The sequence below is a fragment of the Equus quagga genome, chromosome 5 (assembly GCF_021613505.1).
Source record: "Equus quagga isolate Etosha38 chromosome 5, UCLA_HA_Equagga_1.0, whole genome shotgun sequence".
NCBI classification, from domain to species: Eukaryota; Metazoa; Chordata; class Mammalia; order Perissodactyla; family Equidae; genus Equus; species Equus quagga.
The window spans coordinates 33,871,400-34,013,465 of record NC_060271.1 but is presented as its reverse complement, the minus strand read 5'-3'; the positions used below and the strand labels follow the sequence as shown (position 1 = coordinate 34,013,465).

At 52.4% G+C, this 142,066-nt stretch overlaps 1 protein-coding gene across 1 annotated transcript; it reads left to right on the top strand.

The window, feature by feature from the left end:
• Positions 1–79,238: 79,238 nt before the first annotated feature.
• Positions 79,239–119,609, top strand: VWA5B1 (von Willebrand factor A domain containing 5B1). Its single transcript, XM_046663402.1, has 21 exons — positions 79,239–79,377; positions 81,333–81,485; positions 82,768–83,038; positions 86,554–86,699; positions 88,217–88,348; positions 88,976–89,100; positions 92,841–93,017; positions 97,190–97,300; positions 99,054–99,256; positions 99,721–99,835; positions 101,275–101,460; positions 103,351–103,531; positions 104,402–104,592; positions 108,117–108,309; positions 108,778–109,092; positions 110,935–111,072; positions 113,654–113,785; positions 115,935–116,009; positions 116,636–116,705; positions 117,494–117,611; positions 119,103–119,609. Exons 1-21 carry the CDS (start codon positions 79,239–79,241, stop codon positions 119,607–119,609), a joined length of 3,678 nt encoding a protein of 1,225 aa, XP_046519358.1.
• Positions 119,610–142,066: the final 22,457 nt, after the last annotated feature.

Genomic DNA, 142,066 nt, shown 5'->3' with positions numbered 1-142,066 from the left:
TCATTTCTGCCTCTCAGATTTCTATTATGGCACATGAAATACTGTTTGAGAGTATTTGTTTATGTGACACAGTGGTTCAGATCAGGGATTCTGAATCCCAGCTGTGCTACTGCTTTCTGTAGCTGACAGCCCCTCCTTCACAACGTGTGAACTAAATAGGCTAAAAACACCTGGAACATTGCTGGCACACAGGTGAGTGATCATTAAAAGTTAGCTATTGTTTTCTTTTCTCTTCTTCCTCCCTTCTCAACATGCTTCCTTACTTGCCTTGGCTGCTAGGAAGCTCTGAGAATAGGCTAGTGGTTGTCAAAACATCTATAATCTCCTCCTTTGGAGAGTTTTTATCCAGTTAGGGGGATAGACATTAAATCAATAATTTCACCACTACAGTTGCAGTGAACTTCCGTGTTGATGGGCACCGTGAATAAGGAGGGTATGTACTAGGAAAGCACATAACATGAAGTTAACCTGCATGAGGGGTAGGCAGAATAATGGGCTCCCAAAGATGTCCACATCCTGATTCCCAGAACCTGTGAATGTGTTACTCGATGTGGTGAAAGGGATTTTGTAGATGTGATTAAATTAAGGGTCTTGAGATGGGGAGATTATTCTGGATTCTCCAGGTGGGCCCAATGGAATCAGAAGAGTCCTTCTAAGTGAAGGAGGGAGGCAGGAGAATCAGAGTGATGCATCGTGGGAAACACTTGACTGTCCGTTGCTAGCTTTGAAGATGGAGGGAGGGGCCATGAGTGGAGGAACGCTGGCCTCTAGAAGCTGGAGATGGCTGAGAAGTGGATTCTCCAGAGGGAACACAGCCGTGCTGACACCTTGATTTTAGCCTGGTAAGACCCAGTTCAGACTTCCGACCTCCAAACTGTAAGATAGTAAGTTTGTGTTGCTTTAAGCTGCCGAGTTTGTGGCCATTTGTTACAGCAGCCACAGGAAACTAATACAGGTGGTCATCTGAACACCTTTTGGGAAGAAAGGAGGGAGGAAGGGAGGGGTGAAGAGAAGAATTTAAACCAAGGGAGGTTGAACCAGTTAAAGGAGGTGGCCTCTAGGGTCTAACCGCCTCTGATGCTGTTCACGGAAGGAAAGCCTTCAAAGTCAATTAACTAAGGGGGGTGTCTTGGCCTCTGTGTTATTACTTGCGCTGGTTTATTGCAAGTCACCTTTAGCCTTCATTTTAAAACACTCAAAGTCAGACACACTGCTGGCCCCAGAGCCCCTGCAAACATATGGAATGGAGATCCCCGTGGACACGATGGAAACATTTTAAATGTAGGTTAATATTTTAATATGAGCCCGTCTCCAGCACAGTAATCCTCCATGCCGTGTAGCAGACCATGGCAGAAACTGTGATTGGTTTGGTGGGACTGCGCAGTCACCTCTGTACACAGAGGTGGCCCGTCTGTGTTCTGCACTGCCTGGCAGTGGTTCAGACAAGAGAGATCCAGGCTGAACTTGGTTGCGGGGCAGTCAGAATTCAGGCAACAGAAACTCCAGTAACTGGAAACTATCGTCAAGGGTGGCCGACGTTGCTCTCTTCCTCGGGGGCGGCAGGCCTGCCTGACTTTTCCTCTGTCCAGTGCCACCCTGGAACCCTCAGGGTGGGTACTCTCTCTTCTTTCCTGAGGGTCACGGTCCTGCCCAGCGCCTGAGCCCTGAGCTGCAGACCTGCAGACCTACTTCCCACTGTCTGGAAGGGGACCGTAGCGGCCATCCTTACTGCATCGTATTCTTGCTGCTGCCCTGCATCCAGTCTCCGTTCCCAGGAGGCCTTGTCCCCACCCCAGGAGTTAGCAAATAGAAGAGAAATGCTTCGACAACAATAGCGGAAAGAGCGTGTTGTGCTGGAAGCTTCCATTTAGCTCTGCAAACCCACTTTCCATCTTGCTCTCTGCCCCAGAAGGCTGGATCACGTGCACCATATCTATGAGTTTGGCCATTTTGGAGCTTGGCTGGCGAGGAAGGGAAGAAAGTAGGGAGGGGTATTTATTTCCCTGGCCCCCTTCCTGCAGCTTCACTGCCGCCTGGCTGGTCTCCAAAGGCCACAGCTTTTAGTCAAGCAGCTCTCTACCCGCAGGCTGTTCTCTTTGGGTTCCTGCTAACTGCTCCCTGGCAGCCCCGGGGGCGGAGGGTGGAGGGTAATGGCTCCCCATGGTTTCTAGCCCCAGCATACTGCACCCTCTTATGTTGCCTCACACCCAGCCCACATCTCTGCAAATGGTCCTTTTATTAGACTCACCTCAAATTACCAAATTTGAGTGTGCTGTGTATTTCCTGCTAGCACCTGAACTGATAAAGAGGAACTTGTCACAGACACCCCATCCAGTGTTTTCTTGCAAGTTCCTGGTTCTCATGTCTTATACAACAGAACGTTTTCCTATAGTATTATAGGCGACACCAGCATCCTATAATATTATAACATGAGTTAAGTTATAGGATCATTTTGAGACTAATCAGAGTTTAAGGAAAAGGAATTGAAGATTTTAAGTGTAGACATTATGAGGTCTTTAAAAGCCAGAAATTATTACAGATTTTTAAATTAGAAATGAAAAGGCCACTGAAGCATCCTACAGATTTTAATTTCTAATAAATATCACTCTCTAATATCCCACATAAGTGAAAAGCCCTTTGGAGTCCTTTTTTATTATTATTAAGGTTATAATAGTTTACAAACTTGTGAAATTTCAGTTGTACATTACTATTTGTCAGTCATCTTATAGGTGCACCTCTTCACCCTTTGTGCCTACCCCCCACTCCCCTTCCTCCTGATAACCACTGATCTGTTCTCCTTGTCCATGTGTTTGTTTATCTTCCACATATGAGTGGAGTCATACAGAGATTGTCTGTCTGGCTTATTTCACTTAACATAATAACGTCAAGGTCCATCCGTGTTCTTGTGAATGGGATGATTTTATTCTTTTTTATGGCTGAGTAGTATTCCATTGTGTATATACACCACATCTTCTTTATCCATTCATCAGTTGATGGGCACTTGGGTTGCTTCCACGTCTGGGCTATTGTGAATAACGCTGCAATGAACATAGGGGTGCCTGGGTCTCTCTGAACTGCTGATTTCAAGTTCTTTGGATAGATACCCAGTAGTGGGATGGCTGGGTCATATGGTATTTCTAGTTTTAATTTTTTGAGAAATTTCCATACTGTTTTCCATAGTGGCTGCACCAGTTTGCATTCCCACCAGTAGTGTATGAGGGTTCCCTTTTCTCCACATCCTCTCCAACATTTGTTCTTTTTTGTTTTGGTTATTTTTGCCATTCTAGCGAGTGTAAGGTGATATCTTAATGTAGTTTTGATTTGCATTTCCCTGATGATCAGAGATGATGAGCATCTTTTCATGTGCCTATCGGCCATCTGTATATCTTCTTTGGAGAAATGTCTGTTTATATCCTCTGCCCATTTTTTGATCAGGTTGTTTGATTTGTTGTCGTTGAGTTGTGTGAGCTCTTTATATAGCATGGAGATTAACCCTTTGTCTGGGGTCCTTTTTTTAAGACTAAAGGGGTATTGAGACCAAAAAGTGAGAAAATCACTGTGGTTTCTCCTCAGTCATGGTTGGCACATTTCTTGCTTTGCCCTCCTAGTGAGCCACTGTAATGAAATTGCAAAATACCTATAAAGTCTCTGGCCAGGCCTAGGTTTTTGGTTCTTATAACCCAGGAAGCTAACTTTTGGTGACCTGTAGCTGGACCACAGCCAGCTTGTTTGCTCACCACCCCCCATTTTGTTTATTTTTTCTTTTTTATCTACTCTTTTTTCGTTATTATTTTTATTTCCTATTTCTTTCTTATTATTTTTTATTTTTCTTTGTTCTCCTCTGTCATTTTTAAAATTCTTTTTGTCTTTTTCTCATTTTTCCTTTCTTTTTCTCACTTTTTTATTTTTTCTTTTTCTCAATTTCCCTTTGTTCTTTTCTCATTTTTTCTTTGTTCTCTTTCTCATTTTCTTTAATTTTTTAATTTAGTATTGTTAGGACAGTTAGTATTGTTGGTATAGTTAGTAGTTAGCATGTTTAGTCAGTATTATTTATTTGCATAGTTAGTAAGCATAGGTGGCATTGTTAGTATCATTAGTTACTAGTAGTTAGCATACTATAGTTTTGTTTGTTAGCGTAGTTAGTAAGCATAGTTAGCATTGTTAGTATTGTCAGTTAATGTAGTTAGCAGGTCACCATGCTTCTGGGCCTTGCAGCCACCTCTGCCAACAAGAAGACCTGTGTTAACAATTATGAGCTCCTCAAGACCATTGGAAAGGGTATCTTCTCCAGCGCGAAGTTGGCCTGGCACATCCCAAGCGCGACAGAGGTGGCTGTTAAAGTCATTCGCAAGACTTGACACAGCCTCACCAGAATCAGGGAACTTTTCCGTGAAGTCCACAGCCTGAAGGCCTTGAGTCACCCCCATATTGTAAGGTTGTTTGAGGTGATTGACACGGAGGAAACATTGTTCTTCGTCCTGGAGGACGTTAGTGGAGGAGACACACTCGATTACTTATGAAACCACGGCGGCGTGCTGGAGGAAGAGGCCCAAGGAAAATTCCGGCAGCTCGGCTCGGCTCTCCGATACTGCCACCACAGAGGCATCGTCCACAGGGGCCTGAGCCTGGAGAACCTGCCTCTGGATGCTGAACTGAATGTGAAGCTGGCGGACTTCAGCCTCAGCAACGTGTTCGTCGGGTGCAAGCTGAGTGCGTACTGCAGTGGCCTGGTTATACTGCCTGGAGACCTTCCAGGGCCCAGGCTATACAGTCCCCCGGCTGATATCTGGAACCTCGGCGTTATTCTTTACGTTATAGTCACTGGGTCCCACCTATCCTGGGAGAGGACATCTGCACAGTGCAGCAGCTGGTGCTGAGCCAGCGATACCCGCTTCCCATGTTCCTTTCACTGGAATGCAGAAGGCTCTTGAAAGAACTGATGACCCTTGACCCCAGCAAGAAAAGGAGTTTAAAAGATGTCCTGGAGGACCTGTGGGTCAATATGGGCCAGGAGAGACTCAGGCCTTACCAGGAGCTGCCCTGTGACAACAGGGACTCCTGGGTGACACAGGTAATGATGAACATGGGCTTTGAGTGGGACAAGATCCAGGATTCCTTAACAAGAAGGAGGTATGACGATGTTACGTCCACGTGCCTGATGCTTAGTTCCAAGAAACCCCGGGTGGAGGGTCACACCGTCACTGTAAGGTCATTGACCCCAACAGCTGCAGCTCTTCCCAGACCTGCACGGTGCATCTGAAGGCCTTTGCACTCCCAGGAAGACGTGATCACAGCGAACATGGTTTTCGCATCTGGCTCTGCAAGGCAGAAAATCAGCAGCCTGGGGAGAAACAGGGGTCAGGGCCAAAGGCCAAAGAGCCTGCCAGCACCCCGGCCAGCCTGGAGTCGAGAACTGCCACCCCCAGCCCAACCCTCCAGAACGGCCCTGGGGCCTTCCCCTCCACCCACAGCACCAGCAACAGTAGTGGCGGCCCAGCGGAAAGCAACTGCCCCCCGGGTGTGTCCTGCAGTGGAACCTTCCTGCACGCTGGGCAGCGTGCTGGGGCGACCCCAGCCTCTCCCTCTGGCCCCAGCCAGGGCCCAAGGAGGTCCGCTGGTAGATTCTTAAACTTTATACGACGCTTCTGTTTCTGTGTGCCCAGCAGGAACCGGCATGGCAAACACAATAGAGTGAAGCCAATTTGATCTCATGGCAGGGTCCGAATCAAAGATGGTGGGGAGGTCAAGCCAAACCCCTGCGTTTTAAATGGAGAGCAAGATGCTGAGCTCCACAGGCTGGCACAGTGGCGAGGGAGTTTGGCCAGAGGTGAGATGCATTCAGCTGTGAGCGGGAGCAGTGCGAGAAGCACACGCCATATGTGCACGGACATCCAGGTGAGAGGATTTGGTCCAGCGGACGACGGAGGTGTGCAAGCTGCTGCAGCCTCCTCCACACGGGATTCACATCAGACTGGCATCTGGCATCTCCATGGCCTTCAGAAGCATATATCCAAGATACTTGGTGAACTTCGAGGACGGCCTGGAGGTGCCTGGGGACACGAGGAGAGGCCACCTCGCTGCAGGTGTGCCCCTTGGCCCCAACCTGGGTGAAACTTCAGAGGCTGGGCTGCTTTTCCTCGGGCACTTCTTCCCTCTCCTGTCCCCTCCATCTCTTCTTCCATGTTTGTAGGGTAGAGGGACAGTTCTGGTAAAGTCTTTGGTCTTCCAAGTCTTGTAATCAACTGGATGCTCCAGAAAGGTGTGTCACAGTTACTTTTGCATTCTCCCTACACAGAAATGGGGCCGTGCGTGCTCCAGCTTGAGAAGTGTGTAGTGATGTAGTACTTGGAGTTAATCAGAACGACAAAGTGGAAAAATGACTTAGAATTATTATGATAACTCTCAGCAGCAATGAATGTGGTTCTGAAGGGAAAAGGCTGGGAGCCATGGTGCAGGGCAGAAAGGGAGAAACTGTGTACTAACGTTACCTAACATTTCCAGAAGGACCGAGGGAAACTTCCGATCCTGTGGCCTTTATTATCTACAACCAAGAGGTCCATGATAGGGGAACCAAGCCCCGTGAGCCAGCCTGTGTGGGGAGCCAGAGAAGTGGCACGGGTGTGGGCCCAAAAAGCAGCCTCAGGTCACTTCCAGGTACAGCTGAGTTTTCTGACTATTATGCATGAGTTGGGCCTGTCCCCTGGGATGATTTCTCCTTTTTATGACAGTGGCACAGAGCAGTCCCGCTGAGAGTCGTGACCGAGGTGCGGGCTGTTCAGCCTGCTCAAGGTTCCAGAGGAGCTCACGGGAAGCCAGACATCCTGGGGGGTCCAGAGGAGGATTCATCTGTCAGAGAGCTTCTGCCTGGCCTCCTAAGAAGCTGAGGATGTCCAGGAGGCCGCTGGCTGCTGCTTGCAAGGCGGGTGGCACTGTGTGCAGAGTCTTTCCACATTCTCACGAGACGGCCCCAGCACGGTCCCAGCATCTGAGCGGGCAGAGAAGATTTTCCTTCGTCCATAGAGAGCAGGGCCAGGGGAAGTAAGAAGAGGGCTGGGGATGGGCTGGGGGTCTTGTCGCTCCCCCTGCATGTCCCCCGTTTTGGTTTCCTTTACGCCAAACAGCCCAATGTGTGATCCACCAGTGTTGCTCTGCTTGAAATCCGCCCAGGGCTCTCATTCCCTTCAGGGCAAGTCCCAGTGCCTGAGTGGGCTTTCGGGACCCTCTGTGACCTGTCCCCCTGCAGACTTTTTCGCCACCACCCCCTCCTTGCACTTTACTCACTCTGAATTGTTCAGTTTCCCACAGACACTCTTGCCCACTAGGTTCACTCTCTGTGAAGCCCACATGCTGGGCACTTGACCAAACCCTGTCGGGCTCCCCGAGGTGAATCAGACACGGATCCTGCCCAAAGAGCACGGTCCAGCTGGGAAGACAAGATGGGGACTTCCCCATCGTACAGTCACCTGTTCACAGGTACAAAGGAAGGACATGCCCAGCACAGCACACGCTCGCTGCTGCTGGCCGTGTCAGGACAGCATCTTAGGGAAGTGGTGTCTAGCAGGGTCCCGAGACACAGCTCTGACCACAGGAAATGGAGCAGAGGCCTTCCAGACAGGAGCTAGAGTGTCAGGAGCATACAAGACAGAGGTGGGGTGCGAGGCTGGGGAGTGGGGCGTTGGGCCAGCACCCCTTGTTTCTGGGACCACTCCCCACTGGTGCATTTCTCGCTGGGTCTCCAAGCTTAAATATCCCCCAGCTCACGGCCTGGAAGAGCAGTCAGCTCTGATAACAGAAGGCTCTGCTGACGAGGCTTTCTCCTCCTCTTCTGTGAGCCTGGGCCCTGGCTGGCTGGGGCCGTGGCTGCCTCCGAGCCCCCTCATTAGTCCAAGCTCAGTTCCACAGCAAGGGCTTTGGGTTTTGTTCCAAGGAGCAGGGGGTCCAGGCGCAGGGAGTGACGTGATGGGCTTCCGTTGGAGAAGACGCTGCTGGCTGCTCATGCACCGTGGGCTCTGTGGGAGAGAACCTCAGAGTCGGTAATGGAGCCCCAGCAGCGATTTGCCAGCAAATCTAATGAAAAGCACCCACCGGCCCATGATTTTCAGCTGGTTCCTGAATTATGAGTGACTTAATGCAATTTGTCTGATGGACAATTTTTCATAAAATGTGAACTCAGAGTAGGGAGTGGTGGAGTGGTGGGAGGAAACATTAAAAGGGGTGTGGCAGAGAGGTCCAGGTGGCTTCCAATGGCATCGTCCACTTCTCAGAGCAACCAAACACCTGACTTTTAACTGGGTGTGTGGTCACCCATGACTACAGAGTTCCCAGCCTCCTCTGCAGCTAGGCTGCGCATGGAGCCAAGCTCTCCCTCCAGGATGGGAAGGGAAGCGATTTGTGCGGTTTCTAGGATATTTCCTAGGAGAGAAGCATGTCCTTCCTTCTGCTTCTCCCTCTGTCCTTGCTCCCTCTGTCCTGCTCCACACTGATGAGGGCAGCTCCTCTGGGGTGACGGCAACAGGGAGAGGAGCCTCCCAGAGCAGCCCTGCCGGACCAGCCCTGGACTGTCTGTCTCCAGAGTGAGCGCAGGAGAGATGCCAGCTTCTGTGCGCCACTCTCCTGTGGGCGCCTTTGTTACAGCAGCTGAACCTTGTCCTGACCAGGACAACAGTCTCAGAGAGGACTTTCTGTGTGGTTCCCTTGGGTCAGGCTGCTCCCAGGGCCACAGCTGTCTGAAATTTTCAGCCCCCCTTTCCATGAGGTGACAGCCAAGCTCAGCTCCAACCCACTCCCCTCTCTGGGCGCTTCTCTGGAAATCTCATGCCTCTAGGTTGATGCTCCTAAGTAAGTCTGGGGCTGGTATCTCCCAGGGCATCCTCTTGTTCTGTCCTCCCGCGCTGTGCACCCTCACTGCTCCCAAAGGTGCCCCTTGTTCTGAAGTAGGCTGGGCTGACTCCCTGCTAATGTCTGTGGATTCTCATGAAATAACTCAGGGAACAGGCCGTCTCATGCGTGATGTAACTTGATTATTGCTAGAAAGATGAGTTTGGAAGCGACGAGCTCCCTGCTAAACTGACAAGATTAAAAGGTGAATTTGAAAAACCAGCCAAATGCCAGTCACAGTATGAGGGCGGAGACTCGGACTCCGTCACGCTTGGCCTGAGCCCTCCGTCTGGGGACACAGATATTCAGGGCTTCCCAGGGGTCTGGCCTTGTCCGTGTAATTTCTGATATGCCCTCCACTCTTATGGAGGCTCCAATTTCGTGGGGAAAAGGAAGTTCAATGTATATTAAAATATTAAACTTGTTGAAGATGTTGTAAAAGGGTAGATCATTCATTTATTCTTCATTTGTTTACGCTAAGTGCAAAGTGTCTTGAGGGCTGGTCCAAGACAGAAAGTATTAATGAAAAATTCGAGGTTCAGTAAGGCCAACAGATCAGGAGATGATGCCATTGACAAGATAGTCTGTTACTCACAGTTCCCAGAGGAGGGGGCATGCCACACAGGGCCACACAGGGCCTCACGGGGAAGCACCAGGGTGGTCAGGAGGCAGAGGGAGTAGGGGGCCTGTGGCAGGAGACTTTACTGTGGTTTCTGCAGAAAGGAACAGTGGGGCAGGGTGAGCAGGCTTAGGACTGGCTGGCCTGAATAATTTCACAGGCTCTGGGGCGTAGGGGCTGTCCCAGTTGTCTGGTACCTGCCCTGGGTGATAAGAGCAGTGGATAGTGGCCCAGAATATGCGTGTCCGCTAGAGGAGGTGGTTGGGGTGTGGATGGACACTAGATTGGTTGGTTTGTATTTGAAAAATGGGTTGGTTTGTATTGGAAAGGAGGGCTCTCCCTGAGGGTGGGGCGAGGGGGCACCGAGGGGGGCAGGAGGCTGAGTGGAGGGGAGTCAGAACAAGGCGTGTCCCGCCTACGCACGCAGGACAGGTGTTAAGGCATCAGTTTTACAGAAGCTAGAAACATGGTCCAGACAAGGGCTCAGCTCAAATGTCACCTCCTCAAAGGAGCCTTCCCTGCCTGCTCCATCTACAGTGACAGCCTCCCCAACCCAGTCTCCCTACCGTCACCCGCCTCATTCCTCTCACAGCATTCGGGGCCTGACCCCTGGCTCAGCACCCCACCCTGACTGTGCCCACCCAGAAGGAAAGTCCTCACAGGAGCCCCCAGGCCCTGCACCATCCGGGGCCCTCCTCCTCACTCCTCTCCTCCCACCTCTGTGCCCCGACCCGCGCCCTCCTGACCCCTGAGCCTCGCTTCTCCTCTGTGGCACTTCTGCCTTCTTACCTGCTGTGCTCTCCTCACTCTTTGTTTCCCTCTGCGATGTCAGCTCCGTGGGGGCAGCAGAGTTTGTTTTCTCGTCTCCTTCACTGACGTCGTGCCTGCGGCCTAAGGCGGGGCAGGGCACAGAGCGGGGCTCCATAAACAGCGAGTGAGCCAGTAACACTGAGAACTCCCAGAAACGTGCTTGTTTGTGGTTGGCGGTGTTCACTTGCCCAGCGCACTCCACTGAGGCCCTACTGCCTGTGGGCCAGCTCCAGACACCGGGCACAGCAGAGTGAAGCACACAGAGGTGGCCATTCTCGTACAGCTGACAGCCTAGTGGGGGAGACAGAGAAAAAATAGGTAAAATATACAAAGTCAGGCGGTGATATGTACCATGGAGAAAAATTAAGTCAGGAAGGACGTTTGAGCAAATTCCCAAAGATGTTTAGGGAGCAAGCAATGCAGAGGGTAGAGTGTTCCAGGCTGTGAGACCAGCAAGTGCAAAGGCCCTGAGGCCACAGTGGGCTGCATGTTTGAGAGTCTTAGTTATTAGTGTGGATTCTTAGTTTTATCTCAAGTCTGTATCTTGCTTTTGTTTATAATCCTTGCTTTCAGCTTCCTACTAATTAACCTGGGTCCAGCAAATTCTATCCTGTTCCATGATTTAAAGTAGAAACAAGTGAATTTGGGTTAAGTCAGTATGCGTTTATTGAATGGCCTCCCTGGGCCCAGCTGTGTCAGGCACCAGGCGGCTGTGAAATCAACACAGCAGTCTCCACCTTGATGACCCCAGTTAGTGAATGTCCTCAATGTCCTCCAGCCCCTTCCACTGCCCCTCGGCCCCATCTCATCTGGCTCTCAAACTCTGACCCTGACCATCTGTGGTGCCTTCACCCCCACGTCCAGCTCCTCCTAGACTTCTCTGTCTGGGTGTCCCCTGAGCTTCTCCAAGTCAGTTTGGCCCAGGTGGAGTTGAGTCCTTGCCCCACGACTCCCTTTTCTCCATGAAGCCCCGCTGGATGAGGGAACCCCCGCCAGTGGGATCCTCCGCCCCCGGGCATGGCTCCTCCCCACCCCAACTGCCAATGCCTCCTGGCCCCTGGATCCACCGCCTCGGGACCCCGTGACCCTCTCCCTCCTGTCCTCAGCCTGGGGCTGCACACTGACCTCCCCCTCTTCACAAACCCCCAAGAGGCTGGTGCCCTTACACACAGGGACATGGAGGTGACACACGCTGGTGTGGCTGGGAATGACGAGCAGTATCCCAGAGCAGAGGGCAGGCCAGGGCTCCCGGGCAGCCAGAGCACGGCTATTGTGGCAGCAAGATGGCCATAACGGGGGTGAGTTGGGCACTGCATGGCAGCCCCTCCTCACGTTCCCCAGGAGGCCCTGTGTTTCATGCCTTTGCTTGGGTGGGCTGCCCCTCCTTGCTGTCTGTTAGGCGGATGCCAATTCGTTCATTCACTCACTAATTCGCTCGTCATGTGTTTGGTTCCTTCTTGGTGCCAGGCCCTAGCTAGATGACGGCTCGTCCTTGGAGACCCAGCTCAGACGTCACCTCCTCCATAAAGCTGTTCCTGATCCCCAGCCCCTCCTACGGCCCCTTCAGGCCTCACCTGGACCCCCCCGGCGCTATCGTCACACTCTGATGACCTCTCCAGCCTGTGAGCTCTGGGAGGGCTCTGGGCCAGATGCAGAAATGGGCTCAGAAATGTGACGATGGCTAAAACCCTGAATAGACGAAAGGATTACCCACGGGCCACATGGGGGTCAAGTTCACCCCCTCCCTCCCGCTCCGGGACCAGGGCTCTTTCATTATTGGGAACCTGAGCAACCTTCGCTCGCCATCTGCTCATTTAGACCATTAACAGTCTGGATTTTTTTTTCAATTTAAATTTTTTTTAAACTTTGAAGACATGTCATGAGGGTATCCCTCAGTAATGAGAAACTTAATTATCACTTCAAGGGAGGGAAGGTGTCTGTGGTGTCTGAGCCAAGACGGGACAATGTGGAAAGTGCAGGACGATGAGGAGGAGCTGGCTCAGGGGCTGGGCCTCGGGGCAGCAGGAGGAGGGGAGACAGAGAGATGGATGGAGGCAGAGCTGCCAGGGTCAGGGGCAAGCCGGGGAGGAGGGGAAGTCCAGGGGCCTCCTCCCGCGTGAGCAGTGGCTTCCAATGTCCCTCTCTGTCACACACAAGCCGTGTTTCTCACGCCGCAGCCCCTCCCGGCCTTTGCACGAGCTGGTCCTCCAGCAGGAGCACCTTTCCTCTGCTCTCCAGCAGAGGGACAGCAGTGCCCTCACCCTGCGAGACTCTGCCCTTCTGGGCATCTGTTCCTCAGCCTGCCTGTCCAGTACCCTCGCCCCCACCATGACACACACACCCCGCTCTGTGCTGAGTTCACTTGGCTGTCATTGCCTGAGGCTGGCCTGTCTGCTTGCGTGACAGACAGGCAGCCCTAGCTTCTAAACGTTCTCAGTCTGTGTGACCTTGGACAAGTCCTTTGCCCCTTTGGAGGCTCAGCTTCTCACTATAATTGGTCTGGCAGTGGCCACCTCACAGTGGCGCTGTGCTCTCTGAGCTGCTGGAGATGGAGTGTTGGACGGGTGCCTGTTGCTGGTGCCCTTGGTGCTGACCCCGGGGTCACGGCCCCTGGCACGCCTGCGGTTTGCAGAATGCCTGGCTGCAGTGATGCACGAGGGAGCGGGAGACAGGCAGGAGGTTAGCGTGCAGCTTTGGAGTCAGAAGACATAGCGTTCCTTGAGGACACTTCCCAGGGACCCTGGTCCCAGACCTTACCCACCTGCACCCCTTCTCAGCTGCCTTTTGGGGGGGCACACAATAAACCCCTTACTTTGAGGGCTGCATTCCCAGTCCCTCTAACCCGCCTGCCCAGGCTGGACACGCTGTGGTCCTCATGTGCCAGGTGAAGAAGTAAAGGTCCACAGGGCCCCTGCATACCTGCAGTTTCCCGTCTGCGCCTGTGCTCACTCTCTGCTCAGCATCTCTCAGTAGCTCCCTATTGCCCAGGGCCCGCCTTGCTCCAGGCATCTAACGGAATATGAGGCCCTGCCCACCTTGCCCCACCCCTGCTGTACTCATGCGGTAATGAACCACCAGTATCCGCCGCGCCTCTGCACCTCTGCGTGGTATGCTGTTCCTCCTGCTCTTCTGTTCCCTTGTCTTGGAAACTGCAGCTCCCTCATCCATTTCTCCTTTGTGGCAGCATCGAGTTGGTTGCTCACACAGCAGCCTTTGCTCACCTCACCCTGCCTTCCTCCTGGGGATGCTCATTTTGGAGGAATCATGACTGGTCCAAGCCAGTCATGGCAACTGCTCCCCTTCCCCTCCCCCACCTCTGGTGATTGGTTGGGGCAAGGACTTGTTCTGGCCAATGAGATCTTAGAGGAAGTCTATGGGGGCTTCTGTGAGAGATTTTCCTTCCTGAAAAGAAAGAGATGGGCAATGAGGAAGGTTCCCTCTTGCTTCTGGTTTGAGCACTAACTATGCAGATGTGATGGCTGGAGTGGAAGCAGCCACACTGCAATCACGAGGGAGTGACACTAACATTCTATTAATGGTGGAGTAGAGAGGTGGGTGGCATCTGAGTCACCGATGACGTTACTGGGCCACCAGACCACCTCTGGACTTCCCATCTCTCACATCATCTTTAAACATTAAACATTAGATGCCTTTGTAGTTTAAGCCACTCTTAGTAAAGTTTTCTGTTACTTCAGCCAAACATATCTAACTGGTACAGCCTTCGAGTCTCAGTGAAAAATTCCCTATCCTTAACTAGTTCCCCAGCAGGCATGGGTCTCTGCCCCAGCCCCCACCCTTCACCCATGAAAACAGCCCGTGAGCTCTGGTTCTCTGTCTGCCTGGCTGGCTTGTCCATATTTGGCTTGTGAACACCTCTGGGGCCGGCTTCTGCCCTTGCTTCTCTGTGCACCCTGAGCCTGCACACAGTGGGTCCTCAGACACTGCAGGGACCTGGCCCCCCCCACCCTCCAGCATGGCCAGAAGGCCCCAGCCAGCATGAAGCCTTTGGGGTCACTTTGGCCTGAGCACTGCTTCCGGCCCTCGGGGCCTCCACAGCCCCTTCAACTGGTGTGTGAGGTCCCTTGTGAACAGCGCTTCCCAGCGGGCAGCTCTTGCCTCACAGGGGCCCCAAGTGTGGAGCTGTTGATGGACCGTCCGCCTGGTCTCTCCCGCGACAGCCCCGGAGGCCACGATGCAAAGAAAGGAGGAGCCGAGCTGCGTTTCAGGGAGATGTGGAAAGGGCGGTGATGGACGCATCCCGTTCCAAAGTGAGCGAGGTTCTCTGCGTATTCTGGAAAAGACCTCTGGTGTGCAAGTAGGGAATAGGGTCCCCCAAGGCCCAAAGGAAGGAGGTGTCCCCAAGGACGGGGGCGGGTGAAGGCTCCTGGCCTCCCCTGCAGCAGCTCCAGACACTGCCCGTTGTGGTCCCGTGAGCATGATTCTGCCAAGCAAAGCGAGAGAAAGGGATGTGGGCATGGGGGAGCTGGGAGGGCTTGTGGTGCCGGTGAGCCAAGGTTCCCTTCCTCCCTTCAGTGCGGACTGCCTGACGGATGCGGGGCAGCCACCAGGTCTCAGGCACTCACGGTACGCCACACGTGGCACTGGGTACCTTGGCCGCACTTCCTCACTAGAGTCAGTTACCTCCCTTTTCTGAGCCTCACTCTTGTCCTCTAAAATGAGGATTAATTTGGGCAACGTGAGTGGCCCAGCCTGCAGCAGGCCCCCAACAGATATTGCTCGAGTCCATTTGGATCTCCAGGTTAGAGTGGAGTCTTGCAGTATTATCTGGAAGTTCTTCCTTGAAGCTAGCCTAAATCCTACATACTGTTGCTGTTCCAGAGTGCTCCGTTTAGCCAGCTGGAAGAAACAGATTTTTTTTTCTTTTTTTTTTTTTGAGGAAGATTGGCACTGAGCTAACATCTGTGCCAATCTGCCTCTGTTTTGTAGGTGGGACGCTGCCACAGCGTGGCTTGATGAGCGGTGTGTAGGTCCACATCAGGGATCCAAACCCACAAACCCTGGACCACTGAAGCAGAGTGCACAAATTTAACTGCTATGCCACTCAGCCGGCCCCCAGAATATTTTTAATAGACAGTGACAGAAAACCCAAAGTGGCTTGAACAAGCAAACAGCAAAGCAGGAGAGAATGATTTATGTAACTAAGAAGTCTAAAGGCAGACAGCTTCAGGCAAGGCTGTACCTGGGTGCTTGATGCCGTCAGCAGGAATCGTCTCTCCCAGCCTCTTGGCTTGGCTTCCTCCCCTCTGTACTGGTGTCCTTCTCAAGTGGGTTTTCCGTTGATGAAAGCAAGATGGCCACCACCGGTCACAGGCCTCAACAGCCCAACGGAAATAGAACTTCTCTTCCCCAGGATTCCAAACCTAAGTGCTCCCTGTTTCCCAGGTGGGGGATGGTGTGGTGCCTGGGAGAGCAGGGCCAAGGGTCCAGCCACCACGCTCCTCTCTACCTGATTTCCTGGGATGAGCCTACTCCCATGGGCTTCCCGCTCCCCACTGATTTCTCCTTACAAAGGATTCACGGCCGCACTTCTTCCCTCCCTTGCCTCCTTTCCAAGCCCCGCTTCACTGGTAGCAAAGAGGAGCGGGACTTCCTGCTGGAAGACAGGATTTGGGGTCCACTCCCAGCTTCACGGTCTGCTTTTTGTGTCCCATAATAATCACTTATTCAGTCCACAAATGTCCGCTGAGCACCTACTGTGTGCTACTCTGAGTTTCCAAGGCTGTTAGTTGTTCCAGGCAGGGGCCATCGCCCAGGAGCCTTCTGAAGGAAATGAGTTCTGTCCAAAAGCTAGCTTCCAGTCCCTCTCTGCCCCTCACTGTGTGACCTGAGGGAATTCCTTCCCCTCTCTGGGCTTCTGCTTTCTCATCTGCAAAGCAAAGTGTTGGGGAAAATGAGGTTTTGGAGCCCCCTTAGCTCTGACATTCTGTGGGTCAGTCCTACAGCGTGTCTCCAGCTGTGAGGCACCCCGTGGGCGTCACGGACAGTGACCACGATGCTCCAGAGGCGGGCTGGGCTGAGAGGAGGCCACAGTCACACTGTTGCGCATCTGACCCCTTCCCCTTTGGGCTGTCGGGGGCACCCAGGGCAGAGGAGGATCCCGGGCTTTCTGAGCCTGTGCAGACCCTGGGCTCCGAGTTTCTGTGAGCTGCCCAATGCTGCTGCTGCGACAGAAAATCTCTTTTGGGGTGTTTGTGACTTCCAAGCCCGCCCACCACGGATGGTCAAGCTGTGGACTCTGAAAGGGAAATGCAGGGAGGCCAGGAGAGGATGACATAGAGGTCCCACAGAACCCGTCCATCCTCTGCCTCCCTCGCCTTCCCCCTCCCTCCCGGCCCACCCTCTCCTCCTCTGTCGCAGCTGAAATTGGCCATCTCCCTGGAGGAACTGAGACCCTGAGGTGTGTGTGGGGGGGGGGGGGGGGGGGTCCCTCTGAGCATGCCCAGTGGGGAGGGCGTCCTTTTTCTTCTGGGGACATGAGTGAATTCCCCTGGTCACTCTGTCACTCATTTGTCAGTTCACTCAGCACTCATTGCCTTCTTAATCCATTCATTCCCCCCTTTATTTAGCTCACGTTTTCTTTTTTTTTAAGCAAGAGGGAGAGACTCATTAGGAGAACACAGGGAACCCCAGAATAAGCAGAAAATGGGCTAACTGGTCTTCACGAAAGACCAGAGCCCGCAGCTGGTAAGGCATGAGAAACCGAGCCTGCTCTGTTCCTTCCCCCACCCTGGGGCCACGTAGCCACTCGTCTCTGCTTCCCTTTGCACGTCACTCGACCCTCCTCTCTTTTTAATCTGTTGGTTTCTCTCCATTTCCTCTGCCATGACCCTGGTCTAAAGGTCTGTCCTTTTTTTGACCTGGAAAATTGAAATGGCCTCCGAATTTTCCTCCCCGAATCCACTCTTGTCCATTTCCAATCTGTTGTTCTCCTCGCTATGGCCAGAGTGACTTGCTACAAATGGAGAATGTATTCAGTGGTTGTCCTTGCTCCTACGATAATCACCAGAATCGTAAGCGTGGTGTGGAACTGGACGACGGCTCGCCCACCCTCGGTGCCCCTGTGGCGGCCCCTCCATGCCGGAGGATCCGGCGGCCCTGCTCCTTGTTGCTCTCGGGCACGGCAAACGGGCTGAGGAACAGCGAAGAGCCTGTGTGCGCTTTACCACTTCTTCTCCTTCTCCCGGGGCAATGGCGATATTGCAGACAGGCTGCCCCACAGCCTGAGTCCAGAGGAAAGGCGACAAGCAGCAGAGCCACGTGGACACAGAGCATGAGAGATAGACAGACCTGACTGGGGGCCCTGAGATCTGGGGACTCATTTGTTGTCGGCATAACCCAGCCTCCCCTCACTGGTCCCCGCGGTCCACGAGCTCCCGATCACTGCCCCGTCTCTCTGCTGGAGCCTTCAGTGCTCACACGAGCCTCTCCCTCCCACCTTAGATCGTGGTCTGTTCTCTCTCCTTGGAAAGTTCTTTCTACTCTTTTCTGCCCAGTTTATATTTACTCACCAGTGAGATCTTGGCTTAAATGCAAGGTGCTCAGGAAAGGATCGCCTGATCTGTGTGCAAAGTACCCTGAATTTACCTTCTTAGTCATTATATCTCTTTCACTGAGCTATAAATTCCATGAAGATACAGGCCAGGTATTTAGCTCATGCTTTTTTTGAGGCCCTGCTCCATCCTCACTATGTGCCAGGGCCCGTGCTGAGGAGCTGGAGGTAACGGGGGTGAATCAGCTGTAAGCCCTGCTCCCACAGACCCACCCCAGGGCAGGGGAGACAGACCTGCAAGCAGCAGCATTCAAACCCACTGTGATCATTCAAGCCGGTATATAAGAGTATAATAAAAGTATATGAAAGAGGCCAGAGGGAAGGCAAGGGAGACTGCCTGGAGGAGGAGGCATCGGAGTGGATTTGAGGAGGCGTTGGAGTTGTCCGGGTGGGGAACTTGCTGGGGGAGCCTGGTAGGAGGTCCTAGAGCCAGAAGCAGTGTGCCCAAAGTTTCTAGGGCTTGAAAGAGGATGAGCCAGGAGGAGCCAGGACCAGAAGTGAACACCTGGCATCTGTATCCCCCTGGACACAAGTGTTCTTGTTTCCACGCCTTTGAAAGTGACAAGTGGCGTGCAGTGATTGCTCCTTGGAGTCCACAGTGATGATAACAGCAGGTTCCAGACCCTGCCACACAATGGGTGTCAGTGGTAGACTCTGATTGGGGGTCCGGTGGGCCACATGCGGGCGAGTGCTGGTGCTTTGTTCCAGGACAAAGCAGCGAGAGACACCTTTGTCTCCACTCTGGAGACATCAAGATGCCCTAAGCTCCTGTCCTTGTCTTCTAAGAACCCGCCACAGTTCTTCTAGTAAATCAAGACTTCCTGAGCACACAGCCCCAGCAGACATTTAAAATTTGCACAAGATGAATAAAATGGAGGAGAGAGGAATCACCGAAAATACCATGTCACTGGATAAAACATCTCTTGATATGATCTCGTTGCTGAAATAATCTGCAGGAGCAGGACACTCGGGGACTCGGGACTGTGGTCACTCAGTGGTCCCCCGCCTGGGGGAGAGGAGGCACATCCACGCGGGACTAGGGTTTCAGGGCCCTGATGGAAAAACTTCCTGGGGTTCCCAGCAGATGGGCAGGTGGGCAGTGATGCTAAAAAGTCACTCCCCTTTGTGGCCCTGGCTTTCTTGTTGTCATCATGGGAGTGAAGTGTGGCCCTCACGGCCGACTCCACTGGCTGTGACGCAGATGCAACAGGCAGAGAGTGTTTGGAAAAGTCCACTGATCCCGAGGAATTGTTGTTGTTCCCGATGGCGTTATTATTTTCATGCCAGTTGTGAGGCAGTCTCTGAGGGGCTCCCCGAAGTAGGGGACAGACACCCACAGAGCCTGGCCCCAGACACAAGTTCTCCGTGAGAAAGCTGAACTGTGGCGTGGCCGTCTACAGGAGGGGACGCTGACCCCGCTGGGGAGGAAGGAGCTGGGGCAGTGTGACCACGGAGGGGTCCTGTGAGCTGAGGCCTGGAGGGGAGGGAAGATGGGGCCTCCAAAGGCCTGGAGGCCACAGGAGGCAAGGGGGTGGGAAGAATGCCGTTCTTCTGCAGGGGAGGCTGGTTGATAAGGCACAGTGGGCATTCCCTGTGCCCTCTGGGGCAGAGGGGGACGATGAGCTCCCACCCGGCCCTCTGTGCCAGTTGACCTGTTGTCAAGTCAGCAAAGTGCCCCAGCATAGGGTAGACCTGAGCCTGCCCACCCGACAGGTGGGAGCACAGAGGCCTGGAGGGATGGTGGGTGGGCAGCAGGGGGCTCCAGGAGACTGGAGGCCATGGGGGTGGGCGCTGTAGAAGCTGAGGTTCCACCTGCCAGGGTCTGGCCAGGGCCAGCCCCAGAGCCAGAGGCTGCTCCTTGAGAGGCACTGCCTTTCAGAGTGCTGGCGCCTGCCGGCCTGGCTCCAAAACTCCCAGGCCAGAGCTGGATGGACTCTCCAGGCTCAGCAGGGAAGTATCACTGAGTGTGCCATCTCTGACCCACCATCCCTGGGAGCCTGCTGTGCCAAGCTGAGAAGGAGTCCAAAGCTGTATATGTGCTCAGCATGAGAGAGTGCTGCAATCCATTAGTAATGTCTGCAATAGGAGGGGGAGACCTCTGCCACACATGCCAGCCATTTGTCATTCCTGGTAATAATAAAACTGAGGCCCAGGGGAAGGAACGCCCTCATCCAGTTTCTGGTCCTCTTCTGCCTCCTGGTCTGACCTCCCTACAGACCTCTGGGTACCCTTGGTGACACAAAGTGAAAACAGTGAGCTGTGTGACAGGGACATCACACTGGATCTGTCTGGATCCACACAGTGTTCCTCCTCTTTCTTCTCCTCTGCCTGTATCTTTTTGATATTTAATGTGTTTTTTACATTATGAAGGATAAGAAAATTATGAGCATCTGTGAACACACCACTCGCTCCAGAACTGGAACCTTCTCAATAACTTGAATCTGTGTGTTTGCATCCTGTCCTGCCCTGGAGGTCACCACTGTCCCAAATGTTGTGTTTGTTTATCATTCTCTTGCTCACAGGTTTACTACGTAATTCCAAGCAATATTTTGTTTTGTTTGTTCTTGAGCTTTACAAAAACGGTGTACTAAGTATGGACTTCTAAGATTTGCATTTTTCACTCAACATTTTACTATTTCTAAGCTTTATCCATGCTGTCGTGTATAGCTGTAGTTTATTTTTACTGGTGTGAAAATAAATGGTGTGACTATTCCACAGTTTATTTTTGCATTCTCCGGTCCATGAGTATTTGGGTCATTTCCGTTTTATTTTTTTTTCTGTTATTAACAACGCTGCTATGAGATCTTCTTGTACGTGACTTCTGTAATGCCTAGGGGTGGACTTGCAGGGTTAGAAGGTGTGTGAATGGTCAGCCCAACAAGAAAATGCCCAAGTGATTTCCTAAGTGGTGTACAGTTGACGCTCTCATTAACACTGTTCGAGGTGGTCTCTACCCTCTCAGGCCCTTGGTGTCTTACTTTTGGCCGGGCTAGTGGGCATCAGATGCCAGCTCACTGAGATCTTAATGTGCACGTCCTTGTACGCTCATGGATTTGAGCCGCTCTTCCCCTGTTTTCTGTGTACCTGTGTTCTCCTCTAAGAAACACCTGCTGCAGCCTTTCTGCTCATTGCTTCTCTGTCTCCTTTGGATTTGTAGGAGTTCTTTACTTCTCTGGGTACTAATCCTTTGCTGGTTTTGCATATTCCAAATGTCTTCTTGCCATTCGTGGTTTGTCTTTTCACCTGTCTTCTGGTAAAAGGTAATTCTTCCTTTTACTCCAGTCAAATCTATCACTTTTTTAATGCTTAGTGAGCTTTTTGTTTCTTGTTTAAGAAATTGTTCCCAACCCCAAGTTTGAAAAGATCATCCCCCATAGAAAATTATTCTTAAGTTTTAAAAGTTTCCCTTTCAAGTGTAGGTTTTTAATGTGTCTGGAATTGGTTTGGGGATGTGAAGTGAGGTAGGGATCCAACTTCATTTTCCTATATGGATACCCATCTGTCCCAGCACTGTTTGCTAGATGGGCTCCTTTCTCCAGTTGTATATCAAGGAGCCTTTTTAAAAATTGTAAGCGTTGAGGGGCTGGCCCCATGGCCAAGTGGTTAAGTTCGCGCACTCTGCTGTGGCGGCCCAGGGTTTCGCCTGTTCGGAGCCTGGGCACGGACATGGCACCACTCATCAGGCCATGCTGAGGCGGCATCCCACATGCCACAACTTGAAGGACCCACAACTAAAATATACAACTACGTACCAGGGGGCTTTGGGGAGAAAAAGCAGAAAAAAAAAAGATTGGAACAGTTGTTAGCTCAGGTGCCAATCTTTAAAAAAAACTTGTAAGCATTGAGGCCCTCAGGTCCTTGATAATTTGCCTCCTGTCTGTCTGCTCCCCTTCTCTCTCTTTCTACTGCTGCAATTTCTGGTACGTGCAAGTGCCCTGGGAGGCCCTGTGTAGCCATCTGTGGATGTTTTTGCGAGGACGAGGAAGTGCAAACACTGAGGAGGGGCTGAGTCTGTAATGACCGTGCTGGGATGACCCCGACATGGAGTCTGGCTGGGCTCCCTGAGGGCAGGGTCTGTGTTCCTTCCTCTTAGTGTCGGCTACACACAGGAGGGCTGGTGGGTGGGACCTGGGTCCCTGAGGCTGCAGCATTGGAATCGGACCCGACAGCCTGCCTTCCCATTTCCCTCTATGGGCTCCGCTGAGCTGGCATGAAGACCATTCTGGCACATTTCTCCCAAAGGCCTGAGAGGCGCTTGCTTCCTCTTCGTCTCGTTCCCTGCCTCATCCCCCCAGTGTCATTTTGACGAGGAAGCACCTGTGGTTTTGTGGACTCCCTTCTTTCACTCCTTGCCGTCTCCTTGCCTGGTCGCCAGATGGAGACCCTGGGAGCAGCACCGCGATGCCCTCGAGCCTGGAACAGAGAGCCGTGTCCTGGCCAGGAAGGCTCCACCCCTGCTGTGGGGCTGCAGCGTCGTGGTCTCTGATCATGCGCTCCCCCGGCTCATCCCTACCTCCCGGGTCCTTGACACAGGCCCCCTCTCCGAGGTCTTGAGCTTGGAAGGGAGGTCTCCTCCCCGCCCCCTGACCTGTGACCACTAGTAGGCACTTGGTCTAGCCCCCCAGCATCTCTGCCCTGTCCTTGTCTGGCTCCCAGACTCCACCCCAACTCCCACCCCCGGGGTCCATGAGGGCCTGGGTTCCAGGACAGTCTTGCACGGGGAACGGCCGTTGGAGCCTCTTAACTTTCACTGTGGCTCCAACCTTCACCCTGTGATGAGAACGAGGATGATGACAAGTTACCCCCACAGCTCTGGTGTCACGCCAGGCCCTGGTCTGAGCATTTCATGGGGTCCTCGCAACCCTGTAAGGACACACTGTTTTCATGCACATCTTACAGATGAGGAAGCTGAGGCTCAGAGCTGTTATGTGACTTCCCAGGTCACTCAGCAGGTCAGTGAGAGAACTGGGCTTTTGATCCAGGCTGTCTGGTCCAGACTCCGTGCTCCTCACCATAATGCTACATGGTCCCTTGGACCCCAACAGGCCCCCAGTTCTGCCTCCTGCCGAGTGATCTGAGCCCCCAGGGGAGCAGGGAGTCCTACGTCCCAGTTTCAGAAGTCTCTCTTTTGCAGGCTCTAGCAATTAGGAGAAAGGCCCTGAATGCCGGGCCCTCAATTAGAGGATTTCAGACAGCAGGGCTCCTGGGTAGACCCTGCATCATGGGGCCTCCTGTGTTCCATAGAACAGACCTCTAGGGCCACCTTAAATCAAAGTATTTTTGACAAATGTGTCACCCGCAGGGGGCTTGTAAGCAATTATGCCACGGCCATAAATCTGGACTTGTGCTGCTGAGTAAGATGCCAGCTCCTAGAAGTGGCTGAAGCACGTCACTGCCAACAGTGTTGCTGGTGGCTGTTGGGCAGAGAGGCTGGCTGGCTGCTCCCGGGATGCTGGGCTCCCGTCAGCCGGCTCTGTGCCCTGTAGGACCCGAGATGGATCCTCTTCCTCACCACCCCACCCTCCCTTCATAACCCTCGCTGGCTCCCACTGGAGGTCTCACAACGTGGACGTTGTTGTGTCAGGTCGTGCTGAGCAGTCTCAAAAGAAATAAAGCAGGAGGAGCGAGGAGAGAGTGACAGGTGCCGTTTGCTAAGGAGCAGTCTGTTCGGGCTGGTTGATAAAGTGATATGGGAGCCGAGGCCTGAAGGAAGTGAGGAGGGGGCTGTGATGGTGCCAGGGAAGAGCGGGGAATCTGGAGGAGTCATGTGCAAAGGGGCAGGTTTTGTGGGCCTGAGGCTGGGGTCCCTGGAGTGGAGCGAGAGAGTGGGAGCCATGAGGCCCAGGGGGAGGGGAGAAGTGGGAGTCGTGGGGGTTGAGTGAGGAGTTTGGATTTCACCCTGAGGGTCATGGGAAGCCACAGAAAGGCTTTGGGGAGGACCAGGAAGCAGGAGATGAGGCCACAGAGCTTGGGCCCGGGGACTGCCGGGCAGACTGTACCTGGTTGTAACTGTGCAGATGGAGGCCCAGGGTCTGATCTCCTGGGCAGAGCCCAGGTGATGGCAAACATGAGGGCAGGTGAGGCCCTGCAGCCAGCCAGCCCATCTGGCTGCAGCCAGGCTTCCTCCCGCCAACCCCACAGCCTGTGCCATCTGAGTCCTGCATGCTTGGAATTCGGGAATGCCTGTATCGGTCAGCTCCTGCTGCATAACAACCACTCCGAAATGCAGCAGCTTACAGCAACAGCTGTGTACTTAGCTGAGAACCTGGCTGGCTGGGCAGGTCAACAGCAGGGCAGCAGGGCCGAGCTGCTGCTGGGGGTCAGCTGGCTGTGGGCTGGGGCGACCAGGGGTGCTGGTGACTGGGCTACATGTCTCCCATTCTTCCAGGAGGCTAGCTGGGCTTCTGCATGTGTTGGTGGCAGGATTCCGAGCAGGGGGGCACATGAGGCCACAAGGCCCTTTGAGGTCCACGCCCATCACTGGCACAGCATCTTTCCCACCACATTCTGCTGGCCAGAACAAGCAGAGCCAGCGCAGATTCAACAGGGGCGGGGGGGAGTAGACCCCACCTCTTGATGGGAAGAGCTGCCCAGTCACAGTGCAAAGGGCATGGGGACAGGGAGGTGGAGAAATGGGGCTGTTTATGGGTCAGCCACAGTGTCCCTTGTTCTTGAGAGAGGAGCAAGGCAGGAGCCAGGCTTCTGGGTGGTCAGCCCTGGCCATGTCTCTGCTACCCCGAGGAAACCAGAGCCACGCCAGGACCAGGCTGAGGGGCTCGGACCATTTGCTATTTTGTCACTTAATGCCACTGTAATATCACCACCTAGGTGACAGAGATAGACTCAACGGTCCCCATGGAGGTATCTTTCTCTGGGATACTCATCCCCAAGGACTGCAGAGGTCCTGTGGAATATAGCACACCTTTGGCGTCACCTCCTCCAGGAAGCCCACTGGCTGCCCAGGCCTCCTCTGGGCTCCCTCAGCTGCGACCTTCTGGCCCCTGTCATGGCAAATAGTGTGCTGTGTGGTCATCGTCACTGCACATGAGTCAGCCTCCTGAGTTGGAAAGACCAGGGTTTAAGGAAGGGCTGTGTCCTCCTTTCCCTGAATCCCCATGGCAGGAAAGGATGCCGAGGAGGAGGTCCGTGGGGTGTGGTACTGGGGACCTGCAATCGGGTAGTGACTCCTAGGGGGAGGGGGAGGGTCTCTGTACTGGGTGCTGTGTGCCAGCTGAGCCTGGGCCTGGGGTGGGGCAGGGGCTCCTGGGGACAGATGCTGGACGCAGAGCAGCAGCAAGAATACGGTGAGGTGAGGATGGCCACCACAGTGCCCTTCCAGACAATCGGAAGCATCTTACACCCAACTTGCAGAAGATAATTCTTAGCTAAGAAAGATTGGGGAGGACTATCTTCACATCAGTGGGACCAAAAAGCCTGTCGAGCAAATGTTTACGGGCTCACCCCTGTGTGACACAGGGACTGAGACCACGGTACCCTTCCAGGAACAAGTTCTTGATAAAGCATAATAATAAATAAAGTCCAATAAATGGACTCTGCAACAAAGGGGGTCTGCAGTGGAATGCAAGATGGAGAGCGTTGTTTAGAAAGGACATCCCTAGCCTGCAGGAGGTGAAGATGAGCTTCCCAGATGCTTTCCAAAGAAAGGAAACGGCTCAGAGAAGAGGCCAACAGGTGGGAGCAGAAGCTCAGAGCAACGACAGTGTCAGACTCATATCCAGTATTTACCAGCAGCCTGGGCTCTCTGAATCGTCAAACTGCGCTAACCAGGTGTGGGGCTGTGGTTATCTCCATTTTGAAGATGGCCTTTGAGTCTTCAAAGAGTTAAATGACTTGTCCTAGGTAACCCATGGGCTCACGGTACGAACTCCAGGCGGCAGACGCTTCATGAGAATTATAACTACAAAGAATGGAATTAGACGCACCAGAATTTACGAGATGAGCAAAGAAGGGAGATACCCCCACCCCCACCCCCACGCATGGAAAACAGAACCAGCACAGGGCAATCTTGCTGCTTTGCGCTGTCAAGAGTGGGAGGGGAAAGTGCAGCAAGAACTGCTCAGGGAACCTTCCAGAAAGAAGCCACTTTCTTGGTGTACAGGAAGACTGAAGGAGACTAACCCGGGTTGCTCGTCCTCAGCACCCCCTGACATTTCGGGCGGGATCATTTTTGCTGTGGGGGGATGTCCAGTGCACCGTAGGAGGCTGGGCAGCACCCCAGGCCTCTCCCTCTGGGCACCAGCAGCAGGCCACCTGCCCAGTTGCGACAGTGTAACCATGTAGTACAAACATCTCCAGACGTTTGCGCGGGGAGGAAAATCACCCCCCCCCCCCCCCCATGAGAACGGCTGCCGCAGCTCAGAACAAGGGTGGAAGAGTAGGAGGGAAACTCAAGGTGGAATTCGTCCTCATCTGGACTACCCAGAAGTGAAACCTCAAAACGGAAGGGTTGACCTCCAGAAACAGAGCAGAAGCCAGGACAAGGAAAGCCACTGCGAAGCCCTGAGAGTCTGAGGGAAGGGGCTCGGGCTTCCACATTAGACAGGCAGAGCTCAAATCCAGGTGTGTCACTTATTGCTGTGCAATAGGGGACAAATTGCTTCACCTCGCAGAGTTCCAGTTTCCCGGACTACAAAAGGGACATAAAAATATCTACCTCACAGGGTTGTCTCAGGGCTCAGATGATGCATCTGGCGCTCCCCCATGTGATCGGGGTTCACCAAGCTTTCGTTTCCCCCTGTCCCCTCATCCCTAAGACCGGCAAGGCCAGGCTCTGCAGCTGGGCCGCGTGACTGCTATCTGTCTTCCTGCATACATTTGACTCCAATGAAGTCCTTTCTTGCCCTCTAAGCAGCTGGCCGAGGATGAGTCACCACCACGGGAGCACCACATCCCCGAGAACCAAGGGGGATGGGCATGCCGGGCAGGCAAGACAGCCTATGCACAGAGGGAAGGGCATAGAGAGATAAAGGACTAGGGAATAAGTGGGAATGGCAAGTTATCTGGGGGGCTCTAAGGCACACAGAGCGCAGTAATCTCAAGAGCTGACATGAGGAAATTGTGGCACAGAGAGGTGAAGTGACTTGTCCAAGTTCACACAGCTAAGAATTGTCAGAGTTCATGCTCTTAACCCCCACTTAAAATTTCATAATTAGAGATGGAGTTTAATGAGTGGCTGAAAGATAGATTGGAACCAGATTTGGAATGACCAGGCTCTGTTTATCTGCCGAACTCCTACTCATCCTTCAGAACCCATCTCAAAGAAGGAAAAAGAGAGCTAGTTGTATGTGGGTTGGAAGCATTCATAATGGAGTAATCCAAAGAGCTGGAGCTAACAGAAAGTTTGAGACCAGACCTTGAAAGGTCAGGCCTTCGCTGTATTTCCATACTAAACTATTATCCCATTGTCACTGATCCCAAATGTCAAAATGTCATCTTCTTTGTGATACCTGCTGCAGCTCCCCAGGTAACATATTCTCTCCTTACTTCTCGATACTCCCAAGCACTCTCCGAACAATGTCGAGGTTGTACTGGAAAAGGTTGCGTTTGTGTCTGGCTCCTCTACCAGGCAGTGCGCCCCGCGGTGGGAGGGGGCCATACGCCGTTCATCTTTATATTTCTTATGCCCAGCACAGAGCCCATATGATGCATAGTGCCAGTGGCCTCCACAAATCCATCCTTCCTAACAGAATCCCAACGTGGGGATATGCCTAATTAAAAATAGTCATCTCCCAGGCTCCCTGGAAGCTCAGGGACCCTGTGACTCACTTGGACCACTGAGATGCAAGTTGAGTTCTACAGGATGGGTTTCTAGAAAAGCCATTGCTTTCCTGATAAAGTGTCAGAGCCAGCTGGCTCTCTGCCCATGACCCTGCGTTTCCACCCCTCCTCACCCCCTCTTCCCACCTGGGACCTTGGACTCCACACCTCGAGGTGGAGCAGCCAGCCGTCTTGTGGTCACGAGGATGATAGCTGAGCAGACATCTGGAAGGACCCTGAGTCCTCAAGGAGCTCCCTGAGCAGCTGTGAGAGCCCGGGCCTGGCTGCTTCTGACTGGTTGTCAGATAGAAAAATCAAACCCCGTTTGTTTCATCCAATGGGTGCGCCTCTGCCACATGCGGTTAAATGCCGGCCCCGGCATGTATGCAATGCTCAGGGAATTTGGATGATCCAACGGAACGGCCAGAGCTCTCCCCGCTCAGCTCAGGCTCCTTGGCTTCCACCGGGCCAAGAAAGATGCATAAGAGATGCACAACTGTGATGGAATCCGTAAGAATTTTCTTCTTGGGTTAAAAATTCTCAGGGATTCCCAATATCCTTAATAAGTCAAGAATCCCAGCTTTCTCCTTCTGGGGCATGCTCCTTTCTTTGAAGAGGCTAACTTGGAGACCATTCCCAACTTACTGAACAGCTGGTCTGCCATGTGGTAGGCACTAGGCTGAAAAGCGGGGACATGGGGGGATTGAGCAAAAACAGAGCCCCTCAAGGAGTTACAGCCTATGAGGAGACACAGAGCCTCATCGAATACAGCACTGACAATACTTACATATAAAGGAGGTAAGTAACACAGAGAGAATGCTGGAGCATAATAAAGGGATCTGTTCTGGCGGGTCTTGGTGTTCAGGGAGGGCTTCCTGGAGGAGGTGGCATTTAGGCTAACATTGGCAGGTGACCTGGATTCAAATCTCCGTTCAGACACTTACTAGCTGACGGACCCTGGGCAAATCATTTGACCCTTTTAGGCCTCTATTTCCACAGTTGAAACCTAGGATTCGCAATATTTCCCACTTATGTTTGTGAGGCTTAAATGAAAGAATGTTCATGGTGCCTGGCCCATAAGAAGTACTTCTTAGGTGGTTGCTTTTATGATTTCGTTTAAGTCCAAGTCCGCAGGCTGTTCCCGCCTGGGGTCAGTATGCTCGGCCCCAGTGCTCACGATGGATCAGATGCTGCTGATCTCAGCCAGTTCAAACCTGTGAGAACTCAGCTCAGGAAATCCTGTGCTGGGGAAGGATGAGGACAAAGGCTCAGGCCAAGGCGAAGGATAATTAAGTCCCCAGGGCTGACCCAGCCATGTCTCCACCTCCCATCTCCTCTGCTTGAGGTCCCCAGTTCCCTCGTGGCTTCACTGATGCCAACCTGGGCAGCAGGACTGAGGGAGAGACAGTAGAGACCATCCCCTGGGACAGCCTGGGGAGAGTCAGAGATACTGGGCTGTGGGGGGCCTCGCAGAGCAGGATCGGCTCCTCAAGCTCCCGAATCACTTCCCCCGTGCTCCCACCTGGAAGGTGATGAGGGGGAGCCACGCAAGACAGCGAAACTCAGGTCAGTCCACTGCCCTTCTCTGAGCTTCAATTCCCTCATCTGAAAAATAGGTACAGTGTCCCCCTTTATCCGCGGTTTCACTTTCTGTAGTTTCAGTTACCCACAGCCCGAAAGTATTAAATGGAAAATTCCAGAAATAAACAATTCATAAGTTTTAAACTGTGCCATTCCGAGGAGCGTGATAAAATCTCTCGCCATCTGGCTCCGTCCCATGGGGACATGAATCATCCCTTTGTCCGTGGCATCCACGTCACATACACACTACCCGCCCAGTCGTCACTTAGTAGCCGTCTTGGTTATCAGATGGACTGTCATGGTGTCGCAGTGCTTGTGTTCAAGGAACCCTTATGTTACTTCATAATGGCCCCAAAGCGCAAGAGTAGTGATGCTGGCAATTTATTATGGTATATTGTTACAATCGTTCTATTTTATTATTAGTTATTGCTGTTAATCTCTTACTGTGCCGGGTTTATAAATTAAACTTTATCATAACTATGTATGTATAGGCAAAAACATTATACATATAAGATCCGGGGGATATCATCTGGGGGAGATTCTAAAAGCCCAGATAGCCAGCGGCACCCCAAACCAACTCAATCAGAGCCTCTGGAACCTGGGCATCAGCATTTTCATTCTCCAGGTGATTCCTGTGTGTGTGTGTGTGTGGGAGGAAGATTGGCCCTGAGCTAACAGCTGTGCCAGTCTTCCTCTTTTATGTGGGATGCTGCCACAGCATGGCTTAACGAGTGGTGCTAGGTCCACGCCTGGGATTCGAACTGGTGAACCCCAGGCTGCCAAAGCGGAGGATGCAAACTTAACCACTATGCCACCAGGCCAGCCCTTCCAGGTGATTCTAATGTGCAGGCAGGGTTGAGACCCAGCAGGCTAGCCTGAGGGTTGGAAGCTACTTCCAGCTGTGTGACCTCAGAGAAGTGACGTAAAAGTCTCCATGCCTCCATTTCCTCCTCAGTAAAGATAGGTGACCACAGCACATCCCTCATCACGGTGTTACGAGGATTAAAAGGATGAATTTTACAAAGTGCTCATCACAGCGACTGGGTACCATTCAAAGGGTCCAACGGGGGAGCTGGTGGCTGCCGTTGCCTCTCTCGTTCTTCATCCTCTTGTGATCATGAAGGAGGAGGAGGAAGAAGGGACTCTCCGTCAGGCCCTTACCTCTGCCTCTTCCCCAATCATGCCCGTGACTCTCACAGCAACAGAAAGAGAACGCATTCAACTCTCCGGTCCTGAAGAACCCAGGAGGCAGGAGGCGTTGGCATTCAAGAGTGCCCCATTGGTAGGAGAAAGGATGGATGAACACAGATAGCCAATCAGCTGGGGCCTTGGTGTTGCACTGCCCAGCATCTTGGGAGAACTGCTGGAAGTCATCTTAGATGTTACCTAGTCCTAACTTCTCATTTAATCCTTGAAGACTCTGAGGCACAGAGAGGTTAAGTAATTCACCCGAGGTCACACGGCCTTGTAAGTAGCCAGGCCTCAAATCCAGGTGGTTGTAGTATTTTTTAACTTCAGTCTAGAAGTCATTAAAAAGGAAATAATAACAGCTGCACCCTCCTCTCAGAGGACAATCCATTAATCAGTCTTTTTCGTTGGCAGGATTGCCTTATCTCTTCCTTCTAAGCAGACGCAGTGCCTGCAGCTGAAAGAGCAATCGTGATAATTAATAATAATATTTTGCACTTGGAATTTTCCCCTGGCAGCAGCTGCTCTGAAAGCATCTACTCATTCAGCCACACAGTATCAGCCAATCAGCCAGGCCCAGGAGCCCGTGGAGCATCTGCTGCCAGCCTCCTGGCCTGCACGGGGTGCTGGGAGGGACCCAGCAGCCTAGGAAACAGTTCCAGCACTCAAAGAGCTCAGGGAGGAAAAATAAACCCTGACAAGAGGCTGCCACCATCAGAGGCACCGGGCCTCTGCAACAGCAGCTTCCACAGCATGGTAATACAAGTCAGATTCCATTCTAGGAGCTTCCATTTGATTGACTGCTCCGTTTCCTCCATCTGGAACCATGTCTGAAGTTCACTGGCCAAAGGGAACTAGCATTCATTCAAGAACGATGCCAGATAGCATCTACTACACAGGGAGGGTGAAATGAATTAAAGCATGTAATGCTCTTAGAACAAGGCCACGCAGATGGTAAGAACCCCATAAATGCTAGCCATTATTGGTGTAGGTGTCTGTATCAGCAAGGACCCCACTCTGGAAACCGTGGAATGCTCAAAAAGTTTAGCAGGAAGAGAACGTAATAAAGAGACTGTTAATGAGGCATGGGCAGAGTTCAGGTGAAGGATGGTGAAGCACCCAAGGGGCCAGCACCAGCAGAAAGTTGTTCCAGATCTTGAGGGACAAGGGAGGGGCTGGCTGCTGCTGAGGGCTGGAGCCACGGCAGAGGGAGCTCCGTGGGGGCTGTGGTCACGGAGAAAAGCAGCCTCTGTGAGATTCACCGTGGCCAGCAGAGGAGTGCAGAAAATAGAGGCCAATCTCTCTTTCTTCTTGCCTTCCAATCTCCTCTTGGTACCTCCAACTGGAAGCCAGAGGCCAGGGGCAGCTGACTGATGGGGTTTGAGGTGGTCAGTTTCTAGAGACACAGAGCAGGTCAGAGAAGAGCAGATAATGAGCCCAGCAAGAGGCAGTAGAGGTGGGGAGCAGGCAGACAGAGATTGACCAAAGTTAAATATGACCAACAATTCAATATGGCAGCAAGGCTTTGGCATGACGACACTTTCATGCCATTAGCCCCGAAACACTGCAGTTGCCTTCTCAGAAGTTCTGCACAACTCAGTTCTTTCTTGAATGTTTTGGCTTTTCTGGGAAGCAAGGAACAGAGTACCCCTTCCTTGTTCTAGAATTATGGCAATGATCTTGAGCCAAAAGCTTTAAAGATTTAAAATGCAGATCCTTTGAAATGGGAAGTAGATGTGGAATCGTAGAAAAATTTGCCCCCACACCTAAGCAGCCAAGGAGGGGGCCCTGATAAAACTCCTCTCACCTTTACCTGGAGCCTCTCTTGCAGCTCTGATCTCTCTTCTCTGGGAAAGGGGGTCTCCACACTGGGCTTACTCAGCTACTTGGAGGTTTCTCTCTCTTGAGCTCTGGACTCAACCTGTGTTTGGCTCTTGGCTGTCCACACTCAGTGGCCGTGTGCATTTTGCCTGGCCACTCAGCCTCATCTGAAATGGAGATAATAATTCTTCCTTCCTCACAAGGGTGTTGTAAGACCTAAATGAGACAACACACATTAACCAGTCAGCATAATGTCCGGCACATAGCAGGTGCCTAGTAAATATTGGCTCTTATTACAGCCCACTGACTGCTAGCTCCTTGAGGTCAGAGGTCATGACTGGTCAACTCTGGACCTCAGTATCAAGAATGGTGTCTAGCATATACTTCATAATAATCATCATATAAGATGGGACGATATTCCTATTCTCCCAGTGAGGAGCTTGAGGCTCACAGAAGTTGAGTTGCTCAAGGCCACAGAGTTATTAAGAACCAGAGGCAGGATTTAAACCCAGGTGATCCGACTGCAAAGCTGCATCTTCTACATTGGTGGTTCTCAGAGTTCAGCAAGCATCAGGGTCACCTGGAGGGCTTGGTAAAACATCCCCCAAGTTTCTGATTCGGTAGATCTGGGGTGAGGCCCAAGAATTTGTGTTTCTAACAAGTGTCCAGGTGATGTGGATGCTGCTGGTCTGGGGACCACTCTTTGAGAGCCACTGGTCTGCTCTCTTGGCCTCGCAGTCTGTGTTCATCTCCTCCATGAGCCCTCCTCTGGCCTCTTCAACCTCCCATGACCAGTCTGCAGGATCAAGTTCCAGTCCGAACCCGTAACCCGATCTCATTTTCCAGATGGGATCTAGAAGGTCGTCTGAGCTTCCCCGCAGGACTGGCAGCTCCCGGTGGGCAAGAACCTTGTATCTTCTTCCCCTTCACCCCCTTAAACCCCACTGATCCTCTTTCTCTCCCTCCTCCCCCCTCCCCCCTGGGGGCAACCTTGGTGTGTACTCTTCCCTGTCTGTGCTCACACAAACATATGCACACATATAGGTTTCTTCCATTTTTGAACAGAAATGAGTTCATACCATACAATTACTCTTTTTCTGGCTTGCCTGCCTTGCTTCCTTCCTTCCTCCCCCGCTCCTTCCTTCCTTCCTTCCGTTCAATTTTACCCTTTTAGAAGAAAATTTCTTCCTTGTTCCTGATGAGTCCTCCAGAAGCAACACTATCTAGACTCTGCTGGTGGCTCTCCACCCCCTCTCACGCCCTCCCCACCGAGTGACCTAGCTCCTTGGCGAGTCTGGGATAAGGCACTTGGCAACGGTAGCCCAGAGCCTTCCTCCCCGCTCTCCCCTGGGACTGAGCTGCCCACGGGGAGCCAGCTTCTGCTTGGTTCTTCCAGTCCCTGCCGTGGCCCAAAGCTGCCTACACCAGCTGGGGGAGCCTGCCTATTCCGGGTGCGACATAAGGCAGCCCACTTCTCTGAGGACCGAGCCACGTTCTCCCAGAGCAGCTTTATCTTTAGTAAAGGTGATGTTGGGGGCTCCATCTGCTTTTCTCTTGTTCTTATTTCTCAATTGGTTCAGAATGTGGGGGGTGGGGGGGAGGACAAGGATATGTTTGCCAGCTGCTCTTGACATGCCGCGCTTTCAATACATCGTAGTCCTGAAGACCTGGCTCGTTTTAAACGGCTGATTCTGTTAGGATGCTTTTGGTTGCAAACAACAGACGGTCCAACTAAAAGTAGCTTGAACAATAAGGGGGCTGTTATCTCACATGGTAGGAATTCTGTAGGCAGATGTCTTCGCTAACCTCCTGATCTCGGACTCCTTCCCTTCGCCAAGTGTCCCCGCTCTGGGTCACCTTTCCCATCGTTATGCATTCTGTAATGGTGGGAGGGATGGGAGAAGTTAGACCACTGGGTTCCAATGTCTGTTGTGCTATTTCCTATCTATGGGTCCTTGGGCAAGTGACCCAAACTCTCTGACCCTCAGTCTCATCCTCTGTGAAATGAGGATGACAAGATCTTCCTTCTAAAAGTGCAGCGGGATGAAATTAAAGCATGGAGATTGCCTAGCACAAGCTTGACACATAGCAGGACTCGGTACCTGGTAGTTCTTGCCCCGTATCCCACCCATGACCTCAGCTAAGGAAAGAAACTTAAATCGGTACTTGGAAATACTTCGATTTATGCCTTAGCTTTGGGTGTATGTTGCTTTCTATAGGTGGAAAGACACCTCGTTTCATGGACACAGGTCCCAGGCAGTGGGGCACGGGCTCCTCCTGAACCAGTTATCCTTTCTCTTACCTGTTTCCCCTTGTGACAAGGGATCTTCTTGGGGCTAAAATTGCAGTTGTTAGGCACAAAGGGGCATTTTTCTCTCTTGAGGCCATTTGCCAACACACAAAGCAGGCACCCAACAGATGCCCTGCGTAAGTCTGCTGGGCCTGCCATAACCAAGTACCACACGCTGAGTGGCTTAAACCACAGGAAGTTATCGTCTCCCAGTTCTGGAGGTGAGAAGTCAGTCCAAGATCAAGGTGTTGACGAGGCTGCGTGCCCTCTGAAGGGGGGAGGGGAGGATCTGGTCCAAGCCTCCCTCCCAGGGTCTGGGAGTCCTTGGCTTGTGGAGGCATAACTCCCATCTTCACAAGGCATTCTCCCTGTGCATGTGTCTTTGCGTCCGAATCTCCCCTTTTTTTAAGGACTCCAGTCATATTGGATTAGGGCCCACCCTACTCCACTGTGACCTCATCTTAACCAATTACATTCATAGTGACTCCATTTCCACATAAGGTCACATGCTGAGGTCGGGGGTTAGGATTCCAACATACGAATTTTGGGGGGCCACAATTCAACTGCTAACATACCCTATGCTTCAGCAATATCTCCCAAACGTATCCCACTCATTTGTTTCTCCATATTATTGCTCATGGGTTCCCTGGGCCTGAGATGCCCTTCCCCTTTCATCTCTGTCAAAATCTTACCCATCCTTTAAGGCCCTCCTCAAACCACCTCCTCCAGGCAGGCTTCCTTCAACCCTCTGGTCAGAAGCAGGCCCTCCCTCCTCTGTCCTCTCACACAGTCTCTCTGATTCTCTCTCTCATTATGGTGCTTTTCAAAGTCAGCCCCACACTTGATTTAGCTGCATGACAGTGTGTGCTGGGATCCCAGCTCGGCCTCTCTCCAGCTGGGTCATCTACGACCACCCCGCTCCAGGGTCGACCACAAGCCAACAGCATCCCCATCACCCAGGAGCCTGTTAGAAACGCAGAGTCTCAGCCCCCACCCGGCCCCCCAGACCTGCTGAATCTCGAGTTGAACAAGACCCTCAGCTGTTTTGTGTGCGCCACTGATGTGTGAGAAGCACTGATCTGGCCCCAGGAACTTACGTGGGCCTCAGCTCCCTCACCTGTAAAATGGGGATGGTAATGGTCTCTGCTTCAGAGGGTTGTTGGGGGAATAATTGAGAAAATGTGTGTTCAGTGTGTGACATAGAGGCTGGAGCAGGATAAGTACTAGATAATGGTAGTGATGATCATTATTAATATTAACTCTCAAAGAGCAAAGATCAAGATTAAAGTAATGCACACGTTGCTCTTAGAATAACCATGCTAAGCACTCAATAAGTGATGGCTGTTATTATTGTTGTTGTTGCTAATCTCTATGACCCACTCCTATTTCTCCTACCCACCCGCCTGGGGCCAGCACCCTGCTCAAACCTCGCTCATCAGTGTTCATTGAGAGGAGCGCAGTGGCCCAGTTAAGGGGCCCATATGCGCAGGAACCCTGGGCCTCCTCAGTACTAATTGCATTCACTCACCGGTGCCAAGGCCCTCCTCCCAGGCGGCTGTCACTTAGCCAGCACCCCTTGCCCCAGTTCTGCTTCCAGCCAAGAGCCCTGGACACACACACAGCAGTTTCCTGTCTTCAGTCACCTCCTGAGGCCCTGCAGCAGACAGAGAGAAGGAGTGGGAATTGTCTGAGGGGGAAGTGAGGTTGTGGAAGGTCGTTTTGGAACATGAGACACTGAGCTCCTGCTGGGAAGGGCAGGACAAGAGTGTCAGGGCCACCTGCTATGAGTTGGGAAAGCTCTTGGAGGCTTGTACGTTCCTCATCTCATTTACTCCCCACGAGAACCCATTAGTTGTTATGTTTATTCCCATTTTGTAGATGAGGAAAGCGAGGCACATAGAGATTGAAGAACTTGTGTGAGGTCACCAGGCTGGTTAGTGACAGAGCTGAGACCATACAGGTCTCTCTGAGTCTAAACCCACTACCCCGAAACAGATGGGGGGAAAGGGGGAGCAAAGACACATAAAACCCACCCAGCTGCCCAGCTTTGTTCAGAGCAGAACGAAGCCCAGCGGGAAGAGGCTGTGTCTGGCTGGAAGGAGCCTTGGGGAGGGCCCCGCCCAGCCTTCCCACGGCCACACCCTCCCACAGAGAGACGGACGGAGGCCCCGGGCTTTTGTGGGGCCCTGGATTAGCCATGTAAGGAGACGCGTATTTATAGAGCGCTGTGTAGATGCCCTCGTGGGTTGTCTCATCTGTTCTCTCAGTAGCCTCATGAGTCACCAGGCCACTGTGATCCCTATCTGCTGCCGTTCCAAATCTCTTTGGGAATTAGGTGGGGAACACATTTGCCAAAAATTTTTCTCATTCCCATTTCACAGTTGAGGAAACCGAGGCTCAAAGCAGGATGGGATTTCCCCAAAGCCTCAGAGCCAGTGAATGGCAGAGCCAAGATTTAAACCCAGCCCTGCCTGAACTGTGCTCACAGCCCATGGTTCCCACCAATGCCCCACTAGAGAGAGGGAATCTAGCGAGAAATCAGAGGCAGAAGGAGAAGAGACGGAGGCCACCCTCCGCTGCCCCCGTAGCCACAGCACAGCTTGTCCCCGGGGGTGCGGGACGAGAGTTCGTCTTCCCAAAGCACGGCGGGCACCACCCTCATGGCATCAGGAGGTGGACAGAAGTCCAGTCCAGAAGGTCCTGCTCAGAGGGAGCTGCAGTCACCTCCTCACCATTGCCCGAGGCAGAATATTCCATAGGGAGCTGCAACCTCTGACCCCATGGGCCCGGATCCAGACAGGCCCTGGTTCCCAGCCTCACCAGCCCCCTCCATCTTCCTCATGCCCCTCTGTGAGCACCACTGTGTCCAAAGCCGCATTTGTTGAATGATCGCCACATCCCTTTACTGCCTGTCATATTATTTACTTAAGATTTTTCTTTAAAGTGACTAACTTTTAACTTGGCCATGTCCTGAAGAATAATATCCACAAAATTGCAGCCACAGGGTGCTCATTACTCATGTTGATCTCCATAGAAATAAACACACAACTATTAAAATGAAATTTGCCTTTTTGGGTACCAACTGAAATTATCTAATGCTCCACCAGTGATGTGTACACCAAATTCTAGAAAACTCTGACCTATATGTACTTAATCTCCTTAACAACCTTTAAGTGGTAGTGTTATCATTTCTCTCAATTTGACAAATAAAGAAACTGAGTATCAGAGCAACTCACCCAAGGTTTCACAGCCAGCAAGTTGGGGAACCCGGATCCCCTGGTTATTGATGCCTCCTTTCCCCACTGCCCTGAAAAACACAGTCCTTGGTCTGGTTTCTTCTTCACCGATGCTTTCCTGAGTCTCTGGCAGTGACTTGGGGTCCACTGCTCTGCCAGGGCCACCATCAGGAGGGCCGCCAGTGGCCTTCCCTTTGCTCAAAGATCCGTTTCCTTCCAGCATTTGATGTTGTCATACATAGTCCAGGAAACTTCCCCTATAGCAGCGGGCTCTGTGGCAACCTAGAATGGACAGAGACAAGAAATTCAGAGCAAGCTGGGAAATCCGTCTTACTCCCGTGTCATCAAGACACTGTAAGGGAGAAAGCCATGCAATGGCTCCAAGTTGTCTTAATGGAGCACGTTCCAACTCCCTCTCCCCAAAGGACAGTTGGAAGAAAGGTTTCTCCTGAGTCAAAGCTTCTTTAGGTCACTGTGGCAAACAGCGCCATGTCAGATTTCTGCAGCCAAGACCGACCTAGGGATCTTCAATTGCATAGAACAGAAATCCAGACTGGCTCACTTGAGTAAAGAAGAAATTCACTGGGAAGCTGTGGGAAAGCTAACAGATCAAAGGAAGAGCTGAAACAAACAAACCAGATCTCAGAAAGAACAAGAAACCAAGAACACAGGGGGCAGGACCAAAGCATAATTCCCACCGGGGCCCTGCAGGTGAGTCATGTTCACCTTGTCACTGTCTTCCAGTGCCTTCCCTTTAGACTTACAAGGGAGCAGTCCCAGTCCTGTGTCCCCCCTCTTGCCTAGGTGATGGGCAGGACACCTTGATGGACAGCCCTACCAATCCTGCCCACGGGGAAGGAGAAGGGGTTCACAAAAGGAGCAACAGCTGCATTATCACAAAAAGGAAGGACAGGGGCTGGGCAGGAAAAACACAGGCGTCAGATGTCAACCACCACATCACCTTTAGAAGATGCTGAGGGATCCATCATTTTCAGGCTCAAGGCAATTCTAGGTCCCTCTCAGAGCCGTAGAATGAGGTAAGTTCCAGCATGGATGTTCTCAGATAACTGGCTCGACTGAAGGAAGGGTGAGAGGAAACTCTCCTGGCGGCGTCTTGGTCTTCAGATGGGTCTGCCTCCAGGTAACTGTCAAGTCTCTTCGTGGTGACCAGAGGACCAGGGAGAATTCTGAAGGTTCCTACACACTTATCCTTGAAGCCTTTGTGATGTTCACTTCCCAAGATGGGCACACGATCCCTCCCATCCCACGGCCCTTTTTCCCATGGGGCTTTGCCACCTCTCCCACCAAAAGATGGAATCTATTTCTCCCGCCTCTTTGAATGTGAGCTGGCTATGTGACTTACTTTGACTAATAAAATCCAGTGGATCTGACACTGTGTGACTTCCCCATACATTCCTAAGAGGCCTTATGGCTTTTGTCTTTGTACCCAATACCTGGCCCTTAGGAGATGCTACCTGTTATGGACTGGATCGTGTCCCCCCAGATTCGTATGTTGAAGTCCTAACCCCCATTGTGACTGTGTTCCGAGATGGCGCCTTCAATGAGATAATTAAGATTAAATGAAGTCATAAAGGTGGGGTCCTAATTTGTGTCCTTTTAAGAAGAGGAAGAGACACCAGAGGGCACGTGCACAGAGGAAAGGCCATGTGAGGACACAGCAAGGTGGCCACCTACAAGCCAGGAAGAGAGATTTCACCAGAAACCAGCACTGCCAGTGCCTGGATCTTGGGCCTCTAGCCTACAAAACTGTGAGAAAATAAATTTCTGTTGTTTAAATCCGTGGTATTCTGCTAGGGCAGCCGAAGCAGACTAATGCACTGCCAACCTTTAGAGATGAAATCTCTCAAGGATTAATCCTGGTCCCTCTCCTTGTTCCACAGTCTATTCCTGTTGGATCCATCCCAGGACTTAAATGCCACCTGTAGGGTGACAACTACAAAATATATCTGCCCGCTTCTCTCCAGCCCCATTGTCATCACCTTAATTCAAGCCAACTTCATCTCTTGCTTACTGTATTAGTCAGCTATTGCTGTGATAATGCCACATAACAAACAACCCCCCACCCCCAATCTCAGTGGCTTGCCACTACAAATGTTTATTTTTCTTGGTGATTGGTTTATAAGTCATTTGGGACAGTACTTCTTTAGGCCACAGGTCAAGTTCTGGTCTTCTCTGGTCCATTCTGCACGGACCAGAGCTACCCAGGGCATGTTCTTCTCATGGCAGGTGGCAGATGCTTAAGAATGTAAGCCAAACCATGCAAATGCTTTTAAAGCCCCTGCTTGTGCTACATCCACTAACATTCTGTTAGTTAAAGCAAGTCATATAGTTAAGGCCAAAGACAATGGGGCAGAAAATATATTCCTCCCATGGATGGGACACCACGGCAAGGGCCAGGAAGGGAGGAAGAATTGAAGGGAGATAATACAGTCTATCACACCTGGACTACTGCGTAGCCTCCACCGTGGGGAGCCTCCCCAAACCAGTGGACAAGCCATCTTTTAAAAGAATGTTCTGATCAAGTTGTTCTTCTGCTTAAAACCCATTGTTGGCTTCCCACTGCTTGCAGGAGAAAGTCCAGATTCTTACTGTTGCCGGCAAGGTGCCGTGTGATCTGACACCTGCTAACCTCTCATACTTTCGCCCCACTCACCCTACTACAGCCATACTGGTCTTTTTTTTTTTTTTTTTTTTGAGGAAGATTAGCCCTGAGCCAATATCTGCTGCCAATCCTCCTCTTTTTTTTGCTGAGGAAGACTGGCCCTGAGCTAACATCCATGCCCATCTTCCTCTACTTTATATGTGGGACGCCTACCACAGCATGGCTTGTCAAGCAGTGCCATGTCCACACCCGGCATCCAAACCAGCAAACCCCAGGCCACCAAAGCAGAACATGTGAGCTGTGCCACCAGGTCGGCCCCACACACTGGTCTTTTAATTAATTCCTTGAAATCCCCAGGAGACTTCCCAGCTCTTGGCCTTCGCACATCTGTTTCCTCTGCCTAGAAAGTCGTCTTCCATCTCTGCCTCCCTTCCTGGAAACCCCTTCTAGTCCTTCAGGTCTCTATTGAAGTGTCGTTTCTTCAGGAAGGCCTTCCATGCCGCTCATCCACCCTGCTAGCTTGGACACTCTCTTAGGCATCCTTCTAACTTTCTGTATGGGCTGAAATTCATAGCCCCTAGTGAGTCACATGGAGAGAGGGTCTTTAAAGAGGTAATTAAGTTAAATTGAGGTATTAGAGGGGCCCTGATCTGATATGACTGGTGTCTTTACAGGCAGAAAACATTAGGACAGACACACAGAGAAGACAGCCACCTGCAAGCCAAGGAGAGAGGCCACAGAAGAAACTAACCCTGCCAGCACCTGGCTCTTGGACTTCCAGCTTCTGCAATTGTGAGAACATAAATTTCTGTCTTGTAAACCACCCAATCTGTGGTCCTTTATTATGGCAGCCCAAGCAAACCAGTATACTCCTGGTACTTTCCTTCATAGCGTGAATCACAGTGGTAGCGACATGTTATCGTGTAATTTTTTGTGTGCCTGTAACTGTCACCTGTGCTGTCGTACAGGAACCACAGCATCTTCTCCACAGCTCCATCCCCAGGACAGTGCTTGGCACAGAGTAGGTGCTCAAGAAATTATTTGCATGAGTGAATGAACAAATGAGCCTCGTCTCAGGCGACAAAGCAAGGGGAGACGTGGGAGGTGGACGCGGCGCAGACGCCCTCTATGACGCCTCTTGCCGCATTGACATTTCCCTCGTCCCTAACAACCCTCTGATGTGGAGCTGTTCGAATGTAAGAATTGCCATTTGATTTACTCCCAAGTGACATCATAGCCATCACCATGGCAACACCCAGCGATGACTATCTGCCAGACAAAGCCTCTGCCGTCAGGAAAGGGCAAATGGACACCCAGGATGCGAAGGAGTCATTGGCGAGGCACAAGCGTCAGCCCTCACAGCCCTACATTGGCAGCCAGGGCCTGGTGGGGCTGCTGCTGGCTTAACAGGATATGTGCCCCTATGGGGGGCAGACAGGACAGCCTTCCCTGTTGTTGGGGAACTCTTTATCTTTGAGACAGGCCAGCCAGCCGGAAGCAGAATTCCATTGGTGGAGGCCAAGTTTAGCACAGGCATGTCTGGCTGGCTTACCTGCGGAGTCTGCCCCTCTCCCCTTCAAACCACCTCCGCAGTGATCAAAGCTATTGATTTCCTGTCTGTCCCCCTCTCTTTCCCATTCTAATATCTTACTTTCCCTCTTGCCCACTGCCCCCTCGCCCCCCACTCTCTTGTTTTATCAACAGCTACTGAAACATGCTGCGTGTCAGACACGGTCTTCGATAGAGGTGGAGAGTTGACCAGTGTCCAGAGGGGTCCCTCCCTCGTAGACAAGGAGTTAAGCCCCATCCTTGCCCTTTGGGAGGAGCTCAGAGTCTGTGGCTTGGGGTGGGGGGACACTGAAGAGGGGAGAGATGCTGTTAGCATATTGAGTGAAACCTCAGAATGCGTTTCTTGTAGCAACAGGGTTATAACGACCATTGGGTGTAGATGAAATACCACTAGTCATCCTCAAAGTATTTCGGGGCCAAATGGGATTTTGCGGGCCAGTCTGGAAGTCCGACCACCATCTTATCAAGGAAAATGGATTCCAGATTCCAAACTTTTAGACTCTATCTTCACAGAAGTTGAGAGCTGTGTCTGGTGGTCTCCCATTACCATCTCTGAAGCACTCGGACCTTCTTAATCCCCACAAGCAAAGGGATCAGAAACTTAGAGGACATTACAAGTTTGTAAGTGCTGCGACTGCAGGCGGGGCTGCCTGGCCGTGAAGCACTACGGTACATGACAGTCGATCAGGCTGCGTCAGAGGGGCCCGGTCTCCCGCCCCAGCACTCCAGTGCCTGGCTGGCTGACCTTACGCAAGGTGCTCTCCCCCAACGAGCCTTGGCGTTTTCGTCTGTAAAGTGGGGATAGTACCACCTACATTCCAGGGTCATTACAGGGAGTGGTGACACAGCCTACAAAGAGCCTGGACTACAGAAGGCACAGAATGAACGCCAGCTGTTACAGTAACTTCTTCAGGAAGGCAGAGCTTGCCTTCCAGCCACCCCGCTGGCAGAAGTGTCAACAGGAAGGGTGAGATGTTGAAAGATGCTTCCTGCGCTGACACTAACAGAAGAGCTGTGACAATCTGCCTCTAGAAAAATCTCAGCAAAGCCACCTGGGCCATGGGAAATCCAGCCATGACGACGTTGCCCAGACTCTGCAAGATGTTTCCTGATTGTTGATGTTCATGAGGGACGAGCACGGCTGAGCTAATTCCTTTTCCCATAAGTTTGCAGCGTCTGCCCCAGCCCTTACTGGAGGTGGAAAAACTTAGGACTTTCTGGGCATGCCTTCAGGCTACCAACCTTTGACAAGTCACTGAGCCCTTCGAAAAATCAGATTTTCTAACTAGCTCTGCATTGTTACTAATAGCTTTGGTGGGCAGGGAGCAGCACTGGCCTGCGGGTTCCTTGAGGGCCATGCCTTTTTGATCTTTGTCCTCCCTGCACATAGTAGGGCATGGCACACAGTAGGTACTAATAAATGTTTGTTGGATGGATGGATGTATAATAGATGGACGAGTGGATGCACGTATGAAATACAGTGAACTGAAATGAAGGTTGCCTCCTTCCTGCCAGAGAATTCCAGAAGCATGTGGAGACCCTGGGCTGGGGGGACAGTGAGGCTCTGAGGAAAGCTGTGAGGACCACAAAGGTGGTTGAGCCCCACTGACCTTGAAACCCAGAGAAAACCATTCCTGGTACATGTGCAAGGTGTATTTCATAGAGGTAGGGACTGCGGGCTTGGGGGCTAGCCCAGCCCAATCTCTCTCTCTGTAGATGAGGGCTTGGGTCTCAGTTTCCCCTCCACAGGAGGAGCGCAATCATGGCAGCTCCCTTGCAAGATTCTTGTAAAGCTTTTGTTAAGATAATGGTAGCAAAGCGGTTTGCATAGCTTGACACAGATACATGTGCAATAAATAGGTGAATGTTCTATACAACATACAAATGTTTATAACATATAAACACCCGGTATTAATATCATTTTCTGACACAGAGGGACCTCGAGCAAGGAGCAGATCTGGAGGGAGCAAGAGGTTTGCCCTTCGTTGCCTTGTTTCCTGATTGCTCCCCTTCCCAGGTATGATGGGCCCCAGGAGGCCAAATGACACCCCCATCTGAACCCTGCTCAGGGAGAGGCACTGCTGTGGGGCAAACAGACCCCAACTCTGCCACTCACTTGCGGTGTAACTGCAGGCGAGTTATTTCTCTTCTCTGAGCCTGGGTTTTCTTATCTTTAAAACCTAAATAACTGTATTTTCTTTACATGGTAGTTGTTACCAGGATTAAATGAATTTCTGTACTTCTAGGAGCCTGGTCTGAGTAGATGCTCCAAAAGGCATCAATTCTCTCCCTCACCTAAAAAGGCAACATGGAAATAAATCAGGATCTGGACCAATGTACCAGGAAAGACACCAGGCAGGGGCTGTCAAGGAGGACTCTCCGGGTTGGTTCCTGAAGGATGAGGCAGAGCTGCTGGCCCTGGGAGGAGGAGACGGCATTCCAGGCAGAGAGTCCGCCTGGGGATAAAAGTCACCCTATGTTCCAGAAGCTGGAAGGGAGCCTGGGGAGGGGATGGAACTGCAATGAGTGAGCCCCGCATTTCAGGCTGCAGGAAGGAAGACACAGAGAACCACCATGTAGTCCATGGAAAGAGTGATCACACTTGGAGTTTTGCATGGGAACTCTGCCAGCCATTGTGAGGTGGATGACAGATGGGAAAGAAAAGAGGCCGAGAGTCCAGTTAGCGGCGCTTGGAGCTGTGTGAAAGAGATGAAGATGCCCAAACCAAGGTGGTGGCAGTGGGGGAGGGAGACGGGGGACAGCTTTGGAAAATAGTTTCAAAACACTTACTGAGCACTTTTTCCACCACCTCTGATCTCTCCACGTCCACTTGGAGCCTCCCCTCCAAACCATCACTCCGCAGCTAGGTGATCACTTCAGAGTGGATCTGATCACATCACCCCTGCCTTAAAGCTTTCTGATGACTTCTTACTGACCTTGAGATTAAAGCCAGATTCCTTAGCGTGATCTGCAAGGCCCTGCGGGATCTGTGCCTCTCCTGCTCCATCCATCACCACCACATAGCCTTTGCACATGCTGTTCCCTCTGCCTCTGCTTTTCCTTCTTCTCCTCTAGTTAACACCTACTCATGCAGATCTCAACTCAAGTAGACTTCTCGACCTCCCTCAGTAGGTCAAATTCCCTATGTCAGACAAGTACCACGTAGTTCTCTTGGTGGCATTTGTCTCAGCTATTCTCATACATTAATTACTAGCTTCCTCTTCCACTAAAATCTAAGCTCCATGAGGTCAGCGCTGTGTGTGTTTTCACCTTCTCTGTGCGTCTCCAGAGCTTGGCACACAGGGGTGCTCAATAAACATTGGTTGAATGAATGAGTGAGTGAGTGAGCGTGCACCATCACCAGGCACGGCGCTAGGCACTTCGAGAGACGTCAACAGGCAGGGACTTTTCAGGAGTGGAGGACCAGCCCCTAGGAGGAAGATGTCCTTCTGAACCCCTGTCCCTGCCTCCCACTGGCTTCTCTCCAGCACCAGAGCATCTCAGAGGCCGGCATCCCCTTGGCAACATTGCCACCAGCCTGGCATGATCTGATGCTTATCTGGACTGTGCCGGCTGGGCCCAGCCTCCGAGGAGCTAAGGCGGACACCATGGCAACGGCCTAGCTCCTGGGAGGCCCTGGGCTGCTCCTGGGGATGTCAAATCAGTCTTCTTCATTCTCTGGGGGCTGAGCCCGGGGTCCAACCTCAGAAGGACAAAGTCTTTGAGGGAGAAAAAGCATCTTCAAACTTGCTTGGAATGTATTGTTGCAATCAATTGCCTCTGAGAGCCCAGGGGAACCATCAGTCAATTCGTTCTGTGGATAGGCCGGTCCGCGTGTCTACAGTGACTGTCACCACACCACAGGAGCGAGGCTCCTCGGTGGGGAGGAGGAGTCACAGTTAAATCAGGTCATGGAAAGCTCCCGTGCAGGAGAGCTGCGTGGGGGAGACACGGTGTGGTGCCAAGGAGACAGGCAGGTGTCCTGGGTTCAAATCTTGGCTCTGCCTTCTAATTCCCTCACCTCGCTGAGTGCCAGTGTCCTCATTTACAAAATGGGGATCGTAACAAAGACTTATCTTGCAGGGCTGTTGTGAGGACCAGATCTGTTGAAAAATGAAAATTCCCTGGAATGTAGAGAGTGTGCACTAAATCACAGCTGGTTACATTAGCATCAGTGTGGAAATGTAACAGTTAAGATGTGTGATGTGTTCTTATGTGGATACTTAGTAGATTGGTTTGGCAGCTGTTGAGAGTAACCTGCCAAGGTCCTGGTGCTGCTACAAGGACTGAAACCAAGGTGGGGGCGGGGACAGCTCAGCCCGTGCCAGGCACGATGCCCAACCCTCAGCCTGCCTGATCTCATCTGTCTTCACGACCACCTGCAAGGCAGGCATCATTGTCCCCCCTTTTAGAAGAGGATTTCCAGATCCAGCGAGCTCAAGTAACTTGCCCAAGCTCCATCAGGGAATGAGATCAGAGATTCCCACAAATAAAACTGAGAAGATACAGCAGCAGCAGCTAGTACACATGCCAGACAAGATCACCGTGGGCCGTCTTTGGCCACAAGTCCCAGCCTGTCCCCCAACCCCTTCCCACCCCAAACAGAAATGCTCCTTGCTAGGGAGGAAGACTGTGTGACTGCATTTGCCTGGACCATGTTCCTGGGTCCCTGAGAACCTGCGGAACGTGGGCTGGTCCCTTGATTTCATGGCAGGGATTTAGGAAGTGGAGCGGATAAGCGCTCACCTTGGGGGTGTCTGGGCAGGCAGGAGCTAAGCAGGTGAATGGTTCTTAAGCACCAGCCCCTCTTTTTCCACCTTGAAAAGAAGGCCCAGCACTGGCCAGAAACTTCCCGCCAGAAGCGTTTAAGGTCCTGCTTTTTGCCCGTGTTAACGCTTGTCATTGAATGTCTGCAGAAGGGAGGAACAGAGAACAAGCTGTGGGAGACGATGCTGTTCGCACATTTTCCCAGCGCTAAGTCAGATTGTTTCCTGAAGGCCCTCTGCCTCTATCAGAGCCAACTTTAAAGGGCCGTGCTGAGCCCGACTCCCCGTTGGAGAATGCAAGACTGGCAGAAATGCAGCTGTGCTTACTAAATCCAAACGCCATCTTATTACGCCGAGGGCAAAGGGCCCTAACAAAGGTGAGCAACCATCAGCAAACGTCATTAACATGAATGCACGGAACCCACAGACGTGGGGCTCCACTGACTGGGTGGGACCTCAGAACTTCACAAAGTTCCTTCTTTTAAGTGTTTCTGGAAGTCGTGGGGGAGGGGATTGTCTTACACACGCTTCCAGACAAGTTCATGCTAGGCAATCTTGGAGTTGCCTGCCCAGGGCTGGGTGCAGTTTTTGTGGGTGCTCCCACTGCTGCCTATATAGGGTGCAATAGTCCAGTGCTCCTCTAGTCAAAGCCTTAAGATTCCCAAACAGCCCCTTTTCCCCCTCTGCCCTCACTGTGTTGGAGCCATGCTGGGGTCCATGCAGAATGGGGAGAGTTTGTTCATGCAATGACTGTCTATGGAGCATCTGCTATGTGCTAAGTTCTGGAGATGCGCTGGAGACTAAATGCAACATGGTATTTGTTCTTTACGGAGTTTGTGGTCTAGTGGGGGACAGAGATGGTAAATAAACAAATGAACAGAGAAATTAAAAATTGTGAGAAGAGCTGCTAAGGAAATCAACAGGATGCTTTCAATTATATAAACTAAGAGGAGGGTGGACCTTGGCATGAGGCAGTCAGGGAGGACCTCTCTGAGGAGGTGACATGAATGCTGAGACCTAAGAGCCTTCCTGCCAAAGGCAAGGGACAGAGCATTCCAGGTGGCAGGAACAGTGTGGGGGCGGTGCGGAGGGCTGGGCCAGAGGAACCGGGAAGAGGGTAAATGGCTGGAACCCAGGTCGGAGAGAGAGAGGCGGGATGTGAGGTCGGAGACGGAGGCTGGGCGGGTCATTCAAGAGCAAGGTGAGGAGTTTGGATTTTATTTTGCGTGTGATGTAATCCCCAAAGGATTTTAAGCAAAGCAGGGATGTGATTTAATTTATGCTTTAAAAATGTCGCTCTCTAGGGTGAAGCAGGAGGGGAGGCCGGGAGAGCAGAGAGAGGAGGCTGCTGCAGAGTCTGGGGGGGGGCAGGGGGATGGTGAGAGGAGGGTGAATTGGAGAGAGGTTTTGGAGGGAGACTCCACCATATTTGCTGATGGTCTGACCACAGATATCTTAATTATTTTTTATTATAAAAATAACGCATACTCTTCCTTTCAATGCCTTTCTCAACCAGGCACTTTACAAATTTTCCACCTCTGGCCCGGGGCTTTGGCTCCCAAAGCTTTCTGCACGGTCTTCCTTGCCCAAGCAGAGGTTGTAATTATCTCTGTCCTGTGTTAGCTTCAGCTCAGCCAGGAGCACCATGACACCCGAATGAGCACGTATAAATTTTTACGTGCTACAGACAGCGAGAAGGTTGGCACTGAAGACCATTTCTGGGCTATATTTAGAAGAAACCGAGGCACAGAAAGGTTAAGAGTTTCCTCCCGATCACACAACTACCATGTAGCGAGTTTTAAAACCCAAAATATAGTTCTATTGCTGTTGGACCATGTGTAGTAATTCCAAGAAGCATTATCTAAGAGAGATCCTTAGAGAATTTGCTTCAATAAATAGCTAAGAATTCACTTGTTCGATAAACCCATCGATCTACTATTACCTATTAGGGGCATCGGTTATCTATTATCTGTCATGTGCCCAGCCCCCAGCCCATCTCTGGAGTCACGAGGACACGTCAGACAAAGCCTCCCATTCTTGCAAGCTCGCGGTTCTGTGGATGGAGCCGAAGTTCGGGGGAGGGCGGTGAGGCCGTCTCTGAGGTAAGGACCGCCATGCAGGAAGCCAGTGCAGTGGGAAAGATGCACACAATGTGCTGCAGGAGAGCGATAACAAAGGCTGTGTAGACCCACCAACCGCGCATCTGATGTACAGCATGTAATAGATGTTCTCAGGGCTTGGAAATGCTCGTTTTCAAGCTCCTTCAGTTTTTCTCACAAGCGTATGCAGCCTAATTTGGACCACGCATCAAGGCAGGCTCTGTGAAGCTAAGGTAATGTCAGTCCTGGCTCATTCCCGTGGCCCCCGATTCTGAACTGTCTGGAAAGCTGTTTGTTCTAAGCATTGGAGGCTGCGTTTGCCTCTGGGTGGCCCTGCATGACGTAAGCTCCTTGAAGAAAGAGATCCTGTCCTTGGCTTTCTTTGCATCTTCTCCTTTTAATCTTCAGTAGTGACTTGAGTGCTTACTATGTGCTAGATTGTAGGTGACAGGAGCAGAGAGCAACGACAATGACAGGCAAGGTCCCTGCTCTCATGAATTTTCAGTTGGCACTCAACCAGCTCTCAGCCTACAGACGGCGGTATTAATTACCATCTAGAGCTTTATGACTCCTGAATTTTATCTTCAGCTTGGTGTTATCTGAGCTCCAAACTCATATAGCAAAACTATGAACTCTACCCGGATACGCGATTTGCCATAAACTCATTATGTCCAAAACAGATTTCTGGATTCCCAGCAATGCCACCTCCAACCTGGTCCTCCCCCGACCCTCCCTACCTCATGATTGGCAGCATACCCACCTTGCACAAACTCATCACCTGGGGAGGGCTCTTGATTCTTCCCTTTTCCTTATGCCCTACCCAGTCCAATGCTGCTCTCCATGCCCACTGTCACCCCTCCACTGATGCCATCTTTTACTTCTGTTACCCCAGTATTTCCCCAACAACCTTCTCCAGCTCACCCCACTCTAATCTATTCATTACACAGTGGCCAGCTTGATCTCCTAAAATGTAAACAAAAGCATATTTTTCCCCTTCTTAGAACGGCTCATGGCTCTCAGAGTAAAATTCCAACTCCACAGTGACCTGCACTGTTCCTTGTCACCTCCTGCCCCCCTTCTCTTCTGCATGGGCCACCCTCACTTTGCTCCAGCCAGCCTCGGTCTCCTTTCTCTTCCTTGGGTCGTCCCTTCTCATCCACTGTGCCTGCTGCTCTCTCCCAGACCCCGTTCTTTAAACAGCTGGGTTCCTCCTCATCCTTCATGCTTCAGCTCAGATGCCACCTCCTCAGAGAAGCCTCCCCTGACTTCCCCATCCAACGTGCCACCCCCCGCCCCAGTGACTCTGTGTCGGGTCACTCAAATTCCCCTCTTTGGAATCTTTAATGGTCCGGTGGTGGATGTAGGATGCAGGATTCATGATGGTAGGGTTAGTATTCACCTTCACATTGTCACCCAGCACGTATGAACATGCCTGGCACAGGGTCAGCTTCATTGTAGGTCCTCAATACGCAGAGTGTCCCAGGCTGGCCCGAAGATTTCAGGGACTAGAAACACATTATCCTTTTCTCCTGGGAAGAAACAGTGAGCGGCAAGAGGGCAAGAAACCTATGGAAGCGCTCCCAACCACACTTCAAAGAATTTTTCTCCTTTGTTTCCCTCTTATCCCTCTTTGCAGTGTGTCTATTTTTAAAGATTGGAAGAGTGCAGTACGAGATTGATAGTTTCAGAGATTCAGCCCTTCTTTGTCCCCTGAGGAGCCCCCCTTGCCTCCTTCCAGTCGCTCTCGAGCAGCCACCTGTTCTGAGACACCTGCATGTCAAGCCCCCACCTCTCTCTCCGCCACCCTGAGCTGCACGGGGCCCTTGGCCAGGTTGGGCTGTGTTCCTGCCCCCAGGATGGCTTTGAAGCCAGGAGCTGTTGCTGCCTGCTTGTTTGTACCAAGACGCCACGTATGGTAATAGATCCTCAATAAGAATCAGGCACCTGGGGGCAGAGAAGCCGTCTGCCGCCAGCCTCGAACCCTGTCAGCTGCCAGCTGCAAACTCCAGGCAGCCCGCCCCCTGGAGAGGCAGCAGGTGCGGGACATGCGCTGGAGGAAGAGGCGGAGCCAGGCTGAGCCTACCTGGCAGGGATCAAGCCCCTCCGTGCGCCAGGACTGGCATCTGGGTTCCAGCCCTGGCTCTGCCACTAAGCCAGGAGACTTGGGCAAGTCCCTTAACTTTTCTGACCATCAGTTTCCTCATCTATAAACTGGGTCTAATAATAATAATTCCGAATGGCTTTGGATTTATATTTTTGATAAGAGTCTTTCCATCAATGGTTTCTTTTCATTTCACTTCTTCGATTATTCAAGAAATATTTGCTGAGTGCCGACCCCGTGCCAGGCACTATGCTGGGTGTGGCAGAAACAGTGGCCAAAAGACATAAGGGGTTGGTCTTCCTGGAGCTTGCATTGTAGTGGGAGCGAAAGACACTCATCGAGTGACCTCATGACAATAATTGCAGTCACGACAAGTGCGATCAAGTCTACGAAGGACAGGGACTCGGGCCATGAGAGCCTGTAATAGGTCGATTTGCCCCTAAGGGTCCCCGGAGGAAGTGATGCTCGTGCTGACGCCTGAAGAAGTAGAGGTCTCAACTGAAGAGAGCAGGGAAGAATGTTCTGGGGAAGGGAAGTGGCTTGGACAAAGCTCTGGGAGACAGCCCAGAGACGGTGAGGGCCTGCGAGGAACCAGCCTTTCTGGAGAATGCGGAGTGGAAACGAAGCGGGAGAAGTCAGCAGGGACCAGACCCGCAGGTGGTCCCTGTTGGCCCGGGTGCAGAGGAATTGCGTCTTTATCCTGGGCGCAATGGCAGCGTTTGCGGTTTAATCAGGGTGTCCCAAGACCAGGTGCGATGGTCTGCAAGGTTCACGCTGGGCGCTGCACGGAGAACAGACAGAGGGGCCTGAGGGGAGGCAGGGCCGGGGGGCTGCTGCAGTCATCCTGGAGGGAGACGAGGGCAGCTTGGCAGTGGCTGTGGCAGCAGAGCTGGAGGGAGCATCCAGGTAGCTGGCCGCACAGCGGGATGGACAGGGCTGCCATCACCAGCGGGGAGACAGGAATTACATCGCTACTCTCGAGGTGAGAGAATCAAGCCTCAGAAAGGTGAAGTGGTCCCCACAAATAGCAAGTGATGGGACCAGGCTCCAGGCCAGTCTTCCCACCCAGAGGTTCGATCCCCAGATCCCCAGGGGACTGGTGTCAGGTGTTATTTATGAGTGGCTGAGCGAAGACTCGTCCCCTAGGCCAAGGCTGGCCTCTTTCCTAAGGCTTGTGCTGTCAAAGGTGATGAGGCAGCCTCCAGGCTGACCAGCCCTGTCCTCAGCAATGCCGGGTCCTCAGTCAGCGCCCAGAGGGGCCAGCAGCGGGCAGGAGGAGACCAAACTCGAGGGCCAGCTGTACACAGGAGCTAAACGTGGCGAAGATGACAAGCTCAGGAGGAACCCAGACCTGGGGGCAAATCCTGTCCTTGCCGCCTCCTAGTTATGTGTCCCATGGCCCTGCCAGTGGGCTCCCAGTGTCTGACCTGAAATAGGGAGCATTATACTGAGGCTGTAAGCCTTTGTACTCCAGGCTGGGCCACTGAGGTTGCTAGTGTCCCTTTCCCCAGAGACACAGCTGATCCGTCTCTCCAAGGATGTCCTCTGGTGGCGCAGACCCTCTTGGGGCTGGCGAGCATCAGGGACAGAAGGATGGAGTGTATTCTCCACACAGCGAGACATCAAGGCAGAGGCGGTGGGCGTGGTATCCTCAGAAAGGGGTGCCATTTTGTCACACACATTGTTTTGACTCCCCTGCGTGGTGATAATGACACGCGGACTGATTTTAGTCCCTTTGATTGTCTTTAGATTTTTTTTTTTCCTTTTTCTCTCCAAAGCCCCCCAGTCCATAGTTGTATATTCTTCGTTGTGGGTCCTTCTAGTTGTGGCATGTGGGATGCTGCCTCAGCGTGGTTTGATGAGCAATGCCATGTCCACGCCCAGGATTCGACCCAAAGAAACACTGGGCCGCCTGCAGCGGAGCGCACAAACTTAACCACTCGGCCACGGGGCCAGCCCCCCTTTGATTGTCTTTAAACTCTACAGACAATGCAACTCCTCTGGCTGGACCCGGAGTAGCCAGCTCCCACTGCCCCCGCCTCTCCTACGCCAACACCCCACTCGGGCCTTCCTCCCGCCATGCCAAGGCCAAGGCCCCCTCTCCCACTGCCACCTTCTCTGGGAGGAGAGAGGCAGCTGACCATTGACTCTTTGGGACACTGAGGCGATGGGGTCGCGTGCTCATTCATTCACTTATTCCACAGAGATTAATGAAGCCCTGCTACCTGTCAGGACCAGCATCAGACGCTGTAAATATGGGTATATGTTAGTTGTGACACTACTCTCGAGAGAGGCTCATTCATTCATTCCCTCATTCACTTATTCATCCAGTGTCACAGTAGCTGAGCACCTCCTGTATACTGAGCCCCGTGTTGGGCATGGGAGCTACATTAGTTAACTGAGACTATGAAGCTATCTAACTTCATGTCTAGGAGATGGCTAGGCTTCCTCAAAGAGATGGTGCTTTCTTTGCAGGGCAAGTAGAAAATAGCTAGGTGGAAAAGGTTATCTTTTAGATGGAGGGATAAACACTGGTAAAATTCCAGAGGTATGAAACAACTCAAAGTCCAGGGAACCACAAGCAGTTCCATGTGGCTGGAGGAAGGGCCACATGGAGGAGCAAGAGCAGGACCAGAGAGAGGGCAGGGCAGATCCTAAAAGGTCTTGAATGCTAAGCTAAGGAGGGGACCTTTTTACTGAAGGCCATGGGAGAGTCCTTGAAGTGGGTTGAGAAAGAGGGTAACAGGTAGAGACAGCCATCATCAGATATCACAAAGATCTGGATGCAGCGTGAGGAACGGATTAGAGTGTGTGAGACTGGAGACAGGAAGCCCAGGTAGGAGGCTGTTAGAAGGCTGGTACTGAGGCAAGGGGATGGAGAGGAGGGGTGTGCCCAAAAGACATCAGGAAGGTGAGATCTACAAGAGGTGGCTCATCAGTTACCTACTGCCAGAAAAGGCTGCAAACTGAGCCGCTCCACGCTCAGTGACTCAAAACAAGTCATTTATTCCAGATCGGCTAAGAGTTGGTTGATCTTGGCGGGGCTTGGCCGGGCTTGACTGGAGTTGCTTATACCTCTGAGACTGGTTGATCTCAGCCGGACCTGATTGGGATGGTTTGGTCCTGTTCTGTGTGTCCCTCGTCCTGCTCCTGGCACCAGGGGGGCATATTCTCATGGCAAAGAGGGCAGAGACCCAAGAGAAGGAGCCCAATCAGGTAAGCACTTTACAAGCATTTAGTTATGTCGTGCATGCCAGCATCCCATTGGTTAAGCCATAGGGCTGAACCCAAGGGGAAGGGGTGGGGGCGCTATTCCACCTTCTTAGAAGAAGAATTCCCAAGTCATATGGATGTGCGCGGATACAGATGTGGATACGGGGAGAGGTGAAGAACTGGGACCATTTGTGCAATTTCCTGCACCGGATGAGGGCTTGGAAGGGAAAGGTAAAGAAAGGAAGGGAGTTCATGAGTTTTTTGCTAAGAATGTGGCGCATGTCAGCCCCACTGCCTCCAAAGCTTGGCGCTGTTCCCCTTTGTACCCCACAGCCACACTCAGTGGGGTCCAGCCCCGTCGGGAGCTAAGCCTGAGACAGGGCTCATCCCAGATGCAACGTCTGTGCAGCCCGAGCACCCTAATCAGGGGGTTCTGGGGAAAGAACCAACCCCCAGGCCTGTACCTGCCCAGGCCCTCCCTGATCTCTGCTAGCTCTGCCCCGGGCCCCCAGCTCATGTCACTTGAGGACCAGCTCTCCCTTCTCACTCAGACTGTGTTGATGACACATTCCGGAGACTTGTTTCCCTCCGCGTGGGCAGAAAGTCGTACAGTGGCTTCCGATCCTGCACACAGAGGGGTGGGTGGGGAAAGAGGTGTGTGTTTGGGAGCAGGAGGCATCTGCTGCTTCCACCCTCGCTGGATCCCCGCTTCCCCTCTGTGCATACCTCTTCCTCTCTTGCTGCCCCTCCAGACCGTCTGCTGGGTTTCTCCAACTGCACAACACCTGGAGAGGAGATTTACTGTCCCCGAGGGTAACCCCGGAGGGAGGAAGGAAGCAGAAGTGACCTGTACCCCGGCTGACACAACTGAGAGACCTGGTGGATGTCACCTCCCCTTTCTGGACCTCGGTTTTCACACCTATGAAACAGTAACATTGGTCTCGGGGGCATTTAATGTTTAAAAGACAGTCATATGATGCTTATTAAGTGCCACGCTATCTAAAGTGCTTTGCAAATATTAACTCATTTAATTATCATAACAATACTTCAACTCATCCTCATTTTACAGCAGAGAGTCGGAGGCACAGAGAGGTTAAGTAATTTCCCCAAGGACACACAGCCAGGGGACAGCAGAGTCAGGACTTGAACCCATACAGTCCAGCACCAGAGTCCACATTTAAATACTACATTATGCTGCCACTTGCTTTCCCCTCCTCTCCAAATTTCTAGAAGTCCAGAGGACTGGCGTCTTGGAGTCATGCCTGTCCCACATCCTTCTTTATTTCCTTCTGAATGGGTTTTGTAGGTTGAATTGTGTCCCAAAAAAAGACGTTCAAGTCCTAAGCCCTGTGGGTTGTGAACGTGACCTTCTTTGGAATGGGGTCTTTGTAGATGTTTTCAGGTTGAGGTGAAGTCATCCTGGACTAGAGTGAGCCCTGATCAGCGACTGGTGTTTTTATAAGAGAAAGGAAAGGGAGATCTGGAGACAGCCACATCGAGCCACAGAGACACCCAGGGAAGATGGCTGTGTGAAGACAGAGGCAGACAGGGGAGAGATGCGGCCGCAAGCCAAGGACCGCCGGCCACCCCGGAACCTGGAAGAGGCAGTGAGGACTCTCGCCTACAGCCTTCGGAGGGAGCACGGCCCTGCCGACACCTTGATGTCAGACTTCAAGCCTCTAGAACTGTGAGAGAATACACGTGTCTTCCTCTGAGGCACTGAGTTCATGGCCATTTGTCCAGCAGCCCTGGGAAGCCAGTACAATGGGTAAGGGAATCTCGAAGGCGTCAAGCAGAGGCAGCTCAGGAAAGCACCTCGAAGGTGGCAGCCTCGCCTCCCCACCCAGCTCACGTTTCAGATCCACCTGCCACCTCTCATTTCTTCTTCACGGCCTGGAGCACTCCACCAGGCTACCTGGACTTCCAGAGAACTTTGGTCCTGAAATGCCAACTCCAGGCTTGATGGCCGAGTAGAAAGGATAACCAGTGGACGCAGGAACTGAAGGGGCGGCAGCTTACTCGGGGGCAGAGATCCTCAGCTTCATGAGGGCTGAGAACTGGGCTTTGGGTGTCTCGAGAGGAGGCTTGGGGTTCTAAGTGGCCATGTCCCCTAAGCCCCGGTCCCCTACTTGCAGGAAACACCTGATGTGTGGTAAAGGAGACAGGGTGGAAAGATGGAGTCAGACACAGCTGGACTCAAATTTCAGCTCTTGCATTTGCTGTGTGGTCTTGGGCAAGTTACTTCACCTCTCTGAGCTCATTCTCTGAGCTCTGAGCATAGCATCCACCTCCCTGCGTTTGGAGCATAACGAGTGAGTACGCACCTCTTCCAGGCTTTGCATGCAGCGCCTAGCACACAGTGACAGCTAGAAAAGGCCGACGAGGTATAATGGAAAGGCCCCGGGCATTGGGATCTGACAGGTATGAGTTTGAATCCCTGCTCTGTCCCCTCCCAGCCATGTGGGCTTGGGCAAGTCACTCCACCTCTCTGACCCGTAGTTTCTCCATAAAGTTGGGCTAAAGCTCCTCTTCTTGGGGTTTTCATTAGGACTAGATGAGATGTGGGTGTGTATAGTCCTTTCCCGCCCACCTGAGGCATCGGCCGCCTCCACCGGGGACCCGTGAACTCTAGACTCCAAAGTGGGTTATCGCAGTCCTACCTGGCAGCCCTCTGGGCTTCCAGATCCACTCTCCTTGATCGTGGTAAGCCTCTGGCTCTCTGGGCTGTCCAGCTTTGTACCCAGAAGCCCGACCTCCAGTCTGATGCCTCCCAGAGCTGCACCTAAAAGCCTAGAAATTTCCCTGGTGGATTTGGCACGACCAGGGGCAGGGGGTGATGGCTCGGACGCTAAGGCTTGACAGGCATGGCCAAGGGTCTTAGCAGATAACCTGCCCACGTCCCCGTGAGGACCAGAGCTGTCTGCTCAGCTGCTTCGTGGCCGTGGGGGCGGGGGCGGGACTAAAACGGACTTGATGGACTTGATGAGGGACAAGGAGATTTAGAGGAGGCCAGCTCGGCTCTGGTCCCAGGCAGAGGGGCCCCAGGGCCCGGGCAGGCCCTGCACCGTGCTGAACCCCCTGGAGGCAGCCCGGTCCCCCGGGTGGGGGCTGCTCGCAGGCCTGTTGTCACTGGCCAGGCCCTTTCCATCAGCCCCACAGGAATTAGCAGAGGCTGCTAAGTGGCCTCCTGCTTTCTCCTGTGCTCCGGAGGAGGGGGGAGGGAAGGGGTGAGGGGGGAGCAGCACCGCGGTGTGCGCATGGGGTGATTGTCATGGTTACACTCTGACAAAACAAATGGCTCTGCTTCCTGCAGGCCACCCAAACAGCCATCGCAATGTGGGCATCCAGCCAGCCGGCTGCCAGGGCAGCGGGCGCTGGGCTCGGGCACTGGAGCCCAGCTCTGGGCGCCCCCTCCAGCAGCTCTGGGAGCCGGGAGACGGCCACTGGGGCTGTGGACAGAGCGGGCGTTTGCCCAGACACGTGTTGCTCCTGGGGCAAGGTAAGGGCTGGTCCGCGGGTGTGAGGATGAGGGGCAGGCCGCTGAGCCGTCCTGGGGGTGTGCGTGTGAGGGATGGTGAGGGCGCATCTGCGGTGACTTGTGTGTCTCCGTGTGTCAGTGGGTGTGTGAGTGAGTGTGTCTGTGCAGTAGGGTGTGTGCTTGCACTAGTTGGACGGGGATCAGCAGAGGCTCAGGATGCTCCAGCGTTAGAAGTGAGAGAGACCACAACCACATGTTGCTGCTCGCATCTCTCGCATCTCTCTCTCTCTCTCTCCTCCTTCCTCTCTCCCTTTTTCTGGAGCCCTCTCTCTCTCTCTCTCTCTCTGTCTTTTTTCTGTGTGTGACTCTCTGTGTCTCCCTCCCCCTGTCTCTCTGTCTCTCCCTTCTCTCTGTCTCTGCCTCCCTCCTCCCTCTCTCTGGATCTCCCCACCGCCATCCTGCCACCTGTTTCCACCATCTCCCGGTCCCCTATCTTCTCTTGTCTGTCCTCCCAGGCCCCGGGGCAGTCAGGAGCTCTGCAGGCTGCCCATCCCTGGCTGCCAGGCTCATGCCCACTGCCCTCTGGGTGCCTGCCGTGTGACTGTCCCCAAAGCCGCCAGCCAAGTGCGTGCCCTTCTCAGAGCCCCGTGTCCCCCAGAACCTGAGAGGTAAGGGGGGCTGCAGGAGGGAGAAGGGGTCCTTGGGAGGGTGGGAGGTGGGCAGGCGCAGTGGGGGTGGGGGGAACCAGGGGACTTGGCACCCGCATGCAGCAGTGGCGTCTGCTAACACGTCAAACCCCCGCTGGAAGTCCCATCATAACATCTCCAGCAGCCCCAACAGTTCCCTCCCCACGGAGGCTCCCTCCGGCAGCAGATGGGAGCTTGGAGGGCAGGGGCCAGCACCGTCCCCTCCTCCCCTCCCCTCCAAGAGCAACAGGCACCTTCCTGTCTCTGTTCCTGCTCCCCTTTCTTTCCTTCTTTTTTTGAAGAAGACTTGAGAGGAGGCAGGGTGCTCTTCCTCTTCTCTGCCGGCACAGAAGCCTGTTCCCTGGGTTCACCTGTCTGTACCCAGTCAGGTCACAGGAACGGGGCAGAGGCTCAAAGGGCACTGGATGAAATCCAGGCCTCCTGCGTAGGGTGGAGGGCAGAGGGCTCGGAGGGTCCCTTGGGTAACTGGGTTGGGGGCTGCCAACACTGAGCAGGCGTGTGTGGCGTGTGTGGGGATGTGTGCTTGAGAAGTGTATAGGGCATGTGAGCGTAGGGGTGCGTTCCTGGAGGGTGGGGTATGGCGTGAGCTACCTGAGTTGGTAAGGGGGGCTGTGGTGCGTGTGTAAGTGTGCTTCATTGTTTAGGGGTACGTGTGTGGGATGCCCTGTGTCTGCTGGTGTACAGGGATTTAGAAGTTGGGGGGGGGGATGTGTGTGTTTGCGTGCACATGTGTAGACAATTGTGGGTTGAACTTGACCCAGAGATTGCTGGGCAGGAGCCCCAAGGCCTGACGTGGTAGCCGCATGCTGTACCCTCGTCGTCCAGCCTTGGTTAGCATCCCTTCCCAGGGACAGCGTTTCGGCTAGTTCCAATCCAGCCTCGCCCACGTTACAATCCAGGGCCCAGGGTGAGGTGAGCACTGCAGCCTAATGGGGGCCCTGCAGACCCCACTGCTTTTCGAACATGAGACACACCAAGGCTCCTGGGCTGGGGGTGGCTGGGGCTCTGAGCATCCTCCCGAGCCTTAGGCACCTTGGGGTCTGTGGAAGACCAGCCGCAAATCCATGCCAGACGAAGCTCTTAGACGGGACTCCAGCCATTGGCCCTTTGTTTGCTGCCTGGTGAGATGGGCTGTCAGGAAAGTTGTCCTGGCCCAGTGGGCGGAGCGGCGTTTCGGTCCCTCCTGGTCTTCCACGCTGTGCTCGGCTCTGAGTGGGCGCCTGCGCTGGCTGGCGGGCCTTTCCCTACCAGACGTAAGACGCTGATTGTGGTTCTAGGGGAGGCTGACTACACAGGGAAAAGGGACAGCCCTGGGGGGACAGGGACGGTGGAAGAGGCACCCAAGAGCTCCAGGTCAGCTGCTCCTCCAGAACCCCGGCCTTGGGCTTCTGCTCAGGTTCAAGTTGTCCTCTCTGCCAGGTGAGAGGGTCTCTCTTAGCCCCTCCTGGCCAATTCCCTCCAGCCACACGACCTGGGTGACCAGTGGCCGAGCTGACTTAGGTTTCTGGTGGTCTCACAGGCGTTCCAAGTCCAGCCATACTGGGAAGGGGGCTTGGGCCACGCCAAGCAGAGGGTCACCATAAACGAGAAGTCAACAGACTTCCCTGGGGGCATTGGGGACAGCCCATTGAGATCAGTGGACAAAGTATGGCTCCAGATCACCAGGAGCGCACAGATCCTTTCAGCCCATTAACCTCCTTTAAGAGAATGTGTCCACTGGCTGATCCCTCAGGAAAACCCGGACAGAGCCTTTCCCTGGCCACTTGCCCAGCAGCATGGCTGGTCCATGAAACACTCTGGGAGAGCAATTGGGATCAGGGGTGTTCAGTGTGGGGCTCAGAAGGCTTCCTGGAGGAGGTGATGTTAGGGTGGGGACTTGGAGGAAGCAATGGAGGGATGTGGATATACGGATGGACGAAGAGGACCAGGGAAGTTTCATATGTGGCCAGAGGTGTGAGCACGGGGTGGGGAGGGGCAGAAGGTCTTGGTCGATGGGGATCAAATAAGTCAGTGTGAATGAACAGACAACCTAGGGTAGAAAGACGGAAAGGAATGAAAACCATTTGGTCACTGGGTGCCCACCATATGCCAGGCTCTGTGCTGGACATTCGGTGCCTGTCCTCAAGGAGCTTGCAGGCTCAAGTGGGGAGATTGACTTTAACCCAAGATTACGTAAAATAGCAGCCATGAGAAGAGCTCTTGGATTTGAGGTCTCTGCAAGCTAGCCAAGAGGAGAATGCCAAGGGGGCCTCTGTGAGCCTGAGGCAGGAGGCGAGGGCCAGGCGAAGGGAGACATTTGTGAGTTGTCTGCTCGCACGTCGGAGCAGGGTGGGGTCAACCACTCCGGGAGAGAGCAGAGGGCAGAGGAGAAGGCCTGAGGTTGGACCTTGAGGAATCTTTGACTCCACTGACCAGTCACTCCCCTCACTTTAGTCCTGGCCCTAGGGAATGAGCCTCCAAAAGAAACAGAGGAGGGGCAGCAGGACGGAGGGGACCAGGACCTGGTGTCTTCCCCGCCTTGTGACTCCCCTTACCAGGTAGCTGGCCCGTAGCATTTTATTTAATCCCCATTTTACAGATGGTGAAACTGAGTCTTAGAGAGCTCCAAGAGCTAGGGTAAAGGTCACATAGCAAATGGCAGAGCCATTTCACCAGAAATGAAGTGAGAGATGTTGGCAGGTTCATCCAACAGTTCCTGAGTCTGTGCTCGTCCTGGATGCCCCGAGAAAAACTGAAATGAGAAGGGCCCTTGTGCCAGAAGAGATGCTGGGCCGCTCCATGGATGGGATTATTACAGCAGGGTACGGCTGAGCAAGGCTGTATCCTGGGGGGCTCTGAGGAAGGAGAAATCACACCCAGATAAAGGGGTCAGGAAAGGCTCCAGGGAGGTGGGACTGTAAAGGACCCAGGGGATGAGGAGGTTCAGAAACACGTAGATGGGACAATGGTGCTCTGCGTTGGGGGAGAGCATAGCCAGGGTGTGGAGCTGGGGCTCACGGGGGTCTGGGGAGGAGCAAATACGCTGGTTTGTCAGGAACATAGGATGAGAGGGGAGGAGTGACCTGGGATCAGGCTGCAGAGGCGGATGGCGGAGGGGATCATCGGGGAGGCTGGATTGGGCAGGAAGGAGCTGGGCTTCTGGTAAAGCTACTGACAGTCCTGGAGCAGAGAAGCTCTGTGATGAGACTGAGACCCCAGGAAGACAGATTGACTAACCCAAGGCATTGACATTTCCCCTCCTGGATCCTCACTGGGATCTGGAGGGATCCCAGTCTCCAGCTGGAAAACTTTGCTAAATGACGCACGGTGAATGTTCCTCAGGGAAGGGGGCCAAGTGACCTCCGTGCAAAGCTCTTCTCCCCCTTCCTGTTACCGCACTGGGGATCCAGCTGCTGGGCCCAGGACACTGCTAAGTGGTTCCTCCCATAGGTGCCACTCCAGAGACAGTGAAGGACACAGGGTCAGGCAGGCAGCTGCAGTGGCTGCCCCCACACAGCCTAGAACGGGGCCACGGGCGAGAGCGGCTGGAAGGCAGGGCATGGGTCCAGCTGGTTTGCTATGTATCCCCCATTCCTTGTTCAGATCCCATGCAGGGGTCTGCGTAATTGTTATTTGAGACCCCCATAGATGTGAGGTTGTAGGTTAAAAAAAAAGTCACCGTAATGGAAGAATGTCAATGAACTGACCACTTAAAAAGTCCCTGCTGAACGTCTCTCCTTGCTCAACATCAGCATCAACCCCTGCCCGTCACTTAACATCTATGTCCATCAGGTTCTCTTTGGTTGTTGGGTGTGATCAGCAACTGACCATCCCATGCCAAAGGATGGCACGGTGCAACTGAAATCCTGTGAGAGTTGCAGGATTTAACGAAGCCAATGAAAGGGGACACTGGAGGACTCTTCTAATGCCACACAAAGTCCTAGACAAATTCGAACCTGGCAGAGGGCGGCTAGTTCACAACAGAAGAAGAGAAAATTGGCAGCAATGAGTCATGACAGGAAACTTTCATCATTCTCCTGTCAGTGAAATATGAAACGAAAAAATGTCATACCACGCTAGCATCTAATTTTGTTCAAAAAAATTATCCCCCTTAACCCAATAAATACTTGATTTGCTCTTTGTTCATTGAAAATTTTAGCACCTGGTGTAATTACACTCTTATTTTGATCCAATATAAGAGTCTATTTTCATATTTTTAGTTTTGCTTTTCAAAATAAAATCCCAGTTGGAAACTTTTTCACTCACCGTTTCCTGTGAAATTTTGGTCCTAGTCTGTTTTTTTTTTTATATAGGGAGAGATTGAACAATCTCATGAATAGGGAGCAAGCATTCTTTTTGGGGGTTTTTTTGCCAGGAAAGATTTGCCCTGAGCTAACATCTGTTGCCAGTCTTCCTCTTTTTTTTTCCCTCCCCAAAGCCCCAGCATGGTTGTAATCCCAGACGTAAGTCCTTTCAGTTCTTCTATGTGAGTCACCACCACAGCATGGCAACTGACAGACGAGCAGTGTGGTTCCTCAACCAGGAAGCAAATCCAGGCCGCCGAAAGCCATGAGAGCACCTAACTTTAACCACTAGGCCAACAGGGCTGGCTCTTGGTCCCTGTCATAAGTGGGTTTGCTTGGAGTGGCCTTTTTCTGGTCCAATTATTGGAGGAATATGGAGACCTTATGTGGTCAGTGTTCAGTATTTGTAGAGTTTATGAATGAATGAGTGAGTGAGGGAATGACTATGGGGCCCCTTCCAGAACTATGCACTTTTGATTTTCAAGCCTCTTGCTTCTGCATTGCCTGCCTCATTCATTCATTTATTCAACTTTTAATGAGCACCTACTGATTGCCAGGCACCCCTCTAGGCACAGGACATACAATTGTGGATAAAATACACGAAAATCTCTGCCTTCACGGAGCTTAGATTCTAGCGAACCCCCTGGCCAATTTTTCCTTCCCCGACCTCTTACTCCCTTCCCAATGTTGTGGCTTCTGTCCCTAGGACCATCGTCTTTGCTCAGAGACCCAAACATTCGTGGTTCTACTCACCAAGTTGGGTTCGGTTATGCTGTAGAGGCAACATTTTAATTCTTGCTCACATCACATGTCCAAAGCAGGTCACACATGTTGTCACACAACATAGCCACTCCCAGGTTCAGGTTACCAGAGGCTCCTCGTGGACACGTGTCTCCACGATCACTGTGGCAGGGAACAAGACGTGGCCAATCACACACGGGCTTTTAAAGCTTTCGCCTAGAAGTGACCCACTTCACCTCCACTCAGTTCATTGGCCAAAGCAAGACATACAGCCACACCTTCAAGGGGGCAGGGAAGTACAGCCTGCCACGTGCCCAGATGGGGAGAGTCAGAAAGATCTGCCCGACAGCATCAAGATCACACTCAGGCTTCTTCAAGAGGGGCACAGTAGCCTTTATGAGAATACTTATAGGAAATGGGAGAAGAGGCAGGGTCGTCTTGGGTTGGATCCCTTTGAGCATCTTAGCCCTCAACCCTGGCCATTAGCACTCAGCTCTGATCAGCATATCTGAATACCTCAGCGTCCACCACCCTCAAGCCCAGCTTGGTGAAGCAGCAAGTTAGTTTCAATAGTGTCTTGGTCAGCTCGGGCTGCTCTAACAAAAATACCGTAGGCTGGATGGCTTAGACAGCAATTTGCTTCTCGCAGCTCTGGAGGCTGGAAGTCTGAGATCAGGTCCCAGCAAGGTGAGGTTCTTGGCGGGGGCCTTCGTCCTGGTTTACAGGTGACTGGGCACCTTCTTGCTGTGTCCTCATGGTGGAGAAAGAGAGAGCTCTGGCTTCTTCTTCTTCCTATAGAATCCCATCATGGGGGCCCCACCCTCGTGGCTTCATCTGAATCCAGTCACCTCCCAAAGGCCCAACTTCCAGATACCATCCTGTTGGGGATGGGGGCTTCAATGTGGGACCCAGGGGGGAGGACACGAACATTCAGTCCGCAGCGTGCAGAAAGCTCTGTCACAGAGCTCCCATTCTCTCGTGTTACTGCAGTCCCCTGATCCTTAAAATGGGGATAGTAATCATTTTTTTTTTTTCTTTGCCCCTACTCATTGAGTTCCGATTAACTCACGGATGTGAAAGTGCTTTGATTATAACTAGCTTCATCTAAGGCGTGGATGCTCGTCACGTTTACGGCCAGGTGGTGGATTTGAGAGGGTAAATCGGTCAAGGACTAGAAGCCCCCTCACTACCTTTAACTCCATCATTTCAATTCTTTGAACCTTGAAGCCTTTTCTAAGATCCCCTTTCTAAGAGATTCGTCCAGAGCCTGTTGGAAGGTCTGGCCGTGACCAGCTTCCCCACTCACGCCGTCTCCCCCGACGGTGGCCACAGCTGCCCGCTCACCTTTAAGTCAGCGGTGTTTGTTCACGCACCTTGAGCTTGGCCCCTGGCTACCTTAGCTGAGTCGCACACGCCTGTGCAGCTCTGAGGAGCCCTTCTCCGTGCCAGGCACCCTGCTCAGCACTGTACACGCGCTGGTTCGTTTCCTCTCAACAACGCCAGGAGGCAGGCCCGCTCCTGTGCCCTTTGTACAGAGCAAAAAGCTGAGGCTCAGAGAGGTGAGGGAACTAGCCCATGTCACCGAGTATGAGTCGGAGTCTGGCTTCAAACCCAACGGTATGGACTCCAGAGCGTGAGCCCTTGACCCTCAGGCTGACTGGCCAGCCTCAGCCGGCTTCCCCTCTGCTCACTCGGCCCTGGTCGGTTTGGTCTCCATTGCTGACAACCCCACTGTGTCCCTTGGACTCTCAGAGGCAAGGCTTTCCTCTCACTTCTTCGGACATGGGGTGCTGATACTGTGGATTTCGCAATGGCGTAGTGCAAATGCAGGGGCACCGAAATGAGACCGCCAGGGTTCGAGTCCCAAAGATGCCATTTATTAGCGTTGTGACCTTGGGCAAGTTTCTTAACCTCTCTTATGTTCACCCAGATCATCTGTTAAAAAAAAAATCACTTATGGGGTCATGAGGAATCAGTGTAAGAATCCGTGTCAATAGCTTAGCCAGTTTCCCACTTAGTAACAGTTTGCCATAAGTGTCAGGGACTTCTGAATCCTGTTCCTTAAAGCTAGGGGGCAGTAGGGAGCTCTGTACCCCAGACCCAGCTTCTTCATCTGGCTCATTCCCTGGGAATCTTCAGCTGTCTTTACCCCACTGGAGTCTTTCCAAGAAGAGGGACACAGCCAGCCTCTCCCGAGGTTCTCCTGCAGTAAGTTGTCCCATGAGATCCATCGTGAGGCCTCTCTGTGTGTCCCCTCTGTTCCATTTGAGATGCTTTCCAGGTGGGAGTTGCCTCCAATGTGCCGACTCTGTGGGAGGAGAGCAATGCTGTTTATCCATCGTCTCTGCGCAAAGCCTGGGGACAGACGCTGCCCCGCTCCCCGCTCCCAGCGCCCCGCCTCCTCCCGGAAGGAGCATCAGAAGGGCAGGAGCCAGTAGGGCGTGGAACCTGGGGGTTTTGTCCCCATCCACGCCCAGGGATCGCAGCCTCTGAATAAGAGCAAGCAGCTCCCAGGTGCACTAACTGGGCCTTGGCACCTGGACCTGGTTAGCAGGCAGCAGAGGGACTCTGTTAACAGCCCAGGTTTTGGAGGCAGACTGCTTGGGTTCAAATTCTGACTCTCCCACCAACTCACTGTGTGACCTTGAGATTTACTTAACCTCTCTGGGCCTTGGTTTCCTCCGCTGTAGAGTGAAAATGATCTGCTCCATAGGGTCTTTACAGGGATTCTAGAAACACTGAGTGCCACCTCTGAGAGTAGACTAAATAGTCAGACATGGGGGCCCCTTAAAAAGGAAACCTTAAAGTGGTGAACCGATGCCCATCTTCAGTTCCCATAGAACTACTGAGGGCATTTGATTCCTTCTGGAGTGGACCCTGGGCTATCAATTTGGGGGAGGGTATGGCATTAATTCTCCAGGCCCACCTCTTCATGTCGTTAGGTAAAGGCACCAAGACCCAGGTGGGGTTGGGAGGTGACCCTCTCCAGGTCATTCATTTGTTCCTTCTGCAATCTAGTACTGAGGGGGTGAGAAGGCCTGTGGTTAAGAGATCCATCTCTGAAGCCAGAGTCCAAATCCCAGCTCCAGCGCTCACAAGGGTATCTCCCAGGGAAAGGGATGGAACCACTCTGGGCCTCAGTTTCCTGATCTGCAAAATGGGGACAATAGTCACGCCTGTGTCACAGGGTCATGCTGGGGGTCACCTGAGCTAACACGTGACGAGCAGGTAGAAGATGCCCCATAGACAGGAACTGCTCAGTTTGTGTTCGCTCTTGCTGTTCTTTAAGAGCTGTTTCAGCCGCTGTTCTTCATGCCGGGGACACACCGAGGGACAGGACAGCTTTGGTCCCCACCCCCAGGGCAAAGACAGACACTAAGCCAGCAGCCCACCAGTCTTTACATCCCGCCAGTTGTGTCGTGTGCCAGGCCCGAGAGATGAGCACAGCAGTGTGTGAGAGCAGGGTCCCAGTCTGGGGCCCACATGGAGTGGGTGCACAACTGGCACTCGGACCTCGGGGCCTTGTCTCCTTGTCCAGTGGCCTCAGCCCACATGGCGTCTCTGTGCCATCTGAGGGGACAGCATGAGTCAGGGAACAGCCTCGCATCTTGGCACAAACCAACTGGGACCTCATAGGGGAGCCGAAGCAATGGCTACATTCTTTAGCCGACGCCCAGGCCGGGTGCCCTGGGAAAGGGAGTCCGTGGGGTGGCTGGATAACGGGTCTAGGGGCTGCGGGTGGCCTCCATGGGGAAATGACAAAAACACAGGTGCCCAGATGCAGTCCAATTGGTGGGAGGGGAAGACCAGAGAAGACCAGAGGAAATCCCAAGGACAAAAGGACATAAAAGCGATCGCTACCCTTTTTTGAGGACAAGACCCTGGGTTAAGCACTTTATATGCAGTAATCCTCAAGAGAACACTGGGAAATAAACTACCATTTTACATGCCCGTTATACAGAGGGAGAAACTGAGTTTCACACGAGTTGCCACTGAGAAAGTGTTGGGTACGGAGGAGGAAAGGCAGGTGCCAGGAGCAGGAATGAGCTTCCTTAGAGGTGTTTGCAGAGGGCACGGTGCAAGGATCTCTCTTCAATTTGCTAGGAGCCCCCAAGGAAAGAGAGGAGTCCTAGAAGGGAAATGGCAGCAGGGGGATTCTAAAACAGCCCGCCCTCCGCGCCTTCATCCCGTGAGCTCATCAGCCGACAGGGAGCTGGAGAGATGGACAAGGCTCAAAGAGCATCCATTTAGTGCCTTTCATGGGGCTGCAGTGATGCTGGCAGCCCCCCCCCCGGGGGAGCTCCCCTTGCAAATGCGCCCCTGGAAAGGTGGGTGGGAACTGAACTTGTGTAAATGGAGTCCAATTTTCCCAGCGATGTGGGGGCTCGTTTCTGAGTGACCCTCGGTGGGCAGAGACTCTCCCACTGGACCCTCACTGGTTCCCCAGGGGACAGGTGGCGTCCGCCTGCCGCCAGCACCATGTACGAGTATTTAAGCCATCCCTCCTTAATGTTCCGTGCAAAGACTCTTCAGAAGCCCGGCAGGCAGCCCTCCTTTACCTGGAGCTTCCAGATCTGGACATGCCTCTCCCTCCCTCCTTCAGCAGATCCAGATGCAGCCTCTTAGCCGGAAGCCTCAGAAGCCCTGGGCGGCTTGGGCCTCCGCCACCCGCGGGCTGACTGTCCTGGACGTCCGGACTGGCCGGCCTCCAGCTCTCTCGCCAGTGCGGGCACGCTAAGCTGAGAGGCCTGGGTGTCTTCTGTCCTGATTATTTCCCCAGTTTTCCCCCCAAAAAGGAGATGATCGCTGTCTCTGGGATGGAATCCTACAGGCTTCGGGCTGCAATAGACAGATTCCTCCCACTATCAGATTCTTTAAATGAACCCATAGCCAACGCCTATTCCCATCCCCGACACATTCCATCCTATTCATTCATTCATTCACTCACTTATTCAACAAATGAAGCACATCCGTTCATCCATTCAATTCATTGCTGAGCACTGACTCTAGGCCCAACCCGGAGGACAGACAGACTTCTTGCCTGAATTCTAGGAACTGACAGCCTCCCAGCTGGGCTGGGTGGGGAGCAGGCTCTTTGTCCGTCTTGGTGACCTCTGTGGCCTAGGCCCCACACAGTGTCTGGTGCACAGCAGGTGTTCCATGTCCACTTGTTGCACGGACACATGACACGTGGAGAGTGGGATAGCTGACCTGTGCTGGTGGCGGCAGTCCTCTCCAGCACAGGACCCCGAGGAGGCTTCATGGAGGTGGTGGCATTTGAGCTGGGCCTCGTAGGATGGGTAAGATCTCCTCTGGGGGAGAGGGAGGGGCGGGGGCTGCGTTCCTGGTACAGCCAGCAGCTTCAGAAGAGACACAGAAAGGCCAGGCTTGTTTAGAGGAAGAGCAAGTGGCCTTGACTGGCTGGAGCATGGAGTAAAGGGGATCGGGTGGGAGGATCAGAAGCAGGGGTTTGTTACCCACACCAGCTAGATATGGGCCCAAGGTGGGAGGTTCAGATGAAGGAGACCAGAATGTGAGAAGCCCCGGGTTCTAGAAGCCTAGAACAATCAGACTGGATCCAGAGAAGCTGTCGACTCTGCCCCCACTTTGGTGGGAGTGTTGGTGCTGGTTGAGTGCAGCAGTCCTCGGAGGGTATGAAATTGGGGCATGAAAGCATGGACTTTCTAGAGGGGTCAGCAACAGGAAAAGGATGAAAACCCTCGGCCCGAGGTAAGCAGTCAGGAGGTCAAGGCCGGAATTGCTTGGGGGGCTCACAGTCTGCATCTCGCCCAGGCCTGGCAGAGCCCACTCAGCCAGGGGCCCTGATTATGTGGACACCGTGGGGTGTGGGGGGATCTGTGACGACGAGCGGCCTCGAGAATGGCTTTCCAGATGGAGGGAGGAGGTCTGCCATGACGTCCCTGGGACAGTAATGAACTGGGGGTAAAAGGGGTCGGGCGGATTTCAGCTCGAAGGGCAGAATCAGAGTGGGTACTGGGATGATGGGTACTTTGTGAGAAACCCAAGGATCCTCCAACTCTGTCAGCTCGGAGGCCTGTGCCGGGGTCACCCAGCCCAAGAAGTGGGCCTTGCTGGGAGGGCCTATGGAAGAAGGCAGAGAAGAGAAGCCCCCAGCCCCTTCAGGACTCACCTGCTTCCCACCCACTTACTTGACGGGCATTCTCTCCTTCACCTGCCCGGTTTCTGAGGGGTGGGCACCGTCATGCTCCCATTTTACAGATGCAGAAGCTAAGACACAAAGAGGTTAAGTAACTTGCTCAAGGTCACACGATATATAAGTGGCAGAGCCCAGCCAAGGAGCTGGCCCAAAGCCACCAGGAAGTGGTGTCAGGACTCTAACCCAGACAGTACTCTAGACACTGGGACCTAGCCGCTGCCCGCCAAGCAAGTTTGCCCCTTCCCGATCTCTTTCTGAAGAGCAAACGTCCCCTGGCAAGGGGGGTGACGCCCCTCTCTGGGACGCCAGGACCCCTGATGCAGGCGCTCTCCACCCCGTCATGATGACTGCGCACGAAGCAGGGCCCCAGCACTCTCCTCCCTGCTCCCTTTGCTGCGCATCCTTCCTGCGTCGCGTCTAAATCAAGTCACACGCTGCGGGTACCTCTTGGCCCAGTCTCTGTTCTCAGCCTAGAACACCGCACCCCAGGCTGTTCCAGGACACAGGCCTCCCCAGAGGCATCTTCTGGAGCCTGGGGGGTGGGCAGGGGCTGGCTGAGCTCACGGCGTGACCAGGATCACAGCCACAGCTTGAGAGGCTGCAGAGCCCGGGGAAGCTCAGGGTCCCTGAGGCCCACAGCCCCAGTTCACCAGGCTCCTGGTCCTCCCTCCTGCCCTCCCTCCCTCCGTCCCTTCCTCATCACTCTCTCCTTGCTCAGCATGGACTGGAAGCAGCCGGGGAAGGGAAGGGACAGCTTCCCATCCCATCCAGCCTGACCGCTCACCAGCTGTGTAATTCTGGGTTCCAGACCTCTCCGCCTTGCCTCATTTTCCCCACTTGTAAAGTGAGGGTGGGTGTGAGCATTAGCAATGACTGTAAAGCACTGCAACCTGGTAGGCACCCCCATTTAGAGCTCCTCGTCTGACCCGAGCCCTGCGCAGGAAGCTGGGACACAGGCGGAGAAGGAGGTACGCACCCTGTTCTTACAGCACTCGCAGCCCTGCGGGGTTGACATGCATTACGGAGGGGCAGTCACAGCGCTTCCTGATGTGAGAGGTGACAGGCAAGTGCCCAAAGGCTGTGGAAGGTTTGAGGAGGGCGTGTCTGATGGGCTGAGATGTCAGGGAAGGCTTCACGGAGGAGGCAACAGTGGAACTGGGCCTTGAATGGCGAACAGGACTTTGAACAGCAGAGAAGAAGGCAACCATCATTATAGGAACAGACTCCAGGGTGGGGAAGAACCTGATTTGTTCCGGGCATGAGAAGGTTAGTGTGTGTGGAGCAAAAGGAACAAGCAACACATGGCAGGAGGTGACCCTGGACAGAGATGGGGACCCGACAGGGAAGAGCCTTGAATGCCATGCTAGGAGTTCACCCTGCCCTGTCGGACAAAAGCAGTGGGGAGCCATTAAACTCAGGGAAAAGGGAGGCTCTTGTTTGTGTGTGCGTGTGTGTGTGCGAATGCACACACACACACGAGGTGATGGAGTGGAAGGTAAACCACTAGGAGGGTGAAGGATTAGGTCAGAGTTGGTAGAGACGTCCAGGAGAGAGCAATGAAGCAGCAGCAATGGGGATGGAGAGGAGAGCGGATTTCAAGAGAGCGCTTGGGTGCAGGTGTCAAGGCTCAGGGAGAAGCTTAATGCAGGAGGCAGTGTAACCTGATGGTTAAGCACAGGGGCTCTGTGGTGCTGCTTGGGTTCAGTTCTCAGCCTCATAACCTATTGGCTGTGTGGCCTCAGACAAGCTACCTCACCTCTCTGAGCTTTGGTGTTTTCTACCATAAAACAGGAATACTAAGAGCTCCCACCTCTGAGGGCATTTGCCAAGTTGTATATATAAAGCATTTGGGATGATGCTTCATCCCTTCGACAAATATTTATTGAGCACCAACTATGCCCTGGCATTATTCTTGGGAAGTGGATATAGAAGTGGACAAACTAAAACAAAATCCCTGCCCTCGTTGGGGACTTCACTCCAGAGAGTTGGGGGATACAAGATAAGTAAGAATATACACATGTCAGATGGTGATAAGTGCCGAGGAGAAAACAAGCAAGGCAGGAGGGATAAGACGTGCTGAGAGTTTGGGATTTTACCCGTGACCCACATGCCTGGGTGAGCGGTTTTGGAGATGGAGCGGTCACGGACGGTCTCCAGTTCAAGGTGTGAGAGTGGAAATGGGAGGCTGAGCTGGAGGGGAAGCGAAGGTTACTGAGATGCGGGGTCAGGGAGTGGGAGGCACTGTTCCCATGGATGCTCCAGTCACCCAGGTGATGGCCGGGCTTGGGGAGCAGAGGGAGCCAGGAGCCAGGTGCCAAGAGTTTGCGAAAAGGAGGGTGGGACCAGGACCTGGGAGATGGTAAGCCAAAGAGCGTCAGTCCCCCCACCCACGGAGAATGGGTTTCATAGAAAGGTAGAAGAGCAATGGTCTTGGAGCAGCTGTTGGGACTAAGTGACGGCACCCACTCCACCTCCCAACTCTAAGGGGCGACAAGGAATAAGCACCCCCTCCTGGAGAGGACTGAGGGGGAAGCAGGTTCTCCAGCAAGGACACAGAGAGAATCTCCAGAGAGGCACGGAATACCGGGAGCCCTCTGGCTGTGGAGCGGTGGCTGCAGGGACACAGTGGGGGGTGACGGGAGAGGCAGGAGATGGCCAGGGGCTGGCTCAGGGTCGCAGAATAACAGAGTGTCCCTTAGGGCCTGATAGTCTGTTAAAAGATGGGTGGGACCCACGTACTGCCAAGGAGGATGTATTTGGGATGCTGACTCTGACTGATAGACACTGGGACGGGAGTGTGATGGGTTTAGTGTCAACAGCTCTGAAGAGCTGCCCTGGGCCTGGTAGCTAGGGACTTTTCTCCTTCAGCTGGATGCATGGGAAACCCAGAAACAGCCAGCTTTGCATTATGATTAAGTATTGATTGGTTCAGTCATTCAACGAATATTTATTCATCACCTACCAAGCACTATTTAAAGTCCTCGGGGGATGTCAGCGAGAAAAACAGGCCCCGAATCCTCACCCATGTGGAGGGGAAGCAGATGATCGGGACCAAACCTAATGCATATTTTATATACAGTATGTTAGTGACACGTGCTGTGGGAAGAATAAAAATGGCAGGATGAGGGATTGGAAGTACGATGGAAGCATGGGTTGCAAGCTTAAATACGGTGTCAAGGCTGGGCCTTCCTGAGAATTTGCCATTTGAGCAAAGACTTGAAGGAGTGAGGGAACGAGCCACACAGCTATCTAAGGGAAAAGCATTCCCAGAAGTGGGAACAGCCAGTACAAAAGATCTAAGGCAGGAGAAGGGCCAGCATGAAGTCAAAAACGGGGAGTTCAGAAGGGAAACGGGCGTGAGGCCAGATCAGGGGCCCTTGAGGGACGTGGCGAACCGTCAGGGGGTTGTACCGGAGAGTCATGTGACTGGATGCGTGTCTTCAAAGTGTCACTCTGTCTGTTTCATTGGGAATAGACTGTAGGGGAACAAGAGGGTGGTAGTAGGGGAGGGGACAAGAGGGGCTCAGATTTGGAATCGGTTGGCTTGCAGCTTTATTTAAGGTCTGTTTCTTCCATTAGTTTACGTCTCATACTTGCCTTGTTCCCCACTGTCTGCCCAGCACCTAGGCGATCACGAAGGGTGAGTGTCCTTGGGAAGCTGCTGACATTCATTCATTCATTCATTCATTTCCTTTATAAATATTTACTGAGTACTGGTTATGTGCCAGGCGCTGTGCTGGGTGCTTTTTGTAGATTATTCAATTTCATCTTCACAGTGCTGGTGGTGGGAGGTAGTGGCCCCTCCGCTCACCCAGTTTTGTAGACGAGGGAACCAGCAGTCAGAGAATAAAATGACTCACTCAGAGTGAGTGAGAAAGTAAGTTATCCACCGGGATTCAAATCCAGGCTTGTCTGGCTCCAAAGAGGCTTGCCCAAAGGTTGCGATCCTTCAGGGCTTACAAGTTCTAGACCATCAAGGAAATCTTGAGGGCCCAGCCCAGTGGCTCAGCAATTAAGTTCACATGTTCCACTTCAGTGGCCGGGGGTCGCCGGTTCAGATCCTGGGTGCGGACCTACACACTGCCTGGCAAGCCATGCTGCTGCAGGCACCCCACATATTAAAAAGTAGAGGAAGATGGGCACAGATGTTAGCTCAGGGCCAGTCTTCCTCAGCAAAAAGAGGAAGATTGGTGGCAGATATTAGCTCAGGGCTAATCTTCCTCAAAAAACAAAAAGAAAGAAAACAGAAACAGTCTTGCTATTTCAGTCGCACCGACGCCTCCTGTAACCAGCATAGAATTCTCAGGGCTGAGGTTCAGCTCAACATGTCATTCAAAGAAACTCAGGCCAACAGCCCACAGAATTCAAAGTTTTCTTTGTGCCTTTTAAAGAGCATTAAATGGGACCCAGTTTGTAACTCAGGGCGCCCCTTCTTAAGAATCCTCTCTCCTGCCCCCCACTTCTCCCAGTGGCTGCTCTAAGTTTTCTGTGTTGACCCTGACACACTAAAACCATCACCCTGACACTGTTCCTGAAGCCAAGCCCGCCTCTCACACTGTCCCCGAGACAATGCTGGTAGCTTCTTCCCTGTGTCCCCCGGGTGTTTCCCGTGGCCTGGGGCCCACTCACCACCCAGGTTGGGATGGTTGGAGGGAGGATGCTCAACATGGTTTTCTCTGGTCCCTGTCTCTCACAGGGATGGCCCTGGGCTCCTCCCAGGAGAAAGTCATACACAAGCATCCATTGTACCCCTGTCCTTCAGGCACCCCAAACTCATGTGCAAAACCAAACACATCTCTCTTGAGGCCTCGATGTTGTCAACTGCAAAGCAACAGTGCACCTTATAAGGTGGTTGTGGGATTAAGTGAGATAATATATATGCCTGGCACAATTTCGATATTCAATAAATTCCAGCTGCAGTTACCATCTTCCCCCACTCCCCAACCTCCTCTGCCGCTAGAGTGTAAGCTCTTTTAGGACAGAGCTGCATCTTATCTTTGGATCTCCAGTGGCTAATTCAGGGCCTGGAATACAGTTGGTGCTTATCAGTGCTGGGTGAATTGATGAAGATATGCATTAAATTAGGCCCCAGAGAATTTCAAGTTTATTCTTCCCAAGAGAGCTGATTGTTAAAGGGTCAGTTCTGAGTGAGTCTGCCCCATGTTACCAATATTGCTCAGCCAAGCCCCACTCCCTGGGCGAGGGGCCTCTCTAGGAAGGCTGGGGTGGGAACCAGGGCAGTGTGGGGAGACTGGATTAGATAAGATGCCCTTGGCAAAACTCCACCCCAAGATGGACTGGAGCTGAAGTCCAAGTTTGCCACACATCTGGGTGCTGGTTCCCTGAAGCTGCGTTCCCCAATTAGCATTCTGGCCAAGAGCAAACCAGGAAAAGGAGGAGGGAGGGAGCGTGGGTGGCAGGAGACGTGGATCAGGAAATGAACTCCACCATCTTGTTCTGCCCCCGAGAGTCGCCAGCCTTTGCTCGGGCCTCCAGGACAGAGAGCTCCTGAGAGAAGGCGGCTGGGGATGCAACAGCTCCCTCCTGGCTCCTTATCTGCCGCCTGCTGTCAATCAGCCTGGCACAGATAAGCCAGGGCCGAGAGCCATCTGGGCTGGAGCCACCAGGGAGAACATAATTAAAAAGACGCTGCTGGCCTGGCAGAGAGGGCAGAAGCATCTGAGGATCCAGGAGGGGACACCAGGAGAACCTAGAGGGAAAGGGTTCCCTTCTTTGAGAAAAGGCAGAGTAATCGGCACTCATTGAACAGCCTTGCAAATACACGGCAACAGGCTACCAGCCCGTGGCAGCCTAGCCTGGCTCATACACCACAGAAGGAAAACCCGGAGAGAATCTGACCTCAGATTTGTATTCCACATTCTTTGTTTCACTTCGCTTCCCATCCCTACCCAACCCCTCAAGGACAACGATTACCTGGAAGGATCTCAGGAGCCTCACAGATAATGGATACGTTGCCCTGAGAAGTGCTATGAGTCTTCATGTTGGAGTGATGATAGCCATCCATTCTTTCATTCATTTAATCAGTGTTGACGTTACAAGGGCAAGCAAAATAGACATGGCCCCGTGCCCTCCAGGAGCATACACTCTAAAGGGGATGACAGACAACAACAGAATAATCTCACAGAGACAAAACGTATCCCTACAAACTGACAGGAGTATTCTGAGGGAGAGAAACTCGGTTCTGTGCGAGGCAGATGAAGGACGCTGGACGCAGGTGGTCTCGCTTCCCTGCAAGGGCGACCCTGAGTTGACACGGAAGGACCAGCAGGAGGTTGTGAGTTTGAAAGTGTGTTGTAGTGAGCATTCCAGGTGGCAAGTATAAAGGTGGGAGAGCACATGACATGCTGAGGAATGCAATGGAAGCTGGGAGATCCACAGCATGTTTGGGAACATGGGGAGGGATGAGCTGGAGAGGCCAGCAGGGCCAGGCCACACAGGGCCCTAGGCCATCTTAAGGGTTTTGCTCTCTATCCTACGAGCAACGGGAAACCGCTGGTAGGGGGTGGAAACCTGTCCAACTTCTGGGTTGCTATGTTCATCTGCCACTGAATAGAGAATGGGTTCCAGTGAGGGAGGAGTGTAGATTCAAAAGGCCAATGAGGAGCTGTGGTCCAGGTAGAGATGCTGGTGGTTTGGACAAGGATGCTGGTGGCAGAGAAGGAAAGACATGGATGGATGCCAGGGCTTTTCCAGAGATAAATCACAAGCTGTGGTGATGGATTGGGTGTTGGGAGTGGGGAAAAAGAGCTGCCAGGAATGCCTCTCAGGCTTTTGGCCTGCACACTTGGAGGGATGGTGGCTCTCCTCCCTTTGGTACAGGCGTACCTCAGAGATACTGTGGGTTTGGTTCCAGGCCACCGCAATAAAGTGAATATCGCAATAAAGCAAGTCCCACGAATTTTTTGGTTTCCCAGTGCATATAAAAGTTATGTTTACACTATACTGTAGTCTGTTAAGTGTGCAATAGCATTATATCTTTAAAAAACAATGTACATACCTTAATTAAAAAATGCTTTATTGCCAAAAAACGCTAACCGTCATCTGAGCCTTCAGCAAGTCGTAATCTTTTGCTGGTGGAGGTTCTTGCCTCGATGTTGACAGCTGCTGACTGATCAGGGTGGTGTTTGCTGAAGGACGGGGCGGCTGCGGCAATTTCTTAAAATAAGACAAGTTGAAGTTTGCCACATCGACTGACTCTTCCTTTCACGAACAATGTCTCAGTAGCATGTGACGCTGTTTGACGGCATTTTACCCACAGAAGAACTTCTTTCAACGTTGGAATCAATCCTTTCCAACTCTGCCTCTGCTTTATCCGCTAAGTTTATACACTATTCTGAATCCTTTGTTGTCATTTCAACAGTCTTCACGGCATCCTCACCAGGAGTAGGCTCCCTCTCAAGAAGCCACTTTGCTCATCCGGGAGAAGCAACTCCTCATCCATTAAAGTTTTACCATGAGGTCGCAGCAGTTCAGCCCCGTCTTCAGGCTCCACCTCTAATTCTAGTTCTCTTGCTGTTTCCCCCACATCTGCAGGGACTTCCTCCTCAGAAGTCTTGAACCCCTCAAAGTCACCCATGAAGGTTGGAATCAACCTCTTCCAAACTCCTGCTAATGTTGATGTTTTGATCGCTTTACTTTGCCCAGATCCATCAGAGGAATCGCTCTGTATGGCAGCTATAGCCTTATGAAATGTGTTTCTTAAATAATCCATGAAAGTCAAAATTACTCCCTGCTCCATGGGCTGCAGAATGGATGTTGTGTTAGCCGGCATGAAAACACTAATCTCGTTGTGCATCTCCGTCAGAGCTCCCGGGTGACCGGGTCATTGTCAATTAACAGTCATATTTTGAAAGGGATCTTTTTATCAGAGCAGTAGGTCTCAACAGTGGGCTTAAAATATTCAGGAAACCATGCTGTAAAGAGATGTGCTGTCATCTGGGCTTTGTTGTTCCATTTATAGAACACAGGTAGAATAGATTTAGCATCATTCTTAAGGGCTCTAGAATTTTCTGAATGGTAAATGAGCACCGGCTTCAACTTAAAGTCACCAGCTGCATAAGCCCCTAACGAGAGAGTCAGCCTGTCCTTTGAAGCTTTGAAGCCAGGCGTTGACCTCTCCCCTCTAGCTATGAAAGTTCTAGATGGCATCTTCTTTCAGTATAAAGCTGTTTCGTCTACATTGAAAACCTGTTGTTCACTGTAGCCCCTTCATTAATGGTCATAGCTAGATCTTCTGGAGAACTCGCTGCAGCTTCTCCATCAGCACTTCCTGCTTTCCCTGCACTTTTATGTAATGGAGACACTTCTTTCCTTAAAATGCATGAACCAACATCTGCTGGCTTCAGCCTTTGCTTCTGCAGCTTCCTCAGCTCTCACCCTTCACAGAATTGGAGAGAGCTCGGGCCTTGCTCTGGATCAGGCTTTTGGTTTAAGAGAACGTCGTGGCTGGTTGGATCTTCCATCCAGCCCACTCAAACTTTCTGCACCGCAGCAACAAGGCTGTTTCACTTTCTCGTCATTTGTGTGTTCACTGGAGTAGCACTTTTAATTCCTTCAAGAACTTTTCCTTGCCTTCACAACTTGGCTGACTGTTTGGCATCAGAGGCCTGGCTTTGAGGCTATCTCAGCTTCCGACACGCCCTTCTCACTGAGCTTAATCATTTCTAGCTTTTGATTTAAAGTGAGACACGTGTGACTCTTCCTTTCACTTGAACACAGAGGCCCTTGTAGGTTATTAATTGGCCTGATTTCAATATTGTCGTGTCTCAGGACACAGGGAGGCCCGAGGGAGGAGGAGAGATGGGAATGGCTGGTCAGTGGAGCAGTCAGAGCGCACACAGCATTTATTGATTAAGTTCACCATCTTATATGGGCGTGGTTCGTGGTGCCCCAAAGCAACTACAAGAGTAACAACAAAGATCACTGATCACACATCACCATAACAAAGAGAATAATAATGAAAAAGTTTGACATACTGCGAGAATTACCAAAATGCGACACAGAGACACGAAGTGAGCAAATGCTGTTGGGAAAATGGCCCCGATAGACTCGCTCGACGTGAGGTTGCCGCAAACCTTCAACTTGTAGAAAACGCAGTCCCTGGGAAGTGCCATAAAGCGAAAGGCAGTGAAAGGAAGTACGCCCGTATTTCTCTGGGGTACCCCCACACCCCTCACAATTGGAGTGCTGACTGGAAGGGGTAGATTCATGGAGTCAGAGGAGAGTGTTGGTGAGCTATTCCAATCCCCTCACTTTGCACGGGAAGCGTCGCCAGCTCGGAGATTATAGACCTGACAGAGGGATGGGTCAGAGCCCTAGTCCCCGGACCCTTCTGGGGTTAGGAGAGCACTGTCTATCTCGGGGAATCCCAGGTTGGATGTGAGCCTGCTTGGGCTCTGGCCCTGACTGTGCTCCAACCTGTTGAGTGAATCCAGGCACGTCACATGTCTTCAGGCCTCAGTTTCTCTACTATGAAATGGGAAGAAATGAGATGACCACTTCTCTTCTCGGGGATGGTTGAGAGTTATCATGGGTCACTAACTGGAAGTTCTTGGGGAAATGAAGCGAATGATGCCCTGCCTGCCTGTGGGGTCTGAAGTGGGAGAGCTGGGGTGGGGAGGGGTGGGCAGCCTCTGCCCACTTCCTCCCTTCCTGTCTCTCGCAGGCCCTGAAGGCTGAGTATCCAGCGGGATGCCGGGTCTACTGAACCAGATCACGGGGGCAGCCCTGCCCCTCACCGCGTCCGATGTCACCTCCTTTGTCAGTGGTTACGCCCTGGGTCTGACCGCCTCCCTCACCTATGGCAACCTGGAAGCCCAGCCCTTCCAGGGTAAGGACCCCTGTTGGGCTTCCCCAGGGCCACCCCCCACTCCACGTTGAATCCTCATCCTGACATGTACCAGCGGCAGGCATGGGTGGGTCATATAACCTCTCTGAGTCTCAGTTTCCTCATCTGTAAAATAAGGATGCCATTCTGCCCTGCAGGCCTCAAAGCTAGCAGCAAGTTGGGTCAGGTCGAGCCCAGGTTTGGGCTCAGCCCCAGCCAAAGGTCCCAGCACAACTTACCTCCCACAAAGCCCTCCCACCGTGTCAAAGGTCAGCGCTCCACTTTCTCCAGGGACCCTCCCAGCAGGAGAGCAGCAAGGCTCAGTGGAAGCCCAGAGCTCCCAGTCCTAGGCGTGGCTCTTGTCCCTGTGACCTTGGGGGAAGCCACTGTCCTTCTCAAAATCAGGATGCTCCTCTGCCTGTATGGCGGCCAGGGTTTACGGGAGGAGCAGATGAGGTAATGCCCGAGAAAGGACCAGGTGGAGTGGAAAACACTCTGCGAATACAATCATCAATGTGGGGCAGTCAGGAGTAGGAGGGAGCTTTGCCTTCGAGAGTTCTTTGTAAATTCCTCTCCTTCCCCCCAAGGGAGGGAGTTACAGGAAGGCTGGCTGGGAAGCTACCCTATAAAGGTTGTATGGCTGGATTCCTTCTCATCCACAGTGACGGGGCCTCCCAACCCCCAAGCTACATGTCTTGGGGCACCACCCTCCAGCCCAACCTGAGGTCCTGAAGCCATTTCAATTCCTCAAAGGACCCCGCAGGGAAAGTTTCTTCCCCTCAGAAGTCTCCCGGGTGGAGTCAATGACCCCGCTCCTCTGTCTAAGGAAACCTGGAAAGGGTGGCTTGAAATAGGACCCACTGGGGGCACAGGAGACTAAATTACTCAACAGCTTTGGGACAGGCCGGTGGTTTTCCGCATGCAGAAAGAGCCAGTCCCCTCGCGGTTTCTTTGTTTTTTTGAGCTGAGGAAGATTCGCCCTGAGCTAACATCCATTGCTAACACGCCTGGCATGGCTGGTGAGTGGAGCAGGTCCACGCCCAGGATCCAAACCTGCGAACCCGGGCCACCAAAGCAGAGTGCACAGAACTTTAACCACTTGGCCACAGGACCAGGTCCCTAGGTCCCCCATTTTACAGAGGAGGAAACTGAGGCTCAGAGGGGCCGGAAGCCGAGGTTTGTGGGGGGCTTGTCATGGGCCCAGCACTGTGCCATCCCAGTGTCTGTGGGCAGATTAAACAAGATATGACCTTGATCCTCCAAGTGTGGCACCCGAGCCATCGGCATCACTCAGGAGCTGGTTAGAAATGCAGACTCTCAGACCCCACCCCAGAACTACTGAATCAGAATCTGCATTTTCACAAGACTCCCAGGCTTTTAGAGTTTGAGAAGCACTAAGGTATAAAAATGTGGGGCACACACTCTGGGGCACATGGTGGCTATTTCTTCACTTTCCGTGACGACTCTATGAGTTTGGCCCTATTATTCCCATTTTACAGATGGAGCTGTGAGGCTTAGAGAAGCTGAATGTCCTATGCAAGGTCACCAGGCCAGGGAAGGGTGCAGAGCCCAGATTAGAACCTGGTCTACCTCCTCCGAGGCCCCAGCTCCTAGACGCCACACCACACACATGTGTCTTATTAGGCTCACACAGCAGGTCACATAAAATCCGGATTTCCACTCTCTCTTGGCAAATCAGAAGGCCTGGCCACGGCATCCTCGTGCCTGCAGAGTAAGCTGGCAGGACAGGGGAGCAGCTGTCTCTTTTCTAGTCGCCCCGATGTTCGCACAGCATCTGCTCGGCCCCAGAGCCATGAGGTCCCAGCCTGGTGCTCTCAGGCATCCTCTGACTGGCAGTGACACCGCCCTTTGGCAGGCCAAAGGCTCGGGTTCCCTCCCAGGGCGGGGCATGCGGAGTGGGCCCAGGCACCCCGCGATGCTGGGCCCTGCTCTGGCAGGCCTCTTTGTGTATCCACTGGATGAGTACACCACGGTGATCGGCTTTGAGGCCGTCATTGCCGACCGTGTCGTGACGGTACAGATCAAGGACAAAGCCAAGATGGAGAGTGGCCACTTCGATGCCAACCGCATCCGAACCACAACTGTCACAGGTAAGGAGGCTGGAAGGGCTGTGGCAGCGCCTGGGCCTGGCTGGGGTCTCAGGCAGACGGAAAGGGCAACAATGGGATAGGGTAGAGAGAGCACTAAACTAGGAGTCAGGAATCCTGTGTGACCTCAGGCCAATAATTAACCTCTCTGATCTCACTTTAATGTCTGTGAAATAGAGATAACTGTTCCTGTTCTCACCTCAAAAGCATGGTAATGACCAAAGAAGGCAACAAAAGGGTTTTTAAGATGTCTCTAAACAAAAGAACAGCATGTCATTTAAACCCAGAAGTTGTGGAGTGAGTCACACCTGAGTTTGACTCCCTGTCCTATTGCTTGCAAATGGTGTGAGCTTGGATAAGAAATTAAGCCTTATCTGTGAAATGGAACTAACAATTATACGCACCCAATGCTCAACAGAGAACATGTCTGCAGAGCACTCATCGCAGTCCCTGGTGCAGAGTAAGTACTCAAATAACAACTACTGATGCCCACTATTGAGGCGACTGAGGCTCAGAGAGGGTGAGTGACTGGCCTAAGGTCACACAGCATGTTAGTGGCAGACCCAGGGCTTGAATCCAGACCAAGTATCATATAATGTAGCAGATTCCTACATTGGATCTGTGATCAAGGTGAAGTTTGTTCACCTGATCATTAAGATGATCAAGAATCTTCTAATGGGCACTCACCACGTGTAAGATTAGAGTTGCCCTCAAGCCGTTATGACTGCTCACAGCCTGGGGAACAGTGCCGGGACATGGTGGGAGGAACCACGATGGGAGGCGGGAAGCGGCTGTGCCGAAAGAGGCCTGGGTAATGTCAGAGGAGGGAAAGAGGGGTCTGGACCGGGGACCAGGGAGTTTTCTGGAGGGGCTGGAGGGAAGGGCAAGACTGGCTAAGTAGGGATGGGGGAGTGGGCCTTTCAGGTGGAAGGGGAGCGCAGGAGCGAAACATGGATCCCAAAGGCAGGGGGCGTTTGGATGGGATGCCGGTGGAAGGAGAGTCTGCGGGCAGAGATGTGGCCCTCTGTCGGGGCCATGTGGGTCCACGTCCCCCACTCACAGCAGGGCACAGTGGGAGGTACACGAATCTGGCTTCAGACATCCATGGATTCAGATCCTGGTTCAATGAGTTAGTTATTCGTCAAGTCACTTGGGCAAGTGGCACCCCCATGCTGAGCCTCAGTTTCCCCATCGGCAAAATGAGCTCCTCAAAGCTGCCACACAGCAATTAGAGGGGACTAGACATGATAGATGCACAGCCCCTGACTCCAGGCCTGGCACTTAGGAAACAGTCCGCAAGAGGGGGTGTCCGTCACCCCTCGTTCCTTCACACCAGGAAAGGTGGCTTTGGACGAGGATTTGGAGCGGATCCTGTTCGTGGTCAACCTGGGGACCATCGCCCCCATGGAGAACGTCACCATCTTCGTCAGCACCTCGTCGGAGCTCCCGACGCTGCCCAGCGGGGCTGTGCGGGTCCTCCTGCCTGCTGTCTGCGCCCCGACCGTGCCCCAGTTCTGCACCGAGAGCACTGGCTCCTCCAACCAACAGGCCGCCGGGTAAGGGTCCCCTGCCGGACGAGCATGCAGTCTCACTGGGCTGCAGGAACCGGCCAGGTCAAGTCATGGGAGTGCGGGGTGGGGAGACTGGGAGCAGAAGGTGAGGCTCAGGGCTACAGGGGCCACTGTCTGAATTACTGCTCCTCCCCTGCTCGCCTTGAAGACTCTCCCTGAAATGCCCTGTGCTGCTGTCGGCCAGAAGTGCTGGGATCCGGCAGCCTGGCACCAGAATTTCCAAGCTTTATTCTCTAAGGCTCTCCAGAGGCGTTTTCCGAGCGCTACCACATGCTGGGCACTGGGCCAAGTGTTAGGGAGACAGAGGGCATGAAACTAACGCAGCTCCCACCTTCTCGGATCTTGGTGGGAGAGATCATCATCCACCTAACAACACAGCTAATGTGGGACTATTGACATACTCGCGTGCGGAATTAATGACGCGAAAAGCGCCGTGCAGGAGAAGTTCCTTGGGCTAAGAGTATAAAAGGGGGCACCGGCCAGGCTTCTTTGAGGACCGGAATTTCAGCTGAGAGCTGAGCGATGAGGGGGATGTAGGCACAGAGACGAGCATTCCTGTCGATGAGAACAGCAAGAGCAAAGGCCCTGAGGTAGCAAGGACAGGGTCCCAGAGAGGAACTGAAGCACAAGTGGCATGAGATGAGGCTGCAGAGATGCACTGTGGCCCCGGCAGACTTTGAATTTCTCCCAAAAGCAACAAGGAGCCCTTAAAAAAGTTTTCATCAGGGCAGGGTGGGGAAGACAGCAAACCCAGTCCCAGGATGACTTCTCTGTGGTCCTCTGAGGTACCTGCAGCTGAGATCAGGGCTCCTCCCATCTCCTCGTCTGTGGACAGAGGAAAATGAGCTTTCCTCTGCAGGGAGCAAGGACGACATCTTTAAGTAGCCTGCTACACGCGGGGGATGTCTTTTCTAGTCTTGTATTTTCTCTTTCACGTGAATTTTTAAAATCTATTCCACAGTATCTTAGCGCCATTTGGGTATAAAAATAACACTTGAAATTAATTGCTAGTTAAACTACTTAGCTCCCCCGACCCCAACTCTCACCCCAAATCTTTGAGCCAAGTTGAAATCTGGGAAGATGGGCCACGTGTCTCCAGGAGTTTCATACACACATGGGTATGGCTCCGGGGACAGCTGGGAGCAGAGGCCACCAGAACACAGGACAGGTCAGCAAACTCCTGGACACCACTGGCTAAAACACTGACCGCAGGCCGAGCTGAGTGGGGAGGGGTTATTGCAGCCTCCCATGAGAGGCCAGCCTGGAGGGTGCTCCTTGGTCTCCACGAATAATAATCTAACACCTACTCTGTGCCTGGCACTGTTTGGGTGCTGGGAACACAGCAGGCAGCTAGACAGATAAGATCCCTGCCCATAAGGGGCTGGCGTTCTAATGGCAGGAGACAGACAGTAAAGAAATAAGCCATAAACATGTAATAGGCTAGATGATGAGTTCTGTGAAGATCAGTGCTACAGAGGTTAGAGAGGGACAGGGTGGGGTGGGTGCTATTTTAGCTGGAATAGACAGGGCTTAGGCAACGTGTGTGTGGCCTGATGTGAATGAAGGCAGCAAGCCAAGGAAATATTCTGAAGGAAGAACATTCTGGGCAGAGGGCAGAGGGAGCAGGAAGTGCAAAGGCCCTGAGGCAGCAGCAGGCTTGGTGTGCTTGAGGAGCAGCAGGAAGGCTAGTGTAGTGATAGCAGAGTGGGGAGGGAAGGAGAGAGGTCAGAGAGGTGGTGGGGAGTGAGATCATGTAGGACCCTGAAGTCTAGGGTGAAAACATTTGTTGGCACAACAGAGAAGCTGGCAGCACAATCTCAGACCAGGGAGCACCCACCTTGGGTGTCATCTCTGTAAGTGCTGCCGTGGGCGCCAAGCCTTGTGCATTTGAGAGGCAGGGCCTAGCAAAGCTGGGGACATTCAAGATTTTGGTGGAGGGGCCGGCCGGGTGGCACAGTGGTTAAGTTCGCATGTTCCGCTTCTCCGCAGCCTGGGGTTTGCTGGTTCGGATGCCGGGTGCGGACATGGCACCTCTTGGCACGCCATGCTGTGGTAGGCGTCCCACATATAAAGTAGAGGAAGGTGGGCACAGATGATAGCTCGGGGCCAGTCTTCCTCAGCAAAAAGAGGAGGATTGGCAGATGTTAATTCAGGGCTAATGATCCTCAAAAAAAAAAAAAAAATAATTTAGTGGATCAGGGAATAAGATGCCCAGGAGGCCCTGGTGCCCCTGAAGGGGCCCAGATAAGCTCATTCCTGCCCGTTCCGGTGGGCGGAGCTAACAGAAGTGCTCTTGGGAGAAGCTTGCGTCAAATCCCTACAAACCTGAAAGCTGCTCAGATAGAGCGACACAAAGAAAATAAGAAAAACAGAGAATGCCAAGTGTTAACAAGGACGAGGCGAGAAGGAGATTTGTTGGCTGCTGGTGGGAGTGGAAAGTGGGACAGCCACCCTGGAAAGCAATCTGACAACCCTCCGTGCGTGCCCTGTGACCAGGGGATCCCAGAGAATCCCTTCATAAGTCCAAGGGGACACAGGGGAGGCTCTCCACGGTGCGGTATCTGTGGACACGGGCAGGTGGAGCTGGGAACAAATCAGTGCAATGTACGGATGTCCCCGAGCGGTACCACGGGCACAGCAAAGGCTCGGTTTGCAGACAGCCCCCCGGACAGAGCTTAAAAGCACAGCGTTGAGTCAAGAAGAGGAGGCGATTGAATGAGATTCATAATATGGTGCAGTCTTTTCAGTTTAAAACACATTCACGACCAAATGCCACCGTCTATTTTACAAGGATACGCGCATATTTAAGGATATATATCAAAGACCTTAGAGGGTGTGACTGTGGAGGGGAGGCGAAGGGAGCAGAGGCAGAGTGGGGGATGACACAGAAAGAGGGCCCAGAAACAAGCCTTCAGCAGGTGACAGACTTTGCTAAGCCTCACTCAAGACAGCTGTGTTGCTATTATCCCATTTAATGGATGAGAAAACCGAGACTTAGAGGAGACGGGCTTGAGCAGGGGCTCCCAGCTCACAGAGACAGAGCAGGGACTCAGGAAGTGGTGGGCTGCAGCGCATCACAGACAGACCCGGGTGAGGACGCACGCTCTGCCAGCTCCTGGTGGTAGGAACCTAGACTGGTCACCTCGTCTCCCTAAGCCTCAGCGTCCGCGTGTGGGAGATGGCGAGTTGGACCCCTGGTGCCTCTTCTGGGGCTCATGGTGGGAACAATTTGAGCTGGTGCTGTACAGCACTGTGCCTAGCACCTGGCCCATCCTTCCTACGTAACTGTGCCTTATGTCTGATCCCAGGCTCTCCACGGGGTCTGGTTCGGGGGAGAGGAAGGGTCTGGGCGGGAGGAACCTCCGCAGCCCCTAGTGGTCTGGGCTGCAGGGTGCCCGGGCTGCCGGGGACTCACCGTCCTCTCCATGTCTTCTCATGCTGGTCCCCTGCCTCGGGCCTGGCTGCCCGCCTCCTTCTCCTCCTCTCGACCCCCTTCCCAGCAAAGACAGGCATTGCTTCGGGACCCGGGCCCCGGACTCCTGGAACAAGCTGTGCCTGGCGACTCTCCTGGACACCGATGTGTCCAACCCCATGGAATATGAGTTCAACTTCCAGCTGGAGATCCGTGGGCCGTGCCTGCTCGCAGGTGAGAGGGAGCGGCGCAAACCCAGATGGGGGCCAGAAAGAAGACTCATGCCCCAGGGTGGGGAGAGCTTCAGGCCCAAAGCTGCTGGCGATAGAGAGGAAGGGGCAGGCGGAGAAGCTGGCCGGCCCAGAAGGAAGACAACCTGAAGCACACAGAGCTTTATGGACCCCCATTTCCTGCTCCCCATCACACAGCCCAAAGATGAGCCCCTCTCAAGACAGGTTTCAAGGCTGTCCCCATCTCAACCTCAGTGGCTTCCTTGGGGAAACGTGCATGGGGCCACAGTGGTTCTTGGTCCTCTCCTAGAGGCCACAGCCATAACCTGCCTCCTGGTTCTCGTCTTGCAGAGCAGAGCCATCTGGGGAGCTTTCAAAATCCTGCCACCTGGACCCCACCCCAGAATTTCTGATGACGTTAGTCTAGGGGGTGTCCTGGGTATTTATTCAAAAGCTCCCAGGAGATTCTAACATGCAGCCAGAGTTGGGAACCATCATTCTTCTCCTTTTTTTTTTTAATTTTTTATTTTTTTTAATTGCAGTAACATTGGATTATAACATTATATAGCTTTCAGATTTGAAACCTGTGTCGATTACATCATGTTCACCACCCAAAAACTAATTATAGTCCACCCCCTCGCATGTGAGCCTACTCACCCCTTTTGCGCTCCCCTCCTTCCCCTCTGGTAACCACCAATCCAATCTCCATTGCTATGCGTTTGTTTGTCGTTGTTTTTATCTTCTACTTATGAGTGAGATCATACAGTATTTGACTTTCTCCCTCTGACTTATTTCACTCAGCATAATATCCTCAAGGACCATCCATGTTGTCACAAATGGCCGGATTTCATCATCTCTTATGGCTGAGTAGTATTCCACTGTGTATATACCACATCTTCTTTATCCATTCGTCCCTTGACGGGCACTTAGGTTGCTTCCAAGTCTTGGCTATTGTGAATAATGCTGCAGTGAACATAGGGGTGCAGGTATCTTTATGCTTATGTGTTTTCAAGTTCTTTGGATAAATACCCAGCAGTGGGATAGCTGGATCATATGGTAGATCTATTCTTAATTTTCTAAATAAAAACCAAGTGTGTCAGGAACCATTGTTCTGATGATTCCCTTCCCCAATTCACTCAAGATTTTAAAAGGACACTAAGATGTGGTTTCTTGTCAAGGAGTGTTCTCCCAGAGCATCATGACGTTCCACACGAGAGGCGTTTATGGAGCGCCCACTGATGGGGCGTGAGCTCTTTCTATCTTTATGGTCCCTATGAGGAGGCAACACCTTTGACCCCCACGGATCCTGAGATCAGGGCAGAAAGGACCACTTGACACCACCTAAGCCCCCGTCCGGCAGATGGGGAAACTGAGGAGGCCCGTCCATGGTTACACAGCAGGTCAGGAGCCCCTGAGACGGCTGGAGTGCCAGGCACCTCTGGCCCGGGTCTCAGGGTCTCCCATCGAGCCCCTGTCTCTCCTGGAGCTTCTGAATCTATCCTGTCTTCTTGTACCACTCAGGGGTGGAGAGTCCCACCCACGAGATCCGAGCTGACGCCGCCCCGTCTGCACGCTCGGCCAAGAGCATCATTATCACGCTGGCCAACAGGCACACCTTCGACCGGCCCGTGGAGATCCTCATCCACCCCAGTGGTACTGTGCACCAGGCGGGGCCCCTGGGACGCCTGCGGGAGGGAGGAGGTACTGCTCCCGTGGGCACAGACCTGTGGCCCTTTGCCCAGTGGCCAGCCGGGGAGAGGGTCGGAGTGCCCAGGAGAGGAGAGGAGACCAGCTACCTGCCTCCTGGGAAACTTGGCTCTAGCTGGCAGAATCGAGTGTCTCCTGCCCCCATTCTAGCTCCAGAGGCCCTGGGGTCTCATCCACCCATGGGAACGCTTTCCCCCCAGGCCAGTTGAGCAAAGGATCTCTGAAACCCTAAGCTCAGTGAGGCCCTGGGAGCTCTGAACCTTCAGGGAGCAACTCTTTTATTTCTTTAGGATTTGATAGAATGTCAGGACCTGAAAAGAACAGGGAGCCCAGTCCCACTCCCATTGCACATGTGGGTAAACTGAGGCCCAGAGAGGGCCATGAGGCCCCCATGGCCACTAGGCTCTCCTGCTTCCCAGCTAAGGAGTCTTCCCATGGCCCCCCACTGCTTCAGGCTCCCCTCTTCCAGTGAGGAGTCCTCCCCACTCAACTGGATCCCAGCCCTAAACTAAGGCCCTGGCTGGCTCACCCTCACCCTTGGACAAGCGCCAAGAGCTGATCTGGTCTCTGCAGAGCCCCACATGCCACATGTCCTGCTGGAGAAAGGGGACATGACCCTGGGGGAGTTTGAGCAGCACCTGAAGGGAAGAACAGATCTCATGAAAGGGATGAAGAAGAGCAGCAGCGCAGAGCAAAAGGTGAGGGGCTCAGGGAGGCAGTGGTGGCAGAACTGGGTGGCACTGGGAACTTGGCCTTCACTGGACCAATGAGGAGACTGAGCCTGAGGTGGGGGGTGACCTGCCCAAGGGCACACAGCAGGCTGGTGGCAGATCCTCTTCAATGTTTCCCTCTGTGGGCTGGGGCACTGCGGGGCAGAGGGAACGTGGACTCCCAGAGCAGCAGTCACCCTGGCGCTGTCCTCCCGCCTCCTGGCCACCTCCTAGGCCACTTTCTCCTAGTGCCTCCAAGGAGCATAAGCCAGGAGAAATTCCAGGCTGGTAGCAGAAACAACGTCGGTCTTCTCTAGGCTACACCACCCGGCAGGGGTACCTGGGACCCTGCAGCCGAGTGCCCTTCCAACTTCACCTTTACTCCTGGGCCTCTCTTTTCCCACCCGCTGAATGGGTTTCTTGCTCTTCCTCTCTCTGGGAGCCTTGTTTGCTGTTACTTCAAGAATAATGGCAGAGCAGGGAAAGCCTGAGAAAGATGTTTTCCTTCTGCTTGTCCCCTCCCCCACGAAGCTGGAGGCTAACGAGGCGGGGGAGGGAAGGGAGAGCTGACAGCACAGTTGGGCCACGGTCTCCTGGTCGTGGCCTTGCACACAGAGCCGGGTCCTGAATGCCAAGATAGGTTTAAGAATGATGACACACTTCTTTTTATTGTCCCCTCTTTTCAGATGAGAAAACTGAGGTTTAGCCCCGAAAAAGAACTGGTGAGCTGGGAGAAAGGGCAGACTGTTCTCTGGGGGTTGGCCTTGGTGACAGTGGGGCTAAGAACTCAGACTAGATCCTGTGGGGCAGCGGCACTGGACAGAAGGGCCCCTCCCATTTCTGCTGGCCTGCCTGGCGAGGATGACGGCCGAGGGGGAGGGTATAGGAACGCGCAGGCAGCTTACTGCTCACACTGTCCTCACTGATACAGACCCCACTGGAAGCACCTGTTGAGTGGGGAGTGGGAGGGAGAGATGGCAAAGGGAAGCTGTAGATGGCTCAGTGTCCATCATATCATCCCCATGTTAGAGACCCCCCGGAAACACCAGCCCTCCCAGAGGGGCCCCTCACCCACAGGAGTCAGTTGGAAGAAGAGGCTGGGCCAGGCTCTCAGAGTCCAGGATGGCAATGCCAGGGGTGCCGCTGAGCTCTGAGAACAGCAGCACGTGGGCAAATGAGGGGGTGGCAATGGACCTCCCAGGCCTGGGGCCAGCTCCCCTGCCTGCCAAGCCTTAAATCAATTAGCTCTGGGAGCGCTGGAGCAAACGGGAATTAATTTGCCACCTTGGGTTGTTTATGCAAATACCCTGTATTCTCATGAGCCCCAAGGATGACAGCCATCAACGCGAAGCTGCTAAGAAATGACGAGTTTATTGTAATTGAATAGTGGCAGCTTGAGGAGACATTAGAGAATCCTGAGCCAGAGCCCCACTCGTCCCTTGAAAAGGCAAACATCAGATTCCCGGAGGAGGCTCCTCTCGCTGGCAGATGTGGCTGTTGCTGCCTCTGGCTCTGTCATCAGGAGAGTCAGGCTGGGCAGTGGCTTTCAGCAGAGGAGCTCCGTGTGGGAGGGAGAGCACAATCGCTCGCCAGGGAGGGAGGTTGGCATCCAGAGGGCGAACATCAGTCAGGAAGAGTGGCTAGGACAAGCTGTCAAAAACTGTGATTTAGCAAAGAGGGGGCAAATGACACAGAGGAAGACATTATGTAGAAGAGACAGAGATACAGAGAGAAGCAGAGACAAATAGAGACGGAGAGGCTGAAAAAATAAAGATTCACACACAGGTCAGTGGCAGACAAAAAGACCCACACAGATTTACTTTCTCATTTATTCATTCAACAAACACTAAGTGCCCAACAGATGTCAAGCTCTGTTCTGGGCAGTGGGGAGGCAACACTGAAAATGATACACCCTTGTCCTCATGAAGCTTACATTCTAGCACAGACAAGAGGTAAATAAATGAGCAAGATCAGTTTAGAGAGGGCTGGGAACCATGAAAAAAATAAAATGGGATGATATGACAATGACAGATAAGCTCTGGATGCCTTTCAGCTAGGTGCTTAGAGCAAGCCTGTCTGAGAATGAGGCCTGGTAGAAAGTGAAAAACGGAAAGAATGTGCAGAGAACTAGAAGCAGAATAATGGTGATGTGTTTGGAAAACAGAGAGGTGGCTAGTGTGGTTGAAATGTAGGGAGCAACATGGGCAAAGATGAAGTGGACAGGAAGGTGGGGGTTGGCCATAGGGGGCTTTATAAATCATGGTGCAAGGTACGAGGGGAATCTATGGCTTAAGCAAGAGGGTGACAAGCATGATCATGCTGGCCGCTCTATGTAGAATGGACCACAGGGAGATTGAAGTGGAGGAAAGAGGCCAGCAAGAGTCTACTGCAAAGGTCTAGGCAAGAGATGCTATTGTCCTAAACTTGGGTGGTGACAGTGGAGACAGAGAGGAGAGGACAAGCGCGGGATGAATTTTAGCTGTAGAACTGGAAATCCTCTGCCGAAGGAGCAGATGTGTGGGATGAGGAAAAGAGAGGCATCAAGGACCTGTGCTACGTCTGGTTTGACCCAGGTGTCAATCATCATTGATGTTGATGATGCCATCATCTTCACCTGGGTGGTGATGATGTAATCTATTGAAGTGGGGAAGGGACCCAAACAGACAGAAACTGAGAAACAGACACAGACACCTACACGCAGAGACACATAAAAAGACACACAGAGAGAAAGTCGGAGTGGAGAGAGAGAAAAGCAGAGTGAGGATGGAGGAAATGAGGTTTGGTGCGGCGTGAATGGGAGAGTCAAGAAGGAGGGTTCAGTGGCAGCGTGTGAGGGCAGATAAGAGGCCACGTACGAGGATGAAGAACTGTGGTGCTGTCCTTCCTTTAGCATTTCCTGCACCTGTCTCTGGACCAGGCTCCGTGTTAAGCTCTGGAGATGCAACTCAGGCATGACCTGCCTTCAAGTAGCATACACGCTAGAGGGGAGGCAGAAATACAAGCAAAACCTGCAGTGTGAGGAGTGCCTGGGCGCCCAGGACAAACAGCGGCAGCAGCAACAGCGAGGATGGCTGCTGCTTAGAGACAATTACTCTCTGCCGGGTAGCGGGCTGCACAAGCACTGCATTTAATCTGTACAGCTCGGTGAGAAAACCAGGTGATTAAGTCCACCTGGAAGATTGCGGCAGGTTTTCCAAAGAGGTAAAGTTTGAAGAATGAGTAAGAAGTTATCAGTGGGAGAGAATCGGTAAACCAGGAAAATCAAGTTCACGACCAAGATGAGCCAGAGAGTGGTTTCTGCACTGGGTGTGAAAGTGGAAGAAACCACTATTCAGCTGGGGGCCTGCCTGTGTGCCAGAAGCTTCCCATTTGCATGCCAGCTCAGTTCATCCTCATGAGCACCCTGAGAAGTGGATGTTGTTTGCCCCACTTTACGAATGAAGAGACAGACCCAGAGGAGGGATTTGCCCAAGGTCGCACAGCTGGATGGTGATAGAGCTGGGATTCAAACCCAGGTCTTTCTGCCTCCGACGTCCATGTTTGCTGATGCAACCTGCGAAAGTCTAGCAAACGGAGGAGCAGGTACCGTCAACCGGAAGTCTTTCACACAGGAGTGTGAGTGGCATCTTGACAAAACTTGGTGAATAACGGGGAACCAGTGTGAGCTCCCAGGAGCAGCTCTAGACCCCTTGAATGCCCAAATGAGAGAGTTTTCCTTTCTCCTCCAGACAGAAATCATCCGGAAGCGTCTCCACAAGGACATCCCCCACCATTCTGTCATCATGCTCAACTTCTGTCCTGACCTCCAGTCAGTCCAGCCCAACCTGAGAAAGGCCCATGGCGAGTTTATCTTCCTCATTGACAGGAGCGGCAGCATGAGTGGAACCAACATCCTCCTCGTCAAGGTACCTGTAGGAGGACCCCCTCCCGCGGGGTCTAGGGCTCCAGGGTAAACCAGTTGTGCTCCCCCAAACCTGCTTCCTCAGCACTTTCTGTTCCAGGGAGCCCTCCTTCCACATTTGAACCACTTTCCTAAATGACAATCCAGGACTAAAAGGAACAACAGCAACTTTTTAAAACCAGTTTGAACAGAGACACCCAAACTCAACTCACTCCCAAAATCAAGCCCTGAAGTGGTGTGAGGAGAGTTAGTTCTGTTGTCCGTTTACAAGGGGTGAAGTCATCAGTAGCTTTCCTTGGCATTCTACAAACCTTTGTTGAGTGCCTGTTCTGGCTAAAACACCTCACTAGGTACTGAGTGGAGAGGGGCACAGGGAAGAGAGGAAGGAAACTAACATTTGCTGAGGGCCTACTGCATGCCAGACACTGTGCCTACTACTTAATGCACAGCTTGATGTTTAATCCAGACAAGCCCATGAGCTCGGTCCTATTGTCACATTTTCCAAATGGGAAAACCCATCCTGAGAGTTTCAGTGACCTACCAAAGGTCACACAGCTAGTGTGGCCTAATATTTAACCCATGTCTGTCTAACTATCACTACCACCTGGCATCAGAGATTCATTGGAGATGGCCCCTGATATCAATGAATGGGTAGAATCTAGTAGAAAAGATTTGGCTCATCCTTTTTTTTAATGCCTAATATGTGCAAAGCCCTGTGCTTGGCCATCTGGAAAGAAAGGAGGTTATAAACATAGTTCTTGCCCTCAAGGAGCTCACATTCAAGTAACGGGCACAGTCCTGCTACTAAATTATGCCTGGGATCATGGTCTTGTTGCAGTGGAGACTTCTGAAGGAGTGCAGAAGAAAGAATGATAAAACCTTCCCCCTACATATCCAGAGACATTTCATCTCCCTCAGGAGATTATTCACCTCTATTATGGCATTTTCCAACTCCCCTTTGTATTTTTAGTTGTGTAGATGTCTGTCTCCTCCTCTGGAGTTACGAGTTCATTAGGGGGAAGAATCATGTCTTCCTCATCTACCTCTCCCCGTGGGGCCTTGCTCTGTGCTTACGCATAGAAAGCCCTCAGTCGCTGTTTATTGAACCAGGTAAAGGATCATAGTTCAAGAAAACGAGGGATGAGGGAACAAAAAGGGAGAGGGCTCTGCTGTCAAATGAAATTTCATCCACTCCACTAGTTTGTCCCTGGAGCAAACTCTTGTTTCCAGGGCAACAGGATCAGCAAAGAGGGGAGAGGTTACCCGGATCTGTGATGACAGCTAACTCCTCAGTCTTGCCACGACTGGGTTTTGTCTTGAAGTATGACAGAGCAATCATGTGAGACCCGAGTTCCTCTTGACACTGGGATGCAGGACTAATTAATACCTTTCCCCATCTGGCCCGCCATCAAAGACAGGAATTGGAATGGGGAGCTGTCCATAGTGCTGGAGTGCTGAAGCATGCTCTAGGTTTGTGTGGTCGTGTGTATTCCATTCCATTCCATAGCTGTATCAATTTGTAAGACGTCTCTTCAATTACTCTAAAGAATCATGGGATCATAAACCCAAAGCATCTGCCAGAGAGCATTTAATCCATTTTTCAGGTAAGGAAACTGAGTCCCCAAGAACTTAAGTGTTTTTCTCACTGTCACAGGGTTAGTGAGGGAGCCTAAGCCTTCCATATCTTGGTTCAGTGCTCATTTTCCTTACCTTACTGATAGAGAATTATAATTCTCTTCCACTAAGAAAAGCTCTCTTCTCTGATTATGCCATTTCTGCTGCATGGCTTAGTGGAAAGGGCAATGCCTGGGTTCCAGGATCAAGTCTGCCACTCACTTGCTATGTGGCTTTGGACAAGTTGGTTTTCAACTCTGGGCTTCATTTATCCTTTCTGTAAAATGAAAAGAAAGGATTAATTCAGGGAGGGCAAACATATGTCACATGTTCCTCTGTTCCCCTCTCCCAAGCCCAGACAGACATCAATGACTGACCACGACATTTTTTTTCATGCTGAGTCTGGACTCAGTCTCTTCTCATCTTGTGTTCCAGGCAATTACTACCAGTTAAATGGAGTTGGTTTATGCGTGGAAATCCATTTCCTGAACTAAAGACCTTTCCAACCTTTACATTCCAGAATTCTCTGACAATAACTCCCTCTGGCTCTCCTCTCAGCCTCTTTCCCCATGGAGTCTCTCTTGCTCTCTTTTCCAGTTCAGCTCACAGAGCTTAAGGTCATCCCTTCACAAATGGCTTTGCATTGGCACAATCCATTCTGCTACACACGCCCCTTTTAGAGAAAGCACAGAAATTACTCAGGCCACACACCCCTTTCCCCACTGACAATGAGGCCATTTGGGCGTTGCTTGGGTCACTCACTAATTGTGGCCCATTATGTTGGAGTTTTACGAAAAACTAGGCTTAGGGAGGCAGGACAGAGCAAAAATCCAAACAGTCATGCCAAAGGGGAAAGTTCAGCCAATTTAATTTCCTGCAGCTGGTCTCATTCTTCAGCTGCCACTTGCTGCCAAAAACATGGCTTTAAAAATTCTAATAGGTGTGAGCAGAGACAATCTGAATGGATCAGCAGAGTCTCCTGCTAGCAGGAATATACATTAGTGGCTAATGAAAAAACAAGCAGATATTGACTTCTTTTGCAGAAAAACAAAATGTATTGACACAAACAACAAGGAGAGACAGAGAGAATGTTAATGCTAATGTTTAATGTTAATGTTTACAGAGGAGGATGGGAAAGGGGCTGCAGGTCTGTGGGTCCTGGAAGGCCGTATGGTGTGGAAATTGCCAGAATCCACTTGTGACTGTTTCCTTCTATATTCTGGAGTATAACAGTTTGTTTGCCTGAAGCCATGCTGAGATGCTGAGATGCTATCAATAAACTATATGGGCATACGGGAGAGCTCCTCATTCCTGAGCTCCACGCCAAGGCAGAGCCAACATGAATAAAGATCTCGGAGCTATGTTTTGAAAGCCTCAGTCATGTTCTTAGGTTTTGTTATCCAGTGCAATTCCTTAACCCTCTGAGCCTCAGTTTCCTTACCTGTAAAACAGAGGTATTGATAGTAATATGTATTTCACTGGGTTGGTGATAATAAACGTTTACTGAATGCTTCCTATGTGTCAGGATGAGGCTCAGAGGAGTGACCCAACTAGCCCAAGGTCAAGTTAGCAATGGTGAAGGTGAGATTTCAGCCCAGATATGTTTAACATCAAAGTGTATCTTCTTAACCATTATGCTATAATACATGGTACAGAGATCAAATGAGATAACTAATATAAAGTGCTTAGCATAGTGTTTGGCACATAATAACTACTCAACATTTATCATTGCACTGTATCATCGTCATCATCCTCGGTATCATCATTTTCCCTCCTGTCACTCCTCCACATCCCCTCTTTGTCATTATTTTTTTCAATATACCTTCATCAAGGTCTCTTGGTGTTGCATAGTTAAACAGGTTAAGATTCCACAATGTTCACAGATTTCGGAGGCAAAGTGACATGTGTTTGAGTCTTGGCTCCACGATTTACTATCAGGATGCTCACCAACAAGTCACTTCACTTCTCTGTGCCTCAGTTTTCTCTTGTATAAAGTGGGGGTGATGTTGTGCCCGCCTCAGGGTTATTGTGAAGATTAGGTGGGGTAACGCATGTAAAGTACGTCTTGGGCATTCAGCAAATACGAGCTAAAGAGACTGTCCCTAAGAAATCTGTCCCTCGTTAATGATAGTTAGCATGAGTCTGCTGCAAAAGGCCTTGGATGAAAGCCAGAAGCCTGTTCCATCACCAGTGTGACCTGGACCAGACCACGTGCTCCCGTTAGATGTCAATTTTGTTCTGGCAGAAAGGAGTGGGTGCTCCCTGCTCTCCCTCCCTCTCAGGGTCAGCAGGAGGTGAAACGGAACTGGCAAACCATAATAGAATGGCTTTGAGAAGTCAAACTTGCTACATGGATGAGAAGTTTTATGCTGATGGCTTTGGTGCAGCTGCTGGTCAGCATCAGCAAATTTCCCAATCTGGGGGAGAAGGTGAGGTTGGGTACAGACAGAGGGTAAAAGGTCTGTTTGCAGGCTTCTTCTGTGCTGGGATGAGAATACTGGCGTGTGGTGGCAGAGGTATAACTCCTTCCCGAATCCTGAAAATCCCTTTCTTGCCTGCCAGGATGCCATGCTGGTGGCTCTTAAGAGCCTCATGCCAGCCTGCTTCTTCAATGTCATTGGGTTTGGATCCACATTTAAGACACTCTTCCCTTCCAGTCAGACCTACAGTGAGGTAAGGAGGGGGCAAGACTGGGACCAGGAGAGGGTGGATGGTGAGAGAGGAAGGAAAGGAAGGAAAGAGAAAAGGAAGGAAAAAGAAAGAGGAGATAATCCTGGGGCCTGTCTCAGAAGCTGTCCACCCACATAAAGCCTAGATGATGCCCAGGGACAGAGAATTAAAAAGGGGTTATCTCCGTGTAGGCAGTTTTCTGACATCTCAGCCTTCTGACATCACCCCTCTTTAAAATAAAGAATATGTTGGACAAAGTATGAGTGTGCACAGAGAGGGGGTACAGGGATGGGGTAGAGAGGATAACAGGCCTCCCACTCACTGAAGCCTCTGTCTCATGAGAATGATAGACTCAGGCAAGGCTGAGCCAGAGGAGTGAATGGTAAGGTGTAGGGGAGTGAGTAGGTGGGTAAGTGGACATGGAGATGGGCTAAGAATGCAACTCACAGGCTCAAGCTACAATCTGGAACAAGAGGACTGTGGCCCCAGCAGCATGTTCAAAATCGGAGCATCCTACCCAAGTCTAGGAACTGGAAGGAAGGAAGGAGGGAATGAAGGAGGGAAGGAAGGAAGGAAGGACATAGGGACCACTTTTCAATTAAAAATAACTTTATGGGTTTTTTAAATACAAAAATAACATTATGATTGCCCCCAAATTTTTAGACCTATATAATCAAAAAGAAAATTTTTTAAATCTCTCATGATCACATCAGTCAGAAAAAAAGAAGAACCAATGTTAAGGGCTGAGTCAAAATCCCTCCAGATCTTGTTCTCCACATTTACATGCATTTCCAATAAAGATAGGATTAGACCTTCCATACTGTTCTGTAACCTGCTTTTCCAACACAATAGTCTATCGTGAGCATATTTCCATGCCAGTAGGTATTAACCTCCAACATACTTTTAATGGCTGCCTAGTATTTCACTGCACAGATAGATTGCAAATTATTTAACTAAACTCCTCCAGTTGGACATTTAAGTTGTTTCCATTTGTTTCTATTTAGTCACCTTTGTAGCAAAGACTTTGCATGCATCCTTAATAGTTCCCCTGGGATGAATTCCTAGTCTTGCTCGTTCAAAAGGTATATACACATCTTAAGACTTTTGATACACGTTGTTATTCCCAGTGTGGATGTTGGAAGAGCATCTTCCTGAGTCCGGAGCAGGAGGACATCTGATGTCCAGTGAGAATCTGCCCTTGCTGCAGTGACATCCATCTGGTGCCAGGAAGCCTTGGCCAGTTGGGTCTCACAGCGCTGGTGCAGGAGGCAGGGAATCTGAAGCCCAGTTTGGGGAAATGCTTTTCTCAAAGCATCGTATGGATGTAGCGTCACAGTCGGGCCAGGACTCAGGTATTAAGACTTCTAGCCTAGTGTACTTTCTACCACACTGCCTGCCTTCCTCATCAGAAAAGGAAACCTCATTTGTGCTGAGCAATTAAGGGTTTGACATGCCAACTTTTCTAGGAGTGTTTATATTTTAAAGAGGAACCAGGAAAGATAATGATAAGTTAATACACCACAAACGGTGGCATTTCAGGCATTGGTGGGGGTGTTATGGGGCAGAATCACACCAAATAAGTGGCCAGCTATTCTTTCTGTGTGTGGGGCAGAGATGAAATTGGGAACAGGGCAACTCCAGTGAGGCTGAACCATTATCTAGGGAAACAAAGGACTCGTCGCCCAGGGTACTCAGAGTCACCAGGCCATATGGTGACCTGAGGACTGTCTCCCCTGCCTGTGTCCCTTCACTGCAGGAAAGCTTGGCCGTGGCCTGTGACAACATCCAGAGAATGAGGGCTGACATGGGTGGCACCAACATCCTCTCCCCGCTCAAGTGGATCACCCGGCAGCCAGTGCACCGAGGCCATCCGCGGCTTCTCTTCTTGATCACAGACGGGGCGGTCAACAACACTGGGAAGGTGCTGGAGCTGGTGCGAAACCACGCCTTCTCCACCAGGTTGGCACAGGCTGAATGTCCAGGGCTTGGTTATCCTGGGCTGCCCTGGGCTGGGGGTACCAGAAACAGGGCAGCATGGAAAATGCCAGAAGGAGAGGAGGCAATCCTATAGTGCTTTGCTTCCAGGATGATGGAGCTGACTTCAGAGTTGGCCTTTTTCCCTCAAAAGTTCAGGATGAGATGCCCACACTTCTGCATACAGCTTCCAAAAAGCAGCCTAGGCAGAGGAAGAGAGGAAGTCCTGCCTGCTGCTTTGACTCTGTACTGAGGTGCGAGTTTACGGGCCCTACGTGTGAATAGGAGTGTCCACTGATGAGCCCATTCCTTCTCCCTCGCCCTCTGCCTGCAGTTAGGGCCAGCTCTGAGATAGCTCTGCCGTCTCATGCTCTGGCCCTTTCTCCATCAGCGGACAACGCTGGCAGAAAGGATGGAACATAGCAGCCTCTGTCCTCCCCTTCCCCCAGGTGCTATAGTTTTGGAATTGGACCCACTGTCTGCCACAGACTGGTGAAAGGGCTGGCAACCGTGTCCAAGGGCAGTGCCGAGTTCCTGGCGGAAGGAGAGCGGCTGCAACCCAAGGTATGTGCAAGGGCTTGAGTCTCTTCTGCTGCTGGAAGCTCAGAGGCCCGACCCATCACACAGCAACTCAGTGGTGGGGCTGGGATTTTACCCCGAGTCTGAGCTCTCCCTTGGGCCACACTGCACCCCAGTGAGAATCAGAGAGGGGGAGGCCACAGGGCAGACGACCCCTGGAGCTCGTACAAGATACTGGATCCCCTGGTCTTCAGCCACTGGACCACGCGCTATCCACTGGCTGAGCAGAACTGGGGCTCCTGAAGGAGTCCCTGCCTCTCTGGATATGGATTTGTGTTTGGGGTCATTTCTGGCCATGTTCCTGATGATGACAAATGGTGGCTCAGAAGAATCTAAAAGGCCCAGAAATCAAGGAGATTAGAGTCTTTTCTCCATTTCCTGCACAATTGGCACAAATAATCCAACCCTTTGGAAACCCCCCTGTCAGTCCAGGTCCTCCAGGAACCAGAGACAGAGCTAGGGTTAAGAGCGCAAGAGGTTTATTGGGAGACGATGTCTGTGAAAGAGAAAATGGGAAGAACCAGGAAGGAAAACTCTTAAGTCCATGAGGCAGATGCAACGCCTGTGAAAGGAAAGGAGGAAAGCAGGTTTGGGCAGGGAGCACTTCAGGCTGCAGTGCAGATCTGGCAGGGTCTCAGCTGGCCCAAAGAGAAGCTCTGGAGCAAAGAGTTCCCAGCAGGTAGTCTGTGTTGGGCTGAAATGTCAGGCACTGGTATCCCTGCCATGCTCAGTCATGGCCTGAGGGCTTCCAGGGAGAGGTGTGATGTTGGCTGGAAAGCCGGGGCACTGCTTCTGAAGACTGTCGCCTGACTGCATTCCTTGCAGGAAAAGAACACAGTCTTTCTTGAAGGGAGATTTGAGGATGCATCTCTGTGGCTGCACAATCCCCAAATCATTTTTCTCCAGCTTTGTAGTGCATTTGAGGAGATCAGCCTGGGAGATGCTAAACCACAGCTGTCATTTATTGACCACCTATCATGTGGCAGATACCTCAAATCTAGTATCTCGGCTAGTCCTCCCAACTACACCAAGAGTTGAGAATTACTAACTCACTTTAACAGAAGGGGAAACTGAGGCCTGGGAAGGCAAATTAACTTGCTCAATGTCACTATCCAGTCCATGTTTTGACACAAACTTTCTGTGTCCCCTGGGCTAGTCACAGCCCTACTTAAGTCTTGGATTTTCTCATTTATAAAACGCTGAGCTTAGAGAAGACGACAGCAAAGATCTGCTCCAAGTCTGACATCCCAGGAGTCTGAAAAGCTTAGAAGGATGTTCACTGCTGGGCAAGCCACCCCAAGGCCTGCTGTCCCTTCTTCCCTGCTTGCATCCTACCATGCTCATACTCACAGGGTCTTCATGCTCCTCATCCGCACATGCGCGTGCTCACATCCCCCCAACCTGTGTTCTGACCTGCCCAACAGATGGTCAAATCCCTGAAGAAGGCCATGGCCCCAGTCCTGAGTGATGTGACTGTGGAGTGGGTCTTCCCTGAGACCACCGAGGTCCTGATCTCACCTGTCAGCACCAGCTCCCTCTTCCCTGGAGAACGGCTGGTGGGTTATGGCATTGTGTGTGATGCCTCCTTATACATCTCCAACCCCAGATCTGTAAGTATCTTAGAAATTCTAGGGGTCAGTGGGGACCCAGAACCCTGCCCATAAAGCCATCCTTAGCTGGAAAGACTATTTACAGCAGCTGGGAACTAATTGCATCTGGGTTTACAGTTGTGGGGTGTGGTTGCCAGTCATGGGCATTCGGTCTGGTGACACTGCTTGGGTAAATGCTACAATCTCAATAGGTGGTTCTCAAGATCACCTGCAGCAGAAGAACTTGGGGAACACATTTAAAATGCAGAGCTCTAGCTCCAACCCCAGTCTGCTGAATAAAAATCTCTGAGGGTAAGGCCCACGGACCTGCATTTTACATAATTTCCCCAAACCAATTTTGATAATTCAGTTCAAAACAACTGCACTCAGGTTTCTTTCCCTAAACAATCTATTCAGGTCATATCTCCTTAGATGAGTTTGTGTTTTATTTACTTACATGAATAATTCTCTCATACGTGGTGGCATAAGTGGGATAAAAGTAAAGAAATCGAAGGGAGGCAGAATTCATGCTAAAATGTTGGAGATTGCCTGAGAAACTAGTTCCTCATCCTTCTTCCCTCTTTAGTCAGTCTCTCCACTTCCCCTTGAAGGATTTATTGTCTTGTTTTGTTTTTAAGCAGGAGTCAAAACTCAGTGCCTAGAGGGATTGGGCAGGTCTAAAATGAATGCCATGGACTTGCAAAAATTAAAGGGACAAATGCCATGAGGGATAGCCATTATCAGTGAGTTCCTAAAGAGGCAACAGGAGTGGTGAGGAATATGGCAAACTGGATCGTACATGCCCTGTCTAACTCGGGCAGGCCCTACTGAGCTCTAAAAAACTGTTGCCATGCAGGAATGTAAACCCTGGGTTAAACGTGTTTCCATTCTTTCAAAAGAAGTTAGAATTTTATGTGAAATTTCCAGATTTCAGAATGTTATGGAATCTCTTAAAAACTATGGTCAGTAATGGTTAATGTGTTATGGAGAGTGGAGAGTTCAACTGCATGCCAGGCGTAATGCTGGCCAAGTCTTTGAACAATCTAGGCCCTTCTTGGAGGTCTGGCAGGCAGCAGATCATCAACAGACCCTACCACTAGAAGGGACCACCAAACCCATTCTCCTTTCCTTACCTGCGAGACTAGCAAAGTTTTCTCCCACTACTAGTAGGGCTTTTGGGTAAAGGGTACCCTTGTACATTGTTGGTGTAAACATGACTTGTTCCTTTTCTAGAAAGCAATCTAGAAATAACTAATGAAATTAGAAATACATAACTTTTGAACCTAGAAATCCCTCCAAAAATGCTAATACATAGAAATAAAAGTGATGTAATCAATTTATGTCCAAGGATTTATTGTAACATTTTTTATGGTGATAAAAATAAACGGCCACAAAGTGATTGCTTAACAATAAGGGATGGGAGACTATCGTGCCGTCAAATTGCTGACGTGCAGGATTTCCAAAATGCTTTCAGTGAAAAATTCAAGATACCAATAAATGTAAGTAACGTGGTCCAGTTTTTGTAAAACAAATGATGACCCCCAAAAGCTCTTATGTTTTATATGTATGTGTATGTCATGGAAAATGGAATGGAAGGGAGAGATGGTTCATTTTGTTAATTTTGGTTACCTATTTGGAGACAGCAGTGGCATTTAGAATTGTATGTTTTTTAAATTAAATAAGATAATTAAAAATATAAACAATATAAGTGATATGAAAAGTCAATTCCATTCATCACCTCTTAAACAGAAGTCTGCCTGAATTCCCCAAGCAAGCAAAAAACTTTCCCATTATCCTGATTCTTCAAACATGGCACGTCCATCACCTCCTCTCACACTCCTCGCTGTCTTGTGGATGTCCTTCCTGACATCTAGCCTCACTCCCAGGCCTCTTCTCTCTCCCTCCCTCCAGGACAAGAGGAGACGGTACAGCATGCTGCACTCTCAGGAGTCTGGCAGCTCTGTCTTCTACCAATCACAGGAGGGGCCTGGCCCAGACAGCAGAGACTGTCCCAAGAGCTTGGAGGCACCCTTCAACCTGAGGCAAGCCAAAGATGCCCGGTCGTCCAGTGGAGACTCAGCCACCAATCCTGGTTAGTCTGCTGCTCTTTGTGCTTCACTCCCTTCTCCAAGGCGGCCACGACTGCTCCATTTTACCGAGCAATTGCTATGTGCTAAGCATTTTATACAAACAATCTCATTGAATAGTCAGCAGCTGCAGAGATGGATACCATTACACCTATTTTACAGAGGAGGAAATTGAGACTTGCAGAATTTAAGCAACTTGGCTAAACTCATGGAACATGAAAGACATAGAGTACAGATAAAATATCTAGACCTGTCTGCCTCCAAAGCCTCTTTATGGTGTTAGTTTCCATTCAGAGGGGATTCACTTATCGCCCAGTAAGGCTGGGTGCTTAGCGCAGTGGGGGAAGCAAAGATGACTCAAACATGGCACTCATCCTTCATAAGCCCTCCATCCAGTGAGAGAAACAATTGATCTTAACTCTGATAGAAAGCAGAGTGACGCTGCCACAGGAAAGTTTAACAAACCGTGAGGATCCCAGAGAAAGGCACATCTGGTAGAGGATATCAACAAAGACATAATGAGGGCATTGGTTCTTCGAAGTGGGAAGGGAGAGGAGATTCCAGGCAGCAGACACTGCCTGAGCAAAGATGTGGAGGTGTGATGCCTAGAAAAGACACACACAACTGGTTACTCATCATGTTTGGAGCACGTAATACCTTGGAAAAGGAACAGAAAGGAGAGTAGCTGGGGAGGTAGATCAGGGCCAGATTAGGCAAGGCTTTGAATGCCAGGTAAGGTGGGGCACCTGCAAATATTTCAGCAAGCAAACAGTGGAAAATTCAAGAAATGTCCAAGCAGGAAAGGGTTATGCAAATCCCTCTCTTTCCCTGCTGTCCTCCACCCTGATGGCTCGCCTGCCACCATCCCTGCCCAGGTTTAGACCTCTGCCAGCGACGGCGGGCATATAGCACCAACCAGATCACCAACCACAAGCCCTCCCCAAGGGCCCCCACGGCTAGCGACCCCACGGTGGCTGCCAGGAGATACCCACTGCGGAAAGCCAAGCTGCAGGACCTCACCAACCAGACCAGCCTGGATTCCCCTCCGCGGCAGATTGATTTGCAGGTACCTGAGCAGGGCAGGTTGGAGAGGTTGGAGCTGGGGGAGGTCACGGACAAGGGAGAGCTGTGTCTCCTGCTTTGACCACAAGGATGGGGCCACGACTTACACTGTGAAGTGAGTCCCTTCTTCCTCCTTTTTCTGGACCTTCACCTACATGACCCCCAATGACATTTTCCTAATAATGATCCCCATTGGTCGATGACATTACCCACTCTCTGCACACAGCACTTCCCAGTTGGCAAGTAGCATCCCCATCTACATTCTCACTTGATTCTACAGCACCCCTGGGAAAGGAGGGACTATGAGGGCTGGCTATCCCCATTCTCTACATATGTGGAAACTCAGGGCCAGAGAGGTAAAATAACTTATCCAGGGTCACACAGCCAATCATAGAATTGCAACCCAGGACCTTTTGCCTGCAAAACCCTTGCTTCCTCCCTTGCTTCCATCAAATTACACCTTCTGCAAATCTCAAGAGTTGTGCATTCACTCAGGGCAGAGATCATCTCAGAGTCAGAGCCACAGCAGGACCAGTCATCTGCCATGCAGCTAAACCAGAGTTTCTCAGCCTCAGCACTATTGACATGATAACTCTTTGTTGTGGGGGCTGTCCTGCGCATGTAGACTGCTTGGCAGCATCCCTGGCCTCTATCCACTGAATGCCAGTAACTGCCACCCCCAGTCGTAACAACCAAAAAGGTCTGCAGACACCGATAAACGTCTCCTGGGGAAGGGGGCAAAATCCCAGATTGAGAAACGCTGTCCTAAACTAAATTGGGGTTTGATATTATCTGTATGCTTTAGCCCATTTTCTTAAGAATGGACTTTATGTTCCTTTGTCATTATGAGTCTGTGGTTCCATGAAAACAGTCTTTCACTCTCCCACTCCACCCTGCCTGCACATACGCATGAGCCCCTACACTCCCCAAGGATGGAGACACTGCCACCTCGTCCCCGAGGCCTTCTCCGTGCCTAGCCAGGGACTACTCACGGTTGGAAGACACTGACCTTGGAGTCAGGCAGACTCAGCTCCTCAAACATATTGCTTAACCTCTCTGAGCCCCAATTTCTTCATCTATGAGATGGGAAAATAGCTTGCGCCAATGATTGAGCTAACAGCCATCAACAGATATTTATTGGGAGCCAACGCTAAGTGGTGGACTCTTGCAAGCATCAGCTACTAAGAGATGAAGTGCCTGATGCAACACCTGGCACACAGTAGACGTCCTTTAAATGCAGCTCTACTTGGTGAGAGCTCTGGGCAGCTTGACTTCTTTCTTTCCTGCGTGCTTCTGGCCCATCTTTGCTCATCTCTGTCCCATGCTTGGCTTCTTCCGGGTCTGAGTCTCCCCGGCACACTCGTGCTAACGCACGCACATGCACCCGCACACACTTACACACTCCCTTGCAGCCCCTGACTGGATGAAGGGCTGAATCTGAGACTAACCTGTTGCCATGGAAACTGTAGCACCTTCTGTTTCTCAGTGCAGTGGTGACAGGGGGGAAGGGGTGGAGGGACTCCCAGGCTCTGATGTGGGAGGGGGGTTAAGGATTCCCTGCAACCCAGCAGCCCTGGCTGGGTACCACTCCCAGTGAGGCCATCCTAAGAGTGACCAGTCCCTTTCTTCTCCCACACTCTTGTACTATTCCCAGGACCTCACACCCAAAGGAGACAGAAAGAAAGACCCCAGCTCCTGCCCCAAGGAGCCCCCATCCAATGTGGAGGCACAGTCCTCTTCCCAATAAATACTTGATAGAGATGAAAAAGACCCCATGGTTAACTATTGGCCTGAAAGACTGAAAGGCACTTTTTCTGTCTGTTATATCTAGTAAGTGCGTTTGCTCCCTGCCCCTACCAGGAGATGTATATATTCCCAGAGGCACAAAATTCGTTTTTAATTAATTTAACATTCTCTAATTACAAAAGTAATACACACTCAGAGTTTGCAATAAAAATCCTCAAACAATTCAGTAGGGTATAAAGTAAAAATAAAAGTACCCCTCCCCTGTGCCCAGATCCACTTAGTTTTGAGTGTCTCCTTCAAGAAATACTAAACACACACAAACGCACACGCGCAACACATGTATATGTTTTGAATAATCACATGCATAACCTGCTCTCCAATTTTTAAAATCTTTTTAATTCACTTTTTTTATATATAGTAAAATTACTCTTTTTGGTGAACAGTTCTATGAGTTCTGACAAATGCAAATAGTCATGTAACTATCTCCACAATCAAAATACAGAACAGTTGCAATTTACTTTTTAAAAATAAGTTTTATCTTGGACATCTTCCCATATTGGTATGCAGAAAGCTGCCTCGTTCTTTTCAGTGTTGTGTGGTGTTCCATCGCATGGATGTACCATCATTTATTTGTCAACCTCTAATGATGCGCATTCAGATAGTTTCCAGATTTTCACTTTTACAAACGATGCTGAAACAAATATACAGTACGTGCACATAGACGAATAAATTCCACAGAGTTAAATTCCTAAAAGTGGAATCGCTGGGTAAAAGGAGCCTGTGCATTTTTAATGTTGCTAGCACATTGCTAAATTCTTCTCCCACAAGTATGCATCAGTGTACACTTCCACCAACAGTTCATAAGAGACTGTCTGCCCATTGACCACACTGATCAAACGTTTAAATATTTGCCAATCTGCCAAATGGAAAAAAAAATTGTAACATTTTAATTTAGATTGCTCTAATTTCTCACGGGGCTGAGTATTTTCCACGGGCTTATTGGATACTTTTTCTATGAACTGCCTGTAGATGCCCTTAATCCATTATTCTATTCAGTTTATCTCCCTCCCCACCATGATTCATAAGAGCATTTTCTTGAAAATGATCTTTGTCATGCGTGTTGCAAATATATTTCCCAGTTTATCCCTTGCCTTTTGATGTTTTTTGTACCAGCACAAGAATAGACAGATTTAATCCACAAAACAGAACAGAAAGTCCAGAAATAAAACCAAATGTACATGAGAGCTTCGTCAGGATAGAAATGGAGAAATGATAAACCGCAGGGATGCAATGAATAAACTGCGTTCGATAAATGGTGTTGAGATTTGCACTATTCAGGAAATCAAGAAAAAGGCTGGTCCCTATTTCCTTACACCAAAATAAATTTTATGTGAATCAAAGATTTAAACAAACAAAAAGATCACAAAAATTCTAGAATTTTTTGTGTGGGAAAGGCTTTTTAAGCATGCCATATGAGAAGACATAAGGGAAAAGACTGATAATTTTAACCACACACACCATAAAAGTTTTAAATGTTATGGCAAAAAAAAAAAGTGGGTTTAGAATTATCCATGGTATGTGATTTTCCATGGTTTTTTGCGGTCTGGACTTCATCCATCGTTTGGAATTATTCGTGTTGATGTTTCTCATGGGTAACGAAGAGTAGGTCATGTGTCCTTAGTCCTGCAGAGGCAGTGCCCAGGGAGGAGCTGTGGCTGGGGGTGAAGAGACGGGGACTGCCACCAGGAGCTCAGCTTCCTCCCCTTCCTCTTGCACTCCTAGCTCTTGCTGTCCAGTGGCCCAGGCCTAAGCCAGGGCCCCAAACTCCGGGGCCCAGGGGCCCGCAGGCCCTCACTACTGCCCCAAGGCTGCCAGTCCTCTGGCCAGGACACTCAGCCCCGGAGCCCCATGAAAGAGCTGGATCTTGGGTCCGGCCTGAAGCCTGCCTCAGACAGCCACAGCCCTGGGGACCTGGGTAAGTGCCCGCAGGGTCTGGGACCTGACTGGGGACAGGGAGGAATCTTTGGCTGTGGCCTAGCTTCAGATAACAGGCCCAAGGGCAGAGGCCTGCGTCTGTGCCCTTGGCGGGGGGAGGAGGGGGGCGGGGTCTGCTGTAGCCCATCCCTCCCCAGGACCTCACCAACCCCTCTTTCCCAATTAACCTGGTTCTTCGGTTGCCTCTGGGGCTCCCAGATACCCTCCCTGCAGCTGTATTCTCACCCCACCCTATCTGACCCCGCCAGGTACCAGATTCCTGGGAGGCAGTCTGTCTCACTCTTGGGAACAAACCCTTGCCACCCCAGCTGTCCTAGGGAAGTTGTCAGTTCCTTGGGGGGACTGTACTTGCTTAGGTGTATCTGCGCCCAGGGAGGGACGATGTTCCCTGTGGATTGAACTCTGTCCCCCAGATCAGAGCACCAACTGCTTGTCCCTCTGCCCGCAGAGCCGTCCCATCACCCCTCCGCCTTCGAAATGGAGACGTCCTCGGACTGGGAGCCCCCGGCTGAGTCGGAGGAGCAGGCCAGTCCCGGCAGGCCCGCCACCCCAGGCCCGGTGTTGGGCAAGGCCGTGGTCAAAGGCCTGCGTGACAGCCAACGTTTGCAGTGGGAGGTGAGCTTCGAGCTGGGGACCCCCGGCCCCGAGCCAGGCGGCGCGCGCGACGCCGACCTGTGGAGCGAGACTTTCCACCACCTGGCGGCCCGCGCCATCATCCGCGACTTCGAGCAGCTGGCGGAGCGCGAGGGCGAGATCGAGCACGGTGAGCGCCACAGACCTGCGCCCGGCTCGCCCACCTTCCGCGCCCGCTCCTCGCAGCCCCACCCCATGATCCATCTCCTCCCACTGCTCCAGGCCCCGCCCCTTCCCACAGCCCCGCCCAACGCCCCCGCCCCCTCCCTATTACGCACCTCCTCCGCGTCCTCCTGGCCCCGCCCCGATCCCCGCCCAATGCCCCGCCCCCTCCCCATGATCCACCTCCTCCCAGTCCTCCAGGCCCCGCCCCTCCTCAGCGCCCCGCCCAATGTCCCTTCCCCTCCCCCATGATCCGCCTCCTCCCCTGGCTTCAGCCCCTCGGTCTGCTCACAGCCCTGCCACCGCCCAGTGCTCCATCTTGCCTCCCCCACCGCTGCCCTTAGGTGCCCCCCACCCCCAAAACTGTCTCCCTAGCGCGCGCGCGCGCGCACGCACACACACACACACACGCGCGCGCGCGCGCGCGCACACACACACACACACACACACACACACTGCCCAGGACTCCATTCCTTCCTCGATCTGCCCCTATCCCCCTGCTTCCAGGCGCCCCTCTCCCCCCAGCCCTAGGCTCCTCCACCCCTCCCCCCCCCACCCGGTGGTGCGGCGATCTGTCCTCTCCTCTCATCCCTCCTTCCCCTCGGCCTCAGTATCCCCACTCCTCCTCACTTCCCAGGGCTTCTCCTTGCAGCGCCCCCTGTAGGGCTCTGGAGACAGAACAATGGGGACAGCCCCATTTCCCCTGCCCCGCTCTCCTGGGACCACACCTTCCCATAGAACCGCCTAGACCTACCTAGTGGCTCCACTCACTCATCGACGCCGTTTATTGATTGTGGATCCGCGGGGGTCCAGGCTGGGGGCTGAACAGCGCAGTGACCGCCACCATCCCGGTCCTTATCTGTGAGTTCTTGACACAGACTAGCAAGGAAGCTGACATTAATCAAATAATTATACATGCAATTAACTGAGTGCAGTTGTCGGAAGTGCTGTTAAGAAGAAACACAAGGATGCAAGAGACTGTCTAACAGGGATGGAGGGGAGCTGAGTTCAGGAACTGGGGCAAACTTTCCTAACAGAGAGGCTCCCGGGATCTTGATGGAGCACACCTGGAGAATAGATAGATGGAGATATAGAGAATATTTATATTATTTGTTATACGTTTGTGCTTTATTTATATAATAATACATTGTTTATATTTTATATTACTTGTATTTCTGTATAAGTATTTGTTTTCTTCTCATGAGCACCTCACCTTACAAGGGTACACAGCACTTGTGCACCCATCTCCATGGCTCCTTGGAGGCAGAGAGCCACGGAGAATGTTCACCTGTTCAGTGGGAAGAGCTTGGGCTTTGAGGTCAGACCCTCCTGAGTCCTGATCTCAGGTCCATTACTAACTCGCTGTGTGACACTGTGCTCCCCACTCTCCCTCTCTGGTTTTCAATTTTCTCTGCAAGATTGTCCAAATGGGTTAGATCAGTGATCAGATGAGATCAGCCAGGGGGCCTGTGAAATCCTCCAGCAAGGTTCTCACCAGACAGCTGCAAAGTGAAAACAGAAAATACAGACAACACAGAGGGGTTTTTTAATAACAATAAAATTATTTAAAGGAAGTAACTGTCTTTTATTCTTAGATAATATCTTACTTCTTTTACATCAAAATTTCCTTATTTTATGAAATGACAATGGAGGTTAATAATCTGGGTGTTTTTTTTAAATGTCCTTAACTGGCAAGTTGGCAACCCCTTGATTTTCAGGGCTTGTTTAATCCTAAAGATGGGGACCACTGTTCTAGCCCTCCGTTTAGCTTCCAGAGTGCACAGAGTGACCCCAGCTTCTCTCTCCACAGGGTCCAGCCGCCGCTACCAGGTGAGCGCTGTGCACACCAGCAAGGCCTGCAATGTCATCAGCAAGTACACAGCCTTCGTGCCTGTGGACATGAGCAAGAGCCGGTACCTGCCCACCGTGGTGGGGTACCCCAACTCCAGTAAGGCAGGTGGGCAGCCAGGGCACTCCTGAGGGCCAAGCAGCCCCCGTGAGCCGGAGGAGGGGGCTGGCATACCAAGGAGCACAGACCTGCAGGAAGGGGTGCAAGGAAGGGCCTAGAAGCAGCAAGGCCCCCAGCAGATGGTTTGGCCACCAAAAGAGGGGTAGGGGGCACATGAGCCCCCATCCACTGCTCTGCAGAAGGCTATGACACCATCCACTCCCTTTTTCCCACAAACGAATATGCCTTTACTGTATTTTTCCTACTGGAGACAAGGATATGTGCTCACTCTAGAAAATTCCAAAATATAGAGACATAAAATAAATAAAAGTGACTGGAAGTGATGGTTTTCCGGAAATGAGGACCAATTACCTCCTTGGTGGGACCATCCTTCAGACTTCTCCCAAGGAATATCTACATATAGAGAAATCAAAAGGCAGATAATTTTGCATGAATTAGGTCAATCAGTATGTTCTAGGCTTTACAAAATACAGGTGTAGAAGATATCTTTCCATTACACTGAGTCTATATCATTATTTTAATAGCTGTAGCATATTCCACTACAGGAAACTATTGTCACCGTAATAGCCAATCAGACAGTGCTCCAAAGCACTTTATGTATTAAATCATTTAATCCTCAAAACAGCTCTGCAAGTGGATACTGTTATTAGCCCCATTTTACAGATGGGGAAGCAGAGGCGGAGAAGGTTACCTGCCCACAGTCACACAGCAGGGAGGGGCAGAGCCAGGCTTTGAGTCCCAGTGGCCTGGCTCCAGAGTCTGTGCTCCCCCCTGGTGCTCTCCACTGCCCCTTCAGGTGCATGAGAACCCACTTAACCAGCCCCTATTACCACGCCTTCAGTTTCTTCCCTGTTGATTAGTCTAGCTTCACTCGGTCAATTATCCAAAGGCAGGAAGGCCTTGTACACGGCAAGCCCATGAGCTTTGGAGCCAGAATGACCCATGTGCTGCAAAGAACATCTTTGTGCCCCTGCCTGGTTATCTCCGCAGGGGTAATTAACTCTTAGACATAAGATTGCATGCACATCAGCGGGTCTGCCCCTTTAAAATTGGGATGTATGTTATCATACGGACCCTGCTCCAAAGGCTGTTCCGATGTCCACCCCAGCCAGCACTGAATATTGTCCATCTTCCTAAACCCTGCCAGTCTGATAGGTGAGAAAGATCTTTCTTTGGGAGAATTTCTTTAGTTTGTCTGTGAAATATTTTTCATATGTTTAGGAACTATATCTACTTTTTTTCCCCAAAATTACATTTTCCTGTCCTTTGCAGCTCCTTTTTTCTTTTTTGCTTTCTTTCTTTTTTTTCTTTTCTTTTGGTGAGGAAGATTGTCCTCACTGAGCTAACATCTGTGCCAATCTTCCTCTTTTGGCTGGAAGAAGATTGTCCCTGAGCTAACATCTGTGCCAATCTTCCTCTTTTGGCTGGAGGATGATTGTCCCTGAGCTAACATCTGTGCCAATCTTCCTCTTTTGGCTGGAAGAAGATTGTCCCTGAGCTAACATCCATGCCCATCTTCCTCTGTTTTATATGTGGGATGCTGCCACAGCATGGCTTGATGAGCAGTGTGTAGGTCTGTGCCTGGGATCCGAACTGCAAACCCTGGGCCACCAAAGCAGATCGTGTGACTTTAACCACTACGCTGCTGGGCCGGCCCTTCTTTCTTTTTCTTTTTTTTTTAGCAGATGTCATAAAAGAATTGTCTTTGGAAACAAATTGTCCCTTTCCTCATTCCTGCTGTCCCCTACCCCTTTTTTTTGTCCTAAGATCTGGATCAGCGCTTCCCAGCGTATGTTCTGAGAAACTAGAACCCTGGTTCCGTGTCCTGTTAACGGCTATTCAGCAAAAACATAGGAAATACATTTAGGAACCGCTGGATTAACTAAAGCCCAAAAGCTCTCTTTCCTGCAGAACTTCTCATAGCCTTTCGGATGTTAATATACATCGAGAGACTCAGAGAATGGACTACAGTACGCAGTTTCTCCAAAACATATTTCTCAGTAGAACGTCTTGTTTTTTAAGTGACAATATACCATCTAGTGCTCTCCAAGAGTGGGGTTCCCCAAAACACACTTTAGGGTGCTGTAGCTTCATTCTCTTCCATCCATCCCCCATTGGTGATCTGCTGGGACCTCAAAGGGCTGCCCTGTGGGAGGGGGAACTGAGAGCTTGGTCTCTGAGACAGCAAACTGGGAGAGAAGGAAAGTGGGGTATTCCTGAGAAACCAGCCTTTTAACTAACTAGGAAACACTGCTGCTTTCTGAACGTTATCTCAGCAATGGGATCTACCCAGCAAGGTGGGTATTATGCCTCCCATTTTCTATATAAGGATGCTGAGGCTCAGAGTGTTTAGCACCCCATGCAGCTACTGAGAGATGCGGCTGGGGTTCAAACACGGGTCATTCTGGCTCCCAAGCTCATGGGCTTACCGTGTACAAGGCCTTCCTGCCTTTGGATAATTGACGGAGTGAAGCTAGACTCATTCCTGCCAGCCCTGGGCAGGTGGCGAAGGACTGGCCCAACTGTCCCCAGCTGACCCCTGCTCCTTGTCCTCCTGAAGGTGCGGCTTTGCGGATGACCAGCTCTCGGGTCCTGAGCCGACGGTGGACGGGCCCCTCTGCTGGCTTCGGACGGTCGCAGACCACGCTTGTGGAAGCCTCAGCAGCAGGAGATGGCCAATGGCAGAGCCCAAGTAAGAGCCCCCTTGTGCACCTTCTGAAACCTGGGCCCGTGAGTCACGGCCTCTCGTGTCCAAGACCCCAGCCTCTCTCTGAGTCTCAGGGCCAGGGCAAGGCCAGGCCTCCCGGGCTCTCCGAGGCCTGAGATGGGCAGACGGGCTCAAACTGGCCCAAGCGCGCCACCACTAACACGGCTTTGCTGCGGGAGCCCTGAAGCCAGACAGCAGCAGACCCCGTGCCCTCCCATCCCCCCAGCGCTCCCCTTCCAAGGGCTGCCAACCCCACTGGCTGTTCCCTGCTTCCATCCTGAGTCCCTCCGGGCACTGAATGCCAGAAACCTAATAAACAAGGGGAAAAGCAAAGAGCACAGAGGCAGTTCCACCTGTTTGGGTCCCCCCGTCTGCTTCTTTCAGGATTCCCCCCCACCCACCACAGCCTCCTTCTGCCTTCACTTGACTTCATTGTGCCTGCACCTGGGGTCCTTGAAGGTCCAGGGTTTGACCTTTTGGTGACTTTGCACTAATTCACAGAATGGCTTGAACCCTCTGTGTCTCGAATGTCTGCATGTCTTTCTATCGCCCTCAAGATAGCCTAACTGCTGCACCAGTCCTGACTTTCCTCCATGCCCTCACGTGTACCGTGCAGATCTCCCGCCTTCTTCTGTGTGTGGAAGGACCTCAGAGGTCCCCCGGCCACTCATCCAGACAGCCAGACCATAACAGCTTTTCACCTGAGGGCCTAGGAAGCGCTCACACACGGTGACGGGTTAAGAAAGGAACGGTGTGCGGAAATCCAGAGGAGCTCTGCAGAATTAAGGAGCTCTGCCAGCTCCTTGGTCCCTCAGAGCCTCCAGCACGAGGGTAACCTGCCCCATGCCTGAGCCAAGCTGGTTCCAGTCTAGGGAAATTTCTGGTCTACACTTTCCTTGCTCTGTAGCTCACTCTTGGTGGCCCAGGGCTTCCATCACAATCACAAATCCCTTCTTTTCAATAGTCCTCTGAGTCACACCCAGAGTCTGTGACTTCTAAAGTCTTATTCTATCCCAGGTCCTTCTCCTCCCCGAGGATGACAATGGCCAGCACTTCCTGAGAGTTCTCTATGTGCTGGGCACTGCTATAACTATCCATGACTCCTCACACCCGTCTCAAAGAGTTTCTATTATTTTCCCCATTAAAAGATGGGGACACTGAGGCTCAGAGAGGTTAAGTGACTTACTGAAGATCACACAGCAGATCCGTGGTAGAGGCAAGACTTGAACCCAGGCAGTGTCTGGCTCCAGAGCCCATGAGGTTAACCACTATGCTCTCGGCCTCCTGGTTGCCTCAGTCATTCTGTGGTTCAGCCACTAGTTCCCTCTTGTGCTGCCCCAGGGCACCCAGCAATAAGCAGAGCTTCTTGGCCCTCACAGAGCTGTAACAGTCTCAACGGGAGCCAAACGCTTTGGTGAAGATATTTGTGCACGACATTTTTTCCAAAAATTGGATTATTCCCTTTTAGTATATTGCCCATCTTTCTCCAGCCCTTGAAATACTAATCATAAGAATAATCACCTCAATTGTGCATTTCGAACAAGCTGTGTACAATTATTATCCCCATTTTACAGATGGGGAAACTGAGGCTCAGAGCCCCTGACAAGTCAGCACCATGTTCCTCCTGGAGAGCCGGCATGGGCCCCTCCTCAGTGAGGCACAGCCCTGATGAGCAGATGCCCGCCTCACTCCCCCGCCAAGCCCCCATGCTCAGGCCCCCAAGCTGCTCCTGCTTCCCGGCCGGGTCTGCAGCCCAGGGCTTCATCGAGCAGGACCTCAGGCCAGGCTCTCAGCGCCTCTCTGTGTATCATCTCATTTAAGCCTTACACCAACACGGCGAGATAGGTACCGTCACCCCCAATTTGCAAACGAAACATCAAGTAACTTTCCCAAGGTCACACAGCTAGTCAGTGGGGAAGTCGGGATTTGAATCCAGGCATGTCTGACTCTCATGGTGGAGCCATGGTGGTGTCTTTGGAAGATGAAGGCCCATCCAAGCAGGGATGGGAACCCTGACCTTGCTCTCCCAGCCCACCCGCAGGTACCGTGAATTCAGACCACCACTCTCCCGGGGGAGGAGAGGAGGGGAGAAGGAGGGCTGGGAGTCAGGCCTCATGGGCTTCCTCTGTTGCAGCTGTGAAGGAAGGCCCCAGTGGGCCCTTCAGTGAGACTGTGTCCCCAGGACGTGAGAGCTACGCTGCCTCTGAAGGTGAGTGGACAGTGGTCCAGCTCTCTCCTTAATTAAATGATTAATCCTTGGTGATTAATCCTTGGACTAGGAGGGTCTTAGCCTGACAAAGTCCTCAGTGTTCATTTAGTCCTCAGAACAGCCCTGTGCGAGATAAATAGGAATATCCTCAATTTAAAGATGAGGACACTGAGACTCAGAGAGGTGAAGTGACTTGACCAAGGTCACACAGCAAGTTAGTGTCAGAGCTGGGCCCGGAATCAGGCCCAGCTGAGGGGCCTTCCTACCACCTCACTCTACCTAGAACCCTCCAGTCATGTGCCAGGGAAGGGCACTCCATGTCCCCACTCGGGGATGAGGGGTGGATGTGAAGCTGTCACTGCCCCCACAGGTAACCTTCCACAAGACACCAGGGGCTGCCAGCCAAGGAAACTTGGAGGCCTGCTTCTTACACATGGACCCACTTATTTCACCCTTCCCCCGACCAACTGGGGCAGAAACAGCCCTGCAGCCTAATGGTTAGATCGGGTCCCTAGGGATGTAGGCAATCCCCTGCCCCTCTCTGGGCCTCTGTTTCCCCAGCTGGGCAGTGAGCAGTTGCACAGGGTCGTCCGTCAGGCCCCAACTGTCATTCTGTGGCTCTCCAGGTCCACTGCGCAGCCTGGCCACCAATACCCTTTCGTCCTTAAAGGCCTCAGACACTCTCTTTGGATCCAGGTATGTGGGATTTGCAGTGGGGTACTCTCTACAGCCAACCGTTTTCCCGGGGCTGTCCCTGGTTTGGAAGGCCAAAGGCAGGCCCAGCCTGCCACTGAGACAAAAAGGAACAATCTGAAGGGTGCCAAGAAGGCCCCCTCCCCAGTGATAGCTGTCTTCAGGCATCGCCCTGAGGAAGATCCCCCCATTGTGGTTCATCTCCCATGTGTCCGTGGTCACCTTGCGAATGCAGATCCCCCTGGGAGGGCCAGCATGGGCTGAACCGCTGGGCTCAACAGGAGTACGCCGTCAGAAGAGGGTCATAAAAAGAACACTAATGAGCAGCCGGCCCCGTGGTGCAGCGGTTAAGTTCGCACATTCTGCTGCGGCGGCCCGGGGTTTGCCAGTTCGGATCCTGGGTGCGGACATGGCACCTCTTGGCACGCCATGCTGTCGTAGGCGTCCCACATATAAAGTAGAGGAAGATGGGCACAGATGTTAGCTCACGGCCAGTCTTCCTCAGCAAAAAGAGGAGGATTGGTGGCAGATGTTAGCTCAGGGCTAATTTCCCTCAAAAAAAAAAAAAAAGAACACTAACCTGCTGCTAACTCACTGGGCAACTCGGGGGAAACTTAGCCCCCACCCCGGCCTCAGTTTCCCCAGCTGTCAAGTGAGGAGGTTGTAGGAAGCCATTGGTCAGGGTCCCTCTGGCCCTGACTTTCAGAGGCTGCTGAGTGGGCACTGAGGGGCGATGACCAAGGACACTGCCAGGGTGGCTGTGACCACTCTTCCCGGCTCCACCCTCACAGGCTAAATCTGAACAAGTCCAGGCTGCTGACGCGGGCGGCCAAGGGCTTCCTGACCAAGCCACTGACCAAGGCTCCGGAGCCAAGCCCGGGGAGCCCAAGCTTCAACTATGTCCCACTGGTGAGTGCCCCAGACCCCCGATCTCAGTCCTGGACACTCCGCAGAGGAGCCTGCCTGGGGGCTCCCTGCCCACCTTCCCCCTCCACAAAGGGAAGAAGACCTACACCTTTCTACCCAAGTAGCCAGCAGGGCCGAGGGAGTTTGCATGAGTCCCCCACCCGGGGTCTAAGAGTGTTGCTAGAAGCGAGCCCCAGCATCCCAAAAATTCTTTGCAATCTGCTGTCTTCGCTTTAAAGATTCACAGGAATTTTGCATTCTACTCCACCATCTAAGTGTGTCTGTTTTTCAATACATAAAAATAAGCCTTGAAATGACTCACAAGTGAGTAAAATTAACATCCCAGGGACACGCACCGTGTTTAGCAAAGGCTCTGCGGACGCACCAGCATGCTGTGACAGGGTAGGAGCAAGGGAGCGTGGCCCTGCCACATCTGGGGCCCAGCGGGGCTGGGGGATCAGAGGGGCTGGAAGGAGGGACGCAGCTGGAGCTTCGCTGCACAGCTGCACACACACACCAAGTGCAGAGCGCCACTTGGAACTTCCAGATAGCCGAGGCAGCAGAGCGCTATGCACGTATTCCCTCAACAGGTATTTGCTGAGCCAGGCACAATGCTAGACCCTGGGAGACAACCCGGAACTAGACGGCCCTAGTCCCTGAGCCCATGGCACTAAGTGTCTAGGGGGGACACAGACAAGGAACCACGTAGTTCTGATCCTTGGGCGCCACGATAGGAGGGGTCGAGTCTGGTGAGGGACGTCGAGGGCAGACACCGACTCCAGGCTTGAGGTCCGGGAGGAATGGAGCAGGACTCACTGCAGAGTGTGGTGGTTAAGCCGAGACCTGGAGGAGGGGGAGTTCGGGCCGACAGCCTAGACAGGAGAGAGAAAGCTGGGTGGCCGGAGAACGGGGTTTGAGGAGAAGAGCCAAGGATGAACCAGCACTTTAGAAATCCCAGTTTGGACTTATCTGAGAGCAAATGGAAGCTACTGCAGAGAGCAACATGATCTGTGCCTTACAGAGACCCCTCAGGGTGCAGGCAAGATGGAGTGGGTGGAGGATGGGGACAGGGGAGGAAAGTAAAGGCAGGGACAACATGGGGAGGCACATGGTGGGTTGCAGAGCTGTCTAGAAAGCAGGCCAGTGGGACTTGAAAACTGATTGGTGTGGAGGGAGGAGGAGGGCGGTGAGCCGTCCAGAGGCTGCTAGACAGCAGGGCACTGTCCCAGTGGCCGAGCTGGGCCCCCCTGCCCGGGACAAGAGGCAGGTTTGGAGTGAAGATGTGGAGATGAGCTTGGAGTGGTCAGTGTGAAGTGCCTCTGGGATAAAGCGTGGCCTGTGCTCAGCTGCCCTGGGCGTCCCGCAGATGCCCCAGGTAGCAGGGCGAGCTGGGGGAGGTGAACAGGTGGGCTCTGCGGACCCAGGCCTTTAGCATGGCCTGGGGCTCCACGGGCTAAAGAGTCTGAGGCCCACTGAGGGCTCCCCCACACACAGGTGTCTCTGCAGCTGGCCTCCGGAGCCTTCCTGCTCAACCAAGCCTTCTGCGAGGCCACCCACATCCCCATGGAGAAGCTCAAGTGGACCTCACCCTTCACCTGCCACCGCGTGTCCCTCACCGCCCGCCAGCCCGAGTCTAAGACCCTCAGTCCTCAGCCGGGCACCAGCCCCTCACCTCGGCACGCCTCCTGTGACAGCCTCTCCACGGAGCCCCTGGCGGAGGGCAAGCCAGGCTGGGAGCCCGGGGCTGTGACAGAACTCACGGGGAAGCTGTGGGCCACGGTGGTGGCACTGGCGTGGCTGGAGCACAGCTCGGCCTCCTACTTCGTTGAGTGGGAGCTGGTGGCCGCGAAGGCCAACTCGTGGCTGGAGCAGCAGGAGGTGCCCGAGGGCCGAACGCGGGGCACGCTCAAGGCTGCTGCCCGCCAGCTGTTCGTGCTGCTGCGGCACTGGGACGAGAACCTGGAGTTCAACGTGCTCTGCTATCACCCGAATTACGTGTAGTGGGGACGAAGGGAGGCTGGGGCAGGGGAGGAGAGGACGGGACCCTTTGGGCCTAGTAGGGGGGGACTTCTGAAGCTGTAGTCAATATACTGGTTGCTAGAAAGAGCCCTGGACTGGCAATCGGGGAGGCCTGAGTTCAATCCCACCTCGCCATGCAACTTTAGGCCAGCCCCTGCCCCCTGTCTGGGCCTCAGTTTCCCCACCTGTAAATTAAGTGGGCGAGCTGAGGGAGTTGGACCAGATCTCTAGAAAGTTCAAAGGTTCCTTTCTGCCTGGACATGCGGGCAGCTGTGGGGTTCACTGCCACTCGGGGCGGAGAGAGAGAGTGCAGTTTAATCCTGAGTTCTCTCTGGAGGAAGATCACGTGGACAGAGTCCCCCTCAAGAAAAAGGGTGGATGAGCGAACCCAAAGATTGCAGGTAACCAGACCCTCAAGCTTGCGTCTAGGCATGGGGAGACCACCTCTGCCTGCTGCATTGTGGGGCACGCACTTGTCTCCATGGTGACGGTCCAGGGCCCCTCAATCCCATTACAAACCGACTGGAGGGTCATCCTTCCCAATGCTTTGCAGAAGTGCCACCCGGGGCCTTTTCCTTTGGCTTGGAAGCCCTTAGTATATTTCAGTATCTGTTTGCAGATTATCTGTGACCCGCATCTAAGAAGAGCTCATGGGCAGGACAAGGGGAGACACCCTGCGAGCCACGGTGTTAGAATTAAGCCACAGTCTGTGCAAAAATAGTCTAAAAAGAATAGACATGGTCACAGAAAGTGGAGAAACCAGACGACACCTTGAATAATTTATACACTTTGGGGAATTGCGTAACACGAAATCTATCTGCTTGTGCCGAGGGGCTAGAGAGGCAGCCAGTGTCTGCTGCATTCTGGGATAGTGGGGCCACTCTCTAGCCATGCGACACTGTGGGGGACAGGGACCTTCTGTGCAACAGAGAACCAGGCTTGGCTGCAGTGCCTCTGGGGAGGCAGCCTCAGCGGGAGGCATGATTTATTCAAGGAAATGAAAGATTCCTGAAGCTTCAAAGCAGAGAGCCCTTGGGGACTTCCCTCTCTCAGGCCCACCGTGTGACACCACGTGGTGACAGGGGTGTCACAGCCTCAGATTCCCTCATGGCTGGTGCCAGTCACCTCTGCCCCGAAGACTCTCCTCCTGGAGGTGGGTCTGGCCCTCACCAAGGAAGCCCACCAATTTGGGACGCCAGGCTGCCCCGCTCTCCCCCTCTGTCCAGGGGCTGAGGGAGAGAGGCGTCCAGCAGAACGCCCACTGGGTATGGAGAAAAGGCAGCCCTACCAGGATGTGCTCCCCTGCCCCACACACAGCGCACCCCCGAGGCAGAGCCGTGCCCTGCCCTCCTGCTGTGCTGCGAAATCTCCCAGGAGCACCTCTCGCCAACCAGCCCCTCCAAGGCTCCCACAACAAGCTGCTGGTCCATCCCTAAGGCGGGGGAAGGGGCTGGAGGCTTGCCATCTGCTGACTGCTTTGCTCTGCGTCAGACTCCGCCTCAGGGAGGAATCCAGCCGGGCAGTCACCAACACCATGGCCACCGCGGCCCCTGGTGAAGCAGCATGCCAGTCTGGGGTGTTGGCCCAAAGTCAGTGCCACGGAGATGGATAGGGCTTCAGGCTGTCTTGCTCGAGGCCTCTAGCAGGTTTGAGGACAGCCTTATATGCCTGCACGCCGCCTCCCCTGAGAAGAACGCTCCTGCAGCTATGCAGCCCCAGCTTCAGGGCGTGGAGGGAGGGGCGTGGCATCGCTTCCTTGGCCCCCCAGTAATGGAAATATTGTCAGGTGGAGAAGTGGAACGCCTGGCACTAGTTTGGGCAAGTGGCTTCCCCTCTCTGGGTGCCCTGGAGCTGGGGGCTTCCCTGTGCCCTGACATTCCCAGATTCTCTGCCTCTGAGATGTTTTCCAGCTAGCGACCCCGGGCTTGCTCTAATCGTCAGTGTGACCTGAGCATGTCACGTGTGCTCTCTGGGTCTCGCTCCTCCTCTAGCACGGCCAGGTTGGACTGGGCTGCCCAGCCTCCCGACTCACCTGATTCTGGGTCTCCAGGCTCAGTGTGGACAACGACCAGGGCTCAAGGGGGCCCAGCACCTGCCCAGGGTGGAACTAGTGCTGCAAGACGCCTGGAAGGAGTAACCGAGGAACGCAGTGAGGGGGCGGCGCACCACCCGCCTTCTCCCAGGACCCTCCTCGGATCCTGCCCCAGGAGCAGCTGCTGGAGCTCTGGGCAATTTTGATGCACGTGTGAATTGCTGACCACACGTTCTCTGGCTCCCCTGCCCAGCACCCAAAGGTGCAGAGGACAAATCCTCATTGATTTCAAATAATCCAAGGGCTTGGGAACATCTGGCCAAGGGCATTGTTGAAAGAGCTTCAGTAGTATTGAGATGACGTGCGTTCTTAGAAATCTGCCAGGCAGAGGAGCAAAGGGACTAGCTTTAAGTAAAAGATAAGAGCCTCAGGTAATTGGCACAGGCATTGCAGCTGAAGCGGTTCCAAAGGTTCTCAGGTGAAACGTTGCCCCTGTGATTGGGGTTAATTTGGATTAATCCGAATTCCTTGTTAAACTAGCCCTTGCTTTCTAAGTCATGCAAAGGGACATTTACGCCCTGCCCAGCTGAAGAGTCAGGAGAGTACAGATGCCTAGTGGCATGTCCAACAGAGCCTGGCCTTCAGTGGGAAGAACACTGAGCCGAGACCTGGGGAATTTAAGTGTTGGTCCAAACTCCACCACCAGGGTGCTGTGTGACTTTTGGCAAATTGCTGGCTTTCTCTGGGCCCCAGTTCATCTTTTGTAGAATGATCAGGTTACACTAGATTAGCACTTCCAACACTATTCCTTGGTCGATATGTGAATTAACAACTCATGGGCAAAAACATCAGGGAATCACAAGACAGAGTTCTTTAGGTCAGTTCATGAATGTGCAAATGTGTATTGTCAGTGATTCAGAAGGTCACTCTCCCCAGGTTATTCCTTTGGGAAAAGGCTGGTCCAGAGCTCCCTTAGGGTTCTTCGGACACTAACATTCAAAAAGCCTTTACTGAGTTCCTACTGTATGCCAGGCACAGTGGGGAAGCCAAGTGAATATAGGTGGTGTTCCTGTCGTTTTTGGAGCTTGGGGAGGAGCATTTGAAGAATGTCTGCTCCATGTACCGTTTCCCCACTTCCTGGTGTTCCCAGTGGGTGTGTTTGACTGGCCACATCCCCAGCTTGTGGTCCCGCCATCTGTGGGTGTGGGCTAGACACCATGGGCACTAATGGGCCGACCCTGGAGCTTCCTGACTTTCGTGACGGTGTCAGTAAAGCTGGCCACAGTGGCCCTGCTCTTGTGTGGCCAAAGGAGAGGCAGTAGGGGACTCTGGCAGGAGCTCCTGCTGTGGGCCCCATGGTCCAAGGGAGCAGGGGGGTCCCTGCAACAAAGCACCCCAAGGTCCAACCTCCTGCCACACACAGGCAGAGTCTTCTCTCTGAGCCCCCTAGCCAAGGAGACTAACGGCAGATCCCGGCAAAACTGGGCCCCCCCTTAGGCAAACTTACCCTGGACTCGTAAATAAGCAGCTTCAGTTTCCAGCCAGCACTGTCTTTTCCCAGCCTGTCCCTGCCTGTGGACACAACGAATGCCACCCACTGTCCTCCACTGTTGTGACTGCTGAAGGCAGTAGCTGGTTCCGAGATGAGCTGCTGGTGGGTTTTCACCCGCTCCTCAGGTGTTTGAGAAAGCAAGGGTTCCTCTTCCTCCCTTCCAGCTGGTTCGCTGGAACAGCTATCAGAAAAGGTTTCTGGAAGTTTCCTCTAAATCCTGACTTGCCCCTGTTGGTCCCGACCTTTATCTGAAGGCTGTTTCTTCCTCTCTCCGCTACTGTTCCCCTTCTCTCTTCCTTGGCAGGGACTCCCGATGAGAGGAAGTGAGGGAAGGGGTCTCCCCCAATCTGTCTGCAGGCTACCCCTGGTGACTGGCCACCCGTAACCTGCCCGGCTGGAACCTGTGACCCTCCAGCACCTGCCATTGGGGGCTCCAATGCTGTCCTCACTACTTGCCTATCGGAACACCTCCAAGTGGTCCCCAAACACAAATGCATCCTTAGCATCCTGGGAAAGGAAGGAAAAGAGCATTGCTACCCAGAAATGGGTTGTGTGTTCACTGCCATGGTGTTTGGAAGATTTTTTTTTTTACCCTAGATTTTTTATCTAGCAGGGAGTAGGGAAATCAACAAGAACCAAAAAAAATGGGCACATTCCTCAGCTGTTGCACACTCCACAGAGCCCACGTCAAAATAACCAGGGCAGGGGCGTGAGCAGCATTTTGCAGCTGGATAATCTGATCCGCAGAGATCTGTCCTGAGGTCAGGAGCTTGGCAGCATCTCCTGGCCAGGCCCCAGCCCCCTCCAATGGCGCTCCCCGGCCCCCGTGCTCACCCGGCCCCCAGCCTGTGGACTTCAGCCTCCCGACAGCAGCCCCTCCTCGGCCACCTGACAAAGTGGGATTTCTCCTGTTCATGCTGCAACTCTCCTTGGCCCGGAGCCAGCTGTCTTGAGCTTACAGCCGCTTCCCAAGGCAAAGCGCCCCGTCTCCATGTGGTCGAATGCGGTGACACACACAATGTAGTTTCACTCTTTGCCCAGGTGGCTTTGGCTCAAGTAGCATGGCCGGTGCTTGTCCCCCTCAGAGCCTCAAGTGCCTACAATGTGCTGTCCCCTGCCCTTGCCTGCTCACCCATAATGTCCCCATGAAGCCTGTGCCACTTCTTGTTCTTGGAACATACATCGGCTTTTTGCCCAGTAGCTGGTAAAAGTCCTGGACATCAGCCATCTCATGTCCACCCATAATTAGCAAGTCACACCCCCAGCTGTCTGAGTGTGTCTGTGCTCAAGGGAATGGCTTCTCTGTAACAGTAGCTTCTGTTCTCTCCTAAGCTTTTAGCTCATAAAAACTGCTGAACCTGACGGTACAGCACACAATCCTTGTGTCTGCTCTTTTGTTCTCAAAGCTGATACTTGGCTTTCAAACTAGTGGTTCAGGGATCTGTTCGCCTCCCCTAGTGTGGGTACAGCTGTCTTGGTTTAGGTTCCCCCAAGGGCGATCAACGGTCCCAGTTTGCCTGGGCCCTCAGGATGTGGGACTTTCATTTTTAAAACTGGGACAGTCCTGGGAAACTTGAGACACTTGGTCACAGTAATTCCCCCAGGAGCAGAGCCTCAGATAAGGATTCAGTGCCAATAGAGTATTTGTGTGATCCCAGGAAACACCCTTAGGCAAGTGAGGAGGTGAAATAGCCACACGAAGGACACCAATAAAGGGATGGTACTAAGCAGGTCACTACTATGGGCGTGGACCTTCATCCCACTGCGGGGCTCTGGGAACCAGGAGAGATGCACATCTCAAAGCTCACAGTGAAGCCGGGGGGGGGGGGGGGGGAAGGGCACCGGCTCCACTCAGTCACAGTTGAAGGTCACTCCCAGGGGCATTCACTCCACTTCTGGCCTGCCACAGGCCCCAGCCAAGCTGGCTTCTGCAGCTAGAGCAGGCTGCCAGCACAGCAGCACAGGTGCTAGCCGGTGTCTGGCCAGAGTGCACCCAACCGAAACGAGCTGAGGGGATCGGGCAAGGCGCGGCCAGCACCTGCTGCAATGCCTCGGCAGAGCAGCTTCCCACATTGTAGATTTTCCTCAGCAGCAATTAGTGATCACAAAATATATTTATTTGAAAATCGTCCCCAGCCACCATTTTGTCTTGGAATCCACGCAGACTGACCCCAAAATCTAAAGGCTCATTTGGAAAACCTTTGGCAGTTTACCTTGTTCCCTCAAAATCATCCCTTTGCAGCCTTCAGGGAGGACAGCTGACTAAAATAGGAATTCCCGACAGGCCCCCAAACATCACCACGATGGGCTAATGGCCTCCAGCAGGAACAGGTCAAGGAGCCGGCAGGCCGAGACGAGAAAGGGAAGCACCGTTCGCAGGTGTGGCCCACGTGGGTGATTTTCCCCTGGGCAGTGGGCTTTCACCAAGATAGACAAGCCCTTTCTCGGCCCCCACCACAGCTCTAGGCTGCTGGGGGGCCTGAGGTCCCCTTAGCACCTCGCTGACTTATATGACCTGAGCACTACCTCACGGAACTTTGCAAGAAATTGCGTCTTTGTTCTCTTCTCCCATTGTGCATCCTGTCAAAGCCAGTTTGTGTGTGTGTGTGTGTGTGTGTGTGTGTGTCCTGCTGGGGGGGGGCAATAAGGGTCTCCTAGCCCCTCACACTATGGAAAACATGCTTAGGAAGCAGGAACTCGGGGCCCCTGCATTCTCTCCAGGAACTCTGTAGGACAGAATGAAGCGAGCCACTGATTCGAGTCTCTGGCTCTCCCGGGTCCTCTGTTCTATGTCTGCAGTCCCCGCCAAGGCACTGCTGGCCCCCTGGGAAGCCTGAGCTCCCCTGGGCTAAAGTAATCTTATCCTGGTCTATCCTGTTCTGAAATGGGGAAAAAATATGGAGTCCCAGCCTAGATCTGCCAAGCTCTCTTGTCCTGCCATCCAGCAGCAGTTGACTCATCCGCATCTGAGCATCACCTACAATGTGAGCATCCTCATCTCCCATCTGAGCATCACCTACAATCTCCCGTCAGGAATTTCTCCTGGAAGCATCCAGCCACCCCCAGATCCAGAGTCGGGGGAAGAAAGGGACTCACGTCCTCTGTGATATAATGAGACATAGGTAATCTGCTGGGAGGGGGTCCTCTCCTAGGCTGGGGGGGAGGAAGGGCCCCAGATACTCAGAATAGTGGCCACGCCAGCTCCTGAGCCCGTGATAAGATCTGGATGGGAAGTTGTCTGTGATGGCTCCCTCAGCCACCCGAAACAGAACTAACCACCCCCTACACGACTCTCAAGCTCCAAGATCCTCTAGGTTGCAGATATGGACCCTCCCAGGCACTGACCTAGTTCCTGTCTATCCTTCATTCCTGGCTTCAGAATCTCGGGCTTCCCCAGGGCGGGAAACCAGGGGCCGTTGGCACAAACTCCCCGGCCGCAGAGCCCGCAGCGCCGCTCCGACACTGTCCAGCAGAGGGCGCTGTGGGCATGCACTGCCTTCAGGCCCAGGGCCCGCTGAGACGTTTGGGGAAAAGAGGAGTGACAGGGATGAAGGGACGCTTTAGAAGCTATTCCTGTCCCCTGTCAACAGCCTTTTTTCTCTGCTAAAAACGGGTGATTCGTGATGGCTAGGAAGCCCACTGAAAGGCTGTGCTGGTCACGTGTTCGCCGTGGGTCCGGACACCGGGCTAGCTCACCTGGGACTGGAAAGGAGAAGGTGGCTACTTCGTCCTTCCCTGCTCAGCCCGCTCCTCCCGTCTCCACCACACTAGCACCCTCCTTCTCCAAACTCCGTGTAAACCCAGTTCTTTCAGGAAGCTTCCCCAGGCCCCCTCTCAGCAGCAGCTTCTCATGGGATATTTGATGACCGTATGTAGGTGCGTTCTGGCTCCCCCATCAGACTGGGAGCTCCCAATCCTATGCGGAGGTCTCCCCCAGGGCAGGGGCCGTGTACCCCACCATCAGACTGGAGGCTCTCTAAGGGCACAGACTTCAGTCTCCTCCGTCAGACCAGGGCTGTCTCCTCCATCAGACTAGGCACTCTCTGAGGCAACTCCCCCGCGCCTCCACTCCAGTAGCACCTGCTTTAGGACTCTGTCCAAGTGATCAGTTTGCGGACAGCCCCTTTCCCCACTCCCCCAAGGGGGGATCCGAGATGGTCCCAAGTCCCATGAGCTTTGCACATTGGTCAAGAGAAAGGTGGGATTTGATCATGCAAAAGATCACCGCTTTGGGAAAGAACAGAAAGGGGAGATGAAACTTGTCAGGGGTTGAAGATGCCAGACCCCCTTGTGTGCACCACCCCCTTGTTCTGCCTCGCAGGTCCTCTGCTCCCTCACCACTGTCACTCAAGATCTGGCCCTCATCACTGCATGTCACAACCAGGGTTAATTCATTCGGGAGCTGGCAATCCTGTGACCCACTACATGCCGGGCCGTGTTCTGGGCTGGGGAGCCAGCAAGGAACAGAACAGAGTCCGCCCGGATTCACATGTCAGGGCTGCGGCGACAGAGCACCACAGACCAGGAGCTCAAACAACAGAAGTGTTTTGTCACGTGGTTCTGGAGGCTGGAAGTCCAAGGTCACAGTGTCAGCAAGGTTGCTTCCTTCTGGATCTATTCCAGCCTCTGGAGCTTCCTTGGCTCGTGGCAGCATCACTCCCGCCTTCACATGGCGTCTCCCTGTGTGTGTGTGTCTCCAAATTTCCCCTTTCGATAAGGACACCAGTCATAGATCGCGGCTCACCATAATGACCTCGTTTTCACTTGATTACCTCTGTAAAGATCCTGTCTCCAAATACAGTCGCATTCGGAGGTATGAGGGGTTAGGAATTCAACATACGAATTTGGAGGGAGACACAATTCAACCCTTAACACCATGTTCATGGGGCTGATGGTCTAGTGGGGAGAGACAGACAAGAGACACAAAATCAAGCAAATATCTACCAGGGCCAAAGGTGATAAGGCAGAAAAATGTAGCAGTATTAGGGGGGAGGGAGTGATAGGTTGGGGAGGATGCTATTTATCCTAGAGCACCTCCCAACAAGTGACATAGGAGCCAAGTCTGGATTCCGAGTGTTCCCCAAGCAAGCCGTTCACGTCTTTGCCATGTTTTCTCTGCCCATGATGGATGTTAGCCAAGGGCAATCTCCTTCAAAGCTCATTGTGGAGCTCACCTCCTCCAGGAAGCCTTCTCTGACCTGCACTCCAGAGCAGACTGGATCTCTCCCACAGCCCTCCATACTCCAGGTAATGGCTGTCACGAGTACTTCTCAGTAGCATTTCAAGGCTGTGTGGCCACGTGTCTCCCCCATCAGACTCTCAGCAACCTGAGAACAGAGACCGGGCCTCAGTCAGCTCTACGTGCCTAGAACATTCTAGATGCTCAGTAAATGTGTGCTGAAGTGAAAGGTTAGGGGGTGATCCAATCATTCTATCTTTAGTGAGAATAACCAGAAGTTATAATCTGGGGAGTCCTAAAGGTCAGACGTCTCATTTGCCCCTCACAACTCTGTGAAGTATCATTTTCGTGTTACAGATGAGGAAACTGAAGTTCAGAGACATTAAGTAATCTGCTCGAGGTCACCCAGCTAGAAACTGGTAGGGGCAGGATCCAAACCCAAGTCTGCCCAACTCTAGGGCCAGGTCTCTACTTCAAGACATTGATCCATTCGTTCACTCCACCTGCGAATTCACTCCACACCCACCGGGTGCCGGGTACCACAGGGCTAGGCCAACTGGGCCAAGTAGGGAGGGCAGCGCCTGTTGCTGAGCTCTTCGCTTCCTCCACATTAGAGGAAGAGCTGCTCTTCCAGGCTCACAGCCCCCTTCCCACAGAGCCTCCTCCTCCCCACACCGTCCCCAGAAGGCAAATGGAGTCCAACTCTTCCTGTCCCTCCCCAGGAAGGAACCGGGAACCAGGAGGCTCCAGACAAGAAGGAGAATGGGTGCCAATGCTCCTGCTTTGCCCTGCTCGTCACACACTGCTCACTGCACCCAGAGGGCTTCACCTTCTCTCCAGCGTTTGTACCCCATGACCCACACCTACTCCTGCCCCAAGGAAGGGAAGAAGCAGGTGGGCCCTGGCCTGGGGGACTCGGATCCCAGCAGCTTGCACCATGGGTAGTCCCAAGATGTCAGAACTAGAAAGGATGCTTAGAAACCTCCAAATGTCCACACCACCCACCATTTTACAGATGGAGATGCTGAGGCCCAGAGAAGAATAGGGCCTGGACCAAGGCCACTCAGGTCCCCCAAACTGGCCCTCACTGGGTCTAAAGATGCTACGTTACAGCTACTCTGAGGTGATGTCTTCAGAAAGGCCCCAGTGATTTCAGCGGGCGAGACCCAGAAGGGAGACACTTAGACTGGGGCAGTCAGGTCCTAGCACAGCAGAGTGTCAGGTGAGGGAGCAGGAGCTGGAAAGAAGGTGGGGGGGCACACAGTAAACAAATCTGGCCGCCCTCCCCATTTCCAGTAAAACCCAGACCCCTTTATGCTGAAATAAGAAGATGGGGGGAGGGGCCTCCACACCTCCCAGTCCTCACTCAGTGAAGGCGCAGGTCATTTCAGGCGCACACACTGTGTGCCCCCAGGCGAGTTCCTTCCCCTCTCTGTGTCTCAGTTCCCCCATTTAACGAGGGAGGAGGACTGAGGACTGGATAACTCCCAAGGTTCCCTCCAATTCTGAGGCTGGTGAGTTTAACATCCTGATTCCAGACTCCAGAACATTCCAGGATGAAAGGGTGGTGGGACTGCCCCCACCCGACTCAGCCCCCAGTTCTCCTGGAGGCAAGGAACTTTCCCCTGGGCCAGCATCCAGGTGGCAGAGCCAGCACGGCCACATCTGGTCCAGGGATGGAGAAATGAGCTCTGGGAACCCGGGACATGCAGCACCAATAGCCCCAGTGCTCCAGCAAACACCAACCAGGCAGATCGACCGGATTCAGTTCCAGAAAGCTCCGCGGACACCACAACAATGTCCCTCAGGGCCAGAGGCCTGATGAAATTACAACCACCATCAATCAGAGGTTTGGCCCTGGGCAGTGGAAAATGCATGGGCTTCTAGGCCGGCCTCTCCATCCAGCGTCTGCCTGTTACTAGCTGGGCGAGTCACTTCACCTTTCAGAGGCCCGATGCGTGCATCTGGAAAATCAGCACCCCCACCGCAGCGCTGTTCACAGCAAGAGAGGCGCTGGGCCCAGTGCGGCTCAGCAGACAGACCCAAGAGGCCCCTGCCCAGCCCGCTTTAACCAGTCTTTATTGAGAGCGGGGGCAAGGGCAGCGCACAGCCCCCTGGGTGTTATGAAGCCACAATTCCCAGAGGAATTTTGAGGGTGACACCACCAAGGCCTGGGGTATCACTGACACTGTACCCACAGTACCAGTAATAAAATTAAATGAATAAATGTCCCCAAGTTAGCACCCTCTCGCAACGAAGAGGCTGTATTTTCTGTCCCTCTTCTTCCGCTTCCCTCTCCCAGCCCTACGCCCATCCCTGCCTTTGTCTCCTCTTTGCAGGGGCGCCCAGCCGGGGTCTCTCTGTCTGTTTTCCGTTCCCTTCCCACTCCGACCAGCACCCTCCCCGCCCCCGCGCGCCCTGCCTCCAAACCCAGCGAAGCCACATCTGTTCTTAACCCAAAATCCTGCCAATTAAACTGCTCCCTCCGGCTCCGGCGGCTGCTGCTGACGTCGGGAGAACCAGCCGAAGCGAGGCCGCCGCCTACGCGGGTGGGGTGGGGGGAGGCGGCGGCCCCCTCCCAGGGCCCCGCGGTCGTCGGTCTGTCCGCCCACAGCCAAACGCGCTGCTTGAGGCCCAAGCGCTGCCCGTCCGAACCTCACTCCAGCCCAGCCTCGCGCTCGGGTGGCGGGGGGGAGGGGGGGGATGCCCACGCGTTCCAAGACCCCCTCCTGCGTCCCCCTGCCCCGCCCCGCCGTCCCTAGGTCCCCCCCACACCCCGTTCTAAGACCCCCACCCGGGTCCCCTACCCCGCCCCTCGCGCTCCAGTAAGCCCACCCCGCTGCGAGATTCCGAATTGTGCTCCAGGCACGCCTCTTTCGCCCCCGCTCTGCGACCCCTATCCTGCTCTCCCCGCGTCCCCACCTCTCCAACTGCGCGCTCCCAGCACCGTCTGCACCTCCCTGCACAGTTTCCGCGGCCCCGCGCCCCCACCCCGCGCGGTCACCCGCACTCCCGGCACTCTGCGCGCGCTCAGTCCTCGGTTTCCCCGCTCGGAGCGGCTCTGGCTCTGCCTTCACGAAGGCGTCACCGTGGGAACCGGGAGGGGGCACATTAAGAGCAATTAGCCCGCGCACAGTTGGCAGCGATACCTTAATAAGTAATAGTCTGAAAGGCATGTAAATAAATATTAGAGCGTATTACACGGGCAGGAGGCGCTGCACGGGGCCGCGTGCTGGTTCTGAGACGCTGGGAGATTGGCATGTGCATGTCCCGGTGGCTGTCGGGAGATTCCCGCGCCCCAGGGTCCCCGACCCGCGGCCGCTGCCGGGGAACGAGCAGGTAGGAGTGGAGGGAGAGGCCCAAAGAAGGAGCCCAGGGGAGAGAGAGCCGTAGAGAAAGACTCTGAAAGCGATAAGGAAAGAAAAAAGAGAGAGGGGGAATAAACCGACGGAGGGAAGTGAGGACAGAAGGAGGGGAGCCGAAGAGGCAGAATCTGGTGCCCCAAGGATGGAGAGGTGAGAGCTCCCTCCTTCCTACTTGACACTCTTTCTTCCGGTGGATTCTCCCCCCGTCTCTCTGACTGCTCCTTCTCAGTCTTCTTTGCTGGCTCCTTCTCACCTCCCCAGTCCCTTAACCCTGGTGGACCTCAGGGCCCCACGGACCATGGGCCTCTTCTTACCCGGCCTCACTCACTAGATGAGCACATCCAGTATGGATGCTTTAAATGTCATCCATGCAAGGAGGGCTCCCACATGCCGCCCCAGCCAGGCCTGTCTCCTCTGAACCACAGGCTAACACCTCCCTTGGATGTCTAAGACCTTAACATGCCCGGAACCGAACACCTGCCTCCCCTCTGAAACCTGCTTCACCCACAGTCTTCCCGGGTTCAACAAGAGGCAGCTCCCTCCTTCCAGTGTTGAGGCAGAAACCTTGGCGTCTCATTTGATGCCTGTCTCTCTCACACACCTCGTATCTAGCTCATCAGGGAAGCCTGTCCTCTCTACCTTAAAGATGTTTCTGGAATCCTTCCATTCCTCCCCGCTCCACGGCTGCATGTTAGCCCCAGCCCCCCTCGTTTCTCACCTGGATTGTCGCAACAGGGCCTCCTCATGGGGTGCCCCCCCCCCCCCCGCCAGTTTCTCTGTGGACAGAGTAGAGATATAAAAATACAAGTCAGATTAAGCCACTCCTCTGCTCAAATGTTATATGGATTTTGTCCTCCCCCTGCCCCACTGCGGAATCTCTAGTGCCTAGAATAGTGCCAGGAACATAAAAGAGACTCAAAAATATTTGAAGGAAGGGAAGAAGGGAGAGCAGTTGGTTGGAGAGAAGGAAGGGGAATAAAAGAAGAGTCGCAGGAGGAGGGGCCAGCATGGGCAAAGGCAGGTGCCCTCGGCCTGCATCACAGGGTGGGGAGCGTTTGGAAGGACTGACTGGTGAGCTTGGAGTGGCCCTGGGACCAGCGTGTGTGAGCAGCTCCTTCCCCAGCCTGGTGCCCAGGCTGAAGGAGCACCCACAGCCCCATCTCTACCGAGCCCCCCTAACCCCGTGGCAGGGAGCCCCAGCTCCACCTCAGGCCCCAGCTCGGTGTTGGACCCTAGGGCTGCAGGCGGGACTGCATGGGTAGGCCCCTGGTAACAGCCACAGTAATTACTGGTTGTATGCGATTAGTGGATAATTATGCTTAATAAGTCCAAAAGTAATTACCAAGAAGGCTGCTTGCTGCTTTGGAAAACAGAGGCCCCCGGTGAGCAGGAGCCAGGGAACTGAGAAGGGGGAGAGCGAGCATCATGGAACATCAGAGGCACTGGTCCGTTTCTCCAGCAGATGCCTGAATCCTCTCCTCAGCATCCGCCCCCCACCGAGGGGCTTGCTTGTCTCCGGTGATGACGAGCTCACTATCACGCAGGCAACTCCTTCTGTCACTGGAAGTCTGCACATACAATTTTGCATACATTATTGGCTATTCCTGGCCATAGCGAACCCCCTTCACTTTCTCATTCAACATCTTAGCATGTGCCTAGACACAGAACTAAAGTCTCATTTGTAAAAGGAGCAAAGTGTGTCATCATCTATATCACCACTGGCAGTCTTATTGACTCTCAACATCACTGACGTAGCGTTTCCCATTAGACCCACTGCACAGATGAAGAAACTGAGGCTCTGGGGGGCTACGCTCATAGTGGTGGTGAATAGAAAAGTCAGAACTCATATTTCAGCCTATCTGATGCCAAAATCTATGTTCCCAATGCTTAAGTTTCACTGCTTCCGGGTGGGGCCACACAGAACCAATCCAGTCCATCTTCCCAGAAACTAATCCACACCCTCTTGACTCTTTTCTTTTTCAGTCTAGACAGAAGCAGTGACTGGACTCACTGCGCCATGCCCAGGAGGCTGTGTGGTGCAATGAAAAGGACACCCGGTTCTTTCCATTGGTTCTGCTGCCAAAAAACCCTGTGGCCTTGAGCAAGTCACTTGACCCTTTTGGGCTCCGTTTTCCCATCTGCACAAAGGGGTAAGGGGGTCCCCAGTTTGTAAGCATTGGTTCTGCTCCCTCACTCCAACTCCAAGACCTGAGCACCTCCAGGTCCACACTGGCCCAAGGCTTCCACACCAGGGACTGAGATGTCCAACCCCTGGGACATTCTCCTTTCTTCCCCTGGATTGGACTGCCCTTTAGAGGCACCTCAAAAAAATACCTTAAAAGAGTCAGTGACCAACACTCTGCTCTGGACATACAACCTTGCCCTTCCATGACCCCACACATCTACCTTCAACTTCATTCTTAGAACTTGATTCCCAAGGGAGGGGGAGAGAAGTAAAAGTTTGCAGGACACCAAGAATATCAAATTAAAAGGCAAATGCCCTCCTTAGGTTTGCTGCCACCACTGGGTGGAGATTCATTTGTATGATTACAGTCACTTACGTTGGCTTACAGGATGACACTTTGATGTCCATTTTCTCACATGATCTCTACATCAACCCTGCTGAGGCAGGCATAGTGCTGTCCATATGTTACACATTAGGCAACTGAGGCCCAGGAAGTGGAAGCAACTTGTCCAGGGCCATACGGCCAGCAAAAGGCAGAACCAGGCTTTGAACCCAGGTCTGACTCCAAAGCCTGTGATTGTGATCACTACTCAACACCTCCTTGCAGCCTCCAAGTCAGCCGCTCTGGCACCTGGGAAATCAAATAAGGGGGTGATGCAGTCTGCAAGGGTTGAATCCACCCTCCCCCACAGCATTAGAGCCCAAGGGGGTCGTCAGAGGCTAGTGAAGCTCTCTGGCTCCATCCTGCTGGCATCTTTCTCGGTAGAATGTTCAATGCGACTGTTTCTCCACTGAGGATTTTCCTCAGGGTCTCAGAGGGAAAGAAAAGTATCTGGAAGAGAAATTCCACAATAGAGGCATCTCATCTTTGCCTGGAACAGTGCAGCATGGGGATGGAGAGCACATGAACATTATTAAAACCACTCCAGCGCCCTAAATTGCCAGGCCTGCAGAGCACCACGAATATGGAATCAGGAGGGAATATGCACCCTCAAGCTCCCAGAGTGGGAAAAAATTGCTACTGCTATAAAAATAATAGAACTGCCAACCACCCATAAAATCTGCTCCATTAATGTGAAACATATAAAATGATTTACTTTTTTGGTGAGAGTATCAAAATTACAATCTTGTTCAGAAAAGTCAGAAAATAATATCACTGAAAACAATGATCCGTGGGAGAGATGAACTGATGAACTAAGATTGGGACACACAAATGCTCCCCAAGGTAGTGGGGTCCCAACACCCTTCAGAAGATTTTGAAATGCACAGAAGCTGGGCACTGACCCCAGAAGATTCTGATTCAACGGGTGAGATGCAAGGCCTGGGGAATCAGTGTTGATGGGTCCTCCCCAGGAGACTCTGCAACAGCCATTGCAGCTAGGCTTGGGGTTGAGAATACTGCCCAGGTGCCAGGCACGTTTCAGCACCAGGGACAGGGGCACCGCGTTGGCTCTCAAGAGCACATGGTCGAGCACATGGTCGGCCACCTGTGCTGGGAGCTTAGCTCTTTTACGTTCTTTGGTGGGGAGGGAATAGTGGAAAATCTCACCCCCTCCATCTCCCTGGTTGGGAGGAAAGCATATGTTCTTTGGGGCCACGGTGGCCCAAGACTTGCAGGGCATGAAAAGTCAATCGGCAGGGGGGATTCACATCAGTCTAGAAGATGACAGACACCTTCTCTCAAAAAAGACCTCCTGGGGCTGGCCCCATGGCCAAGTAGTTAAGTTCCTGCGCCTCCGCTGCAGGCAGCCCAGTGTTTCATTGGTTCAAATCCTGGGCACGGACATGGCACTGCTCATCAAACCATGCTGAGGCAGCGTCCCACATGCCACAACTAGAAGGACCCACAACAAAGAATATACAACTATGTACTGGGGGGGTTTGGGGAGAAAAAGGAAAAAAAATAAAATCTTTAAAAAAAAAAAAAAAAAGACCTCCTGCGTTTACTTGGCAATGAAGGGAAAGAGAAGAAGGAAGTGGAAGGGTCCTGGGCTGGGAGGCCTGTGTATTAGTCTTGAGTCTCCCCCTAACTAACTGTATGGCCTTGGGTAAGTCGCGTCCCTTCTCTGGGCCTGGCTGTGACATTTCCTGGGCCTTGTGGCTGGTAGGATAATGCTGGGGTTTCACTCCAGATCTTTTTCATGATTCAGAGAGTGCTTTCTCCCCCTATCATTCACTAGGGTCTCAAAACATTGAATAATCCCAAACCAGCATTTCTCAAACTGTGACCCTCAAATCTGGGCATGTCCTAAGAGACAGGTATTTTGTGCCTATGAAGAAGGAAGCGGAGTACTATAGTAAAAATAAGTTTGAGAATTATGACGGTAAACAAAGTAAAACAGGTCTTTTTGCTGTGGGACTTCTGGGTCCTCCAATGCTCTATTGTGTGTTGGTTATTTCCAAGATGGTGGGTGAGAAGTTCTCGGTGGTTCTCAAACTTCCTTTCATGGAACATCTGTAGGAATAGCTAACGGCTACATAGCACTTATTAAGCGCCAGGTGCTGTTCTAAGATCTTTCAATGTTAAGGCATTTAATTTTCACAACAATCTATGAAGCAGGTACTACTATTATTACCATTTTGCAGAAAGAGAAACTGAGACACAGAAGGATTAAGTACTTACCCAAGGTCACATGGCTAGTGTGCTACAGAGCAGGGTTTTGAACCCAGGCAGGTGGACTCCAGAGTCTGTGCTTTAACCACATCACTGAGCTTCATCTCGCATCTTGAGGACCTGGAGTTCATAAGCCACAGTTTGGGAAATGCTGTCCTGGATGTATGTCTATTTACCTTTGGAAAAACTTAGCAATAGATTTTCCTTTTCAATTGCATTTGCTTGGACTGATGTATAGATTCCCTGAGCAAACGGGTCAGACCCACATGATGGCTGGGAGACAGGAAGAGCCAGTATGGTTGAGTTTATTTATTTGTTTGTTCATAAAATTAAGATTGATTTTGCTGCACACGAGGCTGAGAATGGCGGCATTTCTAGTCGCCTGGGAGGACAGGAGGAAGGAGAGAAGAGGAGAGTGGCTGGAGGAAGGAGGGGAGGAGAAGAGAGGAGACAAAAGAGAGAGAAAGAGAGGGACGGAGGAGAAACAAGAGGGCAAGAAGGCAGATAGAAAGGAAAGGGCAAGAAGGAGATGGAGCCGGGAGAGCCTTGGAGTGTGGAAGAGCAAGGTGGCTAAGGATGGAGGAGAAGAGAGAGGAAGAGAAAATAACCAAGGAAGGCAGAAGCTGAAGCCCTCCTCTCTCAGCCCCTCAGCTCCTGTACCCTGAACTCCCCGCCCCAACTTCCTCCCAGGTCCCTACTCTCTGCCATTCTCCTCCACGAGCTCACCTCCCTCTTCTGCGGCTGTAGCCCATGTGAGGCCCTTGTCTGGACAGTGCTCTGAGGACACCTGCTGAGTAGGATTTGGGGCTGGTCCTGCCTGCAAGCCCCACAACTGTATCTTGGGGACCCCCTCCGCTCCTGGAACTCCATTCTGGGCCTAGCCCTCTCCCAGGCACTTTTCTGTGTTGTTTCCCCAGAACAAACCAGCACCTGTCACCCAGCAGGGCCACAAGCCTCTACTGCCTCGTTCCCTCCCTAGAACTTCAGAAGGGCCTGATGTGGTTTCTCTCCAGCAGCTCCTCCCTGCTTAGGTGGCTCAGTCTGCTCCAGGACTCAGCTGTGCCTCGCATTTTCTGTTCTTAAAAAAAGTCTGAAGCATGCATCCTGCTTCTCCTTTCACGGGAAGCATCAGCACCAAATTAGAGCAGCATTGGTGACAGCCCCTGCTCTGGGCCCAGCCCTGGGGCTTCCTTGAGGGCATCCAGGGTGATGTCACCCCATTGGCCTGAGACACCAGTGGTCTCCAGCCCCATCCAGGTCAGCCCCCACCCCAGCCTTAGGCTTCTTACATCCCAAGCCCGCACTCCCAGAACCTCTGGGAGGAAATTTGGGGCCAGTGTTGCCATGGCAACCATGGTACCAGTGATTGTTATTCATTATGCTCAGGGTATAGAATTATATGACCTGGAATCAAAAAATGAGAAGCAGCTAATGTTGTGGAAAGAGCAATGGACTGGGAGTCAGGGGGCCTGCGTCTGGCAGTAGCAAAGTTACTATCAAGCAGAGTGACTCTGACAAGTTACTGCCACAACTGTCAAATGCACAGCTGTGTCAATGTGGGGAGGGTTGCATGAGATGATCCTCAAGATCTCTGAATCAGTGGATGCCTCCAGGACCTTGGTGATGACATGAAGGTCCCTCAACACCCACCCACCAGCTCCTGGGTGAGGGTAAAGAAACAGTCAAAAGGGTAGCGTCGAAAGCTCTGTTTTAAGTCTATTTTCCATGGTCAGAAATCAGAAATGTTAGACCAAAGGAAGCCAGCCTCCCTCGTGAGATGGTCTCTCTTAGAAAGAAACCACCCTCTCTGGGACAGACCGCCAGGAACTCTCAGTCCTTTGCCCGTCTCCCTGCCCCCAAAAGCAGCCCCTCCTTCGATCCAATAATTCTCCTTCCAGAAATCTATGCTCAGGAAATCATTGAAGTATAGAAAAAGCGTGAACACAAAGAAATGCATCACAGCGTTGCTTATAACAGGGAAAACCTGGAGTCCATCCAAAGTCCAAATGTAGGGGAATGGCTAAAGAAATTAGGGTCCCCATCTCCAACCAGAATACTGTGACAGCCATTACCTGTCATCTGACTGAGAGTTTCACTCACATAGGAAAATGCTTATGCTCTGACGTAAAGTAGGAAAGACAAGATGCCAAGTGGTGTGCGCTGTACGGTTTTTTTAAAGGGCATAGAAAAAAAATACTTGGTTTAGGGTAAGTTCTATTTTCTTTTTTGAACTCGACTTTCCAAATCTCTACAGCTACCATGTGTTATTATATTCTAGAAAGATTAATAAATTGGGGTGTTTTTTCTGGTTTGGTTTGGTTTGGTTTTTTAGTGAGGAAGATTGTCCCTCAGCTAACATCTGTGCCAATCTTCCTCTATGTGTTATACTTAGGATGCTGCCACAGCATGGCTTGATGAGCAGTGTGTAGGTCTGTGCCTGGAATCTGAACCCGTGAACCCCAAGCCGCCAAAGCGAAGCACAGAAACTTAACCACTACGCCACCTGGCCAGCCCCAACCGATTGTGTTTTTGAAGTGGGCCTCGGCAGGGAGGCAACAGCGCTTGACAGGCCTTAGTTCAAATCTTGGCTCTGACATTCTCTAGGCGAGGACTTGATGGTTTCCTTCAACTATCCATGCCATGGTTTCCTCACAGGGGGATGGGGATGATGCCTAGTATGAGGATGGAATGAGACAGGCCCCTAAAGCACCTACCATAGGCCCTGGCACATAGTAGGCACACGGTAAACAGCAGCTAATCAGCTGGAGTCCGTGTGGCCATCATCTCAGACCCAGGCTGGCTGAGGCCTCAGCAGCCTTTCTGAATCTTGGCCTCTGCCTCTCAGCCTGCCATCTTAACACTCTCAGCCCCATCTCCAGACACATTAGGAGAGTGTCCCCTGCTCCCAGCACAAGCCCATCCCAAGATACCAGCTGCCCCAAGTCGTGCTCAAGGCATTGCCCATAGGGATGCTCCAGGATGCCCGGCTGAGTTTGCAACCCCCCTCCCAGCCCTGGACCACTTCCCCACCCCCTCCCACACTCAGGCCTGGGGTCTGCCCCTTGGCCAAGGATTCTCTGACCTCAGGTGTTCTCAAAGAAATTCTCCAGCCCCAGGGCCTGTCCTTTTTCATAGCCTTTGCCACTTGCTCTGGATCCTCTTGGGAAGACAGAGTGAGGCCTGAGTCAGCCTCTGCACCCCAAGACCCAGGGGGAGGAGCATCTTCCGATGAATCAGCCAGTAGCAGCACCCCCCCCCCACCTGGTGACAGACATGTTTTACCTCTGATAATTCCGCCATTTGGGGCACCTAAGAGGCAGAAAGAGACAGAGCAAAGCAGGCAAAAGAACAACGACTATTTTGTGCGAGCTGGAGGCAACGGAAGACCTCTGTGGAGTGACAGGCAGAGAGGAGCAGGCAGGGCAGAGGGACTGGCTCCGAGGTGTCAGCACTGCGGGGCGGGGGGAGGGTGGGGACCCCTAAGGGACCTGAGCCTGGAACCCATCCTCCCTCTCTGCCCTCTTTCTCTCTTCGTTCTTCTTTCCTTCTGTTTTCTTCCCTCCCTTCCTTCTTTCCCCTTTTCCCTCCTTTTTGTCCCTCTTCCCTCCTTTCCTCCTCCTTTCTCTCCTCCATCCCTTTCTTTGCTCATTAACTCATTCCTATTTTTAATTCCTCTTCCATCTATTTGTTCAAGTGATATTCGTTTTGCTCCTCCTCTGTGCTGAGTCCTGTGCTGGGCGCAGGGGACGTGGAGGAACAAACCACAGCCTGGGTCCTCAAGGCCCGCCCACTGACCCTTACAACCCCCTCACTCCGGAGCACTGTGGGGGTCAGAGAAGCCAGGATGGACCAGCCCTCTGGGGGTGTCTGGGAAGGCTTCCCTGCGGAGGGGTCTGCCAGGCAGAAGGATGAGAAGTTTTTCCAGCGGGCAAGACATCCAGTCAGAGAAGAGTGTGTCCAAGGCACGGAGAAGGAACTGCAGGAGCGGCCCGGATGGAGAGGGGGTGATGCCTCTTACGTGACTTTCTGTGGGCCAGGCACTTTGAGAAGCACTCTCCCTCGTACAGATAGGGAAACTGAGGCTCAGAGCTACGTGACTTACCTAACATCACAGAGCCGTGAGTTGCAGAGCTGGCCCTTAAATCTAGACCTCAGGGGCTCTAAAGGCCAAGATCTTGTCCCTGGACGGTGATAAACCTCAGCTCAGTGGTTCTCAGAGGTGCAGGCCACTCCTGCAGCCTCAGGGCACACGTGGCACTTCCCTGCCGCCCACAAGGGCAAGGGGGCTCTGTCTTGTGGGCAGGCAGCCTCGGGCTGCCCTGGGCACCTCCCCAGTCAGAATATCCTGCAGGGTCTGGCTGGGAAGTGAGCTCAAATGGTTTTGAAGGGCAGTACTTTCTCCTGTGCCCCAGCACCTCATTCAGACTGGGCATCGGCCCCTGGCTCCTCCAGGAGCCACTACTGGAGGCGATGGGTGGACCATGTGGCAGCCACTTACTCCCAGCCCGGCCCTGGGCCTCCCAGAATCCCAGAGTTGCAGGAGGTGGGAACAAGGAACATGCGGGGAGATCATCACCACCACAGGCCTGTGGGTGGCAGTGCTGAATGCCACTAGCCAGGAACCGGTGACTTAACCCTGAGCCACCACCTCCCCATGTCTAAATGCAAATAATAACCCCCACCTCCTCATTGCTGATGTCTTTTCTTGGCTCAGCAAAGGGTGGGGCAGCCTCGGGCAATGGAAAGACTGAGGGCTTTGGGGGCAGGGTCCTGGGTCTGGTCCCAGCTGTATTATGTGACCTCGGTTTCCTCATATGTAGGATGTTGACAATAACACCCACTTCAATATCTAACGAAAGTAGGTATTCACGATACCCACATGAAATAACACCAATTAAGCAGCAGCTACTCTAGCTGCATTCCTTCCTTCACTCATTCACTCATTTTGTTCAGCAGACAGACCCGCAGTGTCTATACATGCCAGCACTGAGCTGGATATGGGGCTGGAGGTGGGATACCCCAGAGACTAAGAAGGACAAGGTCACTTCTTTAATAGACTGAACATGCTGGGAGCTGGGGAGAGTGAAGTGACGAAAAATAAAACCAACTAACACAATGGCAAGTGACTGGGAAGCTACCTGAGACAGGGTGATCATGGAAGGTTTCTCTAAAGAGATGAATGGCAAGAAGGAGCCAGTCATACAAAAACCACAGAGAGATATTCTGCAGAGGGAGCAGCACGTGCAAAGGCCCTGAGGAGGCAACAGCCTTGGTGTCTATGAGGCTGGTGAGGTTGAAGATGGGGAGTAATAGGGAAAGCGGCCGGGGCTGAGGTTGGAGCTGTGAGTATGGGCAGGTCAGGATGGGGTCCTGGAAGGCCTGCAGAAGAAGTGTGACACGTAACAGGAGCTCAATATTAATATCTGTAGGTATGACCTTCTGGGCCCACGCCCTCATTTTCTAGCTGGAGAAATTGACACATCAGCCTCACCCTTTTCCTGCAAGTGGGCCC

Bases quoted from the DNA above. Each gene is read 5' to 3' on its own strand.
- VWA5B1 (XM_046663402.1), top strand. From the start codon at position 79,239: ATGCCGGGTCTACTGAACCAGATCACGGGGGCAGCCCTGCCCCTCACC. The intron at 86,700-88,216 runs GTGAGAGGGAGC...TGTACCACTCAG, and splicing joins TGGGCCGTGCCTGCTCGCAG to GGGTGGAGAGTCCCACCCAC. The intron at 97,301-99,053 runs GTAAGGAGGGGG...CCTTCACTGCAG, and splicing joins CCAGTCAGACCTACAGTGAG to GAAAGCTTGGCCGTGGCCTG.